Consider the following 141,555-nt stretch of genomic DNA (forward strand, 5'->3'; position numbering starts at 1 on the left):
GTCTTTGTGATCCTGGAACCCAAGTTCTTCGAAGCTGGCCCACCCCTGCCCACCTGGCTCATCCCAGGGGTGTAAGTGGATGTCCACCCAGGCCCCACTTCTGGGCAGCTCAGAACTGACAAGGGCCCTGGACTTTCTCCTGCCGTAGGAGGGAAAGGGAGCATTATCGTCCTGTGTCTCACAAGGAAGAGGCTTCCATAATGGTTTGGCTTTTGAAGATTTCCTTTATTTCATTGCTCCAATCCTGAATTTGGAGGAGAAGGTGTGTGGTCTTGGGTGAGGGCCTGTTCTTGACTCTGACAATGGTGGGACTGTGTCAGGACGTGATGAACAAATTCAACAGCAACAGCTATAGAAGAACTGAATTGCTACCTGTCAAATTGGTACAGGAAATAAGTGCAAATAGAAATTATTATGTAAAGCAAAGAGACAAAAAGAAACAAAACTACAAAGAAACACAAAATGTGAAACTATAAAGCATTTATATATATATAAAGCCAAACCTCCCAGTTTTGATAATAAATATAAGTGTTTTAGATTCCTCATGAAAATAGGAAGAGAAAAGTTATACACATGTACAAAAGAATGACTGAAGGGTTACCAGGCAAATGTAAATAAAGAAAAATCAAAGTGCTGATCTTAACATCAGTATAAAATTAAAGTAAAAATATTAAATAAAGGAGTCGTTTTATATTCATAAAATAGATACTCTTCAGTGAAAACATCACATACTTTTTCTGAATTACTTAGTTCTCAAAAATATAAAGCAAAAATGATTAGAAATAAAGGGAGACATCAACAGAAGGCACTTATGGTGAAGAAAGCTTAATGTATTTCTCAGTCTTTCAGGGATGCACTAAATTAAGACAAGTAGGCTCTACTGTTGAACTATTTGAATAATTAAAACATTTGAATAAATAAGTATACAGAAAACTTTGTCACCTATAAATAGCACATTTCTTATATAATATTAAATGATGTACTAGGCTAAAATAACCAAAAAGACCAAAACCAAGCAAACCTCGGTTATCTCAAATGCAAACATCACGCATTCTACCTCTTAAAAGTAGAGTGCAATCAGAGTAGACTTGGTGTGAAAATGCCTCATCCACTAGAAATTAAGAAGCCCTTGGCTAAACAACAGTTGGATTAAGGAGCTAATTAAGATGTAATTTTAGGCTTTTTAATGAATATTCTAAGTGTAGCAAAGGTCAATCAAGATTCTTAAATGTTTTCATTATTAAATAAAAATATTATATTGAATTAATTAAGCATCGAACTAACATAAGTGCACATGCATAGACACATGTTTTTATTTATAATTCAAACACCAACCTTTAGGAAAACAGAAAGGTAGAAAAAAAGGCCAGAGCAAAAACCAATATTTTTTAAAATCCAGAGAACCAGTAAATGAATCAAATATCTAATTTGGGGGTAAAAAGAAAATCACAACATGTACAATAAAATAAGAGAATTTGGGCAGTGGGGTAGGAGAAGGAACACCACCCATAAAACGATTCATTGATAAATTGGATTTTGTTAAAATTTAAAACTTCTGCTTTCAAAAGACACTGTGAAAAGAAGGAAAAGACAAGCCATAAACAGAGAGAAAATCTTTGTGAGCACATATCTGATAAGGGACTTGTATCTAGAACGCATGAAGAACTTTCCAAACCCAACCACGGAGACATCAGTGAAGAAGCTGGAGTTGGGAACCCCGGATCCATCTGTCTAGAAAAGCAGTGAACAAACCAGCAAAAATGATCAGAACCAAGTTTCTTAGAACTCTGCACACTAATCAAAGCTTGCAGCCACCAGGGGAGTGCGTCATCAGGAATCTCAGTAAGGAAGCTTTGTGGCCTTTTCACTTACCCTGGACCTATCCACCACTCGCCAGCTTGAGGCCTCGAAGACAACAGCACACATTCCAGCACAGGAGTCTAGCACCGGCAGAGGAGGGGACAGACCTTAGCATGTGGTTGTGTGGCAGGAGAGGGGTCCTGATCCAGACCCCCACAGAAGGTTCTTGGATCTCACGCAAGAAAAAAATTCAGGGCAGGCCCATAGAGTAAACTGAAAGCAAGTTTATTAGGAAAGTAAAGTTGATTAAGAAAATAATGGCTACTCCATAGACAGAGCAGCCCCGAGGGCCACTGGCTGCCCATTTTTATGGTTATTTCTTGATGGTATGCTGAACAAGGGGTGGATTATTCATGCCTCTCCGTTTTAGACTCTTTAGAGCAACTTCCTGACATTGCCACGGCATTTGTAAACTGTCATGGTGCTGGTGGGAGTGTAGCAGTGAGGACCACCAGAGGTCCCTCTCATCGCCATCTTGGTTTTGGTGGGTTTTGGCCGGCTCCTTCACTGCAACCTGTTTTATCAGCAAGGTCTTTATGACCTGTGTCTTGTGCCGACCTCCCATCTCATCCTGTGATTTAGAAGGCCTTAACCATCTAGGAATGCAGCCCAGTAGGTCTCAGCCTCATTTTAGCCAGCTCCTGTTCAAGATGGAGTTGCTCTGGCTCAAATGCCCCTGACAATTGTGGCCCCTGGATGGACAGGCTCAAAGGGCTTGCCTTTCTTTCACATAACTTGGAGCTCTTAGGTGTCTCCCTATAGGCATTTGTTGAAACATTTAAAAGTCAAGTGTATTAGTCACTGCTGTCTGGGGCAAGGGATAACCGTTGGGGCAAACAATAGATGAACCATAAAGATTGGGAGGAAAGACTGGGAACTGAGATGCTTTGGAAGGTACAGATTTTGAGGGTTTCTGCATATTCTTTGGAATCTAGAAGTCCAGGCGCATACCCAGGAGTGTGTACAAATGTAGAAAAGACCTAAGGCGGCTCTGCGTGCTCACCTCTGGCTGACCTTCAGCGTCTGTGCAAGCAGGAAATGAAGGCTAAGGCAGAGTTGAAAATTGCCTCCATGTTGAAGGCGTGCCCCTGAACACACACAGAGCCCCCCGCCCTTCAAAGACTGGGAAGTATTTTGCCCGTGTGTGCTATGTTTCAAGTGTTTAAGGAAACCTCTTGTCAATGAAATTTTACAGAAACCTCTGTAAAATATTTGAAGACATTTATTCTGAGCCAAATACGAGTGACCGTGGCCCATGACACAGCCCTCTGGAGGTCCTGAGAACATGTACCCAAGGTGATCATGTACCCAAGGTGAGTGGCTGCTCCATCACACCAGCTGTAGCAGGGAGGCACGGCTGGGCCACACGCCCCATGGGCTGCTCCATCACACCAGCTGCAGCTGGGAGGCACGGCTGGGCCACACGCCCCATGGGCTGCTCCATCACACTGGCTGCAGCTGGGAGGCACGGCTGGGCTGCACGCTCCATGTAGCTGGTGGGAGACTTGCCCTCCTGGGCGGGGCTACACCCACCCAAACTGCAGCTGTGATTCTGAGCCTCCCTGTTCTCTTGGAAAGGCCAGGAGCCGTCAGGACCTGCCTGCCTGGGTGCAGTGGGAGGGAGGGAGCCTTCTTGGGCCCCTGAGGGTGCAGGCTGCAGGGATGCCCGGGTCCTGTGCCTTGGAGAGCGGCTGCAGCTGCACCTGGGGAGCTCTTGCCCCACCCGCTCAGAAGCGGCAGGACCTGCTTGTCCCTGGCTCTTGCCTGCTCTGTAGAGTGGGAGGCCCACGTCTGCAGTCATGGTCCCTGCAGGCTCCAGGATCAGATTCCACTGCCTGGCCTGTCTCTGCTCCGGGTGCCTGTTCTGATCTCACAGTGGGGTTGAGGCTGAGCCCCAGGGGCCATGAACGGCAGCAGGAGGCAGATTGATTCCTGGGTGGAAGGGGCAGGTTCTCAGTAAGGCCCCACCTTCAGCCAGGGAGACCCTGAAGGCTGGAGGCTGGACTGCATCCCCCGGACTGGAGAGGGGACCCATAGTGCTTCTTCCAGGCCCACCCATGGCCACCCATAGACCAATCAGCATATACTCCCTCCCCTCTGAGGTTCATAAAAGCCCTAGGTTTAGCCAGAGCAGGGCAGAGGATGACCAGAGGACAGAGGGCAGAGAGACTGTGTGACAACCAGATGCAGAGAGGAGCTACTCTCTCTCCTGAGGGCTGCAGAGATGACCTGCTGGCAGGGAGGAGTTACTCTTTCTGCTGAGAGCTACAGAGACGACCTGCTGGCAGAGAGGAACCATCCTCTTCAGGGCCTCTTCTCCACTAAGAGATGCAGACATCAGGGTGACCAGTTGCAGAGAGAAACTACCCCAGGGCCTCCTCTCTGCTGAGAACTGAATACTCAGTGGATGACCTGCCTACAGATAGGAGCTACCCTCTCCAGGGCCTCATCTCTGATGAAAGCTGAGCACTTGAGGGGATGACCTGCCTACAGAGAGGAGCTACCCTCTCCAGGGCCTCGTCTCTGATGAGAGCTGAGCACTTGAGGGGATGATCTGCTTACAGAGAGGAGCTACCCTCTCCAGGGCCTCGTCTCTGATGAAAGCTGAGCACTTGAGGGGATGACCCGCCTATGGACAGGAGCTACCCACTGAGGGGCTCCTCTGAGCTGATGTAACACTCAGTAAACCTCCTCTTCATTTTGTTCACCCTCCACTTGTCTGCATACCTCATTCTTCCTGGATGCAGGACAAGACCTCAGCAAAGGTGCCACCAGCCACAGGGGTGTCTGGGAAGAAAACTGAAACCCCAAAGATTCCCTAACACTTGGTTTTATACATTTTAGGGAGGCATGAGACACCAATCAAATACATTTAAGAAATATATTGGTTTGGCCAGAAAGGGAGGACAATTCAAAGGGGGACCTCTGGGGCTTCCAGATTATAGGTAAATTTAAACATTTTCTGGTTGACAGTTGGTTGAGATTGTCTAAAGACCTGGGATCAATAGAAAGGAAATATTCAGGTTAAGATAAAAGATTTTGGAGACCACGGTTCTTTTGGAGTCTCATAATGGCTGCCCTTAGAGACAATCAATGACAAGTGTTTCCTATTCAGAGCTTTACAAGGTGCTAGACTCTCAGTTAATCTCTTCAGGATTGGGAGGGCCTGGAAGAAAAAGATCTAGCTATGTTACTAGAGATTCTTTACAGATGCAAGTTTTTCCCCACAAAGGATGGCTTTGCAGGGCCATTTCAGAATATGGCAAAGAAACATGTCTTCAGGAAAACTGATTTTATTTTCTTCTTTGTCACGTAATGTTATGCCAGAGACAGATTGGAAAGTAAGTCACAATACACAAGGTTAAATAAAACCCATCTGATGAGAATTTATGGTTCGTAGGGCATGACTCCCCAGACCCCTTAGATAGAAGGGCAAGATAAGAAAAAGCCAGAGCTTAGTCCTCACTCTGTAGAATCATTAGCTGAGACTGAACTCACAGAACAGAAACTTCACTGACCACATACAGCATAGAACACAGACTTCATAAAATTAGCTCAGAAAAGTTACTAAATAAACAGACGCATACTAAAAATAAGCAGCAACAAAATAAACTAAAACAAACAAACAAAAAAAACCTAAATAAGCAGCAATGAGTTGGTTTTGATTGTTTTTGTCAGTTTATTCATTGCTTTTGTGAACAGATGGATTTTGGAGTTCCCTACTCCAAATCTGGGGAGAGAGGAAATTTTCATAGCTGCTACATTATAACATTCCAAATGTCTACTTTTCAGCAAAAAATTACAAGGCATGCAAAGAAACAAGAAAATATGGCCCATAGATGGTAAAGGGGGGAAAAAAAAAAGATCAACTGAATCTCTCTCTGAAGAAGCAGAGACTTTGATGTGCCTTACTAGACAAAGACTTTAATCAACTATTTAAAGTATGTTTAGGAGCTAAAGGAAACAGTGGGTGGAAAAAAAAAAAAACTTCAGCTGAATTAAATTTAAAGAGTTTAATTGAACAATGAAAGATTCGTGAATCAGGCAGCCCCCAGAATCACCATAGACTCAAAGAGACTCCAGAGCAACCATGTGGTGGAAGAAGATTTACAGACAAAAAGAGGAAAGTGATGTACAGAAATCAGAAGTGAGGTACAGAACAGCTGGGTTGGTTACAGCTCAGTGTTTGCCTTATTTGAACACAGTTTAACACTCAGCAGTGTATGAATGGTTGAACTATAGCTGCTGGGATTGGACAAGACTCAGCTATTGTTACGGGTGCAGATTCCTAAGTTAGGTTTTCAATCTTGTCTACCTATTAAGCTAGGTTGCAGTTCGTCCACAAGGACTCAAATATAGAAGTACAGAGTCCTTCTGAGGCCATATTTAGTTGGGTTTAACATGGGCAAAGAAAGAAAACCAGGAGAATATGTTTGAACAAATAGAGAATTTCAATAAAGAGACAGAAATTATGAAAATTACCCAAACAACTTTTAGAGATGAAAACTAAGATAACCGAGATGAAAATTTCACTAGAGAGGTTCAGTGGCAGATTTGAGCAGGCAGAAAAAGAGAATCAGTGACTTGAAGACAGGTCAATTGAGATTATCCAGTTTGAGGGTCAGAAAGAAAAAAGAATACAGAAAAATGAGCAAAGCTGGAGATACCTGTGGGCCCCACAAGCCACTAACTGTGCATAATAGGAGACCCAGAAGGAGAGGAGAGTGAGGAAGGACAGAGGATAGCTGAAGAAATAATGACCAAAAAGTCACAAATGTGATGAAATACATGACTCTACACATCCAAGAAGCTCAGTGAATTCCAAGGAAGGTGAACTCGGAGATCCTCACGAAGTTGTCAAAGGCCATCGAGTCCTGAAAGCAGAAAGAGAAATGCCTCGCGACCTGAGTGGGTCTGTGGTTTGGTCCCTTCTGACCACATGGTGGCTCTTTTTGTCGTGTTGAGTAATTTTTATTTTTTATCAAGAGCTTACAATGTGGTCGACGTGGTTGGGCTATGCCAGCGAACAATGCTGGTAGTAAAAAACCTGCCCTGTCTTCATCTTCATGGGCTTAGGTTCTATTGGAGGAGAAAAATTACTGACCAAAAGGTGACTAAAATGATAATCTAGGTGAGAAAAGTACTATGGGGAAAGAAATATAATAGGATCAGGGGTCCAGGGTGTGTGTGCCTGGGTGTGTGTGTGCACCCATGGGTGTGTGTGTGGTCATGGGCTGGCCACAGTAGGCTCCCTGTGTGCCTGAGTGTGTGTGTGCATGCATGGGTGCATGTGTGGTCATGGGCCGGCCACAGTAGGCTCCCTCTGTGCCTGGGTGTGTGTGTGCAGGCATGGGTGTGTGTGTGGTCATGGGCTGGCCACAGTAGGCTCCCTGTGTGCCTGGGTGTGTGTGTGCACCCATGGGTGTGTGTGTGGTCATGGGCTGGCCACAGTAGGCTCCCTGTGTGCCTGGGTGTGTGTGTGCACGCATGGGTGTGTGTGTGGTCATGGGCTGGCCACAGTAGGCTCCCTGTGAGATGACATCTGTGCACAGACCCGAAAGAGGTGATCCACCAGCCATGCGAGGCTGGGGGAGGCGTCAGGGCAGAGGGGCTGTGTGGGTGAACACCCACTGACCGAGAAGCAGGAAGAGATGCAGGATAATCTTAGCAAGTGGACCGAGGCCACTTGCAGAGGACCCCGAAGGCCTTTGTGAGGACTCTGCCTCGTGTGGGACAGGGGTGGTGCCTGAAGCAGAAGGAGGTGTAATCTGCTCACACATTTACAGATCCCTTGGACTATGTGCCGAGGTGGTGCTCTTGTGAAGGTCACTGTGCAGGCTGCTGGGATTCAAAACTAGGAGGCGATTTCAGTGTCCAGGAACGTGCAGGGTGGGGGCCTGGAGGGAGGGGTGGTGTGGACCTTTCATCCCCAGAAGTGGAGCTGAGCGCATGAGGGGTGTTGGGGGAGGAGATGAGTCCGGGGAGTTGTTATTGATGATGAGGGAGGGCTGCGTGGGGAGAACCTTTTGTAGGGGAAGAGTGCGGGATCAGCTTTGGTGGAATTTGGGATGTCCAACAGCCATCCCCACGAGAGGAAATCTGGGATGCAGGAACGTGGACTTGGGAAGTATTTCTTGAGTGCTCCCTCCCCGCTCCTCCCTGCAGGGGCCTGAGATGCCGCCCCTCCTCCACATCCTCAGCCGTGCTCCCTCCCCACTCCTCCCTGCAGGGGCCTGAGATGCCGCCCCTCCTCCACATCCTCAGCCGTGCTCCCTCCCCACTCCTCCCTGCAGGGGCCTGAGATGCCGCCCCTCCTCCACATCCTCAGCCGTGCTCCCTCCCCGATCCTCCCTGCAGGGGCCTGAGGTGCGGCCCCTCCTCCACATCCTCAGCCTCTGCCTGGCAAGAGAGGAGAATGGGAGGGCAGGAGCTGACTCCTGTCCCTAAACAGGGCCCTGAGTTGTGCCTACACACCTTTTTCTCCAGACAATTCATGAAGACGGTGCACACTCTCTTATACCCACCAAAAAGTGTAAAGAACCATGCAGGGAACACCCACAAATGCTTCAGCTCCTAAATCCGCCAGTCGTGAACATCTTGACTCACTTACTTGACAGAAAAACGTAGTTTGCATAAAATGTATTTTTCTTTTTCTAATTATACTCTGTGGGTGAAATTTCATCCCCGAGCTGAATTTAGTCATCTTCTTGAACTCCTGGTGAGTATTTTTTGCTGAAACATTTCAAAGTGAGTTGCAGATGCCTTTACATTTCATCCTGAAGACCTCAGCCTGCCTCTCCCAAGGACAAGTACAGTCTCCTCCATGGACACAGCGCCAAGCCCAGGAAATGGGACGTCAACACAGTCCTATCACTGACGTATAGCCCACAGGCAAATTTGTCCAGTTGTTTCCACGATGTCCTTTGAAATATCCTTCTGTTTATTTATTTATTTATTTATTTATTTTTAATATTTTGAGACGGAGTCACCCCAGGCTGGAGTGCAGTGGTGCAATCATAGCTCACAGCAGCCTCCAACTCCCAGGCTCAGGGGCTCCTCCCACCTCAGCCTCCTCAGTAGCTGGGACCACAGCTGCGCACCACCATGCATGGCTAATCTTCTAATTTTTTGAGGAGATGGGGGTCTTGCTATGTTGCCCAGGCTGGTCTCCAACTCCTGGTCTCAAGCGATCCTCCTGCCTCTGCCTGTGAAAGTTATTATCTAGTTTTAGATCCAAGTATTCACAGATCACATATTGCACTGATTGTTCCATCAACTTGTTCTTCTCTAATCTAAAACACGCCCCCAACTTAGTGTGTGTGTGTGTTTTGTTGTTGTTCTTTGTTCTTGAAGCAGGAAACTCAATTTGCAGACTTTCAAATTTTCCCTGAAGGGAATTAAAGAACAAACGAATTTCGCCCAGGCTGAGCGGACCTTGAGGAATTGTGGCGCAGGTCTGTGGGAATGAGAGTGGCTGCTGGCCAGCCTGGGCGGCCGTGGGAGGTTCTGCCTCTGGGCCAGAGGGCAGGAGAGGCTGCTGGGGTTGGGGAGGCTGGAGATGGGGGAAGATGTCCTCGTCCATTCTGCCAGCTCCTTGGGGAAGGCAGAGGTCTCGCCTCCTTACAGAAACTTCTGACAGGCCCCAGATTACACAGTGGGAATTTCTTGAGTGCCTGAGAGGCAGACGCCCCAGCCTCACCCCATGAGGAACTCACAAAGGGTATTTAGAAGACCAGACCAAGACTCTGGGCCCCTTGGCCAGCTGGAGCTGGCAGGAGGTCTGAGAGATATCCTTGAGGATCCGAGTGACCCGGGTACCACTGTGGGTGTCCTTGTGCTCACCCCTGGTCCTTGTGGGGATCAGGCCCAGAGGCCCTGACTTACAGCTAAGAAAGGTGGCCGAGGCTGGGCGCAGTGGTTCATGCCTGTAATCCCAGCACTTTGGGAGGCCAAGGCGGGTGGATCATGAGGTCAGGAGTTCGAGACCAGTCTGAACAGCATGGTGAAACCCCATCTGTACTAAAGCTACAAAAAATTATCTGGGTGTGGTGGCAGGTGCCTGTAATCCCAGCTACTTGGGAGGCTGAAGCAGGAGAATTGTTTGAACCCGGGAGGTGGAGGTTGCAGTGAGCTGAGATTGTGCCACTGGAGATTGTGCCTGGGCAACAGGGGAAGACTCTGTCTCAAAAAATAAATAAGTAAATAAAAAGAAAGGTGGGTGAGGAGAGGGTGGCTTTGCCACGGCTGCCCCTCGCAGGCTCCCCGGGCAGCTGCTGGGCGAGTGTTTCCCATGGATGCCGTATAGGAGAGGAAGGACAGGAGAGGCCCAGGAGAGTGGCCAGCAGCGAGAGGCCAAGGGTGAGCTCTGGGCCCCCCGGGCTAAGATGGGGCTTCCACGGCCACCAGGAATGGAGGGGGTTTCTGTGAGCCCCTGGGGAGAGGAGAGGTGCAAAGAGCTAGAACATGACCACAGGAGAAAAGAGGGTCTCCAGAAACCTCCGGAACCAGACCGAGGAGGAAATGACTTCAGGAGAAAGGAAGGTCCCCAAACCCCTCCAGGACCAGACAGAGGAGAAGATGACCCCAAATGAGAGGAGGGTCTTCATGCACTGCTGGACCAGACCGCGGAGGCAGCTTCAAGGTTCTACTCAGCACCCCGGCCCCCTCCCTGCCTTTCCCACCAGCGAAGCAAGCTGGGGACAGGGAAGGAGGGCGGAGAATGGAGAAGCCCCCTGCAGCCTAAGCCTTGGGAGGGAGCGACTGAGTCCAGGGGCAAGGGCAGAGCTTTGAGTCACATCTTGGACTCAGCAGTCTCATGAATTGAGGCCGAGACACCAAAGTCAATGGTCTGCCCTGACTGCAGGGATTCAGGGCCCACTGAGCCATCCTCCAGTGGCCAGGAAAGTGTAAAGGAGACAGGAGGAGAACCTCCGTTGTGTGCACTCCAGAGACTTACCGAATATCCTCCAGCGGTCCCGGTTGTCGCCGATAAAGTCCGAAGCCCACGGCCTTCATGCACTTGCCCTGACCTGCTGGCGTGTCCCAGGACGGCGGCCTCCGAGGACAGAGCCTGTCTTGCTCCCCATTCCGTCCCAGCATCAAGGGCACTTCCTGTAACATAGTAGACACTCAGCAAACACGCGTTGAGTTTATAGACACACAGATGTGTCTCTCATTCATCTCAGAATCTCCGCATGTGGCCAATACATAAACACTGGGCCAGGCAGAACTCAGGACTGTGCAGGTTTGAGCTGCGGCCTTTGGCCTGGGATGTAGGGAGTGAGACTCTATTTATGTTCATATTCTTTGAGGCGCAGCTGATGGGAAAGTTGGATTTGTTCTTCAGGACAGGGTTCTCAGCCACCCTGGCTGGTGTGCAGCTTTTCTTCAGAAATAAGGATTTCTGTGCCTCGCGGGACACCAATCATGGCCTTTTACTTCCCCCAAATCTGGAAGTCACCATAGCCATGAGTTCTAATAAATGTTTCTTACCGTTTAGACAGGGAGCGTCTCTTCGGGAAATCTGCCCTGGATGACAGCTGCAATTTGCAGTTGATTTGTGTCCCTGCCACAATCACATCTAAACATCTTTGAGTTTTTGTATCTAATGTACTCTGTCTTTTCTAAATGAGATGATGGTTTACTCTGAATGGGGAGTGGCACTTGCTATCCTCATTAAGACTCACAGCACGCTTGAAAACAAAATGGTCTGAGCTATGAACAAGAGATAAAATTCATCTGGATTGGAAGGTAGTAGTGAGTTAAATGTGTGCCCCCGATATTCATGTCCTCCCAGAACCTCAGAATGTGATCTTATTTAGAAAACGGGGCTGGACACGGTGGCTCATGCTTGGAATCCCAGCATTTTGGGGAGGCTGAGGCAGGAGGATCACTTGAAGCCAGGAGTTTGAGACAACCAACCTGGGCAACATAGAAAGACCCCATCTCTATGAAAAATTTTAAAATTGGCTGGGTGTGGTGGTGTGTGCCTGAACTATCCTCCCGGATGAAACGTCTGAGCTGTGTCAGGATAGGAATTAACGAAGTGAAGGGGTTGGGCAGGGGCAGAGCTCCAGTGGGCAGCCATGCCAAGGCCCCAAGGCTCCATGCGTGCGGGGGGTTTCAGAGGCTCCAGAAGGCCGGGGGACTGCAACAGCTCCCGCTGCCCTCCAGGGCAATTGCAGGCTTCCGGTTCCACGTTTTAAGGCAGGCTGTCGTAGGCGTGTTGGTGTGCAGGGTACTGAACTTGCCCAATGTTCATTCAGAATGGACATACTGAAGAAGAACCCAGTTACCTGGCAGGAAGTTATGGAGTTGCCAGGACTGAGCTGGGTCCTGGGGAGGTGGGAGCGGGCGACGCACAGGCTTCCTGCGGTCAGGGCTCTGGGCTGGGCTGAGGGAGGTGGTGGAGCCACGCTGACCCTGGGCGCTGAGGATGAGACAGACACCTGCTTCTCAGCTGGGGCCGCCCCTCACACGGACGGACGCCGGTTCTTGCTTTCCCCCAGCTGTCCTCTAGATGGAGCACGCGGACCAGACATGAGCAGGTGTCCCAGGAGCCTGAGCTCACCTGCGGACCTGCGGGTCCCTCCAGCTCACAGGACGGCCGAGCCCTGGGACCCACAGAGACGAGAGGGGCAGGTGCTCTGGGAAGGGGCTGGCTGGCTGGAGCCCCCCACAGAAGCCTAGCTGGGTCCCCGACCTGGGCAACTTGGGCTAGGGGTATGGCTGATATGGGCCCAGCAAGCACCGTCACGCCCAGACCCCACACAGCAGCAGCTCTGGGGCTCTCCTAATTCATCTCCCACTCTTCCCAGGGGCTACTTCAGGACAAGCTGCAAGGGTGGGAGCAAATGCCTTCCCTTCTGGAGGACGCCCTCCCAGCAGGTGGCCAGCCACAAGCCCCTTCTTCCAAATGCAGGTGACCTTCCCTCCCGCCCACTGAAAGGGTCAGCAGAGCCCTCTGTGCACAGGAAGATGTCCGCATCCTCCATACACTGGGAACTGGAACTCTGCTCCTCAGACAACAGCTTGGTCTGGGCCGATCCATCTTCCTCGCCCCTCTCAGGCCCAGCTGGGCAGGCAGAGGCTTCTGGAGCCTTCTCTTGTCATCTGCCCTAGTGAAGGCCCTCCTGGGGGACAGTGGCGTGGGGCTTCTGTGGAACGGACTGGCTGCAGGCCAGGTGTGCCGAGGGTGTCTGTGCAGTCAGGGGCTACTCTGGGGAGGACCCCCCAGCGGGTGGGGAAGGACTGAACAGTGAATCCCAAAAGGACAGCCTGGGAGCCCCTGCGTCCAGGCCCCCTGGGTAGCCGGCTGAAGGACTCTGCCCTCGACCTCTGCATTTGGGCTTGGGGATCTGGCCCGGAAATCTGCATATGGAACTCACTCCCAGGTGAGGATGGTGCAGGTGCCTCCAGGGAGCTCCCTGGGCAGGCCGAGAACCCTGCCCTTCTGTGACGTGGCCTCAGGCCAGGCAGTGGCCTCTGTGTCCAGAGCAGGCTTCTGCAACCAGACTGGGCTGTGGGCTGGGGTGGGTGGTGTCCTCTGTGTGTCCAGAACGGCTTCTGCAGCTGGGCTGGGCTGTGGGCTGTGGGCTGTGGGCTGGGGTGGGCGGTGTTCTCTGCGTATCCAGAGCAGGCTTCTGCATCCGGGCTGGGCTGTGTCCACCACCTGCATTCCCCGGCAGCCTATTCTTCAGGTCTTGTCCTGTAGCCCTGGAGGGCTGGGCCACACACGAGCCCCCATTCATGTATTTATTTATTTCTTCATTCATTTACTTTAATTCAGAGAAAAGTGGTGCCCACCTTCAGCCCCGTGGTCTCTGCCAGGTGCACGGCCCCAGTGGCTCAGGGGCGGGGATCCCAGTGCCAGGCAGAAGCCCCCTTGTGAGCCGCCCCCTTTCTGACCCTCAATTCTATGGAGTGAAATCCCAGGTTTTCCCCTGGTTTGTAAAAAATCATGTTTGAATTTCAACCCCCACGCTTCTTGTTGATCCCTCTGGCAAGACACTGTCCTACTTGCGGACAAAGCGGCAGCTTAGTGCTCCATGGGAAGCAGCCCGCACCAAGGGAAAGAACTTAATTGAAAGCCCTTTTTCTTCATTTTGTTCCTCAGCCCTCGGTCTCGTGCCCCCGTCCCCTCTCTGTACCACCTGATTCTGCAGGTGGGTGGCTCTGTGTGTGGCGTAGGTGTTTCGGGTACGTGGGAAGAGGAGGGCTGTCAGGGCAGGGTCCACACGCAGGCACTGTCCGTGTTGAGCTTCAGAAAGTCGTTCCACCATCTGAGCCCCGGTTTACACAGCTGTGACGTGGGCACACGGGGCCACGATTCCTACCCCTGAGTAACTGTGAGGAGCAAAGCAGGTAAGATGAACTCAGGCCTCACTATGGGTGTGCACTAGGGCTGCCGTGGGGCCGAGCTGACCCCTCCCCGGGAGGCCGTCAGCTCTGACCCAGATGGTGGGTGTGTCAAACTGCATTCTGACCTTGTATCAAACCAGTGAATAGTGCTTAAAAAGTCTGAAATAGCACCACGCCAGTGAATAGTGTTTAAAAAGTCTGAAATGGCACTGCAATCATGAAACGCACCAGGCCCTGCCCCTCCTGCCCCTGGCAAGGACCCAGAGAAAATCACCTTCTTTGTTTTGCTGGGTGTGTTTGATTTTTGTATTTACCTCCGTGTTTCCAAATAACAGGCTTATGTCACAGCTCAACATCTCCCCACTCAAACATTCCCTTCCCCAATACGGTGATATCACATTCTTTATGGAAAAATGACGTTGGCTGCTCCTGTTATGATGCATCTGTGGCCGCACTTATGGCTGAGCCACGGCGTCCCGGCCGTACCAGGAGCCTCACTTCTTCCCCGGCTTGTTTTTCTGGGTGGGCGCCCACCCCTCTCTGCAGGATCCTCTTGCTTCTGTCTCCATGTTCCCCTTGGGGGTCCTCTTGTCAGCGACTCAGGGCCTCTGTCCCCCTACTGTGCCCCATTCCTCCTCCTCCCTGATGCACATCCTGGTTTCCGGTGCATAGGCCACAAGCCGTGTCTAGATCCTGTGTGTGGAACGTGACTTCATGCCCTCACCTCTGTGCTTCTGCAGGGAGGTCCGTTGGCCCGGTGTCCGGAAGTGATGGCTCCGCCTCGAAGCCCCAGCCCTCCCGTGGGGGAAGCAGAAGTGCTCCAGTTCCGGAGCTGGAACTAGGCTCTCCTCACCTGGGAACTTCCCATGCCAGAGCACTGAAGTTCCTTCAGGCCGTCCTGGCCTTTCTGCTGACCTTCCTTTTATTCTGTTTGAAACCGGGATTATTTATTTACTTTTAATTATTAGTTTTTTCTTTTTTCTTTTTCTGAGACACAGTCTCACTCTGTCGCCCAGGCTGGAGTGCAGTGGTGCAATCATAGCTCACAGCAGCCTCGACCTCCTGCACTCAAGTGATCCTCCTGCTTTAGCCTCTAGGGCAGCTGGGATTACAGGTGTGAGCCACTGTGTCTGGCTAATTTTTGTATTTTTTTGTACAGATGGGGGAGTCTCACTGGTCTCGAACTCCTGGACTCAAGGAATCCTCCTGCCTCAGCCTCCCAAAGTGCTGGGATTACAGGCCTGAGCCACCATGCCCAGCCCTGGGACTATTTCATCTGGAAGTTCATGTCCTTCAGCTCAGGTCAACCCTCTTTTTCCGTTTCCTCACTTCCTCTTCTCTGCCGTGTGCCCCCTGCTGGTCAGCACTGGGGCTGCTGTGGCTTCCTCTTCTCTGCCGTGTGCCCCCTGCTGGTCAGCACTGGGGCTGCTGCGGCTTCCACGCCACCGCCATGTGCCCCCTGCTGGTCAGCACTGGGGCTGCTGTGGCTTCCACGCCTCTGCCGTGTGCCCCCTGCTGGTCAGCACTGGGGTGCTGCCCTTTCCTCTTCTCTGCCGTGGGCCCCCTGCTGGTCAGCACTGGGGCTGCTGTGGCTTCCACGCCTCTGCCGTGTGCCCCCTGCTGGTCAGCACTGGGGCTGCTGTGGCTTCCTCTTCTCTGCCGTGTGCCCCCTGCTGGTCAGCACTGGGGCTGCTGAGGCTTCCACGTCTCCGCCGTGTGCCCCCTGCTGGTCAGCACTGGGGCTGCTGAGGCTTCCACGCCGCCGCCATGTGCCCCCTGCTGGTCAGCACTGGGGCTGCTGAGGCTTCCTCTTCTCCACGTGTGCCCCCTGCTGGTCAGCACTGGGGCTGCTGTGGCTTCCTCTTCTCCACGTGTGCCCCCTGCTGGTCAGCACTGGGGCTGCTGTGGCTTCCGCGCCTCCGCCGTGTGCCCCCTGCTGGTCAGCACTGGGGCTGCTGTGGCTTCCGTGCCTCCACCGTGTGCCCCCTGCTGGTCAGCACTGGGACTGCTGTGGCTTCTGCGCCTCTGCCGTGTGCCCCCTGCTGGTCAGCACTGCGGCTGCTGCTGGGGCCTCTGGATTTGTTTTCTCATTTTCCAGCCGCTGGTCTCCCTCGCTGCTCTCTGGTACCTTCCTCAGTCTCGTCTCCTGTTCCTTCTGTCCAGGCTTCATCCTGTTTCATTTCTCCACCCATGCTGGTGCATGAGAGCCCCTCCTGTTCCTTGGACCTCACGCTGTCCCCAGCCACCCCACGCCCTCCTCGTTCGTCCACTCTCTGCTATCTCCTCATCTCTGCTGTCTCCACATCTCTGCTCTCAGCACAGTCTCCACGCCACGTGTTTCCCTGTGGTTTTGTGTCTCTCATGCCAAAGGCTCTCACACGTGTGATGGTGCTTGTGTGTCTTTCCATAGTGGACAGCAAGGGCCGGCCACTCTGTCTGGACCATCAGCTCCACCCTTGCTGTCCCTCCACTTACCCAGACTCCAGCAGTGCATGAGCTGTCATGGGCCTCGTGCCGCCCTCCTCAGTGTTTTGACTCCGTGCTGGCAGCACCACGTTTTATACCCAGCCCTGCTGTCATCTGGTGCCTGCGGGGACTCCTCACGCCTCTCCTCTGCCCCTCTGGGTCTTCCCCCAACACCCCACAGTGAAGGGTGCCCCATGCCCTGGCCGAAGTCAGGTCCTGGAGGTCACACTTTCTCCTTCTCTTCTGCCCGCCTCCAGTCCCGTAGCAGGTCCTGCTGGTCTCTCCCGGGCCCTAGAATCTGCGCACCTTCCCTCCCCTGTGGTTGCTACCCTGGCGGTGGTGGCCGGATGATGGCGACCACTGCTTCTGTGTGGAGCACTCCCCTCTCAGTCCAGACTCTGGGGCATGTCTGTTTAAACACTAACTTAATTCTATCATGGTCGTGGGTCCTGACATTAGCATTTCTGGACCAGCCCCACATGGCAGGGTGGGCACAGCCACTGCGTTTCTCCACCTGTGCCCCCGGCCCTGCTCCTGGCATCACTGCCTCCCTTCCTTCAGGCCCCTTGAAGCCCCTCCTGGAGGCTGCGTGACTCCACTCAGGACGCTGTGACAGCACCATGGATGGGGCAGCTTCAACCACAGATGGTCCCGGAGGCTGGAGTCCGAGGTCACTGCGTGGCAGGGCTGGTTCCTCCAGGCCTCTCCGTAGCTCATGGACGTCATCCTCTCCATGTCCTCACAGGGCCATCCCTCTGTGTGTGTCCTGGTCTCCTCATAAGGGCCCTCGTCAGATGGGACTGGGGCCACCCAAACCCTCATGCCACTTAATCACCTCTTTTGGTTCAGTCCCAAGCAGAGACATGGTGGGGCCACCTCCAGCCACTGAATGATGGGGCCACAGTGCCTCCCTGGCTGCCCCACACACAGTGTCTGCCCGGCTCATCCTCTGCCCTCACCGCCTTCCTTGCCGTGTGCAGGGTCCTGTTTGTGACCCGTCAGTGCATTTACTGTGCATCTCCCACTGCTCTGCAAGGCGATGGTGATGAGGACAGAGTTGAGCCTCTCAGGCCGTGCTGCACCCAGCCTGGCACAGCTTCAATGGGTGTCAGGGACTTTGTGGAATGGACAGGTGAGTGTATGCAGAGACTCTTAGAAGAGGGGGCCACAGTGACCGGCCCCACAGCTGATTTCTTGGGGCTCCTGGGCCATGTGACCCTGGGCAGGTGGCAGCCAGGATGGCGGCTCCTGCCTCTGCCCCTCACACAGTGCCAGCAAAGGAGACTCTGACCTGGGAGCCCAGTCCCATCTCTGCAGCCCCCACCTTACTCCTCTCAGCTTCTGGGGGTCCTCAGGGCAGGGAGAAGAAGAGGCGAGGGTCGGCTGAGTCCCTCGGCTGGGAGAAAATGGCAAGAGGCCAGAGCTGAGTGTGTGGCAAGTGCAGTTGTGAAGCCGGGGCCAGGTGATGTGTGGGACGGTTATGGAAGGAAGGCTGAGCTCCAGGGAGGGCTGGGCCCTGCACTGAGGCAGGGAGGCTGGGGAACCTGCTGGAGGGCTTCCTCACGTCGTCCGCTTGTTTCCTTTGAGGGGTCTGCAGTCCTCTGCGAGTCTGGCCGTCGGGGGAGCCTGCCCCACCCTCAACTCAGCCCCGGGACACTTGGGGGTCCAGGTGGGGCCTCTGTACCTCTTCCCAGCTCATGGGGCTTCAGGCACTGGGTGGGCTGTTCCAGGAACCTAAATTGATGTAGGGACTGGGAGGCTTTCCCTCTCTGAGACTTAGTTTTTCCATCTGTAAAACCAGAAAAATAAAATCAACCTTGCAGTTTTGCTTCAGAGACGAGTAACGATTGACCTTGATGGCTTGGTGGGCGTGCAGCACAGAGAACGGTGGCCACACGGTGAGGAGTGGCCACAAGGAAGCGGCTCGGGAGTGACCGTGACGAAACGGCTCAGGAGCGGGGGCCCTGCCCCCAGGAGCTGTGACTCCCACACTCTCACCTCCGGGACTCTCGGCGCCCTTGGCCCACAAGCTCTCCTTGTTCCCTCCGGGGCTGGGCCTTCCTGGGGCTTGTTGGAAGGAGCCCAGAGTCTCCCCAGGGGCCTCCCAGGGGCTCCCAGGGCAGAGGCCTGCAGTGGGAAGGGGCTGGCACCCTTCACATCGCCCCTCGCTCACCACAGCCCTGGAGCAGCTGCCCCGCCGCACCCAGCCATGGCTGCCCAGTCCTGCTGGAACACCAGGAGTCACACCTTGCCAGGGCTATTGACAGGGGGTGCCCTCGGGGCCGCCGCGGCTTTGGGTGGCGGCCCCATCCTCTGAGAGCAGTCCAGGACCGACCACCCTGTCTTGGAGGCGGGGCCTCACCTGGCCTGTTTGCACCAGGGCTTGACAGGCAGCCCCCTCCGGCTCCAGCAGGCCTTGGGTCCAGGCCACCTTGAATGCTGACTCTTAGCCATGCCTGGTTCCAGGACTGGCTTTTTGGAGAGCGGGTGAACAGGCAGCCACGCACCAGGGTGTGAGGGACCCGCCCCGTGAGGCCGACACACATCTGCTGTACCTTTATTGCACTTTTATCACATTGCAAACGATTCCACAAAACTCTGCAAAGGTCAACCCACAGCTGCGCACAGCCAGCCCTGCAGGACACGCTTGCACCAATCATCTGCAGTCAAGTCCCAGATGGGCACAGTGGGCCAGCGGGCGGACTCGTAGGACGCCTGGTCATCAGGTCCTCCAAAATCACGTGGGCATCCGTCCACCAGCGCACAGGCCAGACGTCCAGCGAGAGCCTCCTCCCATCCTCAGACGAGACCCTCCAGCCCTCCAGGAGCCGAGGCCCCAGGAAGGAGAAAGAGTTTTGACTTGAAACAGGTCCCGAGTGTGAGAGCACTTGAGGGTTGAACGTGGCCTTGAGGGGCCCCCAGAACCGGGGAGGGCGGCCCTCGTGTTTGGTTTGGTAGGTGATTGGAGTCTGTGTACACGTTTCTGTTTATATACTTATTCATCATATATAAATACAAAATAGTAAATAAAGGCTCCTTTCCCTACAGAAAGGATGGAATGCCTCGGGCGCCGGCCGCCTCTGTCCGTGAGCACAGACAGCGCCTCCTTCCAAACCTTTTCTGGTCGAACACTGACAAAATGTGTCCTGTTAGACCTGGGGAGCCTCGCCTCCCGAGGCAGCAGCTCCCGACTCCACTGATCTCGTCCTGCCTCTGAATTCACTGAATTCACGACGGGCGCGGGCACGTGCGCTTTTTGGGAGGCCCGGCCCCTCTGGCTCCGTCCCGGGCAGTGCGGCGGCCGGTGGACACTACCTCGCCGAGGCGGCTCTGTGCTCAGTGTCCAGGTCATCCTCCACCACGCTGCGGAGCCCGTCCCTCTCCACGCAGTCCCGGACGGCCTGCAGCACGACACGGAGCCGCCGGTCCAGGGCCTCCAGGTGTGGCTGGTACAGCACAGGTGCCACCTGGTCCCCCCGCAAAGACTCGGCCATCAGCAGGCTCAGCTTGTACTCTTCCTTGGCCAGGAGCTGCAGACGCAGGTAGGTGGACTTCCGGATCCTGGGGAGGAGAGGGGCGTCAGGCCTGGCACGGGACAGGGGAGATGCCTGGCCATGGGACAGCGAGAGACAGTGAGAGGGAGATCGAGAGAGTGAGTGGGAAGAGACAGAGAGAGAAAGAGGGGGACAGAGACGGAAAGAGAGAGAAAGAGACATACACAGAGAAAGACAGACACAGAAAGAGACAGAGAGAGAAAGCAGGGAGAGAGAAAGGGAGAGAGACAGAGAGACAGACAGAAAGAGACACAGAGACAGGCAGACTGAGACAGACAGAGAGACAGACAGAGACAGCAGAGATGAGAGAGACCGCGAGAGAGGGGCCTGCGATCTGACGCCTCGTCAGTCACTGGGCTGTGTGATCTGCTCCAGGGTGATCTGTGGCCTCTCATCTGCACAAGGGATGAGGGTGCCCTTGCAGGATGTGGTGGCCGGCGTACTTCCCAGAGGGGTCCGGCAGGAGGATGGGGAGTGAGGAGGACGGCCCGCTCACCCAGGAGACTGACCCCAACTCGGCGCATTTGCCCAACATGGGTGCTCTGATGCCTCGTTAGAGAAGGACAAAGCATTTGCCCTGTAGGCTGCGTCCCCAGCCATGAGAGGGGGGAAAGGGGGCCTGAACCCTGGTAGAAGGTGGCAGTGGCAATGGCAGAGTCCGGCAGCCGCGCGGGGAAGCAAGGTCTCTGTGTCTCAGTCAGAGTCTGCCCTGGCCTCGAGTCCTCTCTGTAACTGGGGTGGTAGGATGGACACAGATGTGCTGGATGGGCCTGTGGGGGTGGGCAGGTGAGGTCTGCGCCTCCAGGCAGCAGAGTGAGGGTGTGGGTTGGATTCGGGGCTGTGGTTGAATTCAAGAGGAATCATACTTTCCTCTCCCAGTGTAATGGCCGGGGTGGGGTGGGGAAGGCCGTGGCCTCCTCTGTCTCCTGCGTAGTGGGGAGGAGGGTGGAGCTGGAGCCGGCTCCGGCAGGGGCTGTACCTGCAGCATTGCTGTAGCGGCACCAGGATGGACAGTTCGTCGTGCGAATACTTCCCAAACCTTCCAGAACAAAAGCAGAATTGTCAAGGGCCTCTGTACAAGGCTCCTAACAGGCTGCTGGGCTGGGAGCCGGGACAGGGGTCCACCCTGGCTGTCCCCGACACCCCAGGCAGTGGGTCCATCCCGCCCATCTCCAGCACCCCAGGCAGTGGGTCCACCCCATCGGTCTCCAGCACCCCAGGCAGTGGGTCCACCCCGCCCGTCTCCGCAGTGGGTCCACCCCGCCCGTCTCCAGCCTTGTATGTGGGGTCCTGGCCTCTGGCCTGGGGAAGGGTCCCAGGCAGCCGAGTTGAGATGGCTCCAGGGAGCATCAGCCCACAGCTTAGCCGTGGAGCCGTCTTTGCAGCCACACACACAAGCTATTGGGGCCCAAAGCCCATCTCTCTGAGGCCTCCAAGCCTGGGAATGGACGTCCTCCTGCCCGAATTACCTCCGAGCCTGGGAATGGACGTCCTCCTGCCCGAATTGCTCGCCTCGTGCTTTGTTTATTAGGGGTCACCCTCCCTGGTCACCATCGTGCCGCCCAAGACCACCCGTGGCAGGCCAGCAGCAGCCGCAGGGGGGATGCAGAGGCTGTCTATCCCCGGTAGGCTGGCTCCAGGTCCCACGTGCGGGCAGAGGCCCGTCTATTCGGCACAGTCCTGCTCTTCCTACCAGCAGCCTCTCCCAGCCTCTGTTTCCCAGGTAACACCAGGTCTGCTAGGACTTGGTTTGCAGCGTTCCTGTGCCTCGGAGGTCCCGCTCCTGGGGCGGCCCTCCGTCCCGGTTGGGGCTCGGGGCTACCCCCTGCATGTGGCTCCAAGATGGGCCTTTGTGGCATTCCCATCCCTCCACTGGAGGGTCTGTTCCCCACTTCCCGGTGTCTCGGCTGGGCTGCAGGTAGCTGGGCCAGGAGGCGGCTGCCCCTTCCCCAGGTGTGCAGGGCAAGGACAGGCTCACCCTCTTCCATTGTCTAAGTGGATGATGAACGTTTCATTCCCAAACTTCTCAAATGTCTCGTAGTGGTGACGGTCCATGTTTCCTGTGGAAAGAAGCAGAAACCATCACAGCTTGTGGGAAGCCAGGCTGCGTAGCTCAGAGGCCTCTGTGCCCTGCAGAGCGGCGTCTCCTCCTCCCAGTGTGACCTCTAAGCAATCTGACCCCTCCCCAGGCCACGGAACCACAGCTGGGCCACGCCACGGACCATGCCCTGCAGAGCCCTGGGTGCATCCACTCCACGCAGGGTGGGTGACACGGGGACCCCATTCCCCTGTGGGATGTACCCATGAGGAAGTCGAAGATTGTCATGTCCATGACGTCCAGGATGCGGTGGCTGCTGTCGTAGGGCGGTGTCTGCTTCACCTCCTCGCAGTAGTCAGGGTCCACCTCCCACCTGCAGGGAGCCAGTGTGAGACGGCCGGGCTCTGCTGTGCAGACGGGGAGCCCGGTGCGCCATGAGGAGCATAGGAGAAACACTGGGACAGGGACCCTGGCGTCTGCAGATGGACCTGCCTCGGCCGCAGTGCTGAGGCTGCATCAGCGGGAGCATGGGTGTGGGAGGGGACGGGGTCGCTCTGCCCTGCCCCGGGGTGACCCCACCTGGAGCTGCCTTCGGCTCTGGGCCCCGTGTTTTTTGCAGGGTCTCTGTGGGGAAACAGGACCTGGACACCACACTCACGAGGACAGCACGGGGTGGAAAGAACAGGGGCCATTTCTCCCGCAGGAGGGAGGAGAGGGGCAGCGGGGAGAGCAGAGCTCAAACGCTGAGAGGCCCCAATTTGAGGGACCTGCTGGGCAGACCAGCCCAGGTCAGGGAAGTGCATGGAATTACTGGAGTAAGGAAGCCTTTTGTCACTGTCTCATCAGGAAGCGGTCGTCTCACACAGGCCAGCATCGCACAGCAGGCTCTGCACCCATCTCTGCCACCCCTGTGGCCACTGACGGTCCCACGCCCGCCCAGACCCAGCTCCCTCTGCTGCCGGGCGGCCAAGAGCCAGCCCCCGGCCCCACACTCACTCGGCCTTCTTGCGCTTGTGGTAGGAGCGCCGCCAAGGGTTCCGCCAGGTCTTCCTCTTGGCCAGGGACAGGTCGGGCAAGAAGGCTGCCAGCGAGCCCTCGATCTGGTCCGGCTTCCCGCACAGGGCGTGCTCCGTGGAGCAGTAGTAGGAGCACTCGCCGTAGAAGCAGATGTTGTTGGCTGGGGAGGGACAGGCTGCAGGTTACCCGGGCCACACGGGGCCGCGTCCTCACCTGTGGTCTCACGGCCCCCAAGGCCGGGCCGGGCTCTGCCTGGTGCTTCTCACGGGCAGGACTCACCCACAGCTCCCCCATCAATCCCAGCAAACACCTCCACCGCACGGTATGGAAAAGTGAACCCACAGAGCTGACTTCCTGAGGCCACACAGCTCCCCAGAGGCAGAACCTGGCCTGACCCCTCAAAAATCAGGGGTTGGTCTATGGACATCCTAGGGCTGACGTTTAGTTGCTTAAAAATGCATTTGTATTGTCAAGAAAGTGAAGATGCAATCCCCAGAATGGGAGAAAATGTTCGCAAACCGTACATCTGAGGATCTAGCATTGAGGGGGTATGAAGGACTCTCATCACTCAATCACAAAAAGACGAAACGCCAACTAATACACGGGCGGAGGGCTTGAACAGATGATTCTCCAAAGACGACGCCGATGGCTGACAAGCATGAGAAGAGACGGGTGCCATCGTGAGTCACCAGGGAGATGCAAATCAAAACCACAGTGAGGCACCACCTCCTCTCTGCTGGGATGGCTTCCATCAAAAGAGCAGAGGACAGCAGCTGCTGGCTGGGATGGGGAGCTGCCGCCTCTGTGCACTGCTGGCAGGCGGGGCGCACACGGTGCAGCTGCGGCGGAAATGGTCTGCACCCCTGATGGATTCAACACAGCGTCCCTGTGTGAGTCAGGAACTCCCCGCCCACGTAAACCCCTAAGAGCAGAAAAGACATTTCCACACAAAAACTCGGGCACGAATGCTCACAGCAGCACTGCTCACCACGGCCGAAAAAGAGAATCGACCCAAATGTCCATCAAGAGAGAAGTGGACAGGCGGGGTGAACGTGTTCCATCCGCACGATGAAACGAAACGAAATGAAATGAGAGAAGGAATGAAGCCCTCACTAAACCCGAGGACCCTGTGCTCCACGAAGGAGGCCAGACAGAGGAGGCCACGCGTCCTACGACCCTCTTGATACAGAACGCCCGGAATAGGCAAATTCAGACAGACTGGGGGAGGGACTGGCCGCCGAGGGCTGTGGGGCGAAGAATGGAGACGGTCTGTTCACAGAAACGGGGCTCCTTTTTGGGGTTGGGAAGACCCCAAAATTCTGGATTCAGACAGTGGTGATGGTGGCACACCATTGTGAATATACTAAAAGCCATGGAACTGTACGCTTTTAAGTGGTAAATTTCATGGTACATGAATTATACCTTAATAAATAAAAAGTAATGAGAAAAATGCAAGAGCTGTCCAGGCCCGCTAGCAATGGGGGTTCACTGCTCTGACGCTGGAGGCCCGGCCGACGGCGCTATTCCTGACTTTATTTGCTGACTGAATTGTTTTTCATGCTTTATTTGTGTGTGGAGAAACGCTGGAAAGTCTGGGGCTGTAGAACTGGTGAGGACGTGGTTTTGTCGGGGCCAGAGCCTCGAACCTCACTCACAGCACCCCCAGTCCCAGCATTTCTGCCATTTGAGCACACGGCTGACGTCTCAGCCAAAGGGGTCCCTCCTTGAGCCATGCAGCCGGGCTGAGTGATTCCAAGGGTCTCTTGGGGTGTTCCTGGAGCCTCCAGGCTGCAGGGCAGGCTCCCCGTGAGATCTGAAGACAGATTCGGCAGGGCACTTCCCAGCGGAGTGAACAGGAGGGCGGCCGGTATGGGCTGCCCTTTTTTAGCTGAATAAGTTGAGGTTCTGAGAGGCAATGGGGTGAGTCCCAGGCCGCCCTGGTCCCCACCACACCCCACGCACCTGGCAGGTCCCGGCTGGTCTGGCCCCAACGCCCCGATCACCTGCCTGCCCCCTCTTTCCCGCGCCCCCTCTCCCCGGTGCCAACGCTGGGTAATTACTGTAAGAACGATCAAAGAAAGACCAGCTGCAATCCTGTTGTGTGTTGATACAGATTAATCAGCAGCCCACAGTCGGATGAGGCAGCCCCCCGGGGCAGGAGCTCCATTTCAGGAGCAAAATCTTCATCTGAGCACTCGTTGGCTGGAGGCTTAAAATGCGTCTGCCGTCCTCGGCTAAGCCGGTTTCACATGGTATTAGGTTAAAAGAGAAAGGCATTTCTCGGGCCCCCGGCCATTCCTCTTTGCAGATCCAAGTCGGGTACTAAAGGGGCCTCCCGGGTGGGGTTAGAAGGGGCCTGAGCTGTGTGACCTCGGGCGAGTGCCTCCCTGCTCCGTGCCCAGCCCCTCGCCCAGGAACCGGGGGACCCAGCAATGCCTGCATCTCGGGCTGGGAATCACACAAGGAAGCCGTGGGAAGGCAGCTGTCAAGGTAACGCAGGCTGCCCTGCACTTGGAGGGCTGGGCTTTCTGGGAGGAAGGAGTGTGAGTCCTTTTCCATTTTAGTAAATAATAAAAGACACAAACAGCAAGGAGGAAGCCAGGGTCCCGGACACACCCAGGAGAGATCCTGCCTCCTCCAGTCGCCCAAAAATGGCGTCACGGTTGGCCTCCTGGAGAGCAAGCCGGGCAAGAGTGTGGCTCCTGACAAGGACCAAGGCGGCCCCTTCACCCTGTGGCTGGAGCATCTCTGACCATTCCTATCTCTGACTGTGTCGGGGGGCTGGCCCGGCAGGAGGAGAGTTTTGCAAGGCGGACGTCTGCCACCTGCCACCCTGGACGGCTGTGGGCCCAGCGAACACTGTTATTTAGGGCAGTGGCTCTGGCTGCGCGAAGTGGGTCCATAGCTGGAAACTTGCCACCTTCAACGTGCGTTTAAGCTGGACACAGCACTGGAGAGAGTCCTGATGACCACTCTGCCAAGCCCAGGCCACCGTGGCAGGAAAAAAGGTGAAGCGAGTGATGGCAAACCCTTCTGTCCAGGCTGTGTCGGGCTGAGTGGCTTCTGGAGCTGCGGGGCACCTGGGCCTGGTCCTGGGGGCGCTCACCTTGCAGAAACGCAAAGCTGTGCGTGGACGACCTGTGCACCTCTGGGATGTGTGCAATGTGCAGATGGTAACTTACATGAGAAGTGGGGGAGGGAGTTCCATGAGCGTTTGGGGCTTAGGAGAGGTAGGCTCTGACTGCGGCCCGGCCCCTACACGGCTGTGCGGTGCTGGGATCCTAACTGCCCTCTCCAAACCTGAGCTCCACAATCCCTACGCGGGGCAGGGGGCTGCTTAGGGCTCACCCTCCTGCTTCCCCCTCCCAGAGCCCACTTTCCCCAAGCACTAGTCCGGGCTGCCTCTCGTTCCCTCACTTTGCCCTGGCTGATGGGATTTTCCCTTTTCTGACTGACCCCACGGGAGGGTCATTCAGGCCACGGGAGGCCGAGGGGTTGTCTGCAGTGGGCTCAGCCCTCCGAGGTGCCCAGGGCTCCTGCAGAGCCTCTGAGGTCACCTGGTATCCGCTGTCGGGAGACGTACGCAAAGCAAAGTGGAGCAAACGAATCGGAACAGATTTTGTTCCCTGGAAGAGGAATCCAGGCTGGCTCCTGCACCGCTCCCTGCTGCTTTAGAGAAAGCCAAGTGCTCATAGAGGCTTCTGGAAGAAATCGGACTGACAGGGCAGAGTGGCCGGAGTGGCAGCAGTGGGGTCCCGGGGGCTGTGTTCCGAGGCGCCCGGCAATGCTGGGCCCAGCTGCTGTGGAAGATTCAAGGACTCGTCTGTCCGGGCAGGGAGACGAAACTGTTGGGGCCTCCGGCGGCCGAGGACATCTTGGGATTTTAGGGGAGAAACTTGCGCTGCCCTGGAAAACGCAACTAATATCCGGAAACCAGGAGTAGCCAGGGAAGCTGCCAGAACGCGTAATCAAAGTGGTGGCTCCAGGGAGACGTGAGAAGGGATTCCAGCAATGGCAGCAAAGGTGGTCGACGGCTGACTTGCAGTGCAGAGCTCAGGGGTGCTCCGGTGACCACCGTCCCTGGCCTGCTGAGGACCTGGGGATTCCAAGCGTCAGCCAACATGGGACGTAGAAGTGACTTAATACACCTGCTTGGACTGATAATCAACTCAGTCTTCTTTTTTTTTTTTTTTTGAGACACGGTCTCACTCTGTCACCCACACTGGAGAGCAGTGGTGTGCAATCATAGCTCACTGCAGCCTTGACCTCCTGGGCTCAAGTCATCCTCCTGCCTCAGCCTCTCGAGTTGCTGGACTCGCAGGTGCACACCACCAGACCTGGCTGATTTTTTTCATTTTTTGTAGAGATGGGGTCTCGCTCTGTTGTCCAGGCTGAGCTTGAACTCCTGGGCTCAAGTGATCCTCCCAGTGCTGGGATTACAGGTGTGAGCCTCTGTGCCCAGTCACTCAGTAAGACCTTAAAAATGGGGAGGGAGCAACCTGCCCCCACAGGCTCGTTTTACAGTGAAGTGAGGAGTTCCGGAGATGCTGCTCGGAGAAGGGCCAGGCAGGGCACGTTCTCAGCATCAATGGGTGTCTTTGACTCCTCCCTGCGCGACCCTGTGACCGTCTCTTTCAGTCGGTCCCGAACTGACCCTGTGACGGTCTCTTTCAGTCGGTCCTGAACTGACAGCCTGGTCTGCAATGCTGAGAATCAAGCCTAAGCTGGAGGAATTCCCGCCGTCGCTGCACAGGGTGCTGGCACCTGAGGATGGAGAATGTTAGTCTTTGGAACCTTTGGAATCCATCACTGTAAAAGTTGCAATAAAAAATTGTAAAAAGACGTGGATAAGAAGCAGTCAGGCATCCAGGCATCACCGGGGTGGAGCCCAGCCTCAGCGGGCACCAGGGTGTGCATGGCGGGCTGCAGGGCGGTCAGTCCTGTGAACGGTGGGGCAGGAGGCAGTGCCCGGATGGTGCGGTCAGGGTCCATCTAACGGCTGACAGCGGCTGGAGCTCAGTCGTGCTTAGGAAGCCCTGGACTCCCAGGGTGGGGAGGCGAGTTTCAGCCCCTTAGAAAAGATGGACAGCTCAAGCCATCCAAACAGGGACTGAATTATCTGTGAGCCAATGTGTTCCCCATCACTGGGGTGTGCCTGGCTCAGGCACAGCGGACCGGGGAGCCCTCAAAGACCCCCACACTCAGGCTCTGCCTCTGCCCCGATTCCTGGTATGTGAGGCCAGGCACCACTGGACCAGGGAAGGGAGCCCTTCTTCCTGCCTCTGTGGAGCTTTCTGTCCTATTTTTCTCTTATTAATGGGCTTTGAGAGGAAGAAAACAAATGAGGATCTCGGTGAGCCCCGGCTGACGGAACAAAACTTAATTAAATCATGCATTCAGAGGCCTGGTTCTGACAAATTCATGAATGCAGTTAAGAGAAAGTGCAGAGTCCGCACATCGATCCGAAACATCTGCAGAAAATGAGCTTTCAGGTCAAGGTTTTATGTGCCAGCAAATCTGAAGACGCAGCTAATCAGGGGCCCTAATTGGATTTTATCTGCATGAATTAAACAGACGGGCCAGGAGAGCAGCTGAGGCCCCTGACAGCGAGAGCCTCCAACCCGGAGGGCCCCTCCCCAGTGAGGTCCTTGCTCTGCAGGGTATCTTGGGGTGACCACTGGGTGCCTTCATTCTGCAGTACTCACCACCGCTGGGACCACTCTTGACCTTCAAGATGGAAACGTAGGGGACCGAGTTCAGAACAGGCAGGGGAGTGTCCCAGAGCTCGGCAGGTGAGCGGTGGAAATGGGAACAGGCTGTGAAGCAGGGGCCTGGCGCAAGGGAGGCGCTCGGAGGGGAGGACTGAGCCCTCGGCAGAGCCGCTAATGCCAGTTTCTTTTCTTTTCTTTTTTTTTTTTTTTTGAGACAGGGTCTCACTCTGTTGCCCAGGCTGGAGGGCACTGGCGCGATCCCCACTCACGGCAGCCTCCACTCCTGGGCTCAAGCAATCCTCCTGCCTCAGCCTCCTGAGTAGCTGTGACCACAGACAAGCACCACCACGGCTGCTAATTTATTTATTTCCTGTAGACAGGGGTCTGGCCATGTTGCCCAGTCTGGCCTCAAACTCCTGAAATCAAGTGACCCTCCCCCCTTGGCGTCCCCAAATGCTGAGATTACAGGCATGAGCCACCACACCCAGCCCAAATGTCAGGGTTAAAGCAACCTGGGTAGATAATTAAGTAGAAAATAGTGTGTTTATGTGTGCACTGTACTTATCACGTACAGTCTTGAAGGTTTTATAAACCTCAGCACCAACAGAGACATCTATTCCCACCTGACATTCAGGCCATCCTGTATCCCCTCAAGGGCACCAGGGACTGGGGACAGGGGCCAGCCCTGCTCACAGTCCAGCTGCTTCACCGAGGCCGGGGAGGCCGCCCACCCTGTTGCTATAGGACGGGGGTTCTGCTGGGTGTGTTTAAATCTGGGTGGGCAGGTCCCAGAGAGGTCTGCTGGCTGGGCCACCTGGAGAAGGCTCCCTGGAGAGGCTAGGACCTCCCGAAAGTGAATCGTTTCACCAGTTAAAATAAACAAACAAATGGAAGAAGAAACAGCCTCTCTGTGCACAGCAGGACGTCGGTTAAATGGTGATGGTGCCACCTTGAAGCTGTCTGTGGTTCGGCACCTGGTGTGGAAGGGGGCACAGGGCACCCTACATGGGAGGTGGGTTGGGAACGGCACTGCACGTGGTTTCTTTTAGTTAGAGGTACTCAAGCCCCATCACTGTGGGTTCGGTGTGGGCCCCCCGTGCCAGGCTACCTGGAGAGATGAATGTGGGCCCCCGTGCCAGGCTACCTGGAGAGAGGAATGTGGGCCCCCGTGCCAGGCTACCTGGAGAGATGAATATGGGCCCCCGTGCCAGGCTACCTGGAGAGATGAAGAAGGTCCTCCAGAGCTTCTTGTCCCGTGTGACGTCCCGGATCTCCTTGGTCATGTTGACCATCCTGCCGGCCACGGGAGGAACCCGGCGGAAGTCCAGGATCCTGGCAAGAAAGGGGCATGGGAGGTTCTGTGCTCTGTGCGGCTGAGCCGGCCTCTGTCTCCCTGCCTCCGAATAAACCCAGCCCTAGGCCCGGGGGCTCTGCCTGGCCCTGCGGTGATGGGGGCGGGAGAGGCCCCTGAGGGACCGGGGCTGGCGTCGCCTTGCTGATGGGCACACACCGCCAACTGCCCACATAGCTAAAGCCTGCCCTCATTCCAGGGCTAAATTTAAAACAAAATTAAATTAAAGGCACCACTTTTAATGGAACTCTCTCTGAACCACACCGCAGGCTCCCACTTGCTTAATTAAGTGGAGAATGCAGGGCGAGAGCTTTTCTTGCTGATGGAGGACGTGGTGATTATCCTGTGAGGCGAGATGACCAGGTGTGGAGGAACGTGGGCCGTCTGCCAGGGCCGACCCGGGGCCCAGGGCCCGACCGTGCCTCTGTGTGGAGCACCTGCCCCCTCCACCTGTCAGACGGCTCGCCTGGGCACCGGGCTCTGTGTCCTGCTTTATAAACACGTTGATCCGAGGGGAACTGTTTCCTAACGAGTGACCCTCCCTGGCTTGGTGGCCACTGTCTTTCTTTTCATAGAAAAGCCCTTTTATGGGTTCAGGCTCTTCTAGATAGCTGAAATGGTTGAAAATCGGGCTTCTGGCGATTTCTGTAGTCACCACAGGAGACTTTGATCCTTAAAAAAGCCCTTTAGGCCGGGCGCGGTGGCTCAAGCCTGTAATCCCAGCACTTTGGGAGGCCGAGGCGGGTGGATCACGAGGTCAGGAGATTGAGACCATCCTGGCTAACACAGTGAAACCCCATCTCTACTAAAAAATACAAAAAATTAGCTGTGCGTGATGGCGGCACCTGTAGTCCCAGCTACTCGGGAGGCTGAGGCAGGAGAATGACGTAAACCCGGGAGGCAGAGCTTGTAGTGAGCTGAGATCCAGCCATTGCACTCCAGCCTGGGTGACAGAGCGAGACTCCGTCTCAAAAAAAAAAAAAAAAAAAAAAAAAAAGCCCTTTAAATTCCAACGTGCGCCCACGTCACTAGGGATCTTGTGAAAATGCAGATTCTGGTCCCAGGTCTGGGTGGAGCCCAGGACTCTGCATTCCAACTGGCCCAGGGCAATGCCAGTGCTGCCGGCTCTGGGGCCGCACCCCGGGCTGGGACATGTCAGGGCCCTGCAGGGCAGACAAGGAGGCTCTAGGGGGCTGAGGGTGGCGCCTCCTCCCTCTACTGCACCAGGGCAAGGTCCCTCAATCCACGGGGCCCCTCTGGACCCAGGGCCAGGCCCGTGAACTGCCCCTGGAGGGTACTGAACACGGACCCCCTCACTTCCCCAGCAGCAGGGCCAAGCTGACCCTCACGACGGGTTCACTTTCTGCTGGGCTGGGGCAGCAGAGACAGGCGACCGCGGGGCCTCCCGGGCCCCCTCATTGCGAACGTGGCTTCCTCCTCCTCGGGAAGCCTGCTTTGGTCTCCCGGAGACGTCTGCGCCCTGTGACTCTCCGTGTTAAGATTCGTGGCACTAAATACTCCCCCTTCCCTCCCTGCCTCCTTCCCTCTTGCCTTTTCCTCTATTACGGACTACACAGCAGCTACTGCGCCTCCTGTCTGCCCTAACGGTGGGGGTGCCTGAGGGGCCCATCTGGATTAAGGCTCCCTGAGGGCACCCTCTCCCTCCGTGACAGAGGGACGGTTAGGAGCACGGAGATCTGGGCAAATCGCCTCTCACTGCCTCCGTTTCTCGTCTGTGAGGGGGGATATGAAAGGGTCTCCCTACCACGTGTTGTGTGGGCTACGGGAACACACAGGGTCTGGTCAGGGCAGCACTCGGGGTGGGGGGAGAGCAGGCACCAGCGCTGCCTGATGGTGACCAAGGTGACGACGACGTCCTGCTGTGTCCAGCGCAAGACGGCCCGGCTGACCGGTGGGTCTGAGCGCACGGGAGCGTGGACGGAGGAAGGGCTCACCTGTCCAGGTGGAAGGCTGCAATCTCCGCGTTGTGCCTCTCGTAGTCAGAGAAATAAAAAAAGTCAGGGGGCGTCTCCTGCTCCCTCGTTTGTCTGCGAAAACAGGACAGAAACGGAAACGGTTTGTCACCGAGAAAACCTCCGGGTGCCGGAGGAGGCGGGACGTGCTGGGTTCGGCCCTCCAGAGCCCACTGTTCTCTTTCTAAGGGTGTTGCTAACTGTCAAGAAACACAATCATCATTAAAAATTAAACGATATCAACTTACGTTAAACACATTCCTTTCAGAAGCGACAGGCACCAGGGTCTCGTCCCTTCCTGATTAGGGGTTTCTGTCTCTTGCAGCCAAGAGCCAAAGTCCCCTCTAGCAGCAGCACCCCACGTGCTCCCAACTCCACGCTGGTGACCCCGAAATCAGCCCGGGGGGCAGTTCTCACACCACGGAAACGGGCAAACTGCAGATCAGGCTTATTACGCCCGGGGAGCTGGTTATTAAATATTTACAGCCCACCCCAGGTCCACGCCACCAGCCAAACGGATTCTCCCGAGAAGCCGCTCTTGCCTGGTGCCCAGAGATTCAGGCAGAGCATGGGCCGCATGGGCCCACACACGGGGAGGGGCAGGCCCTGGTACAAGAGGAGCCCCCTCAACAAACGAGACAGACTTCCCCTGGTGTGGGCCCGGAGGCCAGGGTCAGGTCGGACCGGCTGCCCCTCACACCTGCCTCCGCTGCCCGCCAGCTCTCAGGAAGGGACGTGAGGGAGGCTGGGAGATTTCTGGGGGCTGCCGTGGGTCCTCTTTCTGAAGCCTGGAAGAGGTGACCTGACCCCTTTTCCAGTGTCTCCCTCCTTCCCGCCCTGCAGGGCCCGCCGGTCGGCCTCAGTTCCCACTGAGCTGCTTCCCGTCTCTTGAGCTGGGGTCACGGCTGTCAGCTGCTGCTTCCCACGCTTGTCTCCTGGCCCTCCACACTCCTGTCTTTGTGCACGCTGTTCCGCCCTCCTGGGACGACCTTCCCTTCACGTCTCCAGACGGCTGTTAGCATTTCCTAACGAGTGTCTTACAGACGGCCGGGCCTCAACTTCTCAGCACTCAAGAAGTCATCGGTCAGAGAAGGCTGGAGTTTGGGCAGTAGTTCCTCCCGCCCGCCCCGCCAGGTCTTCCCCGTCCACACGCGCGTCATAAAGGCTCTGACAAGGCCTGCAGACAGGCTGTTGGACGCACGGTGTCCAGCCCTACACGGACTGTGGAACTCATTCTGTGTGTGTACAGCATGTTCCCACACCCTGTACTTTTGAGGTCTGTTGGTTGAAGCTTCAAGTGCAAGTCATTTTCAAGGCCCGGCTCAAAGGCAAACTCCACAAAACCTTCCCAGATGCCGCAGCAAGGATGAGCTTCTGCCCCCTACAAGCACCCCCAGCCCAGTGAGCAGAGGCGAACGCTGCTGGAACTTCCGGTGCCCCGCCCGTGACAGCCAACGCAGAGCCCCAGCTGGGCCACCAGCGGTCGCCAGCCACCTCGCCCGCAGTGGACGCTGGTCAGCAGCTCCCCCCTCGCTGTCCCCGTTTCTCTACATTGAAAGTGAGGGGCTGGTGGATGCTGACCGTGGGGATTTAATGCTGCCTAAGTGCCCCAGGCCCAGGACAGGCTGCTTTGAGCCTGCCCCTAAAGCAGGGTGGGGTGAAGGAGCAGGGTGGGGTAAAGAAAGCCTGGATGGCCCAGCACCAGGTCCACCCAACTCCCAGCCTGGCTTCTCCAGGACCCAGTGGACGTTGGGGTTGTCAGGGGCCCTCCCAGCAGCACGAGGCCTGGGTCTGGGTTCCTAAGTCGAGGGGCAGGCAGATGCCCTGCGGGGAACAGGGACCCCGTTAGCTGCTCTCGGGGGTGCTGGCTCCCCACAGGACCTGGCTGCTGCTCAGTGGGACTCCCTTGCTGCTGTCACCCAGGCCTGGAATCCGTGGGGCTCTCCCGTGACGAGGGAGACCTGGAGGTCACACGCTCACCCACTTACAGATGAGCACACGGAGCCCAGTGAGTGAGTGACTTCCTTAGGGGCCAGTGTCGGTGGCTCAGCCCAGGGCTCCTGGGTCCCGTCCATTCGCTTGTTCATTCATTCATTAATTCAGGCAGTAGAGCGACTACGCTTAGTACACTCAAGCACTGTTCTGGCCTTGGGCAGAGAGGGGGCCTGGGCCGGGGGCAGGAGGTCCAGTCTCCATGTGAACAGCCCGGGTCGAAGGAGCCTCCTGGGCTCCACGAACTCCCCATTCCTGTCCCAGTGCCAGGGGCTCTGCTCTGCACGTGGTGGGAGCCTGGCGCTGGGGGAGCCAGGACACCTGAGACCAAGCCTGGACAGTGCCAGGGGCTCTGCTCTGCACTTGGTGGGAGCCTGGGGCTGGGGGAGCCAGGATACCTGAGACCAAGCCTGGGCAGTGCCAGGGGCTCTGCTCTGCACGTGGTGGGAGCCTGGGGCTGGGGGAGCCAGGACACCTGAGACCAAGCCTGGAGCTGGGACCCTGACCACCGCCCAGCCCTGCTCGGCCCCTCGGAGAAGCAGGGCAGAGGCTCCAGAGCACAGCAGGATGCAGGCTAGGGATGTCAGGCGGGCCTGTGGCTGTCTGTGAGGGTGAGCAGGGCGGCAGCCGGCCCAGCACCCAGGGAGCACGACACCAGTTTTTAATCAGGAAACAAGGCCAGTAGACGCAGTCTCAGAGCACATCTCCTCACCAAGTGCCTCAGAACACTCACGCGCCCACCCACGGATTTGGGTCCAGTCAGCCCTAGGCGCACACTCTTACTTGGGTCTTACTCAGATTCACAGGCTGCTCTTCAACCTACTGCCACGACCCGAGACCCCGTGTGCCTCCCCCGCCCCCTACAGCGACGCAAACGCCGTCTGTTGCAGTTTTCTCATCTGAAAAGTGGGGTGAAGCTCCAGCCTTCTCAGGGCCACCCTGAGTCTTCAGGACCACGGGGACCCAGATGCGGACAGGCCCGCAGAGCAGCCCAGGCCCACGCGACGGAGGCCCGGGGTCCCAGCTCCCAGTGGCCCCTTCTCAGTTAAGCAGCTCAAAGGCCTCTCCTGCACTGGCTGGGGGGCCCCGGCACACCCACCCTGGACCCACAGTCACACCACGGGGGAGAGGCTGGGCTCAGTGTCCCAGGCCGGGCTCAGCCCCGGTTTGCTGTGTGCACCCTGTCACCTCCCACCCCCCCCGTTTCCGAGTCTCCCCCACGGCCTCCAGGACCCTTTGGCTCTGCCGTCAACGCCTCCCACAGTAAGAGGCCAAGAAGGGCAATGCGGGCACCGCCCTGTCCCTCCACCCTGGCCAAGGGACACAAGGCCACAGGTGGAGTTGCTTAGGAAAGGTTAGTGCCGTTCTGTAAACACGACAGGGCTTCTGTGTCTCAGGCCAACACTCCAGGGGAAGGGGGGCCGAGCCGCAGGGCCCTGTGCCGTGCCTGTCCACGCAAGTGTTTGACCGATGTGATCATGGTGGAAATGTTGACCAATTGTCAAGATCATGTCTGAGGGGAAGCATGCTTCCTCCACCAAGGCTGGCCGCCGCCTCCACCGGAAGGAGAGCCCGTCCCAGGGCGTCCTCCCAGGCCAGGCCCAGGGAGGGAACTCAGCCCCCCACCCAGGAAGAATTTACCAGAATCAAACGCTGGTGACCTTTCCAGGTGCTGGGAACAGAGCCGACGGGAATCCTCAGCTCACACGCCCTGCGGCCCACACCTCCCACTCAGGGCTGACGGCGTTCCTTCTGGGCTCCAGCACTCCAGCAATGCAGACTGCAGACGCCGTAACCTTCCCAACCCTTGGCTTCCCCGGCCGGGTCCTTCCCTCCATATACACAGCGGCGGTCCGCCTGACTCCTGGGAGCCTCCTGGCCCTGCCACGGGCTGACATCATCACTGCACGAACAGCAGGGCCGGGCTCAGGTCCTGAGTGGGACGTCCACATCCCTTGGGGGAGACCACGTCTGGGTCACAGGCTGCCCGGGTTCCCTTCCTCCCACACTGTTCTCAGACAGCTGTGGCCACAATTCTCCACGTTTCCTGAATGTTTCTTGCTGGGGGTTAAGGATTTGTACCACGCACGGCCTTTCTAAGAACTAGTCTGGGCTGCTAGAAACGGAACAGATCAGTTTCCACGATCCCACGTAACATTTGCCTTGACAGGGCCCCGAGTAGGCGCGAGGCCAGATGGGGATTCCAGGAGCTACTTAAAATAAAACGTGGATGGTGGGCTGGCGCCTGAAGGACACATTTGCTTCACGACCCCGCGGGTCTGCGGTCGTTGCCGTCTCTGTGCACACCAGCGGCAAAGGCGGGTCGGCCTGTGGGGCAGGGCGGGGGCAGGTGCGGCGGCAAACTGAACGCGCTGCCCACAGGGTGGCCCTGCAGAGCCGAGGCCCAGGCTGGCCGGGATCCTGAGGTTCAAGAGAAAGAGTCTAGACCTTGTGGAATCTCCCGGTTTTTAAGTGCTGACAAATGGATTTCATTTTTCTAAAACACTAAAGGTCAGACCAAACGGTCTGCTGCAGTCAGCCCGCAGTTCCGGGGCTGGTAGCTGCTGGAGTGTTGGGTATTTTTAAGGTTAAAAGGCCGTCGTCGTATTCAACTTGGAAGGATTAGCTTTGAGCAAAACTCGTTCCACAGAACACGAGTTCTACTAGATTTTAGTAACTTTTAGCTGGAAAAAGAGAAATCCAGATGCAGGCGAGATTTCTTTTCCATAAACTTCGAGCCTTATGTCTGCACAGTGACTCCCCGGAACGTCCCAGCATGAGTCCAGGAGTTCACGGCCAGCCTAGGAAACACAGTGAGACCCCATCTCTACGGAAAATAAAAAAATTAGCTGGGCATGGTGGACCTGTGGTCCCAGCTACACGGGAGGCTGAGATGGGAGGATCACTTGAGCCCAGGAGGTCAAGGCTGCAGGGACCACTGCAATCCAGCCGGGATGACACAGTGAGACCCTGTCTCCAAAAAATAATCATCACTATTATTATTTTTATTTTCTTTAGAAAATCCTGAGCGACTCATTAGTTGGGCAGTTAGAATTCACTGTAGGTCCTTGGGGCAAAGCCCTGCACCACAGGGTGCCTGATAAAGCAGTTAGGAAACTGTGAGCTCCTAGAACATCCACTGCAGAGGCAGCGCCCAGGTATCCCGGCTGGCACAGGTCTCTTGGGGCCCAGGTCTCCAGGGTGGCACAGGTCTCCAGGCTGGCACGTGTCTCCTGGGTGGCACAGGTCTCCCGGGTGGCACAGGTCTCTTGGGACCCAGGTTTCCCAGCTGGCACAGGTCTCTTGGGGCACAGGTCTCTTGGGGCCCAGGTCTCCCGGCTGGCACACTCCCGGCTGGCACAGGTCTCCCGGGTGGCACAGATCTCCCAGCTGGCATAGGTCTCTTGGGGCCCAGGTCTCCCAGGTGGCACAGGTCTCTTGGGGCCCAGGTCTCTCGGCTGGCACAGGTCTCCCGGCTGGCACAGGTCTCTTGGGGCCCAGGTGTCCCGGCTGGCACAGGTCTCCCGGGTGGCATAGGTCTCCCGGGTGGCACAGATCTCCCGGCTGGCATAGGTCTCTTGGGGCCCAGGTCTCCCGGGTGGCACAGGTCTCTTGGGGCCCAGGTCTCTCGGCTGGCACAGGTCTCCCAGCTGGCACAGGTCTCTTGGGGCCCAGGTCTCCCAGCTGGCACAGGTCTCCCGGGTGGCACATATCTCCCAGCTGGCACAGGTCTCTTGGGGCCCAGGTCTCCCGGCTGGCACAGGTCTCCCAGCTGGCACAGGTCTCCTGGGTGGCACAGATCTCTTGGGGCCCAGGTCTCCCAGCTGGCACAGGTCTCCTGGCTGGCACAGGTCTCCCGGGTGGCACAGGTCTCCTGGGTGGCACAGGTCTCTTGGGGCCCAGGTCTCCCAGCTGGCACAGGTCTCTTGGGGCCCAGGTGTCCCGACTGGCACAGGTCTCCCGGCTGGCACAGGTTTCTTTTAGGTACTGTCTTGTGGAGGCAGCTGTTCTCACCCAGGCCAGGTCCCCTGGACACACAGCCACTCCATGTCCCTCTGAGCCTGCCCGTTGGTGTGGGCGCCTGGGGTCACCTTCTCACCCCCAGCCCGCCTGTCCACTGGTGCTTCCTCGGTGATGGACGTGAGCTTCTGTGCTGTCCAACTCGGCAGCCCCTGGCCACACGTGGCTGTGGGACACTCGAAATTGGACGTGAGCTTCTGTGCTGTCCAACTCGGCAGCCACTGGCCACACGTGGCTGTGGGACACTCGAAATGTGACCAGAGCCTCCAGGATCTAAGTTTTAAATCTGATTTTATCTTAAATCTAATGGGCACACCAGCTAGCAGTGCGCAGTGGGGCTCTGAAAATGGGGCCTTCTGAGGCCTCTGGTGTCTGCTCACCGTCCGTCCCGTGCCCTGGCCAGGATGGAGGGAGCCGAGTCCACCCCCTCCCCCAGCACACCAGCCCTGCCCCCAGTGCACTGAACAGCACTGCCTCCCTGGCCTACGGCCCCGCCTGCCCTCCCTTCCCATCCTCCTCCTCCTGCTTCCTCAGTCAGGACTGTCCTGGCCGTCGCCTCCAGGAAGACCCTCTGCAATCGTTCAGTCCTGCAGACGCCCCTTGTCCCGTACACACGAGGCCTGCAGAAGGGCGTCTGTCAGATCTGCGTCCCCAGGCCCACAGGCGGCACATCTCCAGGTCTGGCGGCTCCTCTTGCTGCTGTCACTGACTCTCGCCAGTCCGGATTCCAAACCCCAGAGGGAGAATAAGAGCAGCTGCCTGCCAGGACTGTTGTGGGACGGGCATACACTCCTGGTATACTGTAGGAGCTCACCGCGTGGTGATGTGGACGTCTCAGTAGCAGGTGAAATATAATGGGACATCCACGCAGAGCTCTCCAGGCCTGCCAGAGCTCAGGGGGCCTCTGGGGAAACTGAGGCCCAGGGAGGGGCAGGCCCAGGCAGTGTCCAGTGAGCATCGGCATGGGGCTGGGCCTGGATGCTGGGTGGTTTAGTTCTGACCACCCACTGCAGTACGCGCACGCATGCACAAACACACATGCACACACAAACCCTGCACACGCACCTGCACACTCACAAACGCACACACGGGCACTCACGATGGATGCACATTAACACGTGTGCACACACATACGTACGTGCAGATACATGTGCGTACACACATTCATGCACACGTGCATCCATACGCGTACACACTCACAAGTGCACGTGTGTGCGTTCACAGATATGCACACTCACAGGAGTGCACACACACACACAACCCCACAGAACAGCGCTGTCAGAGGGTTCTTGGCGAGATGGGGATTAGGACCCGGCTCCAACGATCTGTCCCCGGCACAGCCTTGCAGAGGGGCTGGGAAAGCGCATTTAGTGAAGGTGGAGTCTGATCTCCTCACTGCAAAGAGACAAAGTTCACGCAGAAGACGAATGACTTGCCGACTTGAGTCACCTGCACAAATCCCGTCATTACAGCACATCCTATCTGGCGGCTCCCACCTGACCCTGCATTCCACTCCCGGGCAGAGGGCAGCGGGCAGTGAATTCTACTCTGGGCTCCGCTCCCGAGGCCACAGCCGGGCTGAAAGTCCCAGGGAAGGGGCCAGACCCAGGTGCCCCCAGCAGGAGGAAGCAGGGAGGGAGCAGCCCCAGGGGTAAGGAAGAAAGTAGCTTCCAACAAACCACCCCTTCAGGACAATTCACCCCCGAAGCTCACCCCACCCGTTAAGCCCTGGCCCCACTTGGGGTTTTTCCAATCACTGGAGAACCCTCACCAGTTCCCTCTAGAATACAAGTCAGCTCTCCAGCACCTGCCCCTCCTCTCCTTCCCCTCCGCCCCCTGCTCAGGGAGGATGTGCTCAGGAAGCCAGACTCAAGCTCGCAGCCCCCCCGTCCGCTGCCTTTGCACGTGCCCCCTGCCAGCCCTGCCATGGTCTGTCTCAGCCCCTCTGTGGGGTTTTCCTGGAGCCTGAGGCAGAAGGTGGCTTGGCCCTGGCTACACTGGATGGCATTGTTCGCTGGACCCAAGGGGGAGGGCCCCAGGGCAAGAGTGTTCTGTTTTCTGGATCACATGCCTGGCCAAGTGCTTGTTTCCGAACAGGCGTTTCATAAACAAATGAATGAATGAGGACTCAGTCAAAGAATTGTCCAGAGAGGTCTAGATCTATCTGCAGCCTCGAGCTCTTGTCATCTCATTCCTTCCGTTTCTATCAGTGTCACCTCTACCACCATCACCACCATCACCATCACCTCCACATCACCATCACCTCCACATCATCGTCACCTCCACCATCACCTCTATCATCATCTTTGCCACCATGGTCATCACCTTCACCATCATTATTCTTATTACCATCATGATCACTATCACCATCATCATCATCACCTCCACCATCATCACCACCATCACTATCACCATCACCACCATCACCTCCACCACCATCACAATCACCTCCACCACCATCACCATCACCTCCACCATCATCATCATCACCTCCACCATCAACACCATCACCTCCACCATCATCACCACCACCTCCACCATCACCTCCACCATCATCACCACCATCACTATCACCATCATCACCATCACCTCCACCATCATCACCATCGTCACCACCATCACCTCCACCATCATCACCACCACCACCTCCACCATCATCACCATCACCTCCACCATCATCACCATCATCACCATCATCACCACCATCACCTCCACCATCACCTCCACCATCATCATCACCATCACCACCATCACCATCACCTCCACCATCATCACCACCATCACTATCACCATCATCACCATCACCTCCACCACCATCATCACCACCTCCACCTCCATCACCATCACCTCCACCGTCATCATCACCATCACCTCCACCATCATCACCATCACCTCCACCATCACCATCACCTCCACCATCATCACCACCATCACCATTACCTCCATCACCATCATCAGCATCACCTCCACCACCATCATCACCGTCACCTCCACCATCATCATCACCATCACCTCCACCATCACCGTCACCATTACTTCCATCACCATCATCACTGTCACCATCACTTCTACCATGGTCACCACCACCATCATAATCGTCATCATTTTCATCATCACCATCAACATTATCTCCATCATCACTGTCAACATCATCACAATCACCATCAGCACCGTCATCACCAGCATCTGCACCACTGCTGCTGTGAGTGTACCCTGAGCTGTTATCACCTGAGGTACGGTGACAACGGATGTGATACTAAAATGTTAGCTTCTCTCTCTGCCAATGATTTGGCCTTTGTCCCTCTCTCCTTGCCCCTGCCTACTCCTCTGAGCAGTTCATGCACGTGGAATCCAGGTGGCTCCAAGCCCTGCTGCACTGAGAAGGGACCAGGCCTGCCTTGAGGCCAATCTGGTTCTAGCACGGTTCCTGATCCCTACATATCATACCTGGGGGTTTCCGATGACCCTGGCTGTTCACAGAACAAGCAGCTCTGTTCCCAGCCCCGAGGCAGCCTGCTCTGGGATCCTCACGGCTTTGACATGCAGGCCAAGACAATCTGCCCCACGGGCCACCTCCGGGCTGTCCCTGGCTTCTGAATGGCCCCTTTTCCTAGAACAGTCCAGGAAGTTCAGGGAAGTGGTGATGACACGCTTTCTGTCCAGGCTCCACTCCTGGAAGAGGCTCTGAAATGCTCCTGGAGTCTTCTGCCCTCTGACCACACATCCAGATGAGCCCGACAGCCACTGGGTCTGCAGACTCCAGGGCACCCTGCCTCATCTCCACATGAAACCCCAACCATCAACCCTCCATATCATCATCACCACCATCAAGTGCTCTGCTGTGCCCTGGTGAGACGTCCCCTGACCCATGAGGGGAGCAGAAAGAGTGCTTGCTGGGTGGCCCTAGGCCTCAGTTTCCCTTTCTGCAGAGTACGAAGTGGGAGCAAGACGATCCCAGGGGGTCTCCAGGTGAGGGAGAGGGGAAGGGGGGATGTTTTTGCAGCCAATAAAAACCTGGGATCAGGTCTACTGGTGACAGCAGGAGGCATCTGTGGCTTCAATCCCCTGGCCTTGCCATGCAGGCTTCTCAGAGCCAGGTGGCTCACAGGAGCTGCAAAGGACACCTCAAGGGTTGCCAGAAGTGCTGGGCAACCTGGGAAGACTGGGATTTTTCTCTCCACACCTGCAAGGTTGAGAGGAGAGGGGAAGCCTCGGCAGAGACCAGCAGGCCCGCTCTCACCTTGGCCAGGAGGCGCTCAGCCTCTCACCTCGGCCAGGAGGCGCTCAGCCTCTCACCTCGGCCAGGAGACGCTCAGCCTCTCACCTCGGAGGGGTGCTGCGGATACAGCCCCCAGGAAAAAGGTTTTGGAAAAGTACTGAACCCGCTGCACGGAAGGGGACGAACTCGGCCGAGGCGGTCACCTGGCAGCCTCTCCTTCCTCCTGGGCGCCCTGACAGAAGGTGTACCAGGTGAGGAGAGCAGGTGACAGGCACGGTCTGCTTGTCCAGGAGTCGGGGTTTGAAACGTGGAAAGATGTTATCAGATCCAGCGGGGTTGGCCGAGCAGCAGAGCATGCCATGGCTGGGGGAGAGGCAGAGCAGTCGCCCGAAAGCTTCCTGGAACAGGAACGATCAGTCCAAAGCACGCCGGGAGCCCTGGGCCCAGGCCCGGAAGTCACGGTCCTCACCAGCTTGGTCAGCGTGCCAGGAAACTGCCAGCGAGTGGGACAGGTGTGCAGCTCCATCCGCCACTGACCCTCCACGCAACTCAGGCCAGACAAAGTGTCCCTCCCAGCAGCAAAAGCTGAGCTGACCGGCCGCTCCAGCAACTCCAACGCCACCGGCCCCACCCGAGTGGAAGGAGACAGCGCTGCTCTCAGGGAAGGGCCAGCTACCCAGGGCCTCCTCGGCAGGGCTCAGGGAGGGGGTCTGGTTTTGCTTTTTATGAGATGATAAAAAAAAAAAAACCCATCATTCAAAGAAGGAAGTCATCAAAGAAGGAACCCATCATTCAAAGAAGGCTGACTGCGTGCAGGGTGGAACAGAACGCCCTGCCCGGCCGTCCTGAGACTCACACCCGCTGCCCCTCACGTGGACGTAGGTCCGGTTACCGCAACTCACACTCATGTCAGGGGCTCACCGGGCTGCAGGGTTGAGCTCACAGATCGGCAGTGCATGTGCGTCTGGCATTTGAGAAGGCGCCGGATACCCTGGACCGTGGGGACAGAAGACACCGGCATGCTCAGTGTAAACAGTTGAAAATGGCATAGCCTGGGCTCAGTGTAAACAGTTTGAAAATGCCGCAGCCTGGGCTCAGTGTAAACAGATTGAAAATGCCACAGCCTGGGCTAACGTGATGTGACATTTCTCTCATTTTCAACACACAGGGAACTTCCGAGAAGCAAGTGGCCCGTGGCCCATCCCTGGCATGACCGTGGCCCATTCCCTGCCTCGCCCCACCCTGCCTGCCTAGCTGCCGCGTTGCAATGCACCTGATGGGGGTGCTGGTCTGGGGCTCCCGGGAAGCGGGTGCCGAGGTCCCCATGAGACATCCAGCGCCGTGGGCTTCTTGGGACTCATCTTGGAGAAACAGCAGGGACGGGAGCTCGCTGACCCACAGAGGGAGGGCCTGGGCCGGGCTGTCCGTCCCAGACCTTCCACATGACTCTGCCAGGACAGCCTCAGAGTGGGAAGGACAGGGCAGAGTTTCAACACCCGCCTTTCTGTTCTTCCTAGGTCACTTACTGAACTGTGCACGAAGGAGCGACATGCTGAGGGCAGACACCGGGCCCAGGGATGCCACATGCTGAGGGCAGACACCGGGCCCAGGGATGCCCCGATAGTGCCGGGGGCCGCAGACCCCATGCAGCAGCTCCTCCTCCCCAAGAACCTTCTCGGCAAAGCCCCCTGCGTCAGACACGAGAGACAGCCACAGCCTGTGGCCCCAGAGGACCAGGGGTCAGGAGGAGTCCCGGTCCTGCCACGCCAGCCCTGCCCTTGGCCCGCCACCCCCAATACAGGGAGTGGTCAGGCCTGTGAGGCCAGATCAAGCTGCACCTGGTCACACCCACCCTCAGTCCTGGGCAGCAGTGACAAGTTTTAAAGGCCGACTTCAAAACCTCTGACTGGGCTTGTCGCCCTTGTAAAAGCCCAGCAGAGGAAAGAGGCCGCAGCTCTGAGGTCAGGGTTCCAATGAGGGCACAAGGAGGGGGACTCAGCAGAACCGGGTGAAATTCTGGTGGCCGAACCCAGGAAGGCTCTCGTGCGCTCCTCCTCACTGAGGAAGGCCCCACAGAGGTCACCCCTCCACCTGCCAGGACGGCCTCCCTGGGCCTCAAAGGGCACCGGAAAGGCAGGCACAGGAAGGCAGCTCCCGGGGGGACACAGCACCTGTGACAAGGCTTCCCTCAGCTCTGATAAAAGCCACAGGAGGTGTACCAATTGTGGTTATTCACTCTAAAGTGAGAATGAAGATTGAGCTGACCTCTCCCAGGCTTTCTGCAGCGGGCAGAGTAATGGTGCCCCAAAGTTGTCCGCGTCCGAACCCCAGGGCCTGTGACTGCTGCCTCACGTGGCGGGAGGCACTGTGCAGATGTGGCTAAGGCTCTGAGGAAGGAGAGACCACGGGGTCCCCACAGGAGGGGCCGAGGAAGACCCGACTGAGGAAGACGCTGTGTGGCCGGGTCTCAGGGCGGGGGAAGGACCCCAGCCTCGAATGCAGGAGCCTCCAGGAGCTGGAAGGGCCGGCACATGGCTCCGCCCTGTGCCTCCCGGGGGAGCTCAGCCTTCACGTCCTTTCGGACTCCTGCATTCTGGCTGAGAAGAGGGCGCTTGTGTTGTGTGAAGACACTGCGTTTGCGGTGATTTGTTCCAGCAGCCAAGGAGGGGAATACAGGACCCCCGGCCACATGAAGGCAGGGCAGATGGACACGGTGATTTAGCCCCAGCTGAAAAGGTTATAAAACTCCAACCTGTTTCCTCCAAATCCGGTCAGGCCATCACTGCTAAGGCTCATGACACTTAGGAAACGACACGGAATGATCGGGAGAAGGCACCGCTGTTCATGAATGAGCCAGAGAGAGGGTGACAAACGCCACACGTGCATCCCTGGGCTGGGCGACGCGTCCTCACAGGAACCCCCACGGCTCTCACGGCTGCCCCCATTTTAAAGACAAGGAAACCGAGATCTGGAAGGAGACAGAGGCGTCTACAGAACTGCACAGCTAGAACATGGCACAGCTTGGACGGGAACCAGGAGTCTCTGAGTCAGGCCTGTGCTCTTTGCTTCAGGGCCCTCCAGAAATCACACACAGGCTCCTGCCGTTCTGAACGTCCGTGTTTCCTCCTGGATCTGGGCCCCTCTGAGCACCGGCCTCCTCGGGCCCAGGAAGGCTGGGGCTGCAGGCCCAGAGGTCTGGCTCCACAACCCAACCCTGGAGAGGTCCTGGCTCCAAGAGGATCTGTTGTGTCTCCAAAATCCAGGGCTCCTTAACAACTGTGGCTTCAGCGAGAGGGACACCACGCCGGGTGCTCCATCCCGCAATGCACATGGCCGAGGGGCGGGTCAGCCGCGGCGCTAGGCCTTCCCGGAGCTGGCCCCTCCAACCGCCGTCAGGACCACGTGTCACTTTCTCATAGAATGGTTCCCACTGTTGCCGCTAACAAACATTTCAACGCTCTTCAGTTTGTGGGAAAATAGAAAACGTTTGCTTTGGTTAAAAATAGAGGAAACTGGCAGCTTATTACCAAGGCCTGTAAGGGACGAGAAGCCAACAGTTACGTGACTCTCACTCTGCACTGAGCGCTGTGCTAAGCAGTTTGAGTGAGTTGATTCGAAAAACCTTTGGGACATTCTTCTCTGCAGTCCCGGAGACGGTCAGTGCAGGTGGTGACCCGGGAGCACCGTGGCCCTCATCCAGGGCCACGTGTGAGGTGTGAGGGTTGCTCTGTCCAGGGAGAGACGGCTCTGTGGAGCCATGGGATGTCCCTGGATGGGGTCTGAGAGGTGGGAGGCTCGGCTGTCTTCTCTCCACTGGACACGTGGGAGAACAGACGGGCAGGCAAGGTCTGCTGGTGCAGGGCCCCCGACTCCCACCCTCTCCAGGTGGATGGGGAGTGGGGTGTGCCCCAGGGTTTCTCCAAGAAGCACTGCAGAGGAGGCAGCTCAGGGTGTCACCTCCCCTAAAGCAAAGAGCCGCTGTCCTTCCTTGTTCCCGCTGCTACCCAGCCAGGCCGGCCGCCGAGCAGGGAAAGGGGCGTCCGGTCTGATGGGGGAGCCAGATGCCTTCCCCGGGTCAGCGCGTTCCACAAAGCAGGGACAGCCCGACGAGGCCGATGGAACGGATGCCGGGTCTGTGGCAGAGACCGACAGCAAAGCCTGAGGCAGAACCCTGGGTGGCGGCGGCTGCTGGGGCTGGAGGGTGGAGTCCTTGGGTGTCCTGTTCAGCACCGAGGAACACCCCAGGCCCCTGGGCACAGATGGGAAACTGAGGCCCAAAGAGGGGTGGGCCAAACACCAACCTCTCACGCATTATGTAAAACCACCGTCTTCCAAACCCTGCCAGACAGGCAGAAAAAGACCCGGTACCTGAGAGGCCGTGGGAGCCGGGAAGGCTGCACACACCGCCAGGTGCCCACCCAGCCAGACGCACGCGCACCTCACAGGTGCTCCTCTGGGCCTCAGGCCTCCTGCTCACCCACCTGGACACAGGCAGGCAACCTCCTGACCACGCTTGGGCTTTACCAAGAGCACCATTTCCAGCTCAGGCCACATGGTGCGGCTGCTGGATGACCTCAGCTGGGACCCTCCTCCTACAGGGCCCTCGGTGCCGGGACCCTCCTCCCACGGGGCCCTCGATGCCGGGACCCTCCTCCCTCGGGGCCCTCGATGCCGGGACCCTCCTCCCACGGGGCCCTCGATGCCCGGACCCTCCTCCCACGGGGCCTCACTGATGCCGGGACCCTCCTCCCACGGGGCCCCACTGATGCCGGGACCCTCCTCCCACGGGGCCCCACTGATGCCGGCACCCTCCCCCCACGGGGCCCCACTGATGCCGGGACCCTCCTCCCACGGGCCCTTGGTGCTTGGACCCTCCTCCCACGGGGCCCCACTGATGCCAGGACCCTCCTCCCACGGGGCCCTCGATGCCGGGACCCTCCTCGCACAGGGCGCTCAGTGCCGGGACCCTCCTCCCATGGGGCCCTCGGTGCCGGGACCCTCCTCCCATGAGGCCCCACTGATGCCAGGACCCTCCTCCCATGAGGCCCCACTGATGCCAGGACCCTCCTCCCATGAGGCCCCACTGATGCCAGGACCCTCCTCCCATGGGGCCCTCGATGCCGGGACCCTCCTCGCATGGGGCCCTGCCAATGCGTGTCATCCACCACTACCCGTGTGTCAGTCGCCATCCCCAGCCCTGACCACCCCGGGCTCCCGGCACACACTGCTGCTGCTCCCGCTCTGCCCTCCAGGAGTCTTGGCTGCCCTGGAACAGACCCCCCAGTGCACCCACTCCTGTCTCCTGTCTGCATGACGGTTGGGGTCGGCCCCGTCCTGCTGCTCGGATGGGAGGGTCCTGCTGGGGCTGCTGCTCCTGCCTCTGCACTGGCTGCCCTGGCCGGGACCACCCTGGTCTGTGTCCTCCAGCATCATCTCCCTCGCCGGCTTTTCTTTCATCACTCACTGCAGCCTCAACTTCCTGGGCTCAAGCGAACCTCCCACCTCAGCCTCCCGAGCAGCTGGGGCTACAGGACCCACCAGGGTGCAGCAGCGGGTCCACACGGAAGCCAGGTGGATGTGCTGCTTTTCCCTGTGTTCACCAGTGGGTTTTCTTCAGTATATTACTGATAGCAGTAAACACACAGGACTTTCCACGTGCCAGGCTCTGTCCTCAGAGCTTCCTACGTCGCGACTCATCGGATACCAAGCTTTACGGGGCAGGTGTTTTTCTACCCATTCTACAGATGGGAACACTGAGTCGGGGAGACACCAGGGACCTGTCTGAGGTTGCCGGCCAGGGTGAGGCATGCGGATCAGACGGCCCGGCCACCCTCCGTCCACCCACGGCCCCACGTGAGCCTCGTGAAGGGCTCCTGGTGTTCCGAACTCTGGGACACAGAGGCCACAAGGCTCCAACGTAATAAATAACCACAGACAGGGGCACTTGAAGCCACGGGGATCTGTTCTCCCCTGTCCTGGGGACCAGAAATCCAAGGCTGAGGTGTGGGTGGGGCCGAGCTCCCTGTGGAGACTGCAGGGCGGATCCTTCCTGCCTCTCCCAGCTTGGGGGCTCCAGGAGCTCCTGGGCTGTGACCACATCCCTGCAACTGCTTCCCTTGGTCTCCTCCTCTGCGTTTAATCTCCCTCCACCTCCTTCTAAGGACAGGGGAATGCATTTCGGGCCCAGGGAAAGTCCTCATCTTGAAGTCTTTAATTTAATCACATCTCCAAAGACTCCTTTTCCAAAGAAGGTGACGTTTACAGGTTCCACGGCTAGGGCCTGAGATGCTCGGGGCATCTCAGAGTCATAGAAGCCACGAGCCGGTCCTTCCCCACCCCCCGCCCCATCTTTCTATCCCATTTCTCTTGTATTCCCTTCCCCAGGGCCAAACTCAGGGAGTCCAAAAACTAGATAAGACAGACACTTTCTATTCCTCCAAACACACAATAGATCCCTGACTTACTAAATGAAGGCACGGAGGCAAAAATTAGCCTTTCTATCCTGGGTAATCTTCTCATCACTCACACAGCAGAAAACCACCACCTGTCATGAACGAGATATATTAAGCTGTTTAATGCCAGGCTTTCAGCCGGCAGAGCTCTGGAAGGCGAGGGGTTCTCCCTGGCAGTGACTCCAGCCTGACCTTTGGGTTCCCGAGTCCGCGGTCCACACTTCCTGCCCATTTCAGCGTCACTTGTTCCAGCCCCGTGGGGGAGCCGTTTGGCAAAACACAGCCGTCTTATTTAAAACCCCTGGCACCTGCTCATCCCCCATCTGTCATTCTCACGATGCGCCACCGCTGTGGTCTGGACTGTTTGCGTGAGGATGGCGAGTTCTCCAGCGACAGGGCCGCAGGCAGGAGGGGCACGGCTGGGCTCGGCTGTGACCTGGACCAGCTGCAGCCGAGGGCATCCCCGCTCAACAAAGGGGTTCTTTTTTGGCTGCCGTGTACGAGTCAGGAGAACTGGGAATGGGAAGGGCACAGGGCCCAGGAAGGACCGGAGGGCGGCGATGTGCGGAATTATTTACACACCAGCCAGAACACATTGCAGGAAACTTCCCAGAAAACGCATTCCTTACAGCAAAGGGGGCTGCCTCCTGTGCACGTGGAAGCGAACTAACTCCCCACGCGTCGGAGCACAGACAGTCCTCCTGTTTTACACGAACCTGGAGGTGCTGAAGGTTGTGCCGAGACCTCGTCCGGATGTGAAGGGCCCCTCGTGGGTGGGACATTTCCTGGCTTCTGGTCCTAGAGTGGCCTCCGTGAGGCTGACAGGGAGGCATCTTAGAGGTGGGGGTGGTGGGTGCATGGGTGGGGCACGGTGTGGCCTGACCCTGGGTCCTGGCTGTGATCCCCATCCATGAACGAGATACTTGGTCAGCGGGCTTGGAAGTGGCTCCCAGTGCTGAGTTCCAGGAGAAGGAACCCCCAGCGTGGGACCCTCGAACCGCCCTGCAGTTGTTCCAGGTCAGGACCACAGTCACGTTGAGGAGGCTGCCCGGGACCCCGCTCATGCCGTCAGCGGGAGCCGAGAGTCGTGGCGGCTGTTCAGTGAGGTCACTCTTGGTGGAGGACGTGGGATGGACCCACAGGTGCCGTGGAGGCTGGAGGCTGTGCCGAGATGCTAAGGACCTCAGCTCCGAGCACCCGTCGTCCAAACCTGAGCTTCTTGTTGGGACACGTCCTTCCCCGGCTCACACTGGCTTGGGGGAAATGCCGCCCTCAGTGGAGAGCTGGGGGTGAAGGCAGCGGGTGTCTCCCCTTCCACCCTCCACGGCCCCCATGGCAGTGTCAGCCTCTCACAGGGGAGGGACAGGGACACGGACCTGGCTTGTTGAACCCACACTGAGCCGTGACACCAGCCCCCTGGGTGGCCAGTCTCTGGGGGTCTCCTCAACCCAGCAGAGGGGCTTGAGGGCCTGAGTCCTCACAGTCTGAGATAGCCACACCAACGAGAGTCCCTACGATCTAAGGACTAGAGATTTCCGAGCCTTTCCAACGAACCCGCCTTCTTCAGAACCCACGGGGGCAGGCAGCACCGAGCCAAGACCCTGCCCAGGGCAGGGGTTGCCGACTGACCTATCTTTCATTTTCTCAGAATCTCTCTGATTGGCCACGGACCTCATCACAGCCGTGCCAGGGGGATGGGTGTTCCTCCTGGTGCTTCGTTAAGGCCTGTGCACCTGGCCGTGCCTGGCGTCCCCCACCAGCTCTGACGGGTCGGTGTGGCACGGCGAAGGCTCCCGAACCATTCCGGTGAACCCCAGGACCCTCCTAACTGGCCCCATGTACCCCTCCCGGGTCTGCAGGAAACCTCTGTACCAGCTCTTCAACATGAGACACAGAAGAGGGAGAAAATCATTTCTCTGGCTGGAAAATCATCTCAGAAGAGGCTCTTCAACCTCTTAAGCAGTCAACTTAATGAAAACCCATTTCAAAATCATTCAATGATTTGTAACTGTGAAGAAACTCTAAAGTCATTCCCATTTAAAAATAATCGTGATGGTTTAGACTTTATTTCAAAAGCAAACAGGGAAGAAGAATTGCTTGAAAGTTTCAGCCCTACTATATTTTTAAATACGCTTCTGTCGGCTCATCCAGTATTCATGGACAGGACTCAGGGGAGCTGGATTAGAGTGGAAAGGAATGTGGACTCTCCGGGAGCCCTGAAAACACAGGTGCACACGTGTTTCTTACAGAAGCCCCTGTGATTCTTCCTTTCATTTCAAAGTAATAAAAGGGTAAGTTGCTACTAACTACTCAACCAGGATTAAATATTTAGCACCAAGGTTACTGTTATAATCTTGTTTTTCCTCCATGGAGCCCTCGATGTTTAAAAAATAATCAGTTAAAAAAATAAACTAAATCCATAGTTAGGGGTTTGTGTTTGAGCCTGTTCTCTGCATGTTTAAGGAGGTCTTAAATCTGCAGTTTCCTTTTGGGGCATTAAAAGCAACCAGCCCCGATCAAACTGCTTTTGAACGAAATCCCCTGGCTTCCATTTTCGTCCCCAGTACAGGGAAAATGAAGGCCGTATTTTCTTTCCCGTCCTTTTCATCTTCCCTCCCTTTCTCGACAATTAGAACGACAGCCCACACGCTCGCGGCACCCCCGGCGACTGTCATAACCGGAGAAAATAAAAAAAGACCCTCGATATTGCCGTTCAGGGGAATGTTTTTGGGGAAAAAAATGACTTTCTTTGATTTTCAACAAAGGGGATCAGCTTTTCCAGGAGCCCCACGGAAACACGCGCCCTCAGTCGGCCAGAGTCGGACGGCCTGGGGAGGTTGAGAAGGTCTAATCGGAACAGCCGAGGGGAGGGAGCCAGTGCGGGCTTGGACAGCTGGAGGGACAGGCCTCAGTTTCCCCATCTGTCAAGTGGGTGCAGGGCCTAGAACCGCACTCTCTGAGGGTTTTGCTGTTTTTACCATTTATTTATTTCCCCATCCGATTCTCTGAAACGGTTACCTGATTGTTAATAATTTCCTTTTACTTATTAAGCAAAGAAATGTCCAGTTGCCAGGTGAGGGCAGAATACAGCCACCTTCTGTGGCCAGCCTCAGATGATGTAACTTTGGCCACCAGTAAATCACCGGGGAGTCTGGACAAGCCAGAGTGACCTCAGCAGCCGGAGGCTCCAGCCCTGGCGGACTTGGGCCTGTGGTGGGCACTGGGGTGGAGCAGCCGCCTGTGCCTGTCCCCACAGACCTGCGAGAGGGTGGAGTCACCACCTGGTGTCAGGGCCATGACCGGGGGGCACACAGTGTCACCTGAGAGGCCCAGCTGGGCGGCCCTGTGGCTGCGGGACAGCGACTCCCTCCTCCCTGAGCCTTGGGCCCTCGTCCTTGGCTGGTCAGTGCTGGAGCTCTTGTGAGGGTGCCGAGGCCTTGTAGCACGCCCATCTGAGTCAGCCCATGCAGGAGACACGCCGTTCACGTTGGTTTTGTTTTCAAACTTTCCACTCCCCGCACTGTGACCCTTCAAGGCCCCTCCTAGTCGGCCTTCTCTGGGGACTCAGAGAGCTCAGCCCATCACGAGGCAGAGGAAGGGAATGCATGCTCTATGGTGGGACAACGGCCATGTGGACACCAAGAGGGCGGCCTGCAGTGGGCGCAGGCTGAACCCAGCGGGTTTGGGAGGTTAAGCTCCTTCTCCAAAGGCCTCCACCGCACTCCAGGCCACAGACCCTGGCAAGTCAGGGTGAGCCCCGGCGTCTGCCCCCAAGATCATCCCTGCTTCTCCTCCCATCCGGTCTCACGGAGCTCAGTGAAACCCAGGGTGTTCCATGCAATGACAAGGCTCAGGCGGACAGCCGCCATGCGACCCCGTGAGGGTGCTGTTCTGTGAACTGAGAAGGCTCAGGCGGACAGCCGCCGTGCCACCCCGTGAGGGTGCCATTCTGTGAATTGAGAAAGCTCAGGCGGACAGCCGCCGTGCGACCCCGTGATGGTCCCCGCGGGCCAGGAGCCCGGGGCAGACACAGGATGATCCTGGGGTGGAGGGCCGGGTAGGCTCAGGGGTCCCAGGTGCCCCTCAGGGGCGGCCCCCATTCAGCCTCCTTATCCTTCCATGCTTCTGAGATGCCTGGGGGGAAGGGGCACCAAAGTCTCTCAAAAGCTCATTTCAGGATCGTTCTTCAAATGAAGAAAGTTTATTTTTCTTCTGATTATAAAAATAAGCCATGAAATGGGAAGCAACGCGAAAGTCCTCTACCTGGGGCCGGCAAGGCCACTGCCGGGATCACCTGTGGCGTCCACAGAAGGGCCTCTCCCTGCGACAGGGGCTGAGGGTGACCGCTCTGCAAGTACCAGGTGCCGTCCCCACGGGGCTCGGGGCAGCGGCTGGGACGCCCCCCACATAGACAAGCCGGCTGCAGACGTCACTTGCAGGGATGCGTCCGCCCCCACGACACCTGCCCCACGCGCGCCCGCCTGTCCCCTTCTCCTCCTGCATCACCTGCAGCTGCTGCCTCTGCCGGGCCCATGGCCGCGAGGACAGCCCTGGAGGGCGAGACAGGCTCCTCGGCCTCTACCCCGCAGGCTCTGTGCTCATTCGCTTGCTCAGAACCACACACTGAGCACCTGCCGTGTGGCTTGTGCCGGGGACACAATGTCGAGCTAAGTGAAGACTCAGCACCCACCCCCCGTGGAGCCTGTCACTCCGTGGACGATCCGACAACACAAATCCCCAAGTCCGCGTCCCTGTGAGGCTGGGACGAGTTTACACACCCACACTTCAGGCTTCAGACGAAAGGGAGCCTGCCCCAGGCCCTCTCCCTGAGAACTGGGGACCAGCCCTGGTCCTAACTGCCCTTCATAGGAACACATACGGGTTCATCCATACACATGTGCACACTCCCCCACATCCACATAAGCCTACACGCGCATGGGTGTGCAAACTATGCACACACACATGTGTGCACACACACGCCCTCACGTACACATGCACAGGCACACACATGTACACATGCCTACACATGCACCCACAAAAGCACATGCATGCACACACATGCAAACCCTTACACACGTGTGTACACATGTACACATGCCACACATGCACACCCAAACGTGCACCCACACAAGCACAGGCATGCACACACACACCCTTACACATATGCACATGTGTGTACACAGGCCCACACATGCACCCACAAAAGCACATGCATGCATACACATACATACCCTTACACACTCATACACATGTGTGTACACATGCCCACACATGCACGTCCAAACACGGACCCGCACAAGCACACATGTACACATACGTACACTCACCCACCACACACACAAATATATGAGCACATTTGCAGTCCTACACATGCACACAAACATGTACATACATGTGCACTTCCACCCCACAGGAACGCACCCCCATGCTCACACACATTCGTGCCCACTAGCCCTGAACAGGCACACACGCACACACAGGCATGCCCACCTGCACACCCACCCACCACACGAGCGTTGCACACTCAAACACACGCTTTCTGAGAAACAAAATACAACAGCGCAGCTGCCCTGGACCTCCTGACACCCCTGTGTGGCCCCAGCCCTGCCCTGTCTCCTGACTTGTGCAGCTCTGGCCCTGCGCAGGCCCCTCCCTCCCGAGTGCCCGGATGCTAAGAACGGCTCATGCAGCTCCCTGCCCTGCTAGAGACGAGGCTCCGCCCTGTGCCCCAGGCCCACCCTCCGGGCTCTCACTTCCCAGGCATGGGAGGCCTCCTGTCCTCACTCCCAGGGCGTGACGGTTGGGTGCCCAGGGAAAATGCAGCCGACGGCCCAGGCCTCCTGCGCTCCAGCACCACATGACCTGCACACCACGTGGAGCTCCCTGTGCGCAGGTGTCCCGCCCTCCCTTGGGCCTCTCCCCGCTGCACACGCGGCCAGCGCAGGCCCTTGCAGGAATGTTCCGCTCCAGACCTCCCCATGCCACCGACCTTGCTGTTCAGGTCTCAGCTCCAACGAGGCCTCCTAGGACTTCCCCAGGCGGTGCCTACACAGAGGACATGCTTAACTTAATCTGTGGGAGAGACCCCAGAAGGTCAGTGGAACGATGCCCCCCTCGCCAAGCCTGTCTCTGCCACACTCCTTCGTTTCAGTCCCTCCACGCATCACCCCTCTCTGAAACGTTCCTGCGTATCTGTTCACATGTGCGTTGCCCATGCCCCTAGGCATTTAGGCTCCACTCGAGGTGGGGTCCTGCATGAGCAGCATCTCCCAGCCACAGCAGGTGCTCAGTGGTGGCCCAGCGGCCCTGCTGGGCAGGGCAGGGGTGAGAGGAGAAGGGACTTGGCCTCTGCTCGAGGGCCTAACTGCCGGAGATTTGTGAGGGACAGCCTCTCAGGCAGGACCCAGGAGGCCACTGGCACGCCAGGAGCCAGCAGCTCTGAGCACAGGGACCCCCTGGGCACAGCAGTGAGGACGGCATGTGGGGGTCCCAGCAGCTTCCGACGAAGTCGATCAACATTCCTGCAAGGGACCCTGGCTTAGCTTCCTGCAGGGAGCCAGCAGGGGCTCCTGAGCACCAGGCAGCTCTGCCCGGCCAGACCCAGGGTGAGGAGCAGGCTTGGAGGCCGGCCCACACCGAGTGTGGACACAAAGGGGTCCTTGTCCAGGTCTGGTCAGGTCCAGGCCTCTGCTGGGTCCACACCCACGCAGCCCATTGGGCAATCTGTTTACCTTTGGAGCCGGCGAGGCCACAGGGGAGAGAAACATGAATTTTTAACACCAGAACAGAAAATCCTTCGAAATTGCAGACCGATCCCTCACTGGTCCTCAAGACCATTTTGTTTCCCCAAGCCTTAGTTTGGTGGGGGCGTGTGCCTGGAAGGTTTCCCAAGCTGGGTGTCTCTGGAGAACTCCTGTCCAACCCGCAGACACCCGAGGGTCTCCCGTCCACCCGACAGACACCCAAGGCCTCCCGTCCACCCGACAGACACCCGAGGGCCTCCCGTCCACCCGACAGACACCCGAGGGCCTCCCGTCCACCCCGCAGACACCCGAGGGCCTCCCGTCCACCCGACAGACACCCGAGGCCTCCCGTCCACCCGACAGACACCCGAGGCCTCCCGTCCACCCGACAGACACCCGAGGGCCTCCCGTCCACCCCGCGGACACCCGAGGGCCTCCCGTCCACCCGACAGACACCCGAGGCCTCCCATCCACCCGACAGACACCCGAGGGCCTCCCGTCCACCCCGCGGACACCCGAGGGCCTCCCGTCCACCCTGCAGACACCCGAGGGCCTCCCGTCCACCCCGCGGACACTGAAGGGTCTCCTGTCCACCCGACAGACACCCGGGGGCCTCCTGTCCACTCGACAGACACCCGGGGGCCTCCCGTCCACCTGACAGACATCCGAGGGCCTCCCGTCCACCCCGCAGACACTCAAAAGTCTTCCCCAGAGTTTGCTCAGGAGCAGAGACCCCCTTCCATTCTTCCTACTGCCTCGCACAGCCCTCAGCAAAGGGTCCTGATGTCTGCAGGGGTTGCAGACCCATCAGCCTGAGCGCTCACTCCCAGGGCTGCGTCTGCCCAACCCTGAGGGCCCAGCCCAGTGAGCACAGAGCAGGCACCATCCCCAGGTTCTCCTGACAATCAGGGGACCATCCCCTGGCAAGGTCGGTCTCCAGGCATCCCCCCCACCCCAAGGGCTCATTCACACTCCCCAGTTTCACCCTCAGGGTCTCGGCTTCGATTTCTCTGGGGCTCTTGTGGGCCACCAAGGGGGTCCATGCCGGCGGGTCTCGGCCACGCTCCATCAGCGCCCACCAATGCTCTCCAGGTTTGCATCTGGTCCAGGACAGCAAAGCCCACAGATAATGGCGAGGCTCCTGTCAGTCCCCCACCTCCGTTTCCCAAGTCCATGGCCAGCTTTGTTCCCTGCCAGGAGGATTTATTCTTTGCGGCTCTGGCAGGCTGTGCAATTTCTCAGGGTTCTCCACTGCCCTGGATGCACTCGGAGCAGGAGGCCTTGTGGAAATACAGACCTCTTTGTCCCGCTGCATCTCCAGACCCCACTGGAGCCCAGGCAGGAGAGACACCAGCTGCCCAGGGGCCCCCCAGGGGTCTCCGGCTATTCACAGGCGCTGTCCTGCATCTCTGCCAGAGGTAGTGGTGTTTGGGGATCTGGGCCACGCCAGGCTGGACTCTGCACAGGCTCTGACCTCTGATCTGTGCCATCTATGTCCACTCCGGTCCTTCTGATGGGGACTGGCCGGTGTGGAGCAGGGCCTGACGCTGGCCACCTTGTGCTCCACACCCAGCTCCTTGGACAGCCCTGCAGCAGCCAAGGGTTCCCGTGCTGCCTGTCCTCAGCCCTTCCACACCTAGGCTGGCACCCACACGTCACCAAGGGTGGGGCAGGGAGGGCCAGCAAAGGCTGCTGCGTGGTACCTGGCACTCCACCCCCTCTCCCCTGCGTACCTGGTGCTCGGCCCCCTCTCCCCTGCGGCACCCGGCGCTTGGCCCCCTCTCCCCTGCGACGCCCGGCGCTCGGCCCCCTCTCCCCTGCAGCACCCAGCCCTCAGTCCTCTCCCCTGCGGCACCCGGCGCTCGGCCCCCTCTCCCCTGCGGCACCCCGGCGCTCAGTCCCCTCTCCCCTGCGGCGCCCGGTGCTCGGCCCCCTCTCCCCTGCGGTGCCCGGCGCTTGACCCCCTCTCCCCTGCGGCTGCCACCTCCCCCTCCATGGAGCCCAGGGTCTGAGGCTGGCTGGCCAGAAGTGTCTATCTTGAATTCCGGGGATCCCCTCAGCTCCAGGCCGGCCAGCAGCCCTCTTTTGGGAATGGGAAACTCATGCCCTGGGACCCCTGAGGGGACTGAGGTGCTGCAGGGCCCCTGGCAGGAACTACCCGTGTCTCCCTCGGGCCCCCAGTGGACTACATCAGCCCAAGCTCTGCCCTCAGGAGCTCCCAGCTCAGAGGCAGCCCCACTGCCCACCCCGCCTCAGGCACAGGCGAGGCCCCGCCTTGGTAGTCCAAGCTCCCGCAGACTCTAGGAGAGGAGCCAGCGTGAGCCCAGCTCCCCTGCCCTCCCCGCCCTCACCCCGGCCCTGGAGGCATGGACCCTGCCTGGGCGGGATTCACCCCAGAGTCTCTGCAGGACACCCTGGGCTGACTGCCGGACAGTCCTCTTGGCCAGATCTGCTTTTCCTGTGGGTCCCAAGGCCTTTGGCCAAAGCCTCAGGAGGGTCTGCACAGCCATGGCCCAGGCACCTCCTGCTGCTTCAGGTACCGGATTCGAAACCAAGCCCACACTCCCAGAGGGAACCTGCCTCCCTCAGACCCCGCTGACAGTCCCGGCTGGCCGTTGCTCTCCTGGACTGGTCGTTGCTGTCCTGGGCTGGCCGATGCTGTCCTGGGCTGGCCAATGCTGTCCTGGGCTAGCTGTTGCTGTCCTGGGCTGGCCGTTGCTGTCCTGGGCTGGCCAATGCTGTCCTGGGCTGGCCGTTGCTGTCCTGGGCTGGCCGATGCTGTCCTGGGCTGGCCGATGCTGTCCTGGGCTGGGTGTCCTTCACTTTTCATCCATGCACTCAGCAAGTGCAGACTGTGCACATCCACGGTGGGGTTCGTACAGTGACCCCAGCCCCTCCCCCCATTCTCCACCTGTTCACCTGCCCAGCCCTGGACAACGAAGTCACACATTCCCCTCAAACCTCGCCCCAGGTGGAGCCTGGCTTCCTGCGTCACAGAGAAAGGATAAGAACCGAGGAGACGCAACCATGCCTCCAAACGCCACGACCACCCATGGTGCCCAGAGGCGGGGTGCCTTGTCCTCTGCAGCCTCTGTGCGGTGGGGAGCACTGGGGAACCCTCACTGTATGTCCCGTCTGAGCCGCTAAGAGGTTCTGAGCGAGTCCCGTCCATGCCACTGGGTTTGGGCTGGACTGGAGTGATCTGCCTGTCCTGGGCCCGTGTCAGCTCCCGTCACCTCTCCCACCTCAGTTTCCCAATCTATACCAATCAATAAGCGTTGGCTGAGTGAGCCGTGGGATGGAGGAGTGACCAGCCCTGTCCCTCGGCTGGGCCACGTGGTGGACACGGGTCACGTCCAGAGAGCCAGGAGGGGTCAGAGCGCGGCGGTGAGGCCGCACAATGACGCCCCCACACTCATCACTCAGACCCTGCCCTGCCCTCCCTCTGACCAGGCTTGGAGCTTGGCGTCCCAGCCTCTCTTCGGCTCCGGGTTGGCCATGAGCTTACCGGGACGCTGAGCAGCTCATGCACTTGCGTTAGAGGGGCCGCGCCCGGGAGTCAGTGCGGGTGAACTGAGGTGGCAGCACGCGGCCCGGCGCTGGACGGAGGCCCCGCAGGGCACACGGAAGGAGCCCTCCAGGACGGGAGCGCCGGAAAGGGGCCCCAGCTGCCGGGAAGTGCCGAGCCCAGGCCTGCAGGGTGAGGAGCTGCTAGAAAGGCCCCAGCCACGTGGTAGACTCCGTGCTTCACTGAGAAAAGCAGCCAGTGTGGTTTTGTGGCTGGGCTTGAGCTACCCAGTGAACGCTGTGGCCTGCCTGGCAGCTCGTGTGACCCCATTTCACAGATGAGGAGACTGAGGCCCAGGGAAGTTCGAGAGCCAGCCCACAGGTGGCAGGCCTGAGCGTCCAACCCCTACCCCACCGCTCCTGGCCTCACACGTCCTCCCAACGAAGCATCCCGGGGCCGACGGGGACTGGCAGCCCTCGGCCCGCTGTACAGGACCCCAGGTGGCTTATCGAACAGGAACGTCGACAGAACGTCAATTAAAGAGCAGCTGCCTCCCCTCACCCAGCCGACGAGGACCGAGGACCATCAGCCAGGCCCCTCTTCCTCCGAGGGTGGCCACTGCGGCCGTCCCCAGCCACGTGCTCATCGAACCTCTCAGTCCCCTCCTCATACAAACAGAGAGTGGAAGGAATCCGCACACGCTTTGCAGGGACGCATGGGCCCCGGGTCATCGTTCTGCTGTCTTTCTTATTAAAATTGCATCTGTGCTGCCCTCCCTGGACGTGGCCACGTGGGACTGTGGAGAATCCGGAGGGCACCTCTGCCTGGCCCTGAGGCACAGCTGCGAGAGGGAGGCCCCGGGAGCAGCTTCAGGGGAAGCCGGCACCTCTACAGGGCTGCCCTGTGCCAGGCTGCTGTCTGCCACCCAATCTACAGTCAGGACCTGGACACACTGAACCTCAAGCCGAACCCAAGGCCACCATTTCAGCAGCGTCTCCCAGGACGGCCCCAAAACTCCCCCAGGTCCAGGTGCACATTACCCCCTTGATACACAAAAAGCCAGATGCAGCTCTGCCCTAAAGGGGGGCACTGGGAGGGGCTGGAGCTCACCCACAGCCAGTCTGTGACCACCACGTCCCAACCTAGAGGAGGCGACAGGAGCCAGGGACGACGACCCCAGGAGGGGCCTGGGCAATTCTCTGACCCCAGTAACACCCGCACTGGACACAGGCCACGCAGAATGCCCCACGCAGGTGCAAGGCCGAGGCCAAGGCTGTGTCCGCCTCCCCCACAGGCCTCGGGTGGTCGGCAGCCCCAGGACAGCTGGGAAAGGCTTGTCCGAGCCGCACCTGCTCACCCCAGGGGGCTGCTGGTGGCCATCCTCCCCTGGGTCCCTTCGCTCGGTAAAAGAGTCATCTGGCTTTGGCCCTGGTGCTGTGCCTGCGTCACAGGAAGCCAGTCAGACAGGACACAGGGCCTCTTCACACCAGCACGATGCTGCGTGGGATGGGGCCGTTCAGAGTGGGTCCCCTCCTGCCTTTAATTCTTCTTCACTGCTCACGCTCTGCTGCCCGGAGACAGGCCCTGGCGGGCCATGTGTTGTCAGAGCCCGGAAGGAGGGCTGAAGTTTCAGTCCGAAAGCCTTTCTGCAACTGCTTCTGTTCCTATATCTTGGTTGGGAGGAATTCCTGGGCCTGGGGACAGCTGTTTGCAGACAGTTTCTTTGGGAGATGTAGACACACACACACTCACACACACGCATACGTGTTTCTGTTCTTCGCAAAACGAAAGAAAAGCAGACTGTAACAGAGAAGGGCTGCAAGCCCTGAGATCCACCACGGAGCATCAGGCCCCGACGCTGAGCCCCGGCACGGACAGCAGGACTGGGACGTGAAGGGAAAGGGATGCCGTGGGCAGGAACCTCGCCCCCGACGCCGTAAACCCAGCCTGGCAAACATGAGACACATCTGAATGGCTAAGCCCCATCACCAGGCGGCGACGGCCAGAAATTCCCCGGCTGGAAAGAGCAGGGAAGGCAGAAGCCTCCGGAGAAAAGGCTCCCGGGCCAGCATCAAGGACCAGGGCTCCCAGCTGGCCTTTCCTCAGCGAGATGTCACCCCACAGGCTGGGAATGTACAGTCAGGACCTGGACTCACGCCCGGGCCCACCACCGGCGCACTGTGTTCAAACTTCCTGGGCCTCAGTTTCCTCCTCTGTGAATGGGACTTGAAAATAAAACCACACCTCCACCTGAATGCCCCTAAAGGTCAATGACAAAGGGGTGCTGGTGAGCTCTGTCCCCTGCCCACAGCCACCCAGCTACCCACAGCTCCTCGAATGCCCACCACCACCCAATTATCCAGTCCCCAAACTGCTCAGAGCCACCCAACTGCCTGCAGCCCCCCAACCGCCACAGTCCCCAACCACCCACAGTCACCCGGCCACCTACAGCCCCCCAACCGCCACGGTCCCCAACCACCCACAGTCACCCGGCCACCTACAGCCCCTCAACTGCTCACAGCCCCAACCATCCACAGTCACCCAACTACCTACAGCCCCTCAACCGCCACGGCCCCCAACCATCCACAGTCACCCAGCTACCTACAGTCCCTCAACCGCCACGGCCCCAACCATCCACAGTCACCCGGCTACCTACGGCCCCTCAACCACCATGGTCCCCAACCATCCACAGTCACCCAACCACCTATAGTCCCCACAACCGCCACGGCCCCCAACCATCCACAGTCACCCCACCACCTACAGTCCCCCAACCACCATGGTCCCCAACCATCCACAGTCACCCGGCTCCCTACAGCCCCTCAACAGCCACGGCCCCAACCATCCACAGTCACCCAACTACCTACAGCCCCTCAACCGCCACGGCCCCCAACCATCCACAGTCACCCAGCTACCTACAGTCCCTCAACCACCACGGCCCCAACCATCCACAGTCACCTGGCTACCTACGGCCCCTCAACCACCACGGCCCCCAACCATCCACAGTCACCTGGCTACCTATAGCCCCCCAACTGCCACGGCCCCCAACCATCCACAGTCACCCAGCTCCCTACAGCCACTCAACCGCCACGGTCCCCAACCATCCACAGTCACCCGGCCACCTACAGCCCCCCAACCGCCACGGCCCCCAGCCATCCACAGTCACCCAACCACCTATAGTCCCCACAACCGCCATGGCCCCCAACCATCCACAGTCACCCAACCACCTACAGCCCCCCAACCACCATGGTCCCCAACCATCCACAGTCACCCGCTACCTACAGTCCCTCAACCGCCACGGCCCCCAACCATCCACAGTCACCCAGCTACCTACAGCCCCTCAACTGCCACGGCCCCCAACCATCCACAGGCACCCAGCTACCTACAGACACTCAACCGCTCACAGCCATCCAATGACCCACAGCCACCCAGCCACCAATAGCCCCCAAATGCTCACAGCCACCTAACTACCCAGTCACTCATGCTCCTCCTACTCATCTCCATCCTCTCCACACCACCACGGGCCCTAGTCCCCACCCAGCCCCATCCTCTCTACACCACCACGGGCCCTGCTCCCCCGCCAGCCCCATCCTCTCCACACCACCGTGGGTCCTGCTCCCCACCCAGCCCATCCTCTCCACACCACCACAGGCCCTGGTCCCCTCCCAGCCCATCCTCTCCACACCATCACAGGCCCTGGGCCCCCCACCCAGCCCATCCTCTCCACACCACCGTGGGCCCTGCTCCCCACCCAGCTGGAGCCTCTGAACTATACGGCACGGTGCTCACTCGCTCACTCTGCCTCTTTTGTACATTTCTCCTTTCCCTCGGTACAGGGCTCCCACTGTTAACCATGCCCTGTCCTCCTGGGCCACGCTGGGAGGCTGGACACACGGACACATGTAGCTGCCTGTCTCCCCCAGAGCCTAGGAGCGCATAGTGACGAGGAGTGTTTAGGCAGCACCTGTGGCTGGGGCCTCCCCACCTCGAGGTCAGACCCCCTGCAGGCATCGAGTCTGAGTCATGTCTGTGTTCCCAGGGCTTGGCGGGAGGCCCGGCCCAGGCACTCTGTGTTTGCGGGATGACGAAATAAGTATTTCCACCTGGAGGCGGTCACAGCCAGCGTCATGGGCAGCCACCGCACGCCTGGAAGGTTCTTTCCGGGACGCAAGATGGAATTTGCAGCCAACAGCCGGCTTGGTGTGTCCACCGGACTCAAACCCATGCTCAGTCCCCTGCTTCTCCAAGCTGGAAAGTCAGTGCCCGGTCTCCTAGGCCAGGTCAAAAGGGTTCAGCCCTGCAAGCGTCTGAGACCTCTTCTTCGAACGCCCTTGTTGACAGACAGGTACGCCGAGTCCCAGAAGGGGAGGGCACTCAGCCAGGTCAGACAGCAACAGTGGCTACACCAGGCCCATCGCTCTGTGGCAACATGGCATTTCCTAAAGCTGCACCTGTCCCGCTGACTATGCCAGGTCCAAGTGTCACCTCCTACACCCCTCCTTACCTAACATACCTGTTTTCAACATTCAAACATCATTACACCAAAAGCACCAGCAACAACAAAAGTAGCTACATTGGACATCCTAAAATTAAGCTTGTCCTTCAAAGGATACCGCGTATGTGGTAAGAGTCTTGTATTCAGAGCATATAAAGATGTCTTTTTCTTTTCTTTTCTGTTTTTTTTGAGACTGCATTTCACTCTTGTTGCCCAGGCTGGAGTGCAATGGCGTGATCTTGGCTCATGGCAACCTCCGCCTCCCCAGTTCAAGCGATTCTCCTGCCTCAGCCTCCTGAGTAGCTGGGACTACAGGCGTGCACCACCACGCCCCGGCTAATTTTGTATTTTTAGTAGAGACGGGGTTTCACCTTGTGGGTCAGGCTGGTCTCGATCTCCCGACCTCAGATGATCTGCCTGCCTCGGCCTCCCAAAGTACTGGGATTCCAGGCGTGAGCCACTGTGCCCAGCCCAGATGTCTTAAAACTTAATAACAAAAAGACAACCTAACTGAACAAAATGGCAAAAGCTCTGAATAGACATTTCTTCAAAGAAGACACGTAAATGGCCCATGCCCACATGGACAGACGCTCCAGTGTTAGTCACTGCGAAGCGTGAGTCAAAACCACCACGAACCACTTCTCCACCCCCACCGGGATGGGTCATCAAAAAGACAGACAACAGCACACACTGACGAGGAAGTGGAGAAACTGGAACCCGGGAACGAGCTGGCAGGGTTACAAGACAGTGCAGCCGCTGCGGAAAACGGACAGCCAGTTCCCCAAACCGCTAAACACAGTTATCACGTGAGCTGGCAGCTGCTCCCAGGAATATATCCAAGAGAGCGGAAAACACCTGCCCTCGCAGAAACTCACACACAGCCGTCCAAAGCAACATTAGCTTCGAGTGTCAAAAAGCAGAAACAATGCCCGTCAACAGAGGAACAAATGAACAGCCACACCATGGAATATTACTCAGCCATGAAAAACAGCGAGGCACCTACCCGTGCTGCAGCACCGATGGGCGACGGAACCACGTGTCACTCACAAAGGACTGCACGGCGACCGACCCCAGAGCCTTGGAAACGTGTTACTCACAAAACACTACGCAGTGCGTGACTCCAGAGCCCCCCATGTCAGTCACAAGGGAATACACACTGCAGGATTCGAGCCTTGGAAATGTGTCACTCACAAAGGAATACGCAATGCACGACTCCAGAGCCCCCCATGTCAGTCACAACGGAATACACACTGCAGGATTCCAGAGCCTTGGAAACGTGTCATTCACAAAACACTACACAGTGCACAACTCCAGAGCCCCCCATGTCAGTCACAAGGGAATACACACTGCAGAATTCCAGAGCCTTGGAAACGTGTCACTCACAAAATACTACACAGTGCACTACTCCAGAGCCCCCCACGTCAGTCACAAGGGAATACACACTGCAGGATTCCAGAGCCTTGGAAACGTGTCACTCACAAAACACTACGCAGTGCACGACTCCAGAGCCCCCCATGTCAGTCACAAGGGAATACACACTGCAGGATTCCAGAGCCTTGGAAATGTGTCACTCACAAAACACTACGCAGTGCACGACTCCAGAGCCCCCCATGTCAGTCACAAGGGAATACACACTGCAGGATTTCAGAGCCTTGGAAATGTGTCACTCACAAAGGAATACGCAATGCGTGATTCCATTTGTATGAAAATCCAGAATAAGTAACTTACTAATATCAAGAAGCACAAAGGAGGCTAGTGTCTGACAGGGGCTGGAGGGGGACAAAGGGGCTGAGGAGCGACGACAGAAGGGCGAAGGATTTCTTTGTGGAGTCATGGAAAATGGGCTAAAATCGACTGTGGGGATGAATATGCACAATTCTGAGCTAAACGCCACAGAGCTGCAGACTTTAAGAACTGCCTGGCGTGTGAATTATATCTCAGTAAAGCTGACTTTAGACAAAGAACTTAAATACCTTCATGTAACCCTAAAGCAAACGCACCCGGGAGCTCTTGGGCTAATGTGTCGGCCACGTGTGCTTTCCAGGGTCTATCAGAAATGGAGACCTTGAAACTTCCACTGGTTACCCCGCCCCACGTACACGGTGCAGCACCCAGGCCTGGCCCCCACCTCGCCGGCCCCTCGTCTACACCCTCTCACCTTACATCTAGCAGCTCAGAGGAGCAACACTGCGTCCATCTAACTAATTCAGACATTGTACTGAGAACTCACCAAGCCATGATGAGTGCACAGAGCAAAGTCCTTTATTAAAGAAAACTATTTTTTTTTTTTTTTGAGACAGAGTCTTGTTCTGTCCCCCAGGCTGGAGTCCAGGGGCGTGATCTTGGCTCACTGCAACCTCCACCTCCTGGGTTCAAGTGATTCTCCTTCTTTAGCCTCCTGAGTAGCTGGGATTACAGGCGCAAACCACCATGCCCGGCTACTTTTTATATTTTTAGTAGAGACAGGGTTTCACCATGTTGGCCAGGCTGGCCTGGAACTCCTGGACTCAAGTGATCTGCCTGCCTTGGCCTCTCAAAGTGCTGGGATTCCAGCTGCGAGCCGCTGTGCCCGGCCTTTAAAGAGACCTATTAATCATGGATCTTAATTCATTCATGCCGCGGTCATGAACCACAGCTGCTTTCGTATTCAAACTACAGCCTTTGGGGAAGAAAAACGTGCGTCCCCCAGGCCCTGGGCACAGCCCCCATAGGTCATCAGGGGCACGACTGGCTGCAGGACCTCGATCAACGGCAGACCCAGGCCCTGGTCGGCAAAGCAGGTCGGGCACCAGCAACGCCCTGACCTGACCTGGGGGTGGCGGTGAGAGGACCGAGCTGGGAGGTTTGCAAAAGGTTCGCACACGCCCGCCTGAGGTGTGGGGTCCCTGCCTCCGCCCACCACGTGCCCTGTGGGAAGACCGAGTCCCAGACCAGCTTCTGGACGCCACAGTCTTGGACACATCCTGTCCCTTTCCGGGCCTCAGTTTCCCCAACTGCAGCTTCCCAGGCCTGTTTCCTGGTTATGCTCTAACCCGGCCCCCACCTCCCCGCTCAGCCCACACGCCACACCGGCCTCCCCAGGTGACAGCACAGCCCTGCCCAGCCCATCGGTCAGTGGCCTTGGCCTTCAGGCAAGCTGGGATGGCAGGGCCCCGACAAAACGGCTGGGGGCTGAGAGTCCTGGGGAGGCGGCTCGGGAGCCTGGCACCACCTCTGACCGCTGCAGGACCATGGGAGGTCTCCTGACCTCTACAGTCAGCCCACATGTGGCCACGCTGGGGACGTGGGTGCCCACCATGGTGGGGGGCTGGGGAGGTTTAGGGAGGCCTGAGGAGGAAGAGGTGGGGGAGGTGAGGTGGAAGGTTGGGGGCAGGCCGGGAGGTTGGAAGAGCCTGGGGCAGGTCTGGGAGAGGCTTCGGGAGGTTGCAGGGACTGTGGTAGGAGGTGGGGAGATGTCCAAGGGGAGGTTCGGGGGTGGCTGGGAGGTTGGAGGAGGCTGGGGGAGGTTGGGAGAGGGTTGGGGGAGGCTGGGAGGAGGCATGGGAAGGTCTGAGGGGAGGATGGGGGAGGTTGGGGGAGGCTGGGGGAGGTTGGGAGAGGGTAGGGGGAGGCTGGGAGGAGACACAGGAAGGTCCGAGGGGAGGCTGGGGGAGGTTGGGGGAGGCTGGGAGGAGGCCCAGGGGAGGCTGACGGGGGAGGAGGAAGGGAGAAGGTGGGGGGAGGTGGAGGGTAGGTCGGGCACCCTGGGCTTAAGGGGACACTGGATCCTGGTCTCTACTTTCCTTCTCCAAACCCCAGTTCCCTCAGCTCTGGGAATGGCAGTAAACGCTACCTCCTACAACTCACACGTGAGGATGGACAAACATAAAGGCTTCTGTACATAAGCCCCAAGCACAGGCCGGGCCCACAGCCGCCGAGTGCCCAAGACGCTGGTTACTGCGGGGCCTGGCGCAGAGCAGCGGCCCCGCAAATGTCACTGTTTTGCTGCCAGCCACAGCTGGACTTTCCACCTCCTCAGAGATGAGAAATGGGGCCTCAGGGATTCACACAAACCATGAAATAGGGGCCGGACAAGCCGGCGCCCAGGAACACTCTCTCCGTGGCCGGAGCACAGCACCCCGAGGTCCCGTAGCTCAGGGTGATGGGGCCACCCCTCCAGGGGACGCTCCTGAATGAATCTGGAAACATTTGCTAGGCTGGAAAACGCACCCACGGGTGGGAACCACGCCTGCGGCTCGAAGCCAGCTCAAGGGAGATGAAGACGCCGGACGCTGCCATTCGGTGGCTGTTCCGCTCCCGTTACTGCCAGGGGGAGGGTCCACCCAGCAGCAGCCGCCCAGGCTGTGTTGTCTCCTGCCCACCCCCCACTCCACACCACAGCACCCTGAAAGGAGGGGTCTTCAAACAGCTCCTTCACGTAACCCAGGAGATCCTCAGGTCTCTGGGCGACGCCGTCTCTCCCAGCTGAGCCTCCTCAACGGGGTCAGAGGCCATGAGAGGCCCGAGGAGGCTGTTTCACATCCATGCACAGAAATGGCGAAGGAAGCACCTGTGATCTCAGGCCCCACGCAGGGCTGGCCGTGAGACCCGTGGGGGCAGCGGGTCAGTTCCCACGTGTTCATCCCACCCCTGGCAGCAGCCCTTAGCTTCAGGCCCTGAGCTCTGATAGCCCCTGTGTAATTTTGGTGAATGGCTGCTCCTCGGCCCTGGGTGAGCGGGGATGCCCTTGGCCCCAGGCTCGGGCACGGGACTGTGACTCACCCACCGGCTCCAGGCAGCCCCGGGTCTGAGGCCAGTCTTGTGGGTCTTGGGGGAAGCCTGGAGCAGGGCCACCTCCCCCTGTCAAGTCCCTCCAGAACCTCTGTCCAGAGAAATGAGGGGCCCAGAAACCAAGCCCAACTGCAAACATCTGCCTCCAGCCACAACTTGCAAGCAGGCAGCTATATTTTGTTTGACCTGCAAAGCATATTACGAGCTTCTGAATTAGTTACTACTAAGATTAAACAATTTAAAAAATTCATACTTCTAGCTTCTCTGGAAAGTTAGAAATCAGGCCAGATGGCCAAGGTCTGGTGAACCGACAGGCCGCTGACCCCTTCCTGTGGGACGCACACCCCTCGGCCTGCCACAGGCCGCACCCAGCCCAGCAGCCTCCCTGGCATGACCTGCACGTCCCTCAGGGCATTTGTGCCTGAAACGCAGCGAATCTCTCTTGCCAGTGCATAAATGGCCTCGTTTGGGACTAACAGAAGATCGCAGGACAACCTTGGCCCACTGGAGGTAGTAAGCCCGAGACCCACACCGTAGCCACTTCGCTGAACCTCCTGGGGTGGCCAGGTGTCCAAACACCCCTCGCCACGAGGTGTCACGTGCCACGGAGCACTGTGGTACTGGTTTTGGTGACACGGTTTCTATTTTATTCAGAACAGGGCGCACTGTTCACTGGACCACATCCAGCCCGTTTTGTTGCATAAATGAAGACTTATCAGAACTCGGCCTCCCCCGTCGCCACGGACTGCGTGTGGCTGCTCTGGGGCTGGGAACACCCTCTGAATACTGGGGAGAGACCATGCACCTGCAAAGCCTGAAACAGCTGCGTCCGGCCCTTTGTGGGAAAGGTATACGGGCTGCGGAGGCGTGCTGGGAGGGCGCGGACGTCACCCCGTTCAGAGAGGCATTCTTTGGTGTTCACATCCCAGGTTACTTGTTTAAAATACAAATGCTCATTCTCACAGAGTAAGAAGCACCAGCAGTAGGTTTTCGGTCCTATAAAAAGGGATGAGGTGGGGAGGCCGTGGGAGAGGAGAGAAAATGAGGCCACCTCTGTTCCTCGTTTGCCACGATGGGGAGAGTGGAGAGTGGTCACCCACCGTCTCCCCAAAACACCCTGGGAGAAGACACAGCCCCCCCGGCAGAAGCCCGGCCCACAGGCCTCGGCACTTACTTCATGGGTTTGAACAGCGCCTGCCCGTAATTCTGGAAGGTCATGATGAGCTTCAGCTGCGTGCCCCCCGACTTCATGGCTGCAGGAAGGAGGGAGAGAAACAGGGTCACTCTCTGGCCGCACGCCCCTTCTTCTCCTGGGCGGACGAGGGCTGTTGGCTGCAATCCACACACATAGGCCAGCCAGGTCCACTGGGCACGGTCCAGGCGTCCCATTCCGCCTGGGAAGTTTCAGTTTTCTGCAGTGAAGCTCTCACCTGGCTGATGGATTCCCTGCCTGATATTCAGGGTTAAGCACTGGGGCAGATCTCTCCTTGCTGACCACAGACACAGGGCCTGACCCCAGAAGGGACGACCAGGTGTGCTTACCTGGACACACACATATACACATACGTACACACCCCCACACACAGCCATGTACATACCCACACACACCACACCCGTATACTACACACCACACACAGCTACACACCCACAGACACAGCGCTTGACCCCAGAAGGGATGGCCGGGTGTGCTTACCTGGACACACACGTACACACACACACAGCCATGTACACACTCACACCCAGGTACACACACCACACCCACTCACTATACACCACACACCTACACACACGCACATGCACCCACAGACACAGGGCCTGAACCCAGAGGGGATGGCCGGCTGTGCTTACCTGGACACACACGTATACACACACCCCCCCCCCCACAGCCATGTATATACCCCCACACACCACACCCATACACTACACACCACACACACGTACACACCCACAGACACAGCCATGTACATACTCTCACACACCACACACACCACCCCCGTACACTACACACCACACACCTACACACCCACAGACACAGGGCCTGTCCCCAGAAGGGACAGCCAGGTGTGCTTACCTGCCTGCAACACCTCACACACCCACTCACACCTGCACACACCTGCACACCAACAAACACCGACATACCTTTACACACCCACAGACACCCCCCACACACCCCTACATACACCTGCACAACCACACACAGCCACTCACACCCCCGCAGACATCCACACACACCCTGCATCCCCTGCACCTGCCTAAGAACGGGGAGTGGCGCCTCCCGCCGGCGTTTCTGGGGAGCTACAAGGAGCCTGAGCAGGGTGACTTTGGGGAGACCTGGGGTTGAAAGCACCTGTCTCACTGGAGGCAGCTCCTGCAGCTCTGCAAGGACTCGGTGGGGGTGTGGAAGCCTCCAGAAGCCTCCTCCAGCTTTGGCCACCTCACCAGTCCAGGAGGCTCAAGAACTCCCAATAAAACCCTCCTTTAACCACTTTGGGATTTTCTTTTTGCTGACGGAGAAGGAAGGAGGCTACTGGGGGCTTCCCACAGCAGGGAAGGGGCTGGCCTCGGCCTGGGGCGCCCCGGGAGCTAAGTTGGCCACAGCGAGGGCCTCCAGGCCGCCCAAGACGGGGGGTCATCACATGGTGTGGACTGGCCAGGTCCTGGCCACACGGGGGATTGTCCAGTGTGAGGGGCCTCATGGGGCCACACCAGGCACTGGCCACACGCTAACATCACGGGCGTGAACAGGAGCCGGGTGTCCCTGCCGGGAGAGACGTAAACGGAACGTGGTGGGGTGGCATGCGAGTGCTCGCGTGCAAAGGTGAAGAGGGAAGTGGGACGGGGCCCTGGGCATGGTTCAGGATCAGCCTCCCTGGGGAGCTAACATTTGAGCTGCCTTCGGAGTGAGGGGCAGGGCTGGCCCTGGCCCCACAGGGGACCGCACGACCCCAGAGAGGCTGAGCAAGCGCAGTCCCTGAAGGAGACAGTGAGCACGTGTGCAGGGCTGAGGGGGCCATGACTGACACATCACAGTGGACGGGAGGGTGCAAAGGTGGGATGGGGGCCGGTGAGCCAGCAGGTCTCAGGGGGTCCCGGGGAAGGTAAGGGCAGCCGGCGCGGGGCAGCAGGGCTGAGGGAGTCCAGGGCCAACACATCACAGTGGACAGGAGGGTGCAAAGGTGGGATGGGGGTGGGTGAACCAGGCATGTCTCAGGGGGTCCCGGGGAAGGTAAGGGCGGCCGGCGCGGGGCAGTAGGGCTGAGGGGGCCACGGCCAACGCATCACAGTGGACGGGAGGGTGAAAAGGTGGGATGGGGGCCGGTGAGCCAGCAGGTCTCAGGGGTTCCCAGGAGAAGGTAAGGGCGGCCGGCGCGGGGCAGCAGGGCTGAGGGGCCGGTGCAGATGCTGTCCCTGGCTGCTGTTGCTGACCCAGAACCAACGGTGGACGCTGGAGGTGGGGGAGGCTGGGGCTGCAGCAGCTGCAGGAGACAGTGGCGGTTTGGTTGAAGATAAAGATGGAAAAATGGAAAAATTGAAGAAATATCTGAGGATCTGAAAGGTATTTGGTGGAGTGACGTGGGATATGGAGCAGGCGGACGGCCAGAGAAGGAATGGCGTGGACAGAAGACCGAACCCAGCCAGCCCCGGACGACGGAGACGCTCCAGGGACCTCACGGTTCCTCCACGTGGCTGGAGGGCACATGCGTGTGCTGAGGGTGTGGAACTCGGGGAGGGCCTAGCCCTGCAGGGGATGGTGGGACGGAGGAGCCGCCTGCAGATGGGTTTGTAGCTTTGGTGGAAGAGAGCTCAAGACAGTCCCTTCAGACAGGAAGAACTGCCCCAGAGGAACCGAGGTCTCAGGTGGCGGCTGGCTGGGAGGGAGGGTCAGCGTGAGGACAGCAGGCTTCGGGGAGGGACTGAGGGTGCCGTGGATGCTTCCTGAGGACACTGAATCCTCCAGGAAGGCCAGGGGCACTGGGGAGCATGGACTAGAAAGCAGAGTCCCCACCATCCACGGGATGTCACTTTGGGCACAAGGGAGGAGCTGGCACCGGCCCCAGGCAGAAGGGAGACAGAGCCCGAGCCCAGCACAGACACAGAAACAGTCAATGGCCTCCGATGCGCCCTCAGGGCAGTGTGCTCGGCTTCCTGCGGCCAGGTGTCTCCGAGAGGTCTGCACCTCCCTCTCCTCAGTTTTCCCTCCTGTAAATAGGGCCCAGTGCCCGAGTGTGGCGGCTCACACCTGAAATCCAAGCACTTTGGGAGGCCGAGGCAGGAGGCTTGCTTGAGGCGGAGAGTTTGAGACCAGCCTGGGCAATATAGCAAGACCCCATCTCTACAAAAACTTTAAAAATTAACTGGTGTGGTGGTGTGTGTCTGTCCCAGCTACGCGGGAGGCTGATGGTGTGGTGGTGTGTGTCTGTCCCAGCTACGCAGGAGGCTGACGGTGTGGTGGTGTGTGTCTGTCCCAGCTATGCGGGAGGCTGACATGGGAAGATTGAGGCCAGGGGCTCAAGATCAGCCTGGGCAACAGAGACCCCGTTTCTACAAAACAATGGGGCTCAGGACACGGACACCTGTCCCGCCTCCTTTCCAGGGTCCTGGTGAGTTGGCTGGTGCCTCATGTGACCTGCCAGAACCTCGGCTGCTCCTGTAGAATGGGGGTGACACGCCTCATCCAGGACCACCCTTAGGACTACGTGGGGACAGTGCTATGAGTGGTCAGAACAGCAGCCGTGTGGGTACTCACCGTGGCGAGGGCCACACGAGTGCCACGTCCCCTCCCTGAGAACTGAGAACAGCAAGAGCACACACGGGGACTCACCACAGCGTAGGCCACATGAGTGCCACAGCCCCTCCCTGAGCACTGACAATAGCGGCAGTGTGGGGACTCACCACAGCCAGGGCCACACAGGTGCCACGTCTCCCCCCAGCACAGAGAACAGCAACGGTGTGGGTGCTCACCACGGCAAAGGCCATGAGTGCCACGTGCCCTTCCTGAGCACTGACAACAGTGGCAGCATGGGGACTCAACATGGCCAGGGCCACACAGGTGCCACATCCCCTCCCTGAGCACGGAGAACAGCAATGGCGTAGGCACTCACCACAGCAAAGGCCACAAGACACCACGTCCTTCCCTGAGCATTGAGAACAGTGGCAGTGTGGGGACTCACCATAGCAAAGGCCACATGAATGCCACGGCCCCTCCCCGAGCACCAAAAACAGCGACGACGTGGGCACTCTACACGGCAAAGGTTGTGTGAGTGCCACGTCTCTTCCCTGAGTGTGAGAGCAGCAGCAGTGGGGGCTCGCCACCGCAATGGCCACTCAGGTGCCATGTGCCCTCCCCATTTCTGATGCTCTTGCTGCCCCTGAGCTCACAGCTCACACCCCGGCCTGGCCAGGTCACGTGCTCATTCCCTCCAGGCAGCGTCTGCTCCAGCCACTGCCCTGTCAGGAACCACGACTGACAGGCCAAGGTCAAGACTGGCGCTGGGCTCAGCGCCCTGGACCACTGTGCAGTCAGGTCTGTCAATGAAACTGTCTGAGGCTGTGCCCTCCGCAGGTGAAGGAAGCAACAACAAATCTCATTTCTCTCCAAAACACTGCACAGAATCTGAACGCTGGCCTCAGGCGGGCCAGCAGCTCAAGGTTCCATAGACGGGTTCCATCCCAGCTTCTCACCGGTCACCGCAGATGGGCTCCGTCCCGGCTTCTCACCAGGCACCGGGACGGGCTCCATCCCGGCTTTTCACTGGGCACCAGGACGGGCTCCATCCCGGCTTCTCACCGGGCACTGCAGATGGGTTCCGTCCCGGCTTCTCGTCGGGCACCGGGACGGGCTCCATCCGGCTTCTCACCGAGCACCGGGACGGGCTCCATCCCGGCTTCTCACCGGGCACCGTAGACGGGCTCCATCCCGGCTTCTCAACGGGCACCAGGACAGGCTCCATCCCGGCTTCTCACCGGGCACCAGGACGGGCTCCATCCCGGCTTCTCACCGGGCACCGTAGACGGGCTCCATCCAGCTTCTCACCGGGCACTGGGACGGGCTCCATTCCGGCTGCTCACCAGGCACCGGGACGGGCTCCATCCAGCTTCTCACCGGGCACCGTAGACGGGCTCCATCCCGGCTTTTCACCGGGCACCAGGACGGGCTCCATCCAGCTTCACACCAGGCACCGGGACGGGCTCCATCCGGCTTCTCACCGGGCACTGGGACAGGCTCCGTCCCAGCTTCTCACCGGGCACCAGGACGGGCTCCATCCGACTTCTCACCAGGCACCGGGACGGGTTCCGACCAACTTCTCACCGGGCACCAGGACGGGCTCCATCCCGGCTTCTTACTGGGCATGGGGGTTTTCAATGACAGCAAACAGCATATGATTTTACCAATAATCAAGGCAGCCCATCAAAAACTTAGACTCCATAACCATTTTCTTCTGAATACAGTGCACGGATTTTTAAAACTGGGATGACTGGATGGGCACCTGAAGCTGGGTAGTTTTCTCCCAAAAGTAAAACTGTGGTTGACTTTAGTTTTCCATTTTTTTCCTTAACTGTGTTTCTAATTTCCACAACGAACAGGGAGTACAGTTTTTAGTAAGAAAAAAAGAAGTGATGATTAAAAAATTAGCGGCTGGATTAAGCTCCATTGGACGTTCCCATTTCCATTTAGTAACTGGGGTCACAGGATTTAAGGGTTCCTTCCTGTACCAGGTGTATCAGCTCCTTCCAGGGCTCGTAACCCTGCTTTTTAGAATAACAACATATTGGCTGGGCGCGGTGGCTCACGTCTGTAATCCCAGCACTCTGGGAGGCCGAGGCCTACAGATCACGGGATCAGGAGATCGAGACCATTCTGGCTCACACGGTGAAACACCATCTCTACTAAAAATACAAAAAATTAGCCGGGCGCGGTGGCGGGCGCCTGTAGTCCCAGCTACTCTGGAGGCAGGAGAATGACGTGAACCCGGGAGGCAGAGCTTGCAGTGAGCTGAGATCGTGCCACTCACTCCAGCCTGGGTGACAGAGCGAGACTCCGTCTCAGGAACAAACAAGCAAACAAACAAACAGAAACCATATTATCTGAATCTGGTCAGTTCAGTCCTTCTTCTTCCGGAAGCAGGTCCGGTCTCCCCGGCCCTTGTGCTCAGCTGTGAGGCCAGCTCCTCCCCACGGAGCAAATAAACGATTAGAAATTAAAGGGCATGAAGATCTCACAGCAACTGAGGACTCCGCTGCCTGTGGACCGTGGGCCGTGCCGCCCACCTGAGCCCACCATTCAGTCTACCAAGTGGGTCTTCTGCTGGAGGATGTTTGGAATTCCGCTCTAAAATCAGATATGATCTCCCTACAAAGACCAGCACACGAGCCGCCCGGCGTCTCAGGCCTTCGGCGCACATTGGGATGGCTGGGAGGTGCAGACATCCACCCTCCTGTCACTGAACGGGTCATCCTGCCCTCACACCCAGGAAGGGGTCAGCAGGTGGCAGAGCCAGGACGCAGGGCAGGCCTCGACGAAAAGGTGCCATTCTGGGTTTTCTTAAAGACAGACCAAGGTTCACGACGCTTGGAAATCTCACCTCATTGGTGGGAGAAGCCCAGGCGCGTGGGCACAGGCCCTGGGGACGGGACTGACGGAGACACCTTCCCTGATGCAGCCTCCTGTGCCCCCGGTGGACAGGGGTCAGTCAGAGCCTGCCCAGCCCCAGCCTGGGGAGGGGCCCACTGAGAGCTGATCCCTCTGATGCCCGTGAAGCTGGCTGAGACGGGGGCGTCCTGGCACAGACCCCAGAGTCACCCCACACCGTGGACAAGTCTCAGAGACTCACCTGCTAAGCCCCCTCCAACCTACCACCTTCCCTCCATCTCCCTCTGTAGCCACCCCCACCAAATACAGGCCATCGTCAAACCAACAGCACAACTGGACCCCAGAAGGCCTCCAAGCCCCAATTCCCAGGGCAATAAAAACATGCAAATCTGGTCAGTTCAGTCCTTCTTCTGGAAGCAGGTCCTGTCTGCACTGCTCCAATGGTCACCCGTCCTCTCTGTGCACACGGGAAGATGTCCATGGGTCCCCCCATTCCCCAGTTCTCCCAATTCCCACCCAGTGGCCACCTGTCCTCTCTATGCACACAGGACAATATCCACCGGCCCCCCAACCCAGTTCTCCCAATTCCCACCCAGCGGCCACCCGTCCTCTCTAAGCACACAGGACAATATCCACAGGGCCCCCCCCCCCCGTTCTCCCAATTCCCACCCAGCAGCCACCCATCCTCTCTATGCACACGGGAAGATGTCCACAGGGCCCCCCATTCCCCAGTACAATCTCACCCAGCGGCCACCCGTCCTCTCTGTGCACACGGGAAGATTTCCACAGGCCCCATTCCCCAGTGCAGTCCCACCCAGCGGCCACCCGTCCTCTGTGCACACGGGAAAATGTCCACTAGCCCCCCAATTCCCCAGTACAATCTCACCCAGCGGCCACCCGTCCTCTCTGTGCACACGGGAAGATGTCCACTGCCTTTCAAATAGTTTCTTCCCATCTGGAACACTCTCCCCTTCCGACCCACCTGCCCTGAGCACCTCCTACCACTGAACTCACCACCTTTAGACCGAAGGTGACAGGTCCGCTTCTTCCCCGGCCTCCCTGAAGAATCCCATCGCCCAGATACCCGTCAGTGTACGTGATTCATTCATACTGATTAATCATATTAATCTACATCACTAGGTAACATGGCTAGTTAATGTGATTAACATCCACTAGTTACACAAGTTAACAGCCACTAACAGAGTGCCCTGTGCTTTCATTATTTCAAGTTGCTGTCAGCACTAAGAGCTCAGGGCCACAAAGACTCTCGGACATCACTGGGTTTTGCCCACGGTCTCTCCCCGGGTGAGGCGATGTCAGTATGCAGGTGCCTCCTCAGAAGGACTCCAGGAGACGCTGGCATCTCCTATGAAATAAGAAATATATAGAAAGATGGCTGCTGTCACGGAAATACGAATGGACTTCGGTGCCTGGCCCCAGTCAGTGTGGCCCCGGGCAAGCCACGTAACCCCAGACAGCTCCGGCAACCCGCTGGGAAGTTCTGTAAGGAAGAACCCAGAGCAGCTCTGGCGAGAGAGAGGGAGAGACGGCCCCGAAGGAAAGAGGTGTGTGGCCCGGGGCTGGGGGTCCCCACACCCCGCTTGGTGCTCACGGGAATGGAGACCGGGTGCAACCACCACTCAGCCTTGGTTTCGGGTGGGAGCAGGAACCCTTTCTAACAAGATCCACAACCTGACTAAATGAACCAGTTCCACCTCCTACAGGCCTGTGGACCACACAAACACATCCAGGTGTGAGATGCTGCAGTCGGTGTGGGCCACCATGCTGCTGCCCTTGGCCCGGGTCATCTCGCCTGTGAAGAGGGCCAGCGTCATCCTTGGGGGTCACAGCCAGGCTGTTCACAGGCCCCTGCTGTTCACAGCCACCGTCTGGCTTCAAGTGTCAGAGTGAAGCAGTTATGCCTGAAGACGAACGGGGTCAGCTGTGTGTGCTGGAAGCAGGGCCTCACCCAAGGAGGGCTCAGATGTGAAGAATGTGACACCAGGAGGGCTCAGGTCACCCTGTTCTTCCCACGCCACACATCTCCAAGCCAGAGAGGTCTGCTGGGTGTCCCAGACCCCAGGTGCCCACACACAGCCTCATATACCCACTCACCGTGGGCACCGAAGGACCCGGTTCTGAGGAAAAGACGGAAAAGGACAGAGTTGGCCAGCAGTGAGCACTCTGGGGCTGGCATCAAGGAGGTGAGAACTGTGGGCCCCCACTGCAAGGTAAGGGGCCGGAAGAGCTGAGAGCCCGCACCTGCTCCGGGCCTGGGTCTGCCAGTCCTCGACTCTCCTGGAGGCTTCAGGTGACAGGCAAGGCCACGTCAGCCCTGCAAGTCCCGTCCATCACACACCACCCTCAGGACAGTTTCGCCAGAACTGCCTCCAGCCCAGACTGTTACTTATTTCCCAATTTTCTTCAAGGCCCCTTTTATTTTGAAAGATCTGTTTTTTTAAAAGAAAACTGCAGCCTTGCCCCAGTGGGGACCACGTCTGCCATTAGAAGGAACGTCGGCAGGAGCACGTCGGGGCACAATCCTGCAGTTAGGCGACTGCTGTCTCTGCTGGGCGTGTGGAGGCCGGTGCCTGGGAGACCCCAGGCCTCAGCAGTATGAGCTTTAGCTCCTCGCCTTCCATCAGACGGCTGGGAAGGGAGTTGAGTGCAGACTGAGCTATTGGCCGCCTCCTCCAGGCTCCACCCGAAATCGTCCTTTCCAGGCGGTCATTGTCCTTCTTTCAGGATGACCCACAGTCCCCCAGCCCTGAGGCCATGGGCCTCCAGCTAATCGGGCATCTTCCCTTTTCTCCTCCAGGTCGGCCGAGCCACGCTCTGGGACTGTGACCTGCAGAGGCAGTTGCCACCTGCGGTGGGCAGGATGGGGGGACGGTGACCTTTCTGGAGCTGGTGCTGCCTTCCAAGGAGTTCTGCTCCCAACGGACAGACAGGGTGGCCGTGCCCTCCCGGGCACCTGCAGGCAGCTCCCTCTCGTGGGCTGACCCAGCGGAAGGCCCTTTGTTCCTCGAAGCTCACCGGCCGGTTAGTCCTGGATTCTAGCTAGACCCATTCTTCCCCTTTCGGCAGATCAGTTCGTGTCAAGGACTTTCGTCCCATGGGGTCAGTTTTCCTTGTGCAGGCATGTTCTCCCAACCACAGGCTTTGACCCAATCCGGATGGAGCAATTCTGTATTTCAGTCCAGAAGCTGCCCAAATCCTCACACGCCAGTGGGATGACTTTTTAAAAAAGTAATTCCAAATACAGAGTCGTTTTTTTTTTTTTTGAGACAGAGTCTCGCTCTGTCGCCCAGGCTGGAGTGCAGTGGCCGGATCTCAGCTCACTGCAAGCTCCGCCTCCCGGGTTCACGCCATTCTCCTGCCTCAGCCTCCCGAGTAGCTGGGACTACAGGCGCCCGCCACCTCGCCCGGCTAGTTTTTTGTATTTTTTTTTTTTTTTTTTTTTTTTTTTTTTTTTTTGTTGAGACGGAGTCTTGCTCTGTAGCCCGGGCTGGAGTGCAGTGGCCGGATCTCAGCTCACTGCAAGCTCCGCCTCCCGGGTTTGCGCCATTCTCCTGCCTCAGCCTCCTGAGTAGCTGGGACTACAGGCGCCCGCCACCTCGCCCGGCTAGTTTTTTTTGTATTTTTAGTAGAGACGGGGTTTCACCGTGTTAACCAGGATGGTCTCGATCTCCTGACCTCGTGATCCGCCCGTCTCGGCCTCCCAAAGTGCTGGGATTACAGGCTTGAGCCACCGCGCCCGGCCATTTTTTGTATTTTTTAGTAGAGATGGGGTTTCACCGTGTTAGCCAGGATGGTCTCCATCTCCTGACCTCGTGATCCGCCCGTCTCGGCCTCCCAAAGTGCTGGGATTACAGGCTTGAGCCACCGCGCCCAGCTCAGAGTCGTTAATTATGTCATTTATTATTTGCATCCATAATTGTGCATGATGGCAGTTTAATTATCACCAGCGCCAGCCGAAGGCACCGCATGCCGGATTTCAAGCTGAATAGAGGTAGATAATATCCCAAGATTCTTTAAAGGTGGCAGTGGCCCGTTACCAGGCAGCCAGGAGCCCGGCTATAAATAAACCTCTGCTGGCTCTAACCAGCCGTCCTGCAGGCCACGTGGAGCACCATGAATTCGACTGGGTGGTTCTGAGCAGGGGAGATTTCACGCAACCATTCTGAGGGACTCTCAGGCCTCGTTCTCCATTACAACAATATTTCTGGGCTCATGTTTAATAGCAAGATGAGTGACTTGAAATGAAAGCGAGCACCCAGGGGCCAGACAGCTGAGGGGACAGAACTCGGAGCCTGGAGCACGCAGGTGCTAATCTTGGACAAACCTCCTGCTTTTAGAGCCTGGGTTTCCCTCGTTGTGGAGCGGTGGTTGGAAGGCAGGGCTGGCCTTTGAAGGCTACCCCTGTTCTTGGTTGCAGGACCTGTCTAGGGGCATCAGGCTCTACACCTGCCTGACTGGCTTGGCGATGCCAAGGGCCCAGCCAGAGGCTGCTATCTCAAGCAGCTGGGTCTTCACCCAGAACCTCCAACTGGGAGTTCGTACTCAGAAGGGCCCTCAGAACAGCTGTGGCTGAGTCAGGTCAGCCAGGCAGCAGCAAGCGGGGTCAGCAAGCAGGTCAGGCCCCTTCTGGGACAGAGTACATCCTCCAGGGACACTTGGCCTGGCCTAGGCCAGCCCCCTTGTGCCGTGCCCTGCAGACCAGGAGACCTGGGCCTGGGCATGGAGCAACTCCAGCGGGACGCTTGGTTCCCAGGTGAGGGATCTCTGCTTCCTAGGAAGACAGACCTCTTCAAAAATGAGAACTCACCTGTGAGCATCTCCAAGCCCAAGGCAGGGGGAGTACAGGGCCCAGCATCCAGTCCGAGACCCTCACGAGGCTCAGGCACCTGCCCAGCTCTGGCTTCCCCAGAGAAGAAGGATCAGCCCGCCTTGAAATGCTGCTGCCATACAAAGACCCCACCCAGCAGGTGAGCTGCCCCCAAATACTACTGCAATGTTGGAGACCCCACCCAGCAGGTGAGCTGCCCCCAAATACTACTGCAGTGTTGGAGACCCCACCCAGCAGGTGAGCTGCCCCCAAATACTACTGCCTCCAAATACCCACCCAGCAGATGAGCTGCCCCCAAATACTACTGCAGTGTTGGAGACCCCACCCAGCAGGTGAGCTGCCCCCAAATACTACTGCAGTGTTGGAGACCCCACCCAGCAGGTGAGCTGCCCCGAAATGCTGCTGCCACACAGAGACCCCACCCAGCAGGTGAGCTGTCAGGCTCTGCTCTCATGTCTTTACTCGTATTTGCACATTTAAGCCTGAACAACCTCGTGAAGCCGGCACCACAGGTCCGGGCTCTCCTTCAACATCTTTGGGGGCAGAAGTATTTGGGGACTGCAAGTATTTCGATGACGAAAGCACAGGCGGTACGTGGCTGCTGCTCGTGGCATGCCCACACGGCTCTGGGGCAGAACCCCACAATCAAACACACTCGTGTTCCTCAGAGGAACACGTGAATATTCACCGTAAGAGAGAAAAATAAGGATTTTTAACTAGCCTCGGCGTTCTGCCCCCAAATCCGTTCAGCTTGAGTCAGGTTTTGCTAATGAATGGGTTTTGTTTGGCATTCAGATTTGTAAGTCAGAGGTTACGGGGTCCGGATTATAACTGTCTCTCTGTTTTCAGCGAGAAGCCAGGTGCTGGAGGGGTTAATCCATTTGCCCAGTTCCGCTCTGGCTAGTGGCCGGCAGAGCCAGGATTCACCCCCAGATCTCCTGAGCCAGAGCCTGCTGTCCTGCCTGGGTGACAGGGCTGTGTCCACTCGCCATCCTTGCAGGCCCTGCAGAATGACTGTCAGCACCAAGCCTGTCCTCGGATGGGCCCCCACCCAAGAAGACAGGATTAGAACCAGTGTGGCCAATGTGGCCTAGGAGGCGGGTGAGCGAGATCAGCTCGGGCAGCCCTTCAGTAGGCACAGGACTTACCAGGGCACACCCAGGCAGAGGCCACACCAGAACCCTGGGGCAGGGATTCCCTGGCAAAGGCTTTGTCCACACTACCGCAATGTCAGGCAGCCTGGGCACCACTGCCCTGGGGCAGCTGGACCAAAGGGGGTGGCAGTGACCCAGGGCTAGCCTGTCCAGATGGACAAAGGGCTCCTAAGGTGGGCAAAGCTGCCCCAGGTCCCAGAGGCCCCGCACTCTCCCTGAAGCCGCTCTAGGAGCTCCTGGGCACAGAACTCCCGCACCTCTGCAGTGTTGGTGTTGGAAAGCTGACTGGTCCCTGAGGGATGCGGCGAGCTGCAGTGCCCGCCAAGGGCGTAGTGGCCTTTGGAATCCACCAAGCACTCCCTCTGCCCAGACCCTGCCTGTGCATACGAGGGGGCTGTTGTGGAAGGCCACGCACGAAGTACTAGTTAATGTTTTACAAGCTTGCTCACATGCACCATCTCATCCTATCCTTGCATCGATCCTACGTGGGGAGACCCCGCTGGACAGACGGGGAAAATGAGCTGGAGAGAGGCTCACACGGACAGCGGCATGGGAGGCTTCCAAATGTGAGTGCTGCGCCTCCCGAACGCCCTGGCTGGTGTGCAATGCTCTCACATTCCTCTTCCTGCCACGACGGACCCCACCTGGAAGGTGAGCTGCCTGACGGACCCCGTGGAAGGTCCTCAGCCCCTCCCAGTGGAGCCCCCTCCTCTCCACACGCCCTGCCTGGCGTGCGTGGCTCTGAAGTGCTCGTTCCTTCTCAGGACCGGGCACTGCGTGTGCGTCTCTTCCGGAGGCCGTCCAGTCCACAGAGGCAGCGGATCTCCTTGAGGCTGAACTCATCCTCAACTCCCCACCACCCAGAAACGGGGCCTGACATGCAAGAGGTGCCGGTAAAATCTGCTGGATGGACCCACACATTGATCAATGCATCGGATAGTTCCTTAATGGCCACGCTCACTTTCGGGGGCAGAAGGGACGTTCCGGCTGTGGCTGTCTGCAGGACTGCTCCCCAGCGCAGCTCGAAGCCCTCAGACCCCTGCAGGGCAGGAGAAAGGCAGAGTTTTCAAGGAGGGGGGCCTCGAGGGAGGGGGAGGTGTTCAGGTTCCTCCCAGGCATGGAGGGAAGAGGACCCCCAGCTTGTCCAGCTGATCTCTCTTATGAGGTGAGCTGATCACGGAGTGGGGAGAAAGCTGCAAGTTCTCTTCCCATGACCAGGTGAATGCCCAGCAAACAACTCGGCACCGGGCAGAGACAGTCAGGAACAGCCCTGCAGGGCTCTGGAAAACCCACCTGCCAGCCTGAAAGGCGACACCTAAGTCCTGTGTCAGCAACTGGACAGAACCCCAGGCTGCCAGGACCCTTTCAGCCCCAGGGCTGTTTCTGAGACACACACGCAGCTAATGCGGGGACGGCTGGCCTCATCACACAGCGCTAAGAAAGCCCTGCCTTCAGGCTCTCCCAGCCTCTGCACCTGCCCACTGTGTGCACCCAGGCCCACTCCCTGCAATCCCCGGGGAGCAGCCGCTCCCACCAAAGGGCCTCAGCCCTGCCCTCACTGCCTCTCCAAGCCCTGATGACAAACGGGAGCTTCACAAACAATTGCCTACAAGCTGAGAACAACGGCACCAAACCTCCACGCTCAGAAGCTGCAGTGGTACATTTTCCTGAAATCAGCAACCCGATGCCCTTTTTTGTCCAATTCAGCAGATCCCAAACTACCTGGAGACATTGCCTTCAAACTCCTCCATCCGGGAGGCCCAGGCCTCCATCCTGAGCCCTGCCTACGTCTCCTCAGTATGAAACCGCACAGCGCCTTGCTGAGCTCTGACGAAGGACGGCTTCAAAACCACAAGAAGCAGGCTCAAGGCTATCTCCCCACCCAGCCAGGGTCGTGTGCAGAAAAGCAGGAGAGTCCCACGCACACGATCTCAGTGGAGGGGTCACCGCCGCCGAGGATGCCCCTCTAGTCTTCTACCCCAGGAGGGAAAGACGCTGTCGTTCAGTTGGCACCCCAAGGACCACCCAGGTGAGGAGGCAGAGCACAGCGGACAGGCTGTCCAGGCATCTCCCAGCTCATCGTGCAGCAGATCAGGGGCACATCCGGTGTGAGAGCACACGAGACGTGAGCCTTCTGTCCCTCCGCGCTTCCCGTGCAGATCGCTGCAGGAGGTTAATGCTGCCATAACGAACAACGAACAACGGCCTCCCAGACCTCTCTAACGCACAGCCTGCCCCAGCAGCCCTGACGCCAGCCCCAGCCGGCACACAGATGGCCCTCAAGTGCGCCCAAGGACACCTACCCACGCTGGTGATCCTCTGGGAGCTGAGGTCGTGCAGCAGGGCCTCGATGGCTGGGTTGTGTCTGGAGTACAGCTCGTACCGGTTGATGCCAATGTGGAACTTGAGCCAGTTGGGATAGGAGTCCGCGGCTGCCTCCCCGGTGGAGAGGAATTCTGCACCTTCAGCACCCACATGCGGCCTGCAGGGAGCAGCGGGGATGAACATCAGCACAGAAGGAACAGGCCCGTGAGCCGGATGACGGGGGAGAGGCCACCGACGCCAATGTTTTTAACTCTGGGTTCAAGTCAGTGCAGATGTTGTGGAAGGTGCCTCTGCTTAAAGAGGGCCCTGCAATGTCTGCACTTTCTTCTGTGGCTGCTCTGCTGCCAGCTAATAACACGGTGAAAGGCCTGTAATTCTTATTCACCCTCTGGAGATGCCACAGACAGCTATAACTACAGCAAGACTAATCCCAGGACGTCAGCACTGCCCTGCCGTCCCCGCCACGTCTGTCCCGGGGTCACCGAAATGGCCCCACCATGATGTCAGCTGGGGGTACCAGGGGCTGCTGGCTCTCCCTTGGAGTAGAGGGGAGAACCTACCATTGACTGCAGACTGCATGAAAATCACAGACACGCCCAGTCTGTCAGGAACCTTCCCTGGCTCTCTGCTTTTGTTCCAACAACCAGGGGCAGAATGATGCAAGAGGCTAAATTTGATTTTAATGAGAGCAGTTTGGGTGGGGAGAGAGGAAAGAGGCAGCACTCTCTCCAGCCCAGGCTCCCATGGATGACCCGCCGCCCACGCAGCCTGTCCTCACATCTCTGGGGTCAAGGGACGGTACTGGAGGAAGGACAGACCCTCCGTCTGCCTGCTGGGCTGGAGGGAAATGTGGAACTTGTCCTAGCTCGAATTCACCTAAAGTGGAGAAGGTTTCTGCCCAAGCTCTGTCCTGCGGTGGACGTGGGAGGGGGGCTAGGATCCACTTCCTGGCCACTCACTGCTCTGGGTGGCCGTCTCTCCCTGCCCTGCCGAGAGCCACAGCCCAGGCCGCTGCTCTGGTTCTCAAATTTCCAAGCATTTCCTTGAACCTGACCAGCAGGCAGGGCTCAGAGGCTTCCAAACAGCCAGTGTGTTCAGACAGAAGGCACTGGGCCTGGTCACACTTCAGGGGAGAAGGGATTTGCAGTGAGATCTTTTGGGAGGCTGGTCTCCCCTCTGCCGCTGGGGTAACCTTCTGCAGGGAGTTACTTATCCGGCCTTGCCGTGGTTAATGTTCCACTGCCTCGGGTTGTAGCATCTGCTTGTTTTGATCTGTGTGGCGGAGGGAAGGGCTGGGGGGTGGGGAAAGGACTCAGCCAGGACAGTTTAAAGAGATGTTCCCTGCGTGGCTTCTCGCCCTTTATCCAGCCATCCTCTCTTTGCAGCCAGCACACCCCCGCCCTTGTTGGGTGGGCCCCTTTGTTGCACCTCATGGCTGCCAGCAAACCCCTCTGATCATTCTGCCCCAGCCACTGGGTTTAAAAGACTCAATAGGCACATCCAGACCTTCTCCAAGGTGCCCACCCAGAGCACCCTCGCCAAGTGTCTGAAAGCCGAGCGGCAGCCTGGCCCCTTCCCTGGGAAAGGCCATTCTCCTTCCCTCACCAACCCATTCATTCATTGCCTGACCCCCATTTCCCAAGCGGATGGCCAGGACTCGCTTCTAAAGGGCGCAGGGTCTGGCTTCCTCACCAGCAGCCACAGGGGCACAGCTCCCACCACCCGGCAGCCCCTCCCAAGGAGAAGGTTATTTTGGAGACAAAGGCAGTGCCCTGAGCTGGGCGGCTGCCTCCTCCCACACCACACTCCCTGCCTGGCCTCTTCCCTGGGGGGCGGCCTCTCGGGGCCCCTGAACCTCTCTCCGCCGTGCCTTGGGCTCACGGCTCCCGTGCTGGTGGTGGGCACCTGCCAGCCCCCACTCACCAGTCCGGGCTTTCCACCGCTTTGGGGCTGAGCCTGCTGTCGCTGTTCACATTGAACAGGACGTCGTCCTCCGTGAGCGGCGGAACCGCCACCCGGTAAAGCGGGTGCTCGAACAGCCTGGCCAGGAGCGAGGTGTCTCCGCCGGGGCCGGGCGGCGGCTCGGACTGACGCGGGCCGGGGTCTCGCAGCAGCGGCCGGTGCGCGGGGTCGTGGGGTCTCCGGGCGCCGGGGTCCCGCCCCCGCAAGGCGCGCTCGGCCGGCTCCGCCGCGGGCGGCAGTTTCTCCAGCGAGTGGGACGAGAGGTTGGAGGAGGGGTCGGAGCTGAAGTCCTGCAGGATGCGGAGCGTGTGCTTGTTGGGCCAGCCCGCGTCGGCGGCGGCGGAGGAGGCGGCTGGGGGCTCCCCGGGGCGGCCCCGAACCTGGGCCCAGCCGGGCGCGGCCACCTCGGCCGCGGGCTGCGCGCACGAACAGCCGGGCTCCCCCGAGGGCCGCGCGCCGCGCCGCTCCAGCCGGGGCAGCAGGTCCAGGGCGATGTGCAGCGCGCAGGCCACCAGGAAGACCATGAGGATGAGCACGCGGAACCGGCGCACCAGGATCATTTTCATGGCCGCGCGGCCGGCCCGGGCCTGGAGCGCGTTCCCCTCGCGCCCCTCTAGCTGCGGCTGGGCACGAGCGCGGCGCCGCCTCGCGGGTCAAGGTCCATCGGCGCCGGGCGGCTACCAGCTCCGGGGCTGTGCCCGGGCCCAGACCGCGTGCAGGGCGCCCGCCGCCAAAGCGCTGGGTCCCCGCGCCATCTCGGGGCCGTCCCCGCTCGGCCTCTCCGGAGCGGCCGCGCCCTCAGCCGGGGAGCGCAGGGGTCCTGGTCCGCGGGGCCGGGCGCGCGGGGGGCGGCGGGGGCCGCAGCAGGGGGAGGCTCGGCGCTCGCAGCGGCCGGCGCGGGGCTCATCGGGCGCGCGGGTCCATCCCGGCCGGGGCGCGACGGGCCTGGGCGGTGGCGGCGGCCGCAGGCGACCCGATCCTCAGCGCGGTCCGCTCCAGGCGCCGGGCGGGCGGGGAAGGGGCGGCTCCTCCGGGCCGGGCTCTGCCTTCACGCCGCGCCCGGGAGACCGGGGCTGGGAGGGCGAAGGGCGGAAGGGTGGGCGCGGAGCGGCCGGCAGGGTCCCGGGCAGGTGCAGCGTCCGCCCCGAGCGCAGCTCCCGCCTGGCCGAGCCTCTCGGCGCCCCGCGCCCCGGGCGGGCAGATATCGAGCGCCGCGGAGCCGCCCCCCGCGTCAGCGCCCGCAGATTGGCGGAGCCGCCGCCCCGCGAGTCACTGCTGGGCCCGGGCCGGCTGCGCTGCGCTCTCCTTCCTCCTCCCCTCGGCCGCGCCCCGCGACGCCGCTGCAGCTCCGGGCCCGCTGAGGGAGGGCGCCTCCGGCCCGCGGTTTGCAGAGGGAAGCGGCGGAGGCCGGGTGGGGGCGCGCTCGGTTCCGGCCGGGCCAGCAGCTGCGGCCCAGTGGGGGGCTCCGGCCTGGCCGCTTCCCGGGACCCCCGCCCGCCCAGGGCCGCCGCCGCCGCCAGCTGCAGCCTCTCGGCTCCTCCCCGGAGGAGCCCGGGGCCGGGGCCCGGGCCAAGTCCCTCCCTGGAGCCGCGGGGCGTCTGCGCCGCCGGATGAGCTCCCCGCCGGGCGGCGACCCCGTGCCCCACGCCAGTCTCGGCAAGAGGAGGCGGAGGCGGCCCCGCGGGAGACCCGGGGAGCGACTCGGCCCGGACCCAGGGGACGCCAGGGCAGTGGAGCTCCCGGCACCGGCCCCGCCCGGGGGACGCGCCCGCCTTAACCCTCCGGACTCCGGGCCCGCTGGGGGCGCAGAGAGGGGCTGGTGTGCGGGGGGCGCCTTCCTGCTTGGGGCCGACGGGGTGTGTGAGTGCAGGCGTGTGCGTGTGTGTGCGTGTGTGTGTTTGTGCGTGTGCATGAGTGTGTGTGTACATGAGTGTGTGTGTGTGCGCGTGTGTGTGTGCATGTGCATGAGTGTGTGTGTGTGTGTGCGTGCGTGTGTGTTTGTATGTGCGTGCACATGCATGTGTGTGCACGCGAGTGCATCTCATCTGTCACCCACACCCAGGGCAGCGGTGCTTGCACAACGTGGCTTCTGCAAGCAGCAGCTTCTGGCCCCCCAGCCCCCAGTAGGGAATATAAGGGGAGGTGGATGTCAGCCTAAGATCCTAGTCAGGGAGGTAAGTGTGTGGGAGGAGGCCACACCCCCTGTCCCCCAAGCCAGCTGCTTCCCCAGTGCCCAGATTGCCTGGGCCAGCAGCCTCTGCAGCAAGTCCAGGCCTGTGGGCTGGGAGCAGGGCCTGGGCCCCCCTTCTTTCTTTCACTCGCTGGCTTGTTACCTGGGCCCACCCTGCCCTCTCTGAGCCTCAGTTTCCTTTATGTGAATTCAGGACATTGAGCTCGTTGTTCCTGAGGACTCACTCATCTCTGAGCCTGGCCCAATGCCTGGCATTCCGTGGGCACCCACTAGATACTTATAAGGGGAGAAGTGGGGCTGGTCAGTGGAATCCATGTCTCTCGGGCCATCTGAAGTGAGTGAAGGGCTGGGTGCGGCCCACCTGGAGCTGGACTGGCGGCTGTGTTGGATGGGGTGGTGTGACCTGGAGGTGGGCCGCCCCCCCGGGAGACAGCCTCATCCCTGTGAGTGGACTTCATCCTTCCTTCCACTCACATGGACAGCACATCTGTGTGTAGACAGGGTCACCGAGAGAGGCCAAGGAGGGTGAGGGTGAAGATCCCGGGTGCAGGGAGAGTCCCAGGGGAGCGGACAGCAGGGACAGAAGCCTGTGGCAGGAAGGAAGGTCTTGGCCTGTGTTCTCCCAGCCCAGCAAGGGTCTCCCTTGGACTTGGGGTTCTGTAGGCTCCTGCCCCCCATCTCTCCCGTGGCCTGCAGGACCTCGACACAGAGCTGTGGCTAGTGTCTCGGGCCGATATGGGGGTGACCAGACCCCATGGAACACCATTATCCAGTGTGGGGCCTCGTGGAGATTCCCTGGGCACTTACTTCCACTCGCCTCCTGCCCCCCACCCCTCCCCAGAGTAGGTTCTTCAGGAGCCCGGCTGTTATCTGGACCCGTGTGCACCACTGGACGCCTCCCTCCCTTGCACAGGATCCTAGTTCAGCTCGTCTGTCGCCCCCTCAGAACAGTGACCTTGACCTCGCCAGATCCTTCAGAAGCACCCCTCCCTGCCCCACCACTGTTTTCCCAACAGCACCCGCCGTGGTCTGAAGACACTTTCTTCTGTTCCTGTTTATTGTTTATCTCCCCAAAACATAAGCACTCGAGTAAGACAGGAGCCTCGTTCAAAGTTCGGCCCGGGGCCGGGCACAAAGCAGGCTCTCAGAGGAGGGACCACAAGCCTGTCTCCACGTGGGGACCAGGCGTCCACAGGCTGCGGCAGCACGTGACAAAAGTCAGAAGACAGGACCCCACTGAGGAGTGAGGAGACAGCGGCCAGCCCTCAGCCGGACCCTTCTGCCTGGTGCCTTTACTGGGCTCTGAGGAGGAATTTGGTGCTTCAGTCTGCCCGTCTGTGGACACTGTGAAAACAAAGAGAAAACAGACACACACTGATACACACATAGATACATACAGAAACACACACAGATACACACATAGATACAGAAACACACACAGATACACACATAGATACAGAAACACAGATATACACATGTGGACACACAGATACACACATAGACACACAGAAACACAGATACATAGATACGCACAGAAACACAGATACACACATAGAAATACACAGAAACACAGATATACACATGTGGACACACAGATACAGACATAGACACACACAGAAACACAGATACACACAGATACATGTGGACACAGATGATACACACATAGACACAGATACGTAGACACAGATACGTAGATACAGAAACACATGGACACACACATAGACATACACATAGATACAGATATATGCATGGACACACAATACACATAGACACACAGATGATACCTGCATAGACACAGATACATGGACACACACACACGGACACACAGATACACGCGTAGACACACATGGACATACAATATGCAGATGGACACACAGATAATCTACACATAGACACCGATCTATAGATACACAAAGACATACACGCAGATACATATAGATGCACACAAAAACACAGATACACATCAATGCATGACAGACACAGACACACACCAATACGCACATAAACATACAAAGACACAGGTACACACAGATATACACACATATACACAGATATACACACAGACACATATACACACAGACACACACACATAGACACAGATATACGCATAGATACATGGACAGATACACACACATTCAGATACACACATAGATACACAGAAACACACAGACACACAGACACTCACGTAGACACACACAGCCACACAGGTCCTGAGCCTCCCTGGGCCCTCCCTTGTGCGGAGGCAGAGGGGCTGGCTGTCGGGGAGGGCACCTGGGGAGGACACGTGGCCCCGTCAGAGACCAGGGAGTGGCTCTGGGAACACTTTTCTTCCAAAGGGGCTGGAGCTCCGGTTAGCCAAGGTGAGTGCCAGGTGGTGACAGGAGTGACGTAGGTAAATAACACTGGGGCTGGGCAGGGAGGGCCGCCTGCCCTGGGCGTGAGGGGATTGCTGTCTTAGACCGTGTGGTCTGGGAAGGCCTCCGGGCATGGCTTTGCACAGAAGCTTGTACCTGAGGGCTCAGCCCCTTGGAGGCCTGTGGGGCTGGAGGTGCCAAGGCTGGGGCAGGGGCATGTTTGGCCCTCTGCGGGGAGAGAAGTCTTGTGAGGTGGGTATTGGGTGAGGGCCCAAGTAGCCTCTGTAAGGTCCGCAGGTGGGGCCAGGATGTGGGTTGTGTCCCGACTGAGGGGCCGTGGGGGGGGCTGGGGACAGAGGGATGACCCTGGGGCTTGGGTCGGGAGAGGCTCACCTAGGGTCCGGGTGGGTGGGTCTGAGGAGGGCTGAGGGTGGGGCAGGGAGAGCAGCTGTGTGGTGAGGATGGAGGGAGGTCCAGCCGGAGTCCCGGACGGGCTGCTGTCATGTGGATGTGTTGGGAATTAGGAAAAAGCTTGTGGATTCCGAGGCCTCAGTGTGCAAAGCTCTGGGACAGATGGGCTCCCCAGGATGAGGGGGGGACAGATGGGGTCCCCAGGAATGAGGGGACGGACGGGGTCCCCAGGAATGAGGGGGGACAGATGGGGTCCCCAGGGATGAGGGGGGACAGATGGGTCCCCAGGAATGAGGGGATGGACGGGGTCCCCAGGAATGAGGGGGGGCGGATGGGGTCCCCAGGGATGAGGGGGACAGATGGGGTCCCCAGGGATGAGGGGACAGATGGGAGGGTCTCCCCAGGAATGAGGGGACAGATGGGGTCCCCAGGAATGAGGGGGACAGACGGGGTCCCCAGGAATGAGGGGTCAGACGAGCTCCCCAGGAATGAGAGAGACAGATGGGGTCCCCAGGAATGAGAAAGACAGACGAGCTCCCCAGGGATGAGAGGGACAGACAGGGTCCCCAGGGATGAGAGGGACAGACGGGGTCCCCAGGAATGAGAGAGACAGACGAGCTCCCCAGGGATGAGGGGGACAGACGGGGTCCCCAGGGATGAGGGGGACGGATGGGGTCCTCAGGGATGAGGGGGACAGATGGGGTCCCCAGGAATGAGGGGGGACAGATGGGGTCCCCAGGAATAAGAGAGGCAGACGGGGTCCCCAGGAATGAGGGGGACAGACAGGGTCCCCAGGAATGAGAGAGACAGATGGGCTCCCCAAGAATGAGAGGGACAGATGGGCTCCCCAGGAATGAGGGGGACAGATGGGGTTCTCAGGGATGAGGGGACAGACGGGGTCTCCCAGGAATGAGGGGGACAGACGGAGCCCCCAGAAATGAGGGGGACAGACGGGGTCCCCAGGGATGAGAGGTCAGACGAGCTCCCCAGGAATGAGGGGACAGACAGGTTCCCCAGGAATGAGGGGGACAGACAGGCTCCCCAGGAATGAAGGGCCAGAAGACCCGAGGGCTGAGGACCAGGCCCGCCCCTCCCGCACCGCCAGACTCCAGGAGGGCACAGGTGCTCATAATTGAAAGTCTTGGAGCAGCTGGGGGCGTGGAGGATTCTGGGGGGAGGCTTCGTGCTGCAAGGTGGAAAAGCAATTCTCTCTGCAGCCTTCACAGGCCTTGAAGTTGGGACAGACCCCTGTAACGCAAGACAGATAAGAGGAGAAAAACAAACAGAAGCTTAATAGCATGTACACCTTGGTCTGCACGGGACGTACTCAGGGGACAGACTATGTCTCAGAGACGTGGCTTGGAGCTCAGGCTTAAATACCATGTTCAACGGAAACAGAGAAAGGGTGTGGGGAGGGGCCCAAGAAATTACCCCAAACTGGGGTCAGGCCTTCTCCGTGGATGAGCATCTCTGGTGACTTCAGCCGGCCTTGTGGCTCAGGGAGGGAGGCACCTCCTGTACGGATGTGACTTTCTCTCACAGAAGAGCAGCTTCCATGCTTGCTTGCAGAGTTTCTCCTGTGGCTGCAGTTTCTCAAAATAAGCAGCTCAAAATAATGCTTATGCCAAAGAGGCATATTTTGGGGTGGCATATTCTGGTCTGCTCTACATGGAAGCGAACAAAAAAATGGGGCAGAGGCTGGGGAGGGGAGCAGGACCGGCTTCCAGTTCCCAGACCCGAGTGAGGGAACCTGAGGCTGAGCTCTGGACTTTGGGGTCTGGAAGGGGTTCTCTGAGGACACTTGGGGGGTGGGGGAAACAGCTGCCTCCTCAGGTTTCCCCCAAGGGATCCTGCCTGGGGAGACCTGGACTGGGTGAGGCTTGGCAGCTGCCCTGCGAGGACGAGGGAGACAGGGCTGCAGTGGGAGGTGCAGGGTTGCTAGGGTCCCACCTGGGGGTGCTGGGACTGGCCAGAGGACACATGGCGATTTTCCAATGGGCCAGGAAGGAAGGAGGAGCTTTCCAGGCAGAGCATGACCCCGCACAGAGGCAGAGGCAGAGTGTCCCCGTCGGGTCCCTGGGGCTGTGGCAGGGGAAGAAGCCGCAGTACCTCCTGCCCTTTAAGACAGGAGAGGCTGTCGTCCCGGCGTTGCCCAACAGCTGGTCGGAGCCCAGGACTCCTCAGAGGAGCCAACGCCTGAGCCCTGAGCAGCCAGCTGGCCTGGCTGACCCAGGAAAAGGAGGCCGCTGTGCGTAAGTAGTGAGGTGTGAGAGGAAGCGCAGAGCCGTGCCACGCGGGTAAGAAGGGGAGAGAAGGAAGCCTGTCTGAATGGCTGCGCAGGGGATGTTGGAAGAGAACTGAAGGAACTCACGCAGTGCTCGTCTGCGAAGGGTGCACCACAATGTATGGACAAGGGTGGGAGAGAGATGCTGGGCCACGAAGTTTGGGGTGTGTGATGGCGTGGAGGAGAAAGCCTCCTGGGGGCTGTGGCCAGAGGGGTGTGCAGTCCACCCGCAGATGGAGTTTTATGTGCCTCCCACCTCCTCCCAGGGGCCCCCCACAACGCCCTGAGGCCCCATCAGCAACCGGATGGCGGGTTTTCCTTCCCACATGGATGGGGGACGTCCCAGCCTCCTGGATGCCCTCCTGGGATGGGACAGAGGGGAGCACCACCTGTGCCTCTACTCACGCCTGGCCTGGAGTGGCCCAGCGGAGGGTCCGGGTGGGGGCACTGGAGGGGCCCACACAGCTCAGGCCTGGCACCTGCACCTTTCTGGATCCCACGATGTTTTGCTAAGGATTACTCATCCAAGACCTACCCAGAGGCTCTGGAGCTGTTTACCACAGGCCAGCTCTGGCCGCAGGCTATTCTGGGAGCCTGGGGGGGCTGGGAGGAGGCTGGGGCTCTGGGTGGCAGGAGGAGGAGGGCCGTCTCGTCCTTCCTGAGCGTCCAGCGAGCGTCAGATGCTGCTCTGCATGCAGTTCTAATCCTGGCCTGGCGAAGCCAGAACAGGACAATATTCCTCCGTCCCCAGGCCTCCCGCTTGGCTGCAGGTGCTGACAGGGAATGGGCCTGGCTATCGGGGCTCACAGGGGAGCCGGGAGAGCCGCTAGCAGGAGAAATGTGAGCTCTGCATCTGCTGGGCTGGGTTCGAGGGACGCGGGGTGGCGGGGCAGGGTGGCGCTGGTCCCTCTGGCTGCTGTCACTGGCCAGCCGGCCAGTCCGCCCCGACGCTGGACTCCTGGGCTACCCATTCCCCATCCACAGTCTGAGGGTCTCTGAAAAGATAACTCATTTGTTTTCATTAAAAGCAACAGATCAAGAAGCTGAAAACACAAGAATAAAACAATGTAAATCTTGACTTTATTTGGTATCCCTCACATACAGGATTCACATTCTATTATACACGGAGTATCCACAAAAACTGACTACATTTTGCTCGTCATAAAAATATCAAGAAATTCCAAGAGGCAGATAATCTAGAGGCTGTCACGGCGTCTACACACACACGCACAGTCTACAGCTTGTTCGTAGACACAGTGTGGTATAACGAAACAAAAACTGACTTTAAAAATATTTCTACCTGGGCCGGGCGCGGTGGCTCACGCCTGTAATCCCAGGACTTCAGGAGGCCGAGGTGGGCGGATCACGAGGTCAGGAGTCTGAGACCAGCCTGACCAACATGGTGAAACCCTGTCTCTACTAAAATTCCAAAAAATTAGCCAGGCGTGGTGACGGGCACCTGTAATCCCAGCTACTTGGGAGGCTGAGGCAGGAGAATGGCTTGAACCAGGGAGGCCGAGGTTGCAGTGAGCCGAGATCGCACCACTGCACTCCAGCCTGGGTGACAAGAGTGAGACTCCATCTCAAAAAAAAAAAAAAAAAAAAGTCTACTTGGAAATTAATATCACAAATAAAAACACTCATATGTAATTTCTGGGTTTTGAAGGAGCAAAAGGGGCATCATAGTTTGTGTTAAGCGAACACGGATGGGAACAGCACCTGCCGAAATCCGCAGGACGCCCGCGGCGGCGCTCGGAGGAACGGCAACCACGTTCATTAGAAAATGATAATGACTGAACATCAGTGAGGCCAGCACCGTGGCTCACGCCTCGTGGAGGCGTGGAATCCCAGCACTTCGGGAGGCCGAGGCAGGTTTATCACCTGAGGTCAGGAGCTTGAGACCAGCCTGGCCCACATGGTGAAACCCCGTCTCGACTAAAAATCCAAAGATTAGCCGGGCGTGGCGGCGGGCGCCTATAGTCCCAGCGACTCGGGAGGTTGAGGCAGTCGAATCGCTTGAGCCCAGGAGGTGGAGGTCGCACCGAGCCGAGATCACACCACCGCACTCCAGCCTGGGCCACAGTGTGAGACTCTGCCTAAAAGGGAAGGGAAGTGGAGGGTAGGGGAAAGGAACGAAAAGGAAGGGGAGGGGAGGGAAGGGGAGGGGAGGGGAGGGAAGGGGAGGGGAGGGGAAAGGAAGGAAAGGGAAGGGGAGGGGAGGGAAGTGGAGGGAAGGGGAGGGGAGGGGAGGGAAGCGGAGGGAAAGGGAGGGGAGGGGAGGGAAGCGGAGGGAAGGGAAGGGGAGGGGAGGGAAGCGGAGGGAAGGGAAGGGGGGGAAGGGAGGGAAGCGGAGGGGAGGGGAGGGAAGCGGAGGGAAGGGGAGGGGAGGGGAGGGAAGCGGAGGGAAGGGGAGGGGAGGAGAAAAGAAGGAAAGGGAAGGGAAGGGGAAGGGAGGGGAGGGGAAAGGAAGGAAAGGGAAGGGAAGGGGAGGGAAGCGGAGGGAAGGGAAGGAAAGGAGAGGGGAGGGGAGGGAAGGGAAGGGGAGGGAAGCAGAGGGAAGGGAGGGGAGGGAAGGGCATGGCCAGGCTTTCAGTTAAAGAAACTGGAAAAAACAATAAAACAGGCCAAACAAGGAAGGAACAAATTCTTACAGAACAAACCAAAAATCAGTGCGAAGGAGAACCAAACGGAGCTGATGAAGGAACAAAGACCCTTCCTCAAAAGACGCAGAAGCCAGTTTGTGAGATTAAGGAGAGAAGAGAAAATCAGTGCCGTTAGGGGTGAGAAGGGACGTGAAGCGAGACTTCGTCGGAGTCCCGGAGAACCGTGCCACCCGCCACCGTCGTATTCGATAATGCAAATGGAATGGTTATTTTTAAAGAAAAATTCAGATTGCCAAAACGGACTCAAGAAATCGAGGGAGCATCTCTAATCCGAAAATCCAGAATTCACAATACTCCAAAACAGGAAACCTTTTGAGCGTCACGAGGCCACCAGTGGAAGACTCCTCAGGTGGGTCACAGTCCAAATCTCGTTTCATGCATGAAATCTTTAAAAATAGTGAACAAATTACCTTCTCTGTGTCTAAGGTGTGCATGAAACATAAATAAATTTCATGTTCAGACTTGGATCCTATCCTCCAGATATCTCATTACGTATGTGCCAATATTGCAAAATCTGAAACATCTGAAACTTGAAACACTTCTGGTCCTAGTACTTTCTGCGCTGGAAAATAGAGCTAGGCCAGGCACACAGGCTCACACCTGTAATCCCAGAGGGAGGCCATAGTGGAGGATCGCTTGAGGCCGGGAGTTCAAGACCAGCCTGGGCAACATAGCAAGACCCCATCTCCATAAACATTTTAAGAAATAGCTGTGTGTGGTGGTGTGCACCTGCAGTCCCAGCGACTTGGGCGACTGAAGCAGGAGGGTCACCTGAAGCCAGGAGTTTGAGGCTGCAGTGAGCGATGATCGTGCCACTGCACTCCAGCCTGGGTGACAGAGCAGGACCCCGACTCAAAAAAAAAAAAAAAGAAAACCATGGATCTCAGGGTACACCAATCACCGTCAGAGAACCAGGGCAGTCCAATATTTACCCCTAAAACAGAAGCCAGGCCAGACAATTTCACCTGACGGGGACGTGTGGGGCGGCCCTGAGGAGGGACTGTGGCCTGGTGAGCGGCGGGCAGGGAGGTGTGGGGTGGGCCCGCAGGTGTGGAACTGCCTGTCGGAAGAGCCTCGTGGGCCACGGGGCCGGAAGACCAGGCTGGTCTCAGCTGTGGGCAAAATGACTTCCTCCTCCCTGGCTGAGGTTCACTCTGGCTCCGCGGCCTCTGCTCTGTCTGGGGTGCACACATCTTTCTCCTCTTTTTGGGCTACTTTCTCCTTCTCTTCAGGACCCCGTTTAAACCTCACCTTCTCCAGAGCCCGTCCTTGTCCTGCACCGTCTGGCACCAGTTTTATCCTCCATGGAAACCTCTGCCTGCTTCTCCAGCCCTTGCTAGCTGAGCCTGCGGGAGGCTGGGCAGTGACGTCAGCCCCGTGACCACGGTGACCTGTGGCCGGTGAAGAGAAGACGCGCAAACTTGGATTTTTTTGTTGTTGTTGTTGAGACAGAGTCTCGCTCTGTCACGCAGGCTGGAGTGCAGTGGCCGGATCTCAGCTCACTGCAAGCTCCGCCTCCCGGGTTTACGCCATTCTCCTGCCTCAGCCTCCCGAGTAGCTGGGACTACAGGCGCCCGCCACCTCGCCCGGCTAGTTTTTTGTATTTTTTAGTAGAGATGGGGTTTCACCGTTTAGCCAGGATGGTCTCGATCTCCTGACCTCGTGATCCGCCCGTCTTGGCCTCCCAAAGTGCTGGGATTACAGGCTTGAGCCACCGCGCCCGGCCAAAACTTGGATTTTGCATTTGGTGAGCAGCTGCTGTGCGCCAGACCCTGCCTCTGCCAGGGACAGAGGGGAGAGAAGGGAGTGGGTCAGATGTGGCCCCTACAGTCGTCAAACACAGAATTCTTAGTTCTCTACCGAGAAGCTACTTAGAGCAATGACCAAACTTCTAGGCCTACAGATTAGTTACATGAAAGATTCCAAAAAATGTTCAGGGGCCGGGCTCACGGGGGCTCACACCTGTCATCCCAGCACTTCAGAGGCCTAGGTGGGCGGATTGATTGAGCTAGTTCGAGAGCAGCTGAGGGAACACAGGGAGACCCCATCTCTACAAAAAACACAGACATCAGCCGGGTGTGGTGGTGCATGCCTGTAGTCCCAGCTACTCAGGCGGCTGAGGTCGGAGGATCACCTGAACCCAGGAAATCCAGGCTGCAGTGAGTGGCGATCACACCACTACACTCCGGCCTGAGCAACAGCTGGACCCTGTCTCAAAAAAAAAAAAAACCCAAAAAACAAAACAGCCAGAACTCTGCTTTTTGACCCTCATGGGCCCTGCAAGGCCACAGTCTGAGGGAGAAGATGCCCAGGGCTGGGACAGCCAAACCAAGCTCCTGCCGGAGTTGGGGGGCCGATCCTGACCGGGGCGCTGGAGAAGGCAGAGCAGAGGGTGCAGCACCCAGGGGCACAGCCGGCCCTGCATCCCAGAGATGCTACTCGGAGGGGCGCTCTGTGCCCTAAGGGGCCCTTGAAGGTAAGGGGATGGGCTGCAGGCCACCGAGCCCCAGAGGCCCCAAAGCCACAGCCCCAGACCAGACAGCCTGAGGAGCTGGAGGAGGAGGGAGGAGCTGGCCCCACAGCAGACGGCACCTGGTGTGGCTGCAGCTGGGCCAGCCTCAGGGGTTTGCACGCAGGGAGTCTTTGCTACAAAGCATATGTTGCTATTATTGTGGTCACTATTTTTATAGAGAAACTTGACCTTTCCACCAGCCTCACCCACTCAGCCCTAAGCCGTCTTGGAATTCTGGACACTTAGGAACAAGATGCCCACATCTGCCTCCCGGGCTCCTGCCCTTCCCTGGGGCTCCCCGTGCTGGAGGCAGCAGGAGGGGTGTGGGAGGGACAGGCCAGCGCTGGGGGAGGGACAGGCTGAGGGTGGGCTTGGAGCCAGCACACAGGGGTTAGGTCTGGCTTGTCCCTCGCCAGCCGGACGGCCCTGGGCATGTCGGGGAATCTCTCAGAGCTGGTTTCCCACGGCGGGAGGGAGCTGTTGGCTCTCACCTTGTCGTGAGGACTAAGCCAGCTGCCGTCTGTGGCCGGGTCATGGGGTTCTGAGTCCTCTCATCACTGGGGCTTGGCCCTGACCTCCCCTTCTGTCTCGTGAAGCTGTCAGCTGTGTGGAGACACAGCCACTTCAGTCCTCTCACAAGCCAGGGGCCAGGTCCCAGGCTAGAAACCAGAGCTGGGAGCCCAGGCCCCGCTCTCATCCTGGGGAAGCTCCAGCCTTGGGAAAAGCAGGTGAGAGACGCAGGTTCTCAGCACCTGACGGAGGTATGCCTCAGGGGGGTGAGGGAGGCCGGGCAGCGTCCGCAGAGGGGCCCTGTGAGTGGGCCCAGCGGATAGGCAGGGAGCACCTCCATGGAGGGGATGGAGACCCCCGTGTGGGCGCTGTGGCTTCTGCGGCTCCCCATGCTGGCTGTGGGCTGTTTGCCGGTCGGCCTGGCTGTCGCTCTCAGCGGCTGCTTGGAAGCACGTCCTTTCTCATGAAGTCACAGATGTCACAGCACCGAGTTGAAAGGAATCTGAAGAGGATTTGGGGGCTGCTCTGTGGGCCTAGATCATTGCGAGGCCACAGCCCCCCAGTACAGAGGGGCCCAGGGAGGATGGGGACGGGAACCAAAGATGTCATCAATTAAATCGTCCCCTTCCTCCAACAGGTAGAGTGTGACTCTGTGTCCATCAACACTCGCCCACTTGCTTGTAGAAAGCCAACATTGTTAAGATTTGCGGCCGGGCGCGGTGGCTCAAGCCTGTAATCCTAGCACTTTGGGAGGCTGAGGCGGGCAGATCACGAGGTCAGGAGATCGAGACCATCCTGGCTAACACGGTGAAACCCCGTCTCTACTAAAAATACAAAAAATCAGCCGGGTGTGGTGGCGGGCGCCTGTAGTCCCAGCTACTTGGGAGGCTGAGGCAGGAGAATGGCGTAAACCCAGGAGGCGGAGCTTGCAGTGAGCTGAGATCCGGCTACTGCACTCCAGCCTGGGCGACAGAGCAAGGCTCTGTCTCAAAAAAAAAAGATTTGCAAAATACTTGTACCTCCAAGCTGGCCGTGACGTGATGTCATTCTGTGTTTTCCCGGGTACGGAGGGGTAATTTCAGAAGGAGGCATTTTGTAAAATTAAAAGGTATTCACCAAATATTTCATGCATGAGTGTAATCTACAGGCTTGGTGATTCGAGATGAAAACGCATATATCAGACAAACAAGATTGGATATTTAGAAGCAAATTTCAGACTCAAGAGAGAATAAATTACAGGGAACTTCTTATCAGAGCCGGTACATGTCTGGGTCTGGAGTGAAAGCCTCGGGCTATGGCCTCAGGTGTGGAGGATGTGGGGTTCTCTGTCCCATTCAGCATCCCCTTCCCCCTGGGGGGGCGGCTGTGCTGTCGCTGGGGCTGGGGCCATTGACTCCCTGTACCCCGCCACCCCCACCGCCAAAGGGGCCAGTTCTGGCTCCAGCTCCCCCTCCCTCCCCGGCTTTCCGTGCAAGCCCAGCTGTGCCCGCTTTTGGTACCCACAGGTTCTGTCCTCCGAACACCAGGCTCTGTGTGGGCCCTGGGAGTCCTGTCCGGAGGGGTCTCCTGGGGGGCCCTTGGGAGTCCCATCCCGAGGGGTCTCCTGGGGGGCCCTGGGAGTCCTGGCCCGAGGGGTCTCCTGGGGGGCCCTTGGGAGGGGAATTCCTGCTCTCAGGGCCTTTGAGTCCAATCAAGACAAAACCTGCTCTTCTCAACAGAGGCATGAGTTCCTCCTTCCTGGCAACCTGGGGGATCACAAAGACAGACGGCACCTCCCCAGGCACCTGTGCTCATGTCCGATGGCAAAGTCATTAGCAAGCGAACCCGAGGCAGTCACTCGTCACCCGGAGCCCATCCGCATTAAGAAGGCACTTTCTCGCCGTCACAGGGGAGGAACTGCTAAAGAGACCACCAGACGTGGAACACAGCCATAGTTTTAGGTGTACAATTATTGCACACAGATAAATTCTGGAAACAGCTGCCTAGAAAATTCTTTATATTGGAAAGTATGCTTTGAGGCCATGACGCCGGATTTTACAGCCGTTTCTTGGCTGAGCCCCGGGCTGGCTTATGGCTTTGCAGAAAGGCATCATCACATTTTATGAACGACAGACGGTTTTTATCACACTTCTGCATTATCGCTTATGGTAACAGGGACCGCGATGCCCTGCGACTCGGGGATCTGCGTGAGGGCCCCGGGCAAAGGCTGCTCTTCGGGACCCCCGGTGAGGTCTGAGGATTTTATTTCTTCCTCTGATCTCCCTGCCGGCCGGGCCACTGTGGCAGAACAATTCCAGGCCCCCGCCCCCTGCATGTGCAGGTGCAGGCCGGTCTTGGGGGGATCGGTGGCTCCCGGGGGCTGGGGGATGGTGCCCCCGTCCCAGGGCTCCCGCACAGGAGGGCTCTGCACTTCCACCCTCCTTCCCTTGGCTGAAGCCTGTTCTCTTTACTAGAAGGTGAAATGAAGACGATTCCTTTTGTTCAGTCCCCTCCACTCCTAAACCCTGTCTAGAGCATGGGTGGGTTCCCTCCTTGTCGGCGCTGCCCACTCACCTCCTCACCTCCTGTCCCCTCCGCTCCTGACCTCCATCTGGAACGTGGGACGCTGTGTTGCCCATGACCACGGGGAGCCCTAAGGTGAGGGAACTGAGCCGGAGACCTGGGCTTGTAGCCAAACCGTGAGCCTGTTTTTGAAGCTACTGAATGGGTGGAACACGACTGCTTAGACGGCCCTGGAGGACTTACTCCTTTCCATGGGTGCCTCTGCTGGGCCCCACCGGTGCCCCTGGCAAGCCCCAGCTCTGCGGTTGCCACTGTACCCTGCCCGTGGCTCCATCCCCACGCGTCCAGGATGTGTGGCCGCTGGTCAGCTGCCGGCAGCACACAGAAGAAGTTGTGGATGGGTCCAAGCGGCTTCCAGGACTCGGCACCCAAAGCAGTCCCTGTCCTGGCAGTGACAATCCTGCCCATGGGGCAAGGCCCTCTCCCGGGTTCCTCAGATTTACCCGGTTCTCTCTGCCAAGAGCAGGCTTGAGGAACAATCAAGCTGGAGTCCTCTTGGCCTTTCTTGGACTTCTGTCCCGAGGCTGCTTTCATTTAAGCCTGGCATAGGAAACCCAGGTTTCTGCAGCAGGAGAGGGGCGTGGCCTCAGGGACAGTGGGGGAAGACCGTGTAGGACCAGCCGTCACGGAGCCTGATGTCCATCCGGGAGCATCAGCCCATCACCCTCAGAGTGGGCCCGAGGGCCGCACCTGCCACCTGGGTGACAGGTGAGAGGCGACCAAGGACCCCAGACGACGAGGGGCAGCATGTCTGCACTTGTCACCAAAGGCTGCCAGGGAAGACCTGGGATGTGTGGACAGGAAGGGGACCGTGGCATGGACAGGGTGGGATCAGGGCACCGGGCGAGCCGGCTTCTGGTTATGGGGTCTGCGGGCAGGGGAAACTCGGGGGTAGGAAGCCCCTTGGGGCTCCAGCCTTGCCAAGGAGCCTGAGAACTGGGCGGACACACTGCTGTGTGAAGGGAGGACGGTGTGTTTCAGGCCGTGAGGTCACTCTGCCTCCAGTGAAAACACTCACGTCTGCCGCCGTGGCTCAGAGCAGCCTTCGACACACGCGATGAGTGCGTGTGGCTGTGCCCCCCACCTTTCCTTGTTTATGGAGCTAAAATTTGAATTTCCTATAAGTTTCACATGTCACAAAATAGTCTCTTGATTTTCCAACCATTTAAAGATACAAAAATCATTTTTAGCCCCCTGTGCGACAAAAACAGAGGCTGACTTGGGCCCTGGAGCTGTAGCTTCTACCCCTGCCTTAGATGATTCTTTTTAAGGCATTTTAGCTGGGCCTAGTGGTTCCCACCTGTGGTCCCAGCTACTCAGAAGACTGAGGCACGAGGACCCCTGGGTCTGAGAGTTCGCGGCTGCAGTCAGCCACGATTGCACCCAGCCTGGTGACAGAGCGAGACCCTCTCTCGATAACTAAATAAATAAATCTAAAAAAGAGGTAGTTCTGTTTGGATATTGTAAATTTAGACGATTTATGAAGTTTCAGTTCATTCACACTTTGTAAAGACCACTGTGTTGCAGCAGGACTCGTACCCTCTGAGTAGCTCAGAGTTCATGAGTGTCCTCCTGGACTTGGAGCCAGCCGACGTCAGTCCAGCTCCGGCCAGGTGGTGGGCAAGGCCGGCTCTCCCAGGCGGCCCTACTGTCCCACTCCCTCTAGCTCACTCCACTCGAAGCACCCGGGACAGCCCCTCTTGTGGCAGGGGAGCCTCCGGGGAGCCTGAGGCTGAGCGGGGCAGGTCCCAGCTGTTGCCCAGCTCCATGTGTGAGAGGCATGGATTCTCCAGGTCAGACTCCTGTCCGTCAGACCATTCCACAGGGAGCCGGTGTGAACTTGGAACCAAGGGCCTGGCCGGAGGGGTGTCCATGAAGTGCCGGCCCTTCCTGGGGTCCCCCAGATATGGGCACTGCTGGGTCTGGGGAAGTGGCTTTGCCTCCCCCAAGGGATCTGTCCTGCCTCCTCTTCTGCCTCCCTCCCTCCTCAGGGTGGGCTTCGGGCAGCAGTTGGCTGCCCAGGGCCTGCCTGACCTCCACCCCCTGCACCAGGGACCTGCGGCTCCGGGGCCCGCTATGCATAGAGGCTTTCCAGCCTGGGCGTGGCTCCTCCAGTGTGGACCCCCGAGACAGCTCATTCCCCAGCAGGCTCCTCCATTTGGAGGCCCAGGCTGCTCTCTGCAGGGGCACTGGTCTGTGATGCCAATTTTAAAGTACAGGATTACAGAAAGCCTATCATGTGGATTATTTCTGACTGTCAGAAACCATGCAAGCTACATTTGCGGAAATCTTACTGCTCTCAAGGGCTGTGGAAAAGAGACACAGCCCGAACCTTAACCCTGACCTGGAAAGACCCAGCTCCGACCCACACAGGGCTCTGGGCACCCTAGGCCTTTGTTCGTGCCGGCCACTCGCCCAGGGCTCCCTCCAAGCACCCTTCCTGGACACTCTCACACACCCTTCAGGAGCCTCTGCAGATACCACCAGGCCCGTGAGCCCTCCCCGATGGGTTTGCTTCTCCTCCTCCTGGGCGGCCCCACGGCAGCTTGGCCATCTCACACCCCATCCTGGGCCAGAGGCCCTGAGAGCTGGGACTGCCTCACCCTCCCCCGTTGTCCCAGCCCACAGCCAGTGTCGCAGAGGATCTGGCTCTCCCTCCCACTGCTCCCCGCTGCCTCTGGACCGTGTTCCCCGTGTCTCCGGCCCTGTCTCTCCCTCTGCCCCCCCGAAAATCAGCTCAGCACTGCCTAAGCTTTTTCCCTGTCTCTCCCTCTGCCCCCCTGAACATCAGCTCAGCACCGCCTAAGCTCCTTCCCAGGGACAGCTTTGAGACCTCTTGTCCCAGCCAAACAGACCCTGGGAGCAGCCAGCTACCACTTCCTGCCGCTGTGGCTTCATCTAGGACAGAAATCCACAGAAGCAGCTTCTCTTTTCTTGGACTCCTGCAAAGGGGTCACTTGAGGCTGCAGCCGGAGCCCGTGTCCCTGAGGAGTCGCAGGGGAAGGGGCTTCCCGGCAGCTCTTGGGGTCGGTCAGGAGTTTGAGAGGAGCCAACAGTGGCTAAAACAGCGATTTCTACAAACATCACGATTCAGCAACGGGCCTGCTTCTGCCAACACTCGGGCGGCCGCTGGTCTTCCCGCCTGGGTCCGTTTTCCTTTAGATGCATCGTCCGGTCCGCAGGCATCTAACAGCCGTGATGGTGGCTATCTGCCGTGGGAGATGTAGCTTTTCACCTGTAAAATATTAGTGCTTAAAACCCCCGCTGTGGGACTGGTGTGTAATTCTGGCTGCCACTGTCCACCCATAACCACCGAATTTGGAGATCCTGTCTCTCCCTCCGTGTCCGGACTCCACCTCCCGGCTGCCTCTAGTCTGGGGGCCCCGCACGAGGGATCCAGACACGGGGCAGAGGCGAGGTCAGAGAGACTGCCCCTGTGAGACGCCTCTTGGAAGCCTGAAGCCTAGTGGTTCTCAGGCACACGAGGACCCAGGAGTGAGCGCTGGCCGAGTGCCTGCCGTGTGCCCGTGCCGGGCACCTCTACTCACTGTCGTGCAGCAGCAGGACTCCCCGCAGGTGGTGATTGTGTCCCACGTAAGGCAAGGAAACAGGCTGGAGGACACGAATCAGGGGTGCGATGTGGCCCCAGCGCCCGCCCTCTCCCCGACGAGGCCTTGCAGAGCCCACCCGCCCGCATGCAGAGACCACACGGTGGCCGACGCCGCATCCGGGCCGCGAGGAGACAGGCCCAGCTGTGCCATCCTCCTGCACTGCCTCCTCTTGAGTCTGGCCTGCGGGAGGGAGGGTAGCGGACACCAGGCCTCAGCATCTCTCGGTTAAACCAAGGAGACACCACGTGGGGGTTTCTGTCCATTTCTAAAATCCGAGCCGGATGCTGCCTTCCTGAGCTCACACTGAAGTCAGTCCCCTCCTCGCCACTGCAGCTTCAGGGACGTGGTCAGCGTCCCTCCGTGTGGCCTGTTTGTCCTGGTTCCACGTGCGGGTTCCACCCCCGAGCCCGGTACTTCAGGACGCCCCAGGCAGCAGAGGGAAAGGCCAGCGGTCCAGGCACACAGGGAGCCTGGGGTCTCTGCGTTTGCCAGCTCCGGGGCTGGAAGCCTTGGTTTCTTCCTCTGTGCACAGGAGGAGATGCAAATGGTGGAAGATGGGCAACCAGGTCTGCGAAGAGTGGCTGCCTCTAAGATGCTCAGTATCGGGGACCGGCTGAAAGAGGGACGTGGTCGGTGTGGCAGCGCAGGAGCCAGGACACGTCGTGCAGGAGGAGCTCCCCAGGAAGCGGAGAGAAGGTTTAGAAAGTGAGGAAGAGTCGGAGGCAGCAGGTTGAGGGAGTCCAGTAATCACAGGGCCTTGGGCAGGACACTCGTGACGTCCACCAGGCCTCGGTGGTGTCTTTAAGGGAAGGCGCTCCGGAGGCGGTCACAGACCTCTGCCGAAGCGGGAGGCTCTGCTCACCATGAGCTCACACACACATGTGCATTTGGGTTGGATTGTCCAGCGCACAGAGAGCAGCCAAGCCGAGGACAGCACTTCCCACCCCCCAGATCCCCTGATCTGGCCCCAGGGTGAGGCACTGGTTTCCTACCACAGGCACCAGCGGACTTCTTTCCCCAGTAGAGCTTGGATGTGGCCAGCAAACTGCTCAGCCCACACGCTGGGCCCTCAGCCCAGCACTCATCCCACTGCTGCTGCGGACAGACCCTATCTGGGGCGATAGCTGGAGCCAACCTACATGTCAGACGCAGCCCCGAGCCCACACCCATCCACCCCGAACAGCTGACAGCAGTTCTCAAAGCAGGATTCACTGCCCCCAACCTCCCTCCACCTCAGGGCACCGTTTCAGACCCTGGTGGGACCTACCCCGGGGCCACAGCCTCACACCCATCCTGGGGCCAGGAGCTGGCAGCATCTCCTGGACACCGAGAAGCTCTGGATGTGGATGTGGATGAACGTCAGCAGAAAGAGGCGTCCCCAGGGCCGGCCACGTCACCCAACTGAGCCGTCGACGTGTGGGGCCGTGGCTGACTTCGTGGTGCTGAGTTGCTGTGGAACCCTTCAAACTTTCTGTGCTACGATTTTCAATATTTTGAAGGACATGAACGATTATGCAATGTGAGGTATCATTATTGTAAGAAATTGCGTCGTGATTGCCCTCCTCCGGGCTGACAGAGGAAACCTGGAGAAGGCCCAGATATGCTGTTCCCACTCCTGCCCACCTGGGCAGCAGGACATGCCCGCCAGCCTGGACCTTTTCAACAAGCAGCGGTGATGGAGACCCCAAAGGCGGGATGGAGGGCAGGGAGGTGTGCAGGTCTGTATCTGGGCAAGTGTGCGTGCACGTGTGTACACATACCTGTATCCGTGTGTGGCCACATATACGTAACAAATACGCACACGCCAAACACACATACATGCACACATGCCTGTAAATGGACGCACACGTGTGTTCATATAATATACATGCACACCCACGTGTGCATACATGCCTGTACATATATGTGCCCAAACGTGCATACATGCCTGCATATACATGTGCCCATATACATATGTGTGCACACGCTTGCCAATCGCACATGTGTAGTACGTGCACACACACATGTACGTGTAGGCGAATGCACACATGCATGTACCTCAGTGCACACACGTGTTCATGCGTATACACATGCACTTGCTCATATGTGTTCACGTAAACACAGGTGTGTGCATGCCTGTGCACACACACATACACAGCCACACACTCCCTTCTTCAGCAGGAACCATGATGCAGAACTTCCATGTACCCAAAAGCTAAGTGGGCAGCACTGGCAGAATCAGATGCCGCAGGCAGTGCCGGGACTGGTGCAGAGCCTGCCATGGGAATAACATGTAAGCGACAAAGTCTAAACACACCCCCATCTCCAAAGCACCCCACACACTCACAGAGGCCGGGTCTTCCTGCTGGCCCCGCTGCTCGGATTGGAGCTGACACCAGGCTCCCCGGGCTCCCAGCCTCACCCACATGTCCTTCTTTATGACTGCAGCTTGCAACAAAGTCCTTTATTCTGTTTCTTCATGATTCTCTCCCTGAAACATGGAACTCAAGAAGGAAATGCAGTTTTGGCACCCGAAGACAGAAATGTCACCGCAAGCTTTGAGCTGTATCTTGCATTAAGAAAGTCAAGGCCCAAACGCTAGGAGACTTCAGCTCTGAGGATGGGGGTAGTTGGCAGCTCCATCCCAGGTGCTGCAGGCGGTGGCCCTTAGCCACACTGAAGACCCCTGCCCCTCTCTGTGGTCCTGGGGGCTGGGAATGCCTCTCGGGTGGGGAGAGGCTACAGCAGGAAGCCGCGGTGGCGGTGCATGTAAGGTAAAAATAAAGAGAGATGCCGAGGCTTTTGTCGGTGCAAACCTCCCTGCATCTTCAAGGCCTGTTCCTCTGAGAGCTGGGACTCGCGGCCACCACGCGCTGGAGTCCTGCTCACCCTGCCCTGTCCCCGCCCTGCCGTGCCTTTCTTGCTGACACTCACGGCCTCCCAGGGGTGCTCCTTGGCCCCTCTGCAGGGGAAAGACAGCTCAGGGGAGCAGTGAGGTGGGGTCGTGCCAGGCACACCCAGACATCTGATCGCCACGCTGGCTCCGGCCAGCACAGGCGGCACGAGGCCCGTAGAGCGCCTGGAACAAGCCCCACACGGCATTGCCAGGTGGAAAATACAGGGCCCAGTGCCCAAAAAAGAGACCAAGCAAAGATATTAGGCCTGAAGCACCTTTCCAGCTTTCCTCTTAAAAAAAAAAAAAAAGGCAGAAACTTTCTCTCTAGGCCGAGGATAAATTAGCTAAGGACAAATGCAGCCCAATGATCATTTATCATCACGAGCTCGGAGAGAATCCTGGGAGCCCTGTCCTGGCCTCAGGACTCAAGGGCAGAAGCTGCTGCTTTCCCTCATTATTTCTATTTTTAACACTTGCGTTCAGGCCTCCTGCAAAAATAGCAAGAGGTAAGGCCATTTCAAGCACTAACATGCTCCTCTTTTGTCAGAAAACCCCGGGATGCAGGAAAAAGCGGCCAGGACTTCAGCAAGGTGGCACCGGCAGAGCTGAAATGGTCCTTTGCTATGCCCTGATCCGCCGCCCAGCAGTACAGGGGTAGACTGAGGCCGGAGAGGGCAGGCAGGTGCCCAGGCTCATTCAGTGACTAAGACCCCAGAGCACTGGGTGCTGGCCCCTCTGAAATGCAGGGCCGGGTGGCCAGGGCCTGGCTTCCCTTGGTTGACAGTGGGACCTGGTCCCTCCCTAGCAGAGGAGCTATGAGGGCAGAGTCCCTGCCGCCAGGCATCCCGCTTCTCTGCTGTCCACCGTCGCCAGTGCACCTGCCTCAGCAGACCCTGAGTTGGTGTGCATCACCTGGCCCCGCAGAGCCGGGCACGCTCGGGGTCCCACCACAGGGAAATCAGGACCTGTCCCTTTGGAAGGCAGCTTAGGGGTGCAGAGAAGGGAGCCTCCTTCATGCATCCCTGTGTTCACAGGCCTGTGTGCACGTGTATGTGTGTGTATGTACAAATATCCATGTGTGAGTGTGTGTACACGTGTGCGTATATGTGTGTGCATACTTGGGTTAGTGCCTGTCTGCATGTACACAGCCACTCCCTCGAGGCCCAGGGAATGGGGCCTCTTTTGAAATGGCCAGAGGCGGCCGGGCGCGGTGGCTTAAGCCTGTAATCCCAGCACTTTGGGAGGCCGAGGTGGGCGGATCACAAGGTCAGGAGATCGAGACCACAGTGAAACCCCGTCTCTACTAAAAATACAAAAAATTAGCCGGGCGCGGTAGCGGGCGCCTGTAGTCCCAGCTACTCAGGAGGCTGAGGCAGGAGAATGGCGTGAACCCAGGAGGCGGAGCTTGCAGTGAGCCGAGATCGCGCCACTGCACTCCAGCCTGGGCAACAGCGTGAGACTCCGTCTCAAAAAAAAAAAAAAAAAAAAAAAAAAAAAAAAAAAAAAGAAATGGCCAGAGGCTCCAGCTAGCTGCCTGCTCTTCCCCACCCGGGGTGCTGGGCATGGGCCCCCCATTTTGAGGGGCTGCACTGAGACTGAGACAACCCTGGGACCCAGGCCCTGCGTCTCCACACTGGAGTCACTCAGAGAGGGTGACGGCCAAAATTCGCTCCTTGTCTGCCAGGCACCGGAATGCCCTGGACTGCCGCAGCCTCTCCCGGGCACGAATGGAGCCTGGGCTCCCTGACCCTGACCCTAACCCTGACCCTGACCCTGACCCTCACCCTGACCCTGACCCTCACCCTGACTCTGACCCTGACCCTGACCCTGACCCTGACCCTCACCCTCACCCTGACCCTGACCCTGACTCTGACCCTGACCCTCACCCTGACCCTCACCCTGACCCTCACCCTAACCCCGACCCTGACCCGACACTAACCCCGACCCTGACCCCGACCCTCACCCTGACCCTGACCCTGACCCTCACCCTGACCCTGACCCTGACCCTCCCCTGACCCTGACCCTAACCCTGACCCTCACCCTCACCCTGACCCTGACCCTGACCCTAACCCTGACCCTGACCCTGACCCCAACCCTCACCCTCACCCTGACCCTCACCCAGACCCTGACCCTGACCCTAACCCTGACCCTGACCCTGACCCTCACACTGACCCTGACCCTGACCCTCACCCTGACCCTGACCCTGACCCTAATCCTGACCCTGACCCTAACCCTGACCCTGACGCTCACCCTGACCCTGACCCTGACCCTCACCCTGGCCCTCACCCTAAACCTGACCCTGACCCTGACCCTGACCCTGACTCTGACCCTGACCCTGACCCTGACCCCGATGGTCTTGTTGCGTGTCACCTGCTGAGTGTGGCTCGGGAGCGAGGGTCTCAGAGCAGGAGGAGCTGTCTTTGGAATTCACTCTCTGCAAGGCATCCACGCCGGCCTCCTCTTGGTGGCTGCTGTGCCTGGGCCCCGGGCCCCGCGGTGACCTCATGCCGGGACTGTGGAGCCTCCCTCAGAGCCCCGGGCCCCATGGTGACCTCGTGCTGGGACTTTGGAGCCTCCCTCAGAGCCCCGGGCCCCAGGGACCCTGGAGATGCTGCTGCTCCTCAGTGATGGGTCCTGGAGAGTCCACAGCTCCACTCAGAAACCAGCATCTGGAATCTGAAATCACGGTCACCGGACCAGTGTGTCCAAACTGCCCCTAAATCCCGCGGCCAGGCCCCTTCCCGACAGACCCCCAGTTAGCTCCCACTGCAGGCAGGCAGCCAGCATTCCTGAGGCCTCAGGCTGTCCTCTCCACTCACGGCAGACCCCCCACTCCCTTCCTCACCCCATTGCGGGCAAACCAGGCGGCTCTGCTCATCCTGTCCATTAACTCTGTTCTTTAACTCCCTGGTCTACGGCCCCTGGGGTGGGCTGGCCCAGCCGAGAGAAGGTTCCCTGGGGAGGTCCCTGCCCCATCTGTGGACATGGCTCTGAGACCCCCTTACAGTCCTCAGAGAACCCAAACTTCAGCACTGGCAGCCTGGGGCGGCCCCTGTCCTCCGAGAGCCCCAGCTGGACGCGGCCGACCTGGGCCCTCTCCCCAGCTCCTCTGACCCGTCCTCCGGGAGCCCCAGCTGGACGCGGCCGACCTGGGCCCTCTCCCCAGCTCCTCTGACCCGTCCTCCGGGAGCCCCAGCTGGACGGGGCCGACCTGGGCTCTCCCTCCAGCTCCTCTGACCCGTCCTCCGGGAGCCCCAGCTGGATGGGGCCGGCCTGGGCTCTCTCCCCAGCTCCTCTGACCCGCTCTTGTTAATAGTTATTTTTCAGGCTTCTTGGTTTCCCGATGGCCCACATCCCTTTCCTCACTCCTCTCAAGAAGCCAGTGTCACAGACAGGCTGGAGTGGGCTACCTGAGAGGAGCAGCCCCCCTTCTCCGAATGTACTTCCAGCTTGCCCCGGGGACCCTCATGGCAGCGGGATGTTCCCGTGAACACCAGGTGCCCCCCACTCTCCAGGAAGGGCCCAGGTACCCTCTGGCCTCCAAATCTCACCGGCTCTGCTCCCCCCGGAGGGAGCTTACAGAGAGCAGAGTCTGAGACCCTTGATGCCAGGATGGTGGGGGTCCCGGGGCGGCCGCGGCTCCTCCAGCCCCAGAGCTGTGTCTGGTGTGGTGTTCCACTGAGCAGGGTTTGCAGACCAGTATGGAATTCCAGGAGCACAACCCTGGCCTCCCAGCCCCCGCACCCTGCCCGATACCTCCCGCTGGTCCCCACGTGCGTCTCAACCTTGCATCCAGGCTGGACCCTCAGGAGGGAGCTGAGCCCTCCGGGGGCCCTCCGCCTATCTGCACGTGCAGGTGCTGCGCCCGGCTCTCTGCTCTCCTTGGTGTCCAATACAGAATTGAAGCATGCCCCAGCTGAAAAAGCAGATGGCTGCATATTGAGATTTTTTTAAATTTCTGTGAATGTAATTTTTAAAAGTCACTTGAAAGTAAAATGATCATTTCTCAACATAATATTACACAAAGAAGTTACTAAGTGCTTTCTTGGAATTTGAAATATCCTCCTGAAGACAGGAAGCCAGAGACAGGAGAGGAGGTGTGAGCCGTGGGGCTCTGGCCAACACCCCCCGGACCTGAGGGAGCCCCTCCTGGAAAGCACTGAGAGGAGGGTGCAGGCTTTCAGTGAGAAAAGGGCTGCCCTGCAGTGCCATGGCCCTGGGCTTGTCTCCACACACAGGCACTCCAGGAGCCCTTCGTGGGGTGGAGACACAGCCTTTCGTGGGGGTGTCGGGAGGAGCCCGGGGTGGCCGCGGGTGGGTGTGCGCTGCTGCTCTGAGACCAGCCGTGTTGAGTGGCTGCGCTGGAGAGAGCTGCTTTCCAGACGAGGGGAGCTGGGAGAGGGGTCTGGATTCGACGCGGCTCCACTTCGGCTTCCGGCAGCCTCCGGACAGCCAATGCCTGACTGGGAAGGAGGTGGTTACATGGGCCCTTGCTGGGGACAGCTTTAGATGCCGCTGTGTCACACGCACAGAGCTCAGACTTGATGTAAATTGCAGGACGGCAGAGGTGCCAGTAGCAGCCAGCGTTCCTCGTCTGTTGCTGCTCAGCAGACGACCCTGGCCTGGCGTCCTGAACAACAGGACGACTTGTCTCCGTATTTTCTGTGCCGGGCGGCCTCTCTCGGCTGCGTGGTCTCCAAGCTCACTCACGTGGCTGCTGGTGGGATTATCTCCTGGGGCTGCCATCGCCATCCCTCACTTCTGGATACTCCCCAGAGGACGCCAGCAGGAAGGTAAGAGAGGCTGCAGTTGTTCCAGCCTCAGCCCAAGGGAGGCAAGGCAGCCTCAGGCCACCCCAGGGACGGACTGCACGGGGCGGACACCAGGACACGGGCTCACGCGGGCTGACCTGCACGTGGTCTACCATGCGCCCCAGATGCCCACTGATGGCACGGCGGGTGCACAGCCTGTGGGGTACGCACAGGAGAACCTGGACAGCAGTGAGAAGCAAGGACCCTGCCACTCTGACGTAGCTATGACTGGACTCGTCTCAGCCATGATGCTGAGACCAAAGGGAGGACCCACCTACAGGACCTGTCCACGTTCCGTTTATGGAAAATCCTTCGGCAGAGTGCCCCGCTCTGTCTCTCGCCCTCCTGAGAGACCCCAAACGTCTCACCTGAAGCAGGTGCTTGTGGCCTTGCAAATCTGCCCTGCATCTTCGGAAATCAAGACCCACAAGTGGTTCACTCTCACCAACCCAACAAGGCTGTTATTTGATAGAAGAAACAAGTGACAAAAATAACAAGAAAAAGAAGACAAACTTCCATTTCTAAAGACGTTTGTGGTGTTGCATGTCAACGTGTTTAAACTGGGAAACAAGAGAGCGTCTCCAGCATTTGAAGGACGGACGGTGAATCGTGACTTAGGAAATTGTCGCAATACGTACAATTATTGGCAATGACAATTTCAAAATGACAGATCTCGAGAAGACAGTGCTGACGTTCCACGTACACTAAGACGGAAACCACGCAGGATACGGCCCCGTGAGCACTTCAAGGGAATGTAGATCTGTATGAAATAAAAAGTATGTGTCAAAGTAACAGACAGTAGGTGTGTGGCTTCTGCAAGTCTCTTTAACAAGAGAGCTTTCGCCCACAGAGGAGACGTAGAGCGTCAGGGCCCTGCCGAGTGGGCAGAAGCCGCAGGGCCGCGTGTGCAGGATCCAGGCAGACCGTGGTGCAGGGCGGCAGAGCCCAGTCTGGGAGGAAAACAGAGTCCAGGGCTGGAGGGAGCCGAGATCGGGCGCCCGGGCTGAGGAGCGGCTAACAGGCTCCACTCCAGCCCCCTGCCCAGATTCATCACCACCCGAGAAACAAAGATTGGTGACGTCAACATTCTCCCAAGACGATGATGGAGAAACTAATGATGGAGAAAAAAATGTTAAGAGACTGGAAAACCAGGTGTGTGCACAAACCTAGTTTTACCTTTGAATTGATTGTGATCAGAGAGCCTGATGTCCGGAGTGCTGTCCGGGGGACAGGACGCCCGGCCTTCCTTCCGTCGTCCTGGCTGTTACTTAACCAGGGTCTTGACGGCAAGAAACAAATCACCCACTGGTTCGTTTTACAGCTCATTAGGCAGGCACAGCAGACGCCCATTACTGCCTTTGGCATTAAGGAGATTTGGAGACGTAGGCACCACTAATGACGCTGGAATTAGCAAAGGTCAGAGCGAACATTAATGGAATTCTCATCCGCACAGAGTAAGTGGATCCATTTCCTGGTAATGGTGTGGGAGCTATTAAAGCAAGGCTGGAACCCACACAATGAGGAGGTGGCGGATCCGGGCAGGACTGAGACCTCTGCCTAATGCACTATTCTCTAGCGCCTGGGGCAGGCCCTCCGGGAGGGAGGGGAGGGGCGGGGAGGGGCAGGGAGGGGCGGGAGGGGAGCGGAGGGGCATGTCTGTGTTCCCCGGGCGCGGGGGCACAGGCCGACCTGACGGCGCTGTTTCCAGCAAAGGCTCCACTTAACCATTTCCCCAGCAGGGTCTTGAGCGGAGGCCCAGCGTCGCTCAGGTCCATTTTTCCTTTGAAATGATCCTTGTGACTTTTACCGTGGAAGGGTTTTAGATTCTCTGGATTATATACGTAGATAGAGAGAGAGAGAAACGGACTCACCGTCACCCAGGCTGGAGTGCGGTGGGGCAATCACGTCTCACCGCGGCCTTGACTTCCTGGGCACAAGCGGTCCTGCCGCGGCGCCTCGCCACCTTTTAATTTTTGTAGAGATGAGGTCTCGCCGTGTTGCCCAGGCTGGCCGTAAGGACCTGGACTCGGCAATCTGCTCAACTCGATCTCCAAAACTGCTGGGATGACAGGATCAGCTCCCACCACACCTGGCCTAGTGTATATATATTTTTTCATTTTGAGGATCTGCAAATAAAATTGAACAAAACCTCCAAATGTGACTGCTGTGCGAGGTTTGAGGTGGGGGTTGGCCGAATCCTCCATCAAGCCTCTCACCAGACCTCGGGCAGCAGGCACATCCCTGCAGCTGTGTGGGATCTGAGGGGCCCTGGTGAGACCTTGGACTGTGGGGAGTTCCCCCTCTCCCTTTAGACAGAGACACCAGCCAATGAGGGGACCCACACAGGCATCTCCTCAAAGTGGATGCTCACCTGGGGAGGGCGACTTGGCACCAGCACCTCCTTCCATGGTGAAGAGCAGCGTGCGGCTTCAGAGACGGACCTGCCAGAGACACGCACCTGCCAGGGACACCGGCCCTCCAGGGACACCGACCCTCCAGGAGATGGACCCGCCAGAGACACGCACCTGCCAGGGACGCTGACCCTCCAGGGACACCAACCCTTCAGGGACACTGACCCTCCAGGAGATGGACCCGCCAGAGACACGCACCTGCCAGGGACGCTGACCCTCCAGGGACACCAACCCTTCAGGGACACTGACCCTCCAGGAGACGGACCCGCCAGAGACACACACCTGCCAGGGACACCGACCCTCCAGGGACACTGACCCTCCAGGAGATGGACCCACCAGAGACACGCACCTGCCAGGGACACTGACCCTCCAGGGACACTGACCCTCCAGGAGACGGACCCACCAGGGACACCGACCCTCCAGGGACACTGACCCTCCAGGAGACGGACCCACCAGGGACACCGACCCTCCAGGGACACTGACCCTCCAGGAGACGGACCCACCAGGGACACCGACCCTCCAGGGACACCGACCCTCCAGGAGATGGACCGGCCAGGAGATGGACCCGCCAGGGACATGCACCTGCCAGGGACACCGACCCTCCAGGGACACTGACCCTCCAGGGACACCGATCCTTCAGGAGACGGACCCACCAGGGACACCCCAACCCCAGCCGGACTGAAGATGCCCATGGCCAGGGCCTCTGCAGCAGCTGCCCCGAGGTCAGGACGTGGTCTACACCACCAGTGTCTCTGGTTTGTGACCACCACCCTCCCCGCCATCACTCCCACCTCAGGCCCCGCCAGAGAAGCCACGGACGCTCCTCCAGCCTGACGTGTAGGACAGCCTGCTGCCGGCAGCCTGGAGCCCCCACCCACTGGACACAGTGACGTGCCGCCCCGAGGCCACCAGCGGCTCCTGAGCCTGCGTTTGTTCCCATCACAGGCTTCTGTGTGTCTCCGTGTGCCCCGTGGGTCTGGTCATAGATGACGGAGACTCCATACGTCAGAGGCGGCACCACCCTCAGACTTAGACGAGGCGCTCAGGGAGGGCAGAGCCGAGGCTCCCTTTCTGTTTGCTTGTGTTCTCCTTTCTCAGGGGCTGTCCTGGAGTCGCCGTAGACCTGGACACAGTACAATCGAGAGGTGGGGTCCTTGGGCTCGATGTCCTGGTGGGGACACTGTGAAGCATCTGGCTGCCGATCACACGGAAGTGCACAGCTGGTGAGGAAGCTCCCAGCCTCACAGGAAGCTCATTCCCCCACGTCGTGAGACGTGACAGCGACTGAACAAACAGAGAGCCTGTTCCTCACACAGGTGCTGACTTGGACCCTGTGACGTGTGTGGTCACGATGCAGCACCTGCCGCTGGGCCCACCCAAACGTGTAACCAGCGGATCTGCCGCCCACTGCCGGCCGCCGCAGCCCCCGCGAGGTCCCTCCCGTGATGAGCTTCGCGTCTGCCTTGGGCCTCGGGCTCTGACGCAGGGACAGGAGGGCTGGCCTCGCGCTGTCTTGAGTGGAAAAGAAGGGAAATGTCCTTGGAAGGGAAGGTTAGGGAACAACTTCTGGGGCAGCTGGGAGAAGAAAAGGGCTCTGAGGCTGGCCTGAGGGTCCTGCCTGTACAAAAAGAGGAAGAAGGGGAAGCTGATGGGATGCCGGGAACACCAGCTCCCACTGGGGAGGAGACCAGCCTGCAGGCAGAGCCTCCAGCCAGCACCAAAGGGGACGCCAGGGGCCAGGTCTCGGGAGGAAGGCAGGGTGGGCGAACACCAGGAACCTCCACCCGGTGCCTCGGCTAAGCTCCCTTCTCAGGGGACACCCTCACTCCAAGACGTCTCGGCACAGGGGCCTCCCCAGGGCAGCTGCAGCCTCAGGAAGGGGCTGTGAGCCCCACACCCCACTTCCTTCCAAGCCCACGCCTTCCCACAGACCAGGTCCGGGGTCGGGGCCCAGATGGCTGGGAAGGGCTGGGCCTCATGGGCTCACCAGAGACGCTGTGGGGTAAGCAGCCAGCTGGAGGCTTAATTTTATAGCCCTGAGGAACACGGCTCCTCTCGGGTCCCTGGTAGGTCTGGGAGAGAGGGGCTGTGTCTACACAGATACCCCCGTTTTGGGGTTGATTCGGGGAATTGATTCAGACGCCACACTCGGACGTGGATCTGCACAGAACTAGGGCACCCCACCTGTGTGGAGGACTCGCCATCCTGTCATGGGCCGGGCACCCCCCTGTGTGGAGGACTCGTCATCCTGTCATGGGCCGGGCACCCCACCTGTGTGGAGGACTCGCCATCCTGTTGTGGGCCAGGGGGCAGCAGTGGCCTGGCATGGACATGGGCACACTGACCCCGCCCCGCAGCCCCCACAGCGGCCAGGCCTTTGCTGAAGCCACAGGGTCCTGCCACATGCCCCATGCAGGGAGGCCCACATCCCCCAGGGAAAAGCAGGTGTTGTCAACACCGAGCCACAGGTGGCAGGGCCCTACAGGACTTTCAGACACCACCCACTGGAAGGTCAGACTCTTGGTCTCCCTCGAGCCCCAGCACGAGGTCCGTGCAGAGAGGGAGGGCGCTGCCTCCCTGGCAGACCTCCTTGTCTGGCCACGCGTGCCCTTTCCCCAGCTGTCCCTGTGCCTCCAGCCACTCCTGGGCCTTCCTCACACCGTTTCCTTGGGAAACACACAAGCATTTGCTCCTTCCCTGTCTCCACTCATTAAAGGCCTTTCATTCCCCAAACACTCACAGCTACTTCCTCTGAGCAGACCTCTCCGGGCACCCGGTGGCCCCACACCCACTGCCTGCGTCCTGCTGCGTACCCCAAGGCTGGGGTGAGACTCTCACATGTGAGGACATGATACATAAGGAAGGAGAGAAGAAGGGAGGGACAGAGAAAGGGGAGGAAGGGAAGAAAGAAAGGAGGGAGAGTGGGAGGGAAGGAAGGAGGGACAGAGAAAAGGAAGGAAGAAGGGAGGGAAGGAAGAAGGAGGGAAGCAGGGAGGGAGGGAACAAGGGAGGGAACGGAGGAAAAAGAGAGGGATGGAAATAAGGAAGGAGGGAGGGAAGAAAGGAGGGAGAGAAGGAAAGAAGGAGGAAGGGAGGGAAGGAAGGAGGGAAGAAAGGAAGGAGAGGGAGGGAAAGAGGAAGGGAGGGAAGGAGGGAAGCAGGGAGGGAGGGAACGAGGGAGGGAAGGGAGGAAGAAGGAAGGGAGGGAGGGAAGAAAGGAGAAAGAGAGGGAGGGAAGGAGAGAGGAAGGGAAGCAGGGAGGGAGGGAGAGAGGGAAGAAGAGAAGGAAGGAAGGAGGGAGGGAAGGGGGAAGAAGAGAAGGAAGGAAGAAGGAAGGGAGGGAGAGAGGGAAGAAAGGAGAAAGGGAGGGAAGGAGAGAGGAAGGGAAGCAGGGAGGGAGGGAAGAAGGGAGGGAAGGGGGAAGAAGAGAAGGAAGGAAAGAAGGAAGAAGGGAGGGAAGGGGGAAGAAGAGAAGGAAGGAAAGAAGGAAGCGGGGACGGAGGGAGGGGAAGTTCCTCCACAAACCAGCCACCTGCCCCCATCACAGCCCTGTCAGGATGGCCCAGCCTTTAGCCCACAGGGGGATCTTTAGCTGCTACCTGTATGTACTCAGAACTGTTTACAGGTGCTAACAGATAATTTTCAAAGGGGTAAAATCGTGATTCTCCAGCAAACGGAAAACGGGCACACGTCGAAGATTTTGTTTAATCCATTGACAAATGAGGGGCGACGTGATGGCAGATGCTGTGACTGGCTGCTGAGCGCACTTCACGAGCGAGGTGCAGACAGGCAGTCTGACAAGAAAGGCCAAGACCAGACCTCTGGGTTACCGGCTGGTTAATGTCCGACCGGCCTTCATTCTGCGGATTATCTGTCTCCCTGGACAGAGATCACTGCGTCTGCGTTGGGTTAAAATCCAGATAACGGGGGACGTCTCTGAGTCTGGAACCTTTGAACTAAGTCCCCCCCAGCACAGGCCTCGGGAACTGCCCCCCAACCCTGCCCATTTTAGGGGCTTCATTCCAGGTTTCAGATAACTTTTTCTGACAATGATTAACTTTCAATGTATACGAAGAGAAATGATTATGAAACATCGAATCTGTGGCAGAAAGTCTCCCGTGTAAATACGTTTATCTAAGTGAGACGTTGGTTATTTTAAAGGAAGGTATGTTCTTAAGGAAACATGGCGTAGATACCTCCCCTCCCACGGTGCCACAGGCTGTGAGTGACATCGTTTTAAACTGCCAGACAAACCAAATCCCAGCTCCATAATAAACAACGTATTTAATTCAGTGATGCTATCTTTTCGTTGCAATCAAGTTTCTAAATATTTGGGAGGAAGTCCTGGCTAGTCCTGGCGCCTGTTCCCTCCCCAGGGCGGGGCTGCCTTCTTCCCAGGTTTGGAGAGGATGTGTCCTCCGAGGCAGTGGCGCGCTAAGGCTGCCGTCAGCAGACGTTATGCTGAGGCGTCCCGGCCTGGACACGGGAGCCCCCACAGTGGCCAGTCCCCCCGCCTTCTGGGCACGTCCTGTGGTGGGGGGTGGGTGTGGGGTGGAGCTTCCTCTCCCGGACAGGCCAACCACTCAGGAGGGGGCCCCGTGCCCTGCCCGCATGGGCTGTGCTGGTCTTCAAACGGGCCTGAGGGTCCGCAGAACATTGGCAGGTGGAGAGGGAAGGAGAGACAGCATCCAGTCAGCACACACCGTAAACAGCAGGTGCACGGCGTGGAGTTGGAGCCACAGGTCTCTGTGAGGGGGGAATAGGGGTGTGAGGGGAACATGGGGAGGGGGGCTCAAGACACCTGGATTTAATCTTAGAGACCAAGCGGCGGGGAGGGAGTGTCCACGTAGGGTCTGTGCCCCTGAGTGCTGCCGTGGCTCTGTGCACGTGGATAGGGCCTGCACTGAGAGGAGACTCCCTGGCAGAAATCGGGCAGACGTGAGCCCTGCCCGCGATGGCCAGCTCTGCTCCCCTGACGGCCGTGGAAGGGACATTTTTCTCCGCCCCGCTAAGGTGGGCTTTGGCCATGTGGGCACTGGTGGATGTCCGCAGGCCCTGCCATGTGTTCCAGGAAATTGGCTTCGGGAGGAACATGCCTGGGGCTCAGCAGAGTGAGGGGTGCGCAGAGCAGACCCGACCCGAGCCGCAGCCTGGACCCCACCCGACAGTCAGGGCCACGAGCAAGAGACTCGCCTGTGCCCACTGGGGGCCGAGGCCATGGAACCACCCGGCAGCCCCACTGCCTCGACACCTGCCAACACGGAAATGGGCACGTTTCGGTCAGAGAGGAGGCTGGGGCACACTCCTCCCTCGCCCCCAACCACCCACCCTCCAAGCCTCAGTTTAGACGTTCCCTCTGCAGACCAGCGTTCTCTGCCCTGAGCCATGGTGGCGCCTCCCTCCAAGGCCTGTGTGCCTCCTGCCTGTCTGAGTCCGACCTCGGCTTCCAGCCAGCAGCTCGGGAACCCCCCAGGTCGTGCAGCTGCTGAGCCGAAAAACAAATGAGCAACTCCCAGGTGCAGGTCGGCCAGGTGGCATGTATGGCTGCATGGCGAGGCATCTAGAGTAGGGGAGCTCGCTTCTCCTGAGGGGACCTTGCTTTGTGTGGCTGGACAGGCACCGTCCACATGGCCGCCTGGGACTTGGGCCTCTCTCCACCATCACAGTCCAGGAAGAGGGGTGGCCAGTCCTAGCACTCGAGCTGAGCTGCCCTTGGTGGCTGCAGGGATGAGGCACTGATGTTGCTGGTGCAGTCGGGAAGGGGGATGTGACGGACGAAAAGGAGACCCCGATTTAGCAGGAAGCGTGGAATTCTGTGATCCTGTGCTGCTGGTCCATGCAGAGCTTTGGGTGGTCCCCAGACCCTGCTGTCTTGAGAGGAAGAGGAGTCCTGGTGGCCGCAGCAGAGCACTGACCCCTCAGTGGTCTGCCGACCACACAGCAGGGCCCTGGTGTCCAGACTGGCCACCTGGAGTCCTCAACCAGCCCCAAAGGGAAAGGAAGTTTGCCAGAAGGACCTTGGAGTCACACGTGTGGCCCCAGGATGGCAAGGACAAGGCCGCTGTCGAGGTGATGCTCATTCCATAAGGGCTGGTTAGAGTCACTCAGCAAACTGCCCCACACCTGCCACGGGCTTCCCCTCCCCTGGGCACCAGCGGCCACCCTGAGCTCAGAGACGTGGTGGAACCCCTCCCGTGTGGCGTGGTGCCGAGACTGATGGAGGTGCAAGCTGTGAGGAGTTGGTGGCCACAGCCAGGCCTGAAGACAGCACCTCCGAACCAAGCAGACTGTGGGAAACTTGTGGCTGCTGTGATTCAGAGACCGGGGTACGACTTGCTCTGCTTTCGAGAAGAGAGACTTTGGAGAACTGTCATCAAAAACGGCTGCTGTGTTGCAGGATGACACGGGAACTCTGCTGTCAATATTTCTGCGCCAAGGCATCACAGGGTCGCACGGGGGCCTGAGGGCCTGTGGGCTTGATTATCATTTCTAGGATGTCTGCAACATTTCTTGGATGCGAAGGTCTGTTCTGAGCACGACAGTTGGAAAACCGCCATCCGTGTCCTCTGAGCTGGGATCCATCTGCTGCAGGGAAGGATCTTAGCTTAGGAGACCACGCCACACTCCCAGGATGATGACGAGGGCATCTCCTGCAGGGTCCTGGGTACAAACCCTGCTGGCATCTGGCCATGGGGGAAAGACGGGGTGGGGGGCCCAGTGAACTGTGTGGATCTCTAGATCCACCGTCAGCAGCAATCCGGTCTTTAATATGTTTTAAATGCCATTTTGTCTGATTTAGTCTGGCCTTGGTTTTTATTATGCCCTGCTGGCATCTGGCCTCTGGGGTGAAGGGGATGACAACAGTCACCACAGTGGCTGGAGATGGGCCCACACGGTCGTCTTCCCCAGCGGGGACCTTCCCTCCCGTAGGAGGGTGGGTCATAAGACACAGAAGGTGCTGGCAGTGACCAGAAGCCATGTCCAGCCTCCTCTCCCGCAGCTCCTGGAAGCAGATTCCGTCTGGGCACAGGAAGCTTTTCTGGTAATTGGCCAACGTGCCACATGACTGCCGTCTGCCAGCCTCTAGGAGGTGAGAATTCCTCCACAAATTAACCTCACGCCCAGAAACCCATCATCGCCGCTTACCAGGATGGGGAAGCACAGTTTCCTCCAAAGAAACCTACATTCGAGCTGACGATTATATTCAGACGGCTAATTAAGAACTAGTTATTCCCAACTGATCAAAGAACTGCGCATGCACCCAGCTTTCCCCGGAGACTCGGGTCCCCGGCACTGGCATTTGAGTCCAGAAAGAATCCTCGGCCACATCAGGGAGGACACACGTTCGCCAAGAAACCCCCAAGTCTCCATTCACAGTGGTGTCTACTCAGAAGACACACACACACACACACACGGGATTCCTCGCAAAAGGTCCCAGGCTTCATGAGAAGTCCACGCTGGTGACCGTTGGAACGTGTTACTCTGGGGATGGCCCGATCACTATGAAGTTAATTTTCTGAGCTTCTGAGAAACCTGCCTTCCTAACAACCGAGATGGATGCAAACGAACAAGGGCTCAGCAGCCCGCAGCAGGTCCACGGGGGGTGGCGGCGGCACCCCTAACTCGGGCTGGGTGAGGGGCCCTGTCCGGGCAGCCTCAGGCCAGGCTCTAAGCAAACGCCGTGGCCCACAGGTGCTGCTTCTTGGGATGGCGTCGGGACCCTCCTGCAGGGGTAGCGGAGAGCTCGGCCGCCGCCACACAGCTCCGCACGCCCACCTGAGTGCTTCTCCAGCCTCCACAGGGGACGTTCACCTCTGGACCTTCCTTCATGTCATGTTCCGTTCTCACACAAGAAGTCAAGGAAAACACTAGCTGAGTGAAAAGCCCTTGAAAATGCTTCCATCAGAAAACAGACACCTAAATATACACTTTGTGTCAAGTTTAATGAGCACTTTGCTACTTCTGATGACTATGATTTCTTTATCTACCTGGTAAACAGAGACCAGGAGCCTTTTAGTTCTATTTCACAGAAAACACGTCGCCCGGTGGCCGCTCTCCAGCCGCTTCCCGTGCAGTCACCGCGGGTTGCAGGGATGGGCCATGCACCACCCTCGTGGGAGGTCCCTGCCTCACCGCTCAGGTGTCCACCGCCTGCCCCAGCCAGGACGGACGCCCCTGAGTTGCTGGTGGAATCGGGTGTGAACAGGAACGCTTCTGCTCCAGCACCTGTCCAGGTCTCTGGGTCCTGGAAGCAGCCAGGGCCGCACAGTTCTATGAATGTGACACCAGGACCTGTCCCCTGGGGCCTGGAGGGCCTAGAGGGAGGGGCCCTGAGAAGTCCCCATTCTCAGAAATGCAGGCTGTGTTCCCATGTGCACAAACTCCTCGAACTCATCTTGTGCAGAGGACGCTGCTGCGTTGGTCTGAAGCCCGGGGATGTGCCCCTCACGGGTGTGACCTGGGGCACCTCCTCAGAGCTTCTGGTCCCTCAGAGGTGTGACTGCCCCGGGCGAGCACACCGCCTGGCCTTGGAGCCACTTCTGGAAGGCTGTGAACTCAAGTCTGAGGAACAGAGAGAGCTGTTTGTCCAGGACCGTCAGCTCTGACGGCAGAGGAGCCGAGCTGACGGCGGCTGCCCTGCTGCCCCATGTAGAGGAGCTGCCTGCGAGTGAAGCCACACAGAGGGGAGACTTCTGAGCGATGGGCGGGGTGGGGGCCCAGTGAACTGTGTGGATCTCTAGATCCACCGTTAGCTGCAATCCGGTCTTTATTATGTTTTAAATGTCATTTTGTCTGATGTAGTCTGGCCTTGGTTTTTATTACCTGGAACCCAAAGAACCTTTAGTTCTATGCCATGTAAAGGAGATATCATTCCAGTCATTCCAGTTTACACCAGAGAAGTTCCAGGCGTAGACAGGCAAAGTGACCGAGCGCACCCAGCCAGGAGCAGGTGCGGCCTTGTGAGCCCCAGTGACCCTAATCCCTGATCAAATGTGTGACTCAGCCTCGAACCGGCATGGGACTCTCGATGCCAGCTTGCCAAATGCAGACTGCAGGGCCCCCACCAGCAAGGATACGGTTCAACAGGTTAGGGCAGGTTCCAGGAACCTTCATTTTTATCAAATGTTCCTGGTGATTCTGAGGCAGGCCACATTTTACTGAAGCCAAATCCACTGTGTGAGGCTGGCTGCATTTGGCCGCTGGGTTTAACATCTGCACTCAGGATCCTTGCTGGCCGGGGACGGTGGCTCACACCTGTCATCCCAGCACTTTGGGAGGCCGAGGCGGGCGGATCATGAAGTCAGGAGATCGAGAACATTCTGGCAAACACGCTAAAACCCCGTCTCTACTAAAAATTCTAAAAATTAGCCGGGCGTGGTGGTGAGCACCTGTAGTCCCAGCTACTCGGGAGGCTGAGGTAGAATAGCTTGAATCTGGGAGGTGGAGGTTGCAGTGAGCCGAGATTGTGCCACTGCACTCCAGCCTGGGCGACAGAGCGAGACTCTGTCTCAAAAAAAAAAAAAAAAAGGTGTCTTGCCAGGATCAAAGCCTTGAATATTTCCATGGACTCTCCACTGACCACAGAGGAGCTGGGGAGATGCTGGAGAAGACGTTGTCCCTCCCTGGGTCTCTCCACTGGCTCCAGGCAGGTGTGCACAGGGCAGTGTGTCAGCCTCAGTGTTTGGGATCCACTGGGCCCGGGAGAGTCAGTGTTAGAGTCGGTGTTTGGGACCCGCCGGGCCCGGGAGGGTCAATGTTACAGTCGGTGTTCGGGACCCGCCGGGCCCGGGAGGGTCAGTGTTGGAATCGGTGTTTGGGACCCGCCGGGCCCGGGAGGGTCAGTGTTGGAATCGGTGTTTGGGACCCGCCGGGCCCGGGAGTGTCAGTGTTAGAGTCAGTGTTCGGGACCCGCCGGGCCCGGGAGGGTCAGTGTTACAGTCGGTGTTCGGGACCCGCCGGGACCGGGGAGGGTCAGTGTTAGGGTTGGTGTTCGGGACCTGCCGGGCCCGGGTGGATCAGTGTTGAGAGTCAGTGTTTGGGATCCGCTGGGCCTGACAGGGTCAGTGTTATAGTCGGTGTTTGGGACCCGCCGGGCCCGGGAGGGTCAGTGTTTGTAGAAGGGATGTGTGTGCCGTGGACCGGTGGCACCCATGCCTTCTTCAATGTCCTCTTCCTCTTCCTTGGTGGCAGGGGGCTCAGGCCCAAGTGTCCTCTGCACTGTGTCACGTTCACTCTGGGACATCACAGACCTCAGTTGCCTTTTTGCGCTGGTCTCTAGAAGCTACCGGCAAACGTGTGGCCCACGCTGGTGCCTGGACGGGAACTAACTGACTTCATTCTGTAGCTGCTACCTAGGGCCGCAGGGTTCATCTACCTCTACTTCCCTCACCCGGATTCCCGCAGGTTGTGCAGCTTTGCTTCGTATCACATGCCTTTCTCCCAGGGACAGACCCATTTGGAACGAGGTGGGGCACCCAACAGACCAGCTCAGTTCCCTCCCCAGAAAGAAGGGCTGCTGCTGAGACCTGAAAGGTCTGCTGGAAGGGAACGGCGCTGATGATAAAAACCTTCACACCAAAACTCATATTTCATAGGCTCTTCCTGAAGAAAAGTGAAACAAAGTAGGTTTAACTGGATCCACGCCTACTGGATCCGATGCACACAGCAGCTGTATTTATGTTACCAAAAGGGGGCTGGCGAGGGAAGGTGGTCTAGTGGGAGGAGGGAAGCCGTTATGACTGGGAATGTCAATGAATCCGCAGTGTCACAGAATTTTCTAAGAGATATGGACCAATTTGGTGGCTGGGCTCAGAAGTGGCAAAAGGCAACAGCCATCGACTACCTCCCGCCAGCACTGCACCTCCCTGCCGTGGCCACAGCTACCCTGTCTGGAAATCCTGGGGCCTCTGCACTGCCAGGCCCTTCTCCACCTGCTCCAGCTTTGCTCGGTGCACGTGGGTAAGTGCGTTAGGGTCAGTGACATGCATGCGGGAATACCGGCCCAGAGCTCCCGGAAGCCTCCGCGCACATGAGGTGATGAGAAGGCTGGAGGTCCAGCAGCCACGCCGGCCGGAAGTGTGGAAGCTGTGAGCAGGGATGTGCGGCCCAGAAGCAGAAGAGCTCCTGGCCCTGGAGCCCCTGCGAGCTTCACGCTGGCTGCAAGTGCCAGCCGCCATGTTTCTTGTGCGTGGAAGACGACACACTCCGTCTTGTTTTACCCACTGCGAGCTTCACGCTGGCTGCAAGTGCCAGCCACCACGTTTCCTGTGCCTGGAAGACGACGCGCCCCGTCTTGTTTTACCCACCGCGATTTGGGTTTCTGCTGAGGCAGCTGAACATAATCACAGAGAATACGCCGAACACCACTGCCAAGTGCCCCAGTGATGACACAGCAGCTCCCGCAGTGCAGCGTCTCACGGCCCACGTCAGCTCCCTCTGTGATGTCCCAGGGTTCGCCGTGGCTGCCGGTCCCCAGGCCGCTGTTTCAGGAGAGAGTGGCTGAGGACGTCGACTCTGCATGTCCAAGAGGCAGCTCTCATGGCCCAGTAAAATCCACAACAGGTATCTTTGGTCTCTCAACATTCCCTAGCTTGTCACCGTTGCCCCCAACCCTGTGAACTGAAGTGGAATGTTATTCCCATCGTATCAGTTGCAGACAAGTCAGTTGCACAGCATGGCACCACATCCGTCCCTCCCCTGCTGGTGTCTGGGAAACCGCGGTCTGTGCTCGCCATGTAAGAGCTCCTGGCCCAAGCCTTTCGAGCATGGCCCTTCCAGGCTGCTTGTCACACGGAGATGTGAACAGAAACAGACCTGGGTAGGCAGGCGTCTCCAGGGACACCTGGCAGAGGGACGGTGTGGCTGCCATCTGGCCGGGTTTGCAAGAGGCTCTTCCCCTGCAGCGTCTCACATGTGCCTTGCAGGAGCCCCTGGAGGTGGGCATCCTCGCCCCAGCTTTGCAGATAAAAAGGAGGCAGCCTGCCATGGTCACCCAACAGGTGCTCTGCCCGTCGGATGTGAATTCGTGTCTGCCTGAGCCTAAGCCTCTGCCTGTTCTCTGGAACGTCACTCTGTGTGGACAGGCTGTGACCAGGAGCCACTACAGCCCGGCCCAGGTGTGCCGTAAACCCAGCTGGGCCTTCCATTTCCAGGCTCTCTGAGTGATGTGCCATTGGCCTCTGAGGCCCTGAGCTCCACGTGGGGAGACCTCCGCCCCAGGCTGGCACCTGCCAGAAGCAACCACGGCCCCCAAAGACAAGATGCCCTGCACAGCAGGCAGGTCCGCAGGCCCTGAGGCCTGGCCACATATATGAAGGAAAAAGAAACGAAGCACTGCCCAGAAAATCCATGCCCTTGGGCTAACATTTACTGGAAGAGGCCAGGCAATCCTTCCGGACCGTTTGTGCCACAACAATTAAGCAGTTGGCTTAGAAAGCATCAAGCCCGGGATCTCGGTGATAGCCTCGCTTTCACTGAAATGCATAAGCTGGTCCGTCGCTCGTAATAATCTAACGATGAGTCTTCTGTCATGTTTACGGCTTGAGAAAGACAGGACAGCAAGTGACAGGTCTTGGTAACGTCTCCAGTAACGTTTCTTTCTTCCGTTGCATCCCTGTGGAGGGTGCAGAGTCGGTGGGGAAGAGGCGAAGCGCTCCTTCAGCTGCTGATGGACGCAAATGGGAGCCTGTAGAGGCTGTTTTTTCATTCCAAGGGAAAAGGTAAAAGAAGAATCAGAAAGGCCCCTGTCCCCTCCCTCCCTCCAGGCCCGACTGTGTCCCAAAAGGAGGCTGGCCACGGCCCCTTGGCTTGTGGGATGGCCACTGGTTGCCTTCCGGGAGCTCTTCATCTGCGGTCTCCCCCTCTGACGTCTCCAGGTGTTCTAGGACCCTGCAAGCCAAATCCACTCCCGGAAAACAGCTCCTGTGTTTGCAGGGGGCTCTATTCAGAGACAGCTCCGGCAAATCCCTCCTGCACCGTGAGGCTCTCCAGGCTGATTTCGCCACCTCTGTTCCGGGGGAGGGAGGCCTCTGAGGCAGCGAACAGCCCAGCCCAGGCGTTTGCAGAGGTGACCACTGGGTCCTGTGTAGGGCCAACCTTCTGCCACCTTCAGGAGTGCCCCAAGTCCACGTCCTCCAGCCCAGACAACCCCACACGTCCCATGAAAAAAAGCGCCCCACCGAGGTGCGGGCTGGAAGCCTGTTCAACACTGTCCAGCTCCTGCTACAGAAACCTCTCAGGTCCGGCGGAGCGCAGTGCGGAGCGGAAAAGGTCCGGGACCAGGGCAGGGCGGAGGGTACAGATGGGCCACGGCCGCCCTGGATGGCGGCTGCAGGTGGAGTTCTGGAAAATTATCAGGATGATGACAGACCAGGGCCGGTGGCCACGGTTGAGGACCAGCCCCCAGAGAATGCTGAGGAGAAAGAAACTGTGACGTCGACTGTATTTTACTCTCAGTCACTGCAGCCTCCTGTTCTTCCCACTTCAACGGCCTTATTAACTGGCTAATTCCCAGGTTAAGCCAAGTAACCCGGCAGGTGATGGGAGAGCTGAAGGTTCCACGCCTGCTCCAATTAATGTCTTCTTAGGATGGACTGGAGAGTTCAGATTCACTCTCTAAAGTGACTTGGGGACAGAAAATTCACTGACTTACAAAAAGGTGGGTCTCCATGACTGACAGCTTCGTATCACAAAGAAAGGCATTTGCAGAGCAGAGACACTTGATCACTGGGAATTACTGACTCCCAAGCCCAGAAAATGCCACTTGATACACCGGCAAAGGACCTCCATCAGAGCAAAGGGAATCAGACGGCACTGGTGGGATTAGCAGTTCCAGTGGCTCCCAGAGCTCAGAGCTCCCAGCCAGGGCAGCCACGCGTGAGGGACTTCTCACCAAACGCAAGTGAGCTTTCTGCTAAGGCTTCAGAAACAAACCAGCTTTACAGGCAGGCTTTAGGTTAATGGTACACTTTTAAAAATGAAATAAAACATGAAACTACTTTGTATTGGCTCGTATGAGGGATCTGGAGTCATCAACCTCTTGCATTGGTTTTACGTCTGCAAACATAAAATGGCATGGTTATCTCAGGGTCAAGCTTAAATTGGTAATTGTGGGTCAGTCCCTCTGGCCTTTCTAGAAGTATTTGAAAATACCGATGTGATCCTCACAGGACTTCTCAGATCTCCTGAGGGCAGCGTCCTCGGCTAGGACGTGCTCAGGGAAGACCACACCAGCATCTGTCGAATAAATCAGTGATTTCCCACAATTAGCCTAAGAGTAAACTATAATCCAACTACACAAACCAGGTGTACCACGAAGTAAGTAAACCTCCTTAGAAAGCAGCTGAACATGATGACCAATATTTGAAACTGTGGTATCTGTATAATTGCAGTAATACTGCAATAGTCAATATCTGTATAATTGCAATACACAACCTACAATAATTTGATGTAATCAATGAAGATTTTACCTAGTGGGTAAAAAGCAGCATGTGCTGGTAATATATGGGCTGGTAAACATTTCACAGCTGGATCTCAGGAACAAAAACACATGCATGTGTGTACATGGATAAGTTTATTATAAATTTTAGTGAAATAAAGCGTCTGCAGCGTACAGTTTACAAATGTAGTATACGGTACTCATTTTTGTAAATGGTATGTGACCAATTGATTCTCGCAGAAAACGTCTGTTCATGTCTGGCAAACCTGTATCTGCAGGGAGCCTATAGCCGTATTTGACCAGGGAGGGCAGGCCCTACGCAAATGTTGGTGAATGTTCTCATTTGCATTAATGAGTAAGACAAACCAAAACAACAAAACAGTCAGTGTGAGCTCTTGTTTGTCAGTGACTTCTCTGCTGAATTGAGTCACTGTGTTTAAACGCCTGAAGATTTCCTTAATTTTTTCGCTCTCACAGCGTAATGGCTTCAACACTTTCAAGTCTCATCTGCATCATTAACGTCTTCTCCACCACTCTGAGTTAAAGGCCAGCTCTGGTTTGCAGCACTTGCTGACGTCTGCAGCGTCAATGCACCCACCGCGACCCACTCCAAGCTTCCACCTCGGCAGGGCCGAACAGGAGCAGGTGGCCTGGGACGCCTAAGAAAGGAGATGTCTCCTGTGGACCGTCCAGGCTGCTCTCAGGGAGGCTGGCCTGTGGACTTCATCCATGGGCTTCCACGGCCTCTGGCTTCCAGTCCTGTTCTGCCATTGGCGATCCCTGGCAGGGACTGGCAGGAGGCAGGAGGATGAGGTCCAGGTCTTATTCTCCTATGGGGTCGTCTTAGTATCTCTCTGGCCCTCGGTGAAGGTCATGGCATCTTTCGAGGTGACTCTGTGCCACCTGACTTCCAGAATCCATTAACTGCTCCTCCCTCTTCCCTTCAGACCAGGGTGAGAAGAGCTCTGCTATTATTAGGCCCAGAACACGGCACTTTTCTGGTAGTTTTCCAGCACTCTGCCTATGTCTCTGCAAACAGTCCCCTTACCAAGCCCTCTGGGGATGATGCTAAAGTGCCCGGCATTCCCGCTGGGACACCGACACAGACAGAACTCAGAGAACAGCAGAACTCCCCAGAGGACAGCCTCACGGCGCGCACAGTGAACAGCCCGTTCAGGTGCTCCAAGACATCAGAGGGGTCCCAGACAGAGTTCTCCAGAAAAAAATAACAATTCCACGTAGCTGCTAGCGTGAGACGCCGGATCAGCCCGAGCGCATGGGGGACGGCACCTCATGCTTTGCCACGGTGTGAATGTTTGCAGCCCCCGAATTCCTGTGTTGAAATCCTCACCCACAAGGTGATGGTCTTAAGGGGTGGGGGCTTTCCGAGGTGAGTAAGTCGGGTCCTCGCGATGGGATGAGTGCCCTTATAAATGGGGCCCGAGCTGGAGGGCACTGTGAGGCATGGGCCCTCCCCAGATGGCACCTTGGTCTTGGACTTCCCAGTCCCCAGAAATGTGACAGATGAATGTCTGTTATTTTAAGCTTCCCAGTCAGTTACAGCAGCCAGACAAACTTCTACCAAAAAGAATAAAAGAACAGCAATTAGAAGTTTAAGAAATAAAAGATTTTAGTTTAAATACAAATACACTTCAATGTGGCAGGATTTTTAAAGAAATAATAGAGTACAAGGAAAAAGCACATCTGACCTTAAGGCTGGGAATGATTCCTTTGAGTGGCTCAGGGAGGGACATATTCTCCCAGCAGATGGCTCAGCCCTGGTGCACACTCTTCACACAGACGTGCACCAGGGGAAATTCAGTTACGGTCACAGGGCTAAATACATACTTCATCAGCTATAAAAGTAATCCTCTGATAGGATCTGGGAGATGAAAGAGGGAGTGCGGAGGGAAGGGTGGGGTTGGAACCTCCTGGCATTAGAGGGTAGTGACCATCGGCCACTGTCAGAAACGATGCAACAAGAAATGGCCTAGAGTACATTCATCTAAAGCAACAAAGGCAACCACAGACAAGCCAGGCCTACTCCCACCACTGCCACTGCTGGCCGCGAGGGAGGAGGCCAGCAGAGCCCGAGTCCCTGGTGTGGCAGTGCCCCTGTGCTGCTGGTCCCTGCTCACCTCTGCCTCGTTTTCCGGCTGTTTGTCCTAACACCTGTGCCTCTCACTTGGTGGTCTTTCCTCCAACCCTTCTTGTTTGCCAAGCCTCTCTTACAATGTAGCACTTTAAAACAGCTTTTCATTGTGGAAATCTGTTTATTCCAAAGCTCTTGGGCAGTCTCATAAATATTGGTTTAAAACATTAGCCAACGGATTATTGATAAAATATAAAACAGAAACTATTTCCCAAGGAAACTTCATCTAAAAATACACCAGTTTCCCCTCACCTCACTTGAGTAGAGGGACCAGAGGGCGCGCCTGAAGGTCACTTCCTCACGCCTCTTCCACATGCTTCCCAGGAATCCCCCTGAGAATGGCTTGAAAAAAAAAAATCTGTGACAATGGAGAAGAGTTGCCCCCAAAGAAATGTGCATATAAACAGGTCTTCCAGGTAGAGAAAAAAAGTTCTGCATAAATAATTCAGATTGCTGAGCTTGGTGGCTCATGCCTGTAATCCCAGCACCTTGGGAGGCTGAGGCAGCAGTTTGAGACCAACCTGGACAAGACAGAGAAACCTGGTCTCTACAAAAAATACAAAAAAATTAGCCAGGCATGGTGGCGCCTGCCTGTGGTCCCAGCTACTCAGGAGGCTGAGGTGGGAGGATCGCCTGCGCCTGGGAGGTCAAGTGAGCCATGATCACACCATTGCACTCCAGTCTTGGCAATGGACTGAGACCCTGTCTCAGTGATCAATAATAATAATAACTCAGACAAACCAGGTCGAAAGGTGTCCTGAGATGGGGAACTCAGGACCCAGCTACCTGGGGTGGACACTGTGGCTGATGGATCCGGAAAGGGCAACACCAAAGGACTCTGAGAGGTGTCTTATATCTTGCTGTTGTTACTCCCCTTGACCGCTGAAAGCCTTTCCGCTCCCCAGAATCGAGTAAGGAGCTCCCGGACAGAAGTGGGGAAGGAGCCCCAGTGACCGGGTCTTCCTGCCCAGGGCCATGTTACTTAACTCCGTTTAAGTGAGGGAGCATGAACAGGTCACGTTACTGTCACATGCACCCGATTTCATTCTCCATCTGCAACAATGAAAACTGCGTAACGACACCGTTAAATACCCCAGAATTATAATTAATTCTTACTAGCCAACAGATTCTGAGTGCACTAAAATCTCTATTAGCCGGGACTGATGTAGCCACAATGGCCGTGCTGTAGAGGCCGGGTGCAGTGGCTCACGCCTGTAATCCCAGCATTTTGGGAGGCCGAGGTGGGCGGATCACGACGTCAGGAGTTTGAGACTAGCCTGGCCAACATGATGAAACCCTGTCTCTACCAAAAATACAAAAATTAGCTGGGTGTGGTGGCACGCACCTGTAATCCCAGCTATTTGGGAGGCTGAGGCAGGAGAATTGTTTGAACCCGGGAGGCAGAGGTTGCAGGGAGCCGAGATTGTGCCACCACACTCCAGCCTGGGTGACAGAGCCAGACTCCATCTTGGGCCGGGATGGTGGTGGGGGGGGAGCGAGGAGGAAGAGAAGGAGAGAGACCAAGACGCAGTATCATCTATAACAAATTAAATATCATCTATAATAAATTACAATCCAAATTCTAGGTGGTGTTCTGGGACTGGTTCACATCCAGCTTGGTCTGGCTTTGCCACTCCCATAGGGCAGGACACACTGAGGTCTGCCCAGGGGGTCCTGCTCTGAGTGCCGGGCTCCCACCTTTCTGCAGGCCCAGGTGCCCCTATTCCTGCAGCCCCTTCTAGACCCAGCCTGTCCTCATCTGAAATTCGGGGCTGCTGGCCTGGGCATGATCCCTTCACTGTTTCTCACTAATACATCACTCTCGCCTCTTAAAAGATGACAAAGACCCTCTCCTTTCACACACTCAAGTCAGGCTCCTCTGAGCCCTCCCTGTGACCAGTCCCTGACCTTGGCCGGTTTAGGCCGATTTAGCAAGAATCCTGCTGAGTTGGTTTAGTGAAAATCCCCTACCCTTTGTCCCTGATCAAAGTCCTCAACTCCCACCCTTGGTCTGTGACCACGCTGCCTGCCTTCGGCAAAACTCCTGTCTATGCAGCCAGAACCCGCCTTGCCTCTGACCCTTCCTCTTAGTAATTTTCTCTCCATCCCCCGACCCTACGCCTGGGATGTCAAGTCCCACTTTTTCCATTTGGAGTTGAGCTGGATCTGCCTCTCCTAACCCAACATCTCGCTTTAGAAGCCCCCCTTGAATAAAGGCGGCCTTGCCCTCTTGAACAAGTGCAGTCTGGGACAGGACATCCCCCTTCATTCCAGCGCCCATGCACCCTCAGCCACAGTCCTCAGACCTCAAGAAACCCAGCGGGTGACAGGCATGGGTGTCACCGGGGCCGGGACTGCTGGTGGGAGCACAGCAGCCCGGGAGCACTTTGCAGGTGAGCAGGGCCTGGACAGGGGCTTCTCTGCCGCCCGTCCCTGGGGAGGACTCTAGGCCCCCGCCCTGGACCGAATAACTCGTTTTGCTGTTGCCCTGCGGTCTCCGCGACCTTGGGGTTCCACTTAGCACCCCCAGGCCAACACCTTGCCTCTCCATGCACCCACACCTGGCCTCTCCTAGTCCGGGTTCCACTTAGCACCCCCAGGCCAACACCTGGCCTCTCCTAGTCCCCGGCCTGCCAGTGTCTGGACTGTCGGTCACCTAGCGTGCACGTGGGCCTCGGAGGCTGCCCTGTGGAGCCCGAGGGCCCAGGGAGGAGAAAAGGGGGCCAAGTTCACACTCAGCTTCCTCTGCCCCAGCGTCCCTGTCCCCTTCTCCCCTCCACGGCCCCCAGGGCCTGCGTCCCCATCTGCAAAGGGCAGGGGTGCCCGCGCCCTCCGAAGCGCGCTCTCCAGGCCGCTCTCCGGGAGCCCCCGTCCTGCTCCCTCCCCCTGCACAGCCCGAGTCCAGCCCGCTCGCTGCCCTCAGGACCGCCAGTGGGGACCGGCCAGGGCGGTCAGGCCCGGTCCGGGGGGGGGGGGCCAGGTCCCGCGTCCCCGCCGAGGCCAGGCAGGGAGCCCCGAGATGACCGGCGGTGCCCACGCGCCGGGAGAAAACCTAAAGGACGAACCTTCCCGATTACATATAAGGACGGTTACTATTTATTGCACAACTTGCTCTTTTTTTTTTACTTGCTAAAGAGGGAAACCTTACGCTAAACATAAAACGACTAACAGCCCTTGTCCCTGCGTGGGTGGTGCGCGCGCCTTTAAACCTAAGGCCACGGGTGCACAGCCCCGCACCCGCGCAGGGCGGGTCCTGCGCATGCGTAGGGTCCTGCGCATGCGTAAACAGAAGGGGTAGACGCCAGGCCCAAGACGGCGTCAAGGGAGCGGACGGGCGGGGGACGAGGGGGCCTCTGCGCAGGCGCAGAGAGGAGCGAGCGACTCCTGCGCACGCGCGGAGTGAAGCGCCGGGAACAGCGGAGCGTGTGAGGAAGCCGTTGGGGGAGGACCCCGAGGCGGCCTCTGGGAGCCGACAGGAACACGTGGTCGACCAGAGAGAGACTCCCATGTGCACCGAGCAGATGAGGTGACTGGGGCGTTGCGCAGGCGTGCTGCAGAGGCGGGTTGTCATCGGCGCAGGCGCGGTGTGGAGGAAGCCCCCCGCCGGCGCAATGTGGAGGCGGCCGGACTCGGCGCAAGCGCGGTGCGGAGGAGGCGCCGGCGCAGGTGCAGACGCAGGCGGGGCAATGGCCGCCGAGTCCGTAGGGCTTCCCTGCGCTCCTCTCCCGCGTCTCGTGGGCCGCCCTGCGCTCTTCCCCGGCGTGTCGTGGGCCGCCCTGCGCTCCTCCCCGGCGTGTCGTGGGTCGCCCTGCGCTCCTCCCCCGCGTCTCAACGGCTGGGCCTGCGGGTCTCTTTCTGGCAGGTGCCATCTCTGGCAGGTGCCCTCGCGTCGCTTGGGGGCCTGGCCATGTCCTCCCGCCTGGCCACGCCCTTCTGCGCCTCTTTTTTTATTGAGATTTCCATCCCCTGCACAGAAAGTGTCCTTTAATTACTCCAGTGTTTTTTTACTTTTTAAGAAACAGTTTGCACTTTTTGAAACAGAAGAGTGTCAAAAAAAAAAAAAGTTTAACCTTCTTCAGGTTATATTTTAGTGACTGATATTAATATATATTCCAAAGTTGTATGAGATTTCTAAAATTCTAATTTGAGTATATGCTACCAATCGTAATTATGGTTATTAAGTTGTTATTGTGAACCACAGAAATAACCAAATTTCCTTGTCAAGTGTGTCTTTATGAGTATTTACAGTCATTTCCACAGTTAATTGCTTCATGCTGATATAGTTTCTGAAAATTTCACAAGCACACGAAATCCTAGAACATGGTGTCTTTTAGGAGGTTCATGAAAGGATGGGAAGGACTCTGAAAAGCACTGTTGAATACAGGTTTCTAATAACTTCAGAATCCCATCATTTGGACTGGGTGAGAATTGCTGAAACTTTAATGAAAAGACTGACTGGCTTATAAAACTGCTAACCCAAATAGAATAAAAGTTAATTGAATACCGAGGAAATACTTCACCAGGTTTGCATACTAAATCAGCCAATACTGAAGTTGTTTAGATATACAATTTGAGTGAACTCCGTGGTCTAAGTCAAATTACCTGTGGTAACCCATCAGTTATCCACGGTATGCACCCAATTTGGAGAAACAGCTGGCACCCAAGAGCACATAAGTCTGATGTTAGTCATGGACTCATGGAGAACCAGAACGGCCACCTTGTCCTTCCTGAGTCCTTAAAGCTTTTGTTATTAGAAGTTATACATTCCATGACTCATCCTGGAAAAGATAAAATGATCCAAATTAAATGCATTGGTGTGGTGACTTATAAATGGTTAAAATAGTTTATAACCAATGTTCAGTTTGTCAAACCCGTATTCCTGGGAAGACAAAGCTTCATGTACATTTGGCTACCTGGTGAGCCATTTAAACATTTATAAAGGGATTTCGTTCAGTTGTCATTTTAAATGTATGTGTTCTGGTTGTATGAAAGCTTTCCCATGCTTCAGTGTATTTCACCAGGTAAAGAGCTTTTTTTTTTTTTTTTTTTGAGACAGAGTCTCGCTCTCTTGCCCAGGCTGGGGTGCAGTGGCATGATCTCAGCTCACTGCAAGCTCTGCCTCCCAGTTTCACACCGTTCTTCTGCCTCAGCCTCCTGAGTAGATGGGAGTACAGGTGCCTGCCACCACGCCCAGCTAATTTTTTGTAATTTTAGTAGAGACGGGATTTCACCGTGTTAGCCAGGATGGTCTCCATCTCCCGACCTCGTGATCCACCCGCCTCGGCCTCCGAAAGTGCTGGGACTACAGGCCTGAGCCACCGTGCTCGGCATAAAGAGCTTTTTATGGTTCACTGAGGACAATCAACCCCTTTACAGTCTAGAACCCAAAGATGGGATCTTCTGAGAACATCAGAAAAACTGCCCTTGGCATCCACACTGCAACAAAACCTCAGGATCTTGAAACTTGGGGTCATAATCTCACAACTGAGCAGGGTCGCTCCACACTCTTGGAACTGTTCATCCATTGAAACCATTAAGGTAGCGTTAACCAGGGAAGTTTCTCCCAGAAGAAGATGGCATCCTCGATGTGAGCAGCTCTTTCCGAAGGTCATGGATCAAGACTTCTTACTGTCATGAGAACAATAGAAGTGAGAAGGGTGTCTGTTGTGTGCACCTATGGGTTATGCTTTTATTTGTGAAGGATTTTGCAGCCAGCTCTATACATGGATAATCTTATAACTTGATAGATAAAAGATGAAGGCCCAATGTGTCATAGGTGAGAAATTTAAATGGTACATACGGTGCCTCATAATCATTCAGAAACAGAACATTGGTCCGCTCCTCTTAACCCACGCCATGGGTTACAGAGAACATTGAATCATTCAGAAACAGAACATTGGTCCGCTCCTCTTAACCCACGCCATGGGTTAAAGAGAACATTGCCAGGAGGCCTTCCCTCTTGTAGAAGGGCATCATTTGTTAGGTCCTTTTTCCATGGTTTGGAACACAAAAGGCAATGACTAGAAACGTGTCCCTCAAGATAGACTCTGTAGCAGATTCTACTGCAACGGCTACACAACAGATGTTAAATTCTCTTGTGAAAGTTACGCTAAATAATAGAATTGGCGAAACAGGAAAGTATCTGTGCAGCTGCTGGCACTTAGGACCTATGGAGAAAACATCAGGTATTACAGAGATTCTGTTGTAGGGAATTAACGAAAAGATCACTGAGTTAAGTCAAAGAATGAGCTTTATCTAGCTCATTCATTGGTCTATTTGAGTTGAGGTGGTTTGGTTTACGGGGACCCTGGGTAAGGAGCATCCTCCAAATCCTTGGTGTTGCCCTCTCAGTAGTCATAATAATGGTCTCCCTGGTGCACTGGATTCTCTCAAAGGTTTTAAATGTTAGTGTGAAGCCATCTTTAGAATGTCAAATGGTGTCTCTTCCACTGGAATGACAAGAGCTGAAAGAAATGTGTGACCACGAGGACACCATAACCCGTGAGTGACATGCTGAGACCGGAAACCCAAAATGATAGTAACGGAGAGTGGTGCTGATGACCTAAGTTTTGGTCACTCTCTTGCCTAAGTGAGAACCTGACCAAAAGGGGGGAATTTTTAAAACAAAATGGTGGGAGGCCATTGTTTCGGACTGAGCACTAGGTCCCAGCAGACCAAACCAAACCAAAATGGCGTCATTCGTGCTAAATGTGACATAATTTAATTAAGACTTTAAGGAAACACGTGGGTCCTAGAACAGACCAGGTTTTGTTTTTCTGTTGCAAACAGGACTTTCCAGCATAAGGTGGTATCCTCCACTCAGTCCTTGTTCCTACCTTTGCAAAACTCATTGTTCTGCTGCTTCCTAGTGAGTTTCAAGACCAATGGTGATAGTGACATCAATAACTCACGTTATGGTCAATCTCTCAAAACTGAGAAAATGACCAAAAAGGGGGAATTGTTAAAGCGAACTAAATATGGCCCGAGAAGGACTCCGTACTTCTGTATTGGAGTCCTTGTGGACAAACTGAGGCTAACTTAAAAGGCAGACAAGATTGAAAACCTAAATTAGGAATACGCACCTGTCACAATTGCTGAGTCTTGGCCAGTCCCAGCAGCCATACTTCAGTCACTCACACACTGCTGAATGTTCAAACTGTGTTTAAATGAGGCACATGCCAACCTGTATCCGATCCAGGTGCTTCTGTACCTCCCTTCCCTTTCTTTGTCTATAAATCTTCCACCACGTGGCTGCACTGGAGTCTCGCTGAGTCTGCTGTAATTCTGGGGGCTGCCCGATTTACAAATCATTCATTGCTCAATTAAACGCCTTTACATTTAATTCAGCTGAAGTTTTCTTTTAACAAGAGTAAGATAAGAACGTGTGTTCTTATCGCCCAGAATGGACAGATCAGTAGCGTTCCTCGTCATTCTTTTGTGGCCGGTTTTACGTAAACATTTTGTGTGTATTATAATAGAATTCGATTTTAATGAATATACTTTAAAAGCAACTTTTTTTTACTCTTCCTCACCATGAAGATGGAGAAAAGTAAGAAGGGCTGTCTTGTGGTTCCTTTTCTGGACAGTAAGAAGGGCTGTTTTCTGGTTCCGTTTCTTTTCTGGATAGTAAGAAGGGCTGTCTTGTGGTTCCGTTTCTTTTCTGGATAGTAAGAAGGGCTGTCTTCTGGTTCCGTTTCTTTTCTGGATAGTAAGAAGGGCTGTCTTCTGGTTCCGTTTCTTTTCTGGATAGTAAGAAGGGCGGTCTTCTGGTTCCATTTCTTTTCTGGATAGTAAGAAGGGCTGTCTTCTGGTTCTGTTTCTTTTCTGGATAGTAAGGATGTTTATCTTACTGTGTCTTCATTGTCCTCAAACCTCAAGTAGTCACTGATATCCTGGGGATGACAGTTTTAATCGTAGTGTTAAAAGGCAGATTTATTTACTTGGCAAACATTGTCAAGTCTCAAAAAAATTACCCCATGGTCTTGCCTTCTTTCCTCGTGAATTGCCTTCCTCTGATGGAGAGGATTTGATCTGTCCCCTGCTCGTCAGTGTTTCTAGCTTCTTTGGGATGTCCACTCTGCATATCTCCCAGGGAATTAAGAAATAATGGCTTCAGCAAGAAGCAAGGCAGGAAAGTGCAGTACCTGGGAACCATCCAGGGAAGGGGCTGTCCCCAATGAGAATGGCCCTGAGCAGGCGTTCTCGCTGTGACTTCACTCAGACCAGACCACCCTGACCTTTTCATCACCGTGCCTCAGTGAAGTCAGTCGTTGATCCTCTGATCTGTTACTGAATCATCATGAAATCTCCCTTGTACGAGAGTTGCAGAACTCTGCCGTGTGAATCATGCAGGGTTTGGGAGAGAGGACTTTCTACCTCCCTGCTTTTCCTGTACCTAAATGGAACGAAAATCAGAACTGTTGCTTATTCTTTAAATTCAAATTCCTGTATCCAAACCAGTGTTACAAAAGGACTCCAGTTTGCCCCCCAAATTGGTCTACTGAGAATATAATGATGACTTTTCCTCCAAATCCCACAATATGAGCTTTTCTAAAATAACTCTAGAAACAAGTATGATGATATTCCAGAATTCCTGCGCGTGGGCTTTATTTTGAATTAGAATTATTTGTGTATCCAATTTGTATCCCCTGAAGGATGATGAGCCACTTGAGGCCAGGTCCAGCCATGGCGTGTATGCCAGAGCACCTGCGAGAATGTCTCACGGGCAGTCCGTCTCTCCTGAATGTGAAGGGATGAGCACCCACTGTGAGCCACCATCCGTGTGACCGGCCCGTGACTGCCTCCAGCTCACAGAACCTCTGCACACAACGGAGAAAGGCCTCCCCTGGGTGAATGGGGTGGGAAACGTGTGCCCTTCCAGGCGGCTGGTGAGCAAAGTGCTCCGCTCGGCAGGGTATGACTTGTTCAGCTCCACCAGGGGCCCTGTGATGAGACAGGCTTCGACCCTGCCCTCTTGCAGCTGGTGTGTACAATGGGTAGCCCAATAAATCAATAAGCAAATCCATGCTGTGATTTCAGGTGTTAGCTAGAGCTTTGGAGGAAAAGCAGGCTGAGGGGAGGGAATGACACAGACAGCAGGCCAGGGAGGGGCCGAGTAGGGGCCTGGGTAATAGGCAGTGCCATGTGTGAAACATTGAAAAGTGTGGGCCGGGCGCGGTGGCTCAAGCCTGTAATCCCAGCACTTTGGGAGGCCGAGACGGGTGGATCACGAGGTCAGGAGATCGAGACCATCCTGACTAACACGGTGAAACCCCGTCTCTACTAAAAATACAAAAAACTAGCCGGGCGAGGTGGCAGGCGCCTGTAGTCCCAGCTACTCGGGAGGCGGAGGCAGGAGAATGGC

The 141,555-nt window shown here is 57.6% G+C and overlaps 2 protein-coding genes across 2 annotated transcripts; both read right to left on the reverse strand.

Annotated features, from left to right (window-relative positions):
* Positions 1-13,015: 13,015 nt before the first annotated feature.
* Positions 13,016-19,108, reverse strand: LOC139362968 (uncharacterized). Its single transcript, XM_071095483.1, is given in 2 exon segments — positions 13,016-15,971; positions 16,286-19,108. Coding segments are annotated over 2 exon segments (285 nt in total). The 5' UTR covers positions 16,391-19,108; the 3' UTR covers positions 13,016-15,791.
* Positions 19,109-19,227: 119 nt separating this feature from the next.
* On the reverse strand, positions 19,228-87,137 carry LOC105483434 (FAM20C golgi associated secretory pathway kinase). Its single transcript, XM_011744344.3, has 10 exons — positions 86,369-87,137; positions 84,424-84,602; positions 69,701-69,779; positions 32,313-32,405; positions 30,223-30,338; positions 23,275-23,455; positions 22,542-22,651; positions 22,219-22,300; positions 21,220-21,279; positions 19,228-20,247 (listed from the first exon to the last, which is right to left on the reverse strand). Exons 1-10 carry the CDS (start codon positions 86,971-86,973, stop codon positions 19,998-20,000), a joined length of 1,755 nt encoding a protein of 584 aa, XP_011742646.2. The 5' UTR covers positions 86,974-87,137; the 3' UTR covers positions 19,228-19,997.
* Between the last annotated feature and the right edge of the window lie 54,418 nt (positions 87,138-141,555).

Source organism: Macaca nemestrina, chromosome 4, assembly GCF_043159975.1.
Source record: "Macaca nemestrina isolate mMacNem1 chromosome 4, mMacNem.hap1, whole genome shotgun sequence".
In the NCBI taxonomy this organism is placed as follows: Eukaryota; Metazoa; Chordata; class Mammalia; order Primates; family Cercopithecidae; genus Macaca; species Macaca nemestrina.

What these genes read in the sequence shown, in the direction of transcription:
- LOC105483434 (XM_011744344.3), bottom strand. Translation starts at nt 86,973, where the DNA reads ATGAAAATGATCCTGGTGCGCCGGTTCCGCGTGCTCATCCTCATGGTC. An exon ending in GCGGTGGAAAGCCCGGACTG is followed by an intron (nt 84,603 to 86,368) that starts GTGAGTGGGGGC and finishes TGCTCCCTGCAG; the next exon opens with GCCGCATGTGGGTGCTGAAG. An exon ending in CACTTAGACAATGGAAGAGG is followed by an intron (nt 21,280 to 22,218) that starts GTGAGCCTGTCC and finishes TTGTTCTGGAAG; the next exon opens with GTTTGGGAAGTATTCGCACG.